Source organism: Hypanus sabinus, chromosome 18 (genome assembly GCF_030144855.1).
Source record: "Hypanus sabinus isolate sHypSab1 chromosome 18, sHypSab1.hap1, whole genome shotgun sequence".
Classification (NCBI taxonomy): domain Eukaryota; kingdom Metazoa; phylum Chordata; class Chondrichthyes; order Myliobatiformes; family Dasyatidae; genus Hypanus; species Hypanus sabinus.
The window spans coordinates 12,138,106-12,260,001 of record NC_082723.1 but is presented as its reverse complement, the minus strand read 5'-3'; the positions used below and the strand labels follow the sequence as shown (position 1 = coordinate 12,260,001).

Sequence of the window (121,896 nt, the reverse complement as noted above, 5' to 3'; positions counted from 1 at the left end):
CTTGTATCTTGAGGTCTTATGGTCTAAAAAGAGGAAATGCAGTCCTCTAATTTTGTACAGGTAATATTTACACCTCATTGCAAGGAAATATAATTGAATTGGAGAGGGTGCAATGTGACTTACAAGGATTGATCCTGAAATGGGAACATTCTAGCAGTGAACAAAGGTCAGCTCAGCTGAAGTTATTTTCTCTGGAAATCGGGGATACTGAGCAGAGACAATTGCAGTGTTAGAGAGGTTTGCATACAGTAGAATAAAATTATTTCTACTCAAGTAAACAAGTGAAGAGCAAAAAGGTTAGTGAAAATATGGAGTAACACATACAAAATGCTGGAGGAACTCAGCAGGTCAGGCAGCATCAATGGAGAGAAATAAAAAGAGTTCACATTTCTGGTTGAGACCCTTCATCAGGAATAAATGTCTCAGCTTGAAACATTGACTCTTTATTCCTCTCCATAGATGCTGCCTGACCTGCTGAGTTCCTCTAGCATTTTGTGTGTGTTATGTTGGATTTCCAGGCGTCTGCAGAATGTCTTGTGTTGGTGAAAGTACAGGTTGGTCCTGACAATCAGAAATGGTGAAATTACAACTGGGAACAAAATGGTAGAACGTGCAAATATATTTTAGCTATGTACACAGCCTCCAGAATTGTTACAAAACTAATTGTCTAGAGATAGACAGGAACATAAGGATATCGGTATTAATGTGGAAAATAATACAAGGAGCAGTGCCTCACAAAGGCAGAGTCCATTATTAAGGATCATAACCTCCCAGGACATGGCCTCTTCCCTTTACCGTCAGGAAAGAGGTACAGTAACCTGAAGGCACACACTCAGAAACAGCTTCTTCTCCTCTGCTGTCTGGTTTCTAAATGGGCATTGAACCCATGAAGTGAGGCACTGCCTCACTTTTTTTGCTGTTTTTGCACTATTTTTAATTTAACTATTTAACATACATATAAACTTAATGTAATTGATTGCTTTATTATTTTTCCCTATATTATCATGTATTACATTGCACCGATGCTGCTAAGTTAACTTATTTTACGAAATATGTTGGTGATATTAATTAAGGTAATTAATGGAGTTAATGGTTGACGGGTCCACTTAGCCTGATAATATTGCAAAACACTAAGACAAGTGGTCATCTTTCAAACCTCTCTAGTCACCAGAGCAGAGCTAGACCAAGACGTCGCAAATGTAATCTATTATTTAAAACAGAAGGTGGGGGGAAGAAAGGAATGTATAGACAAGAGATTCTTCGAATGCAGGAAATACAGAGCAATGCACAAAGTACTGGAGGAGCTCAGCAGATCATACAGCAGTTATGAAGGGGAATTAACAGCCAACGTTTTGGGCTGTGACCCTTCATCAGAACTGGTCTGGTCCGAAAAATCGACTGTTGATTCCTCTGGATAGATGCTGCCTGACTGTTGGGTTCCTGCAGCAGTCTGGGTGTCACAAAGGAATGTGTAGGCCAGTTCCCCTCATATCAGTAATGGTACAATTCACAGAATGTATAGCATACAGAACCTGAACTCCTTACTCTTCGCAGACATCCACGAAACAGGGAAAAACCCCAAAGAATGGCAGAAAATGTTAGAACACCAAAGCCCCCCCACCTGCACAAGCAGCAGGTAAAACAACCACCTTCCCCCTCCTCTTCCCTGCACTTGCTCCAGCAGAAGCATTGAACCCCTCCGCACCACCATGCAAGCCAGAATGTTGGAGGATATTGTGCAACATCTAACAACAGAAAAATCTAATAACAATAGAATAAACATCTGTTGCTGGACATTTCAGCTAAGTCCCAAAGGATAATGTTCCACACTTTAATATCAAAATTAACATTACCTCACTAATGTGGTATGGAAATGGAGAAATAAGTAAAGAACAGAATTTCAATAGAAAACCTACAGACAAAGAATTGTTATTAGCCGTAATTTTTCTCGACTGGAAGTTAGATTGGTGACCGCAGCACTTTGGGAGCTCACAGTTCTTATTTTCTTCCATTCAAGCCCAGGTCTACACCATCAGGATAAGGACTCTGTGCATTTCTCTCTTCCTCCCCCTATCAAAGCAATTGCTACCCCTGCAATGCTGCTGCCTGACTTGCAGACACTTGCAGCCTGTGTTTCCTGCCTTTGTTTCATACTTCCCACCCCTGCTGCACTGAGACACAAGATAAACACTATTCAACCTTGAGGAAAAATACCCCTCTCAGTCCAGAGAGCAATATGTCAGGAGGGTATGCTGGCATCATTCCACCTGCAACTTGGACGTGATGCACAGGTTCGAATGGATGGCCACAAATCAATTACTTATTGGAAGAAAACAAACTTTAAATAGTTTGCGAATGATTTTTTACTTTTGTAGCAGTTGTTGGCAATCTCGCAGATAAACATGGTCAAGTAAAGCAGTATTTCACTTTAACATCTTTGCATATATACTGAAGCAAAACTTTGCAGCATAACTGCACCCAAGTCTATAAAGTGCAAGCAGCATCATAATTATATGCTTTTCCAGTCTTGGTTCCAATCGATCTCTAGCAATAATATGCCCAATGGTACTGTCTTCAGGTTGGGTCAACCAATGGGCTGCAATGTCTTTAGGCTGGGTCTACAAATGTGCCACGATGTTGACAAGTATCTGCAGAGCAATGGATACGCAGGGAATCTGTCCAATGGTATAAGCTAGTGAACGGGTTGGAGCTTTCAAAGCACACAGGTAGGCAATGCTATGGACCACACGAGCCGTGAAGAAGACCAGAAAATGGATGTGGGCAACATAGAGGTTGGGCTCCATCAGCGAGTAGACAGCACCAAGGAACAAGAAAGGGAAGATGTTTTCCATATCATTGCGATGCGTTCTGTTGGAGAAGGAAAATAAAATTAATTGCCATTCATTCAATGCACCAGAAAATGGCTGGCTTCATTAAAAAAAAATTACCTTTAGAATTTTTCTGTTTTTGGGATATTTCATACTCTGAGGCCTTTCATTAATAGACAATGAACAGAGTCAGGTAAAATCAATCCAGAAACGAGGTTTATTCAACACTTTCAGATTTGAAACCAATTCCCTCATTTTCTAGGAGAGCATGTACTAGAAGTTTTGCCCTTTACATCTCTTATTGACCAGAAATTCCCAGCAATGGAGTACATGAAACCCATTGCTATGGGAGCTCAGTGGTGAGGGTTCCTACAAATCTTACAGGGTCTGTAAGGCTTTAATAATCAAACATGGCTCAGGAACAGACCCCTCAGCCCACAATGTGCAGAGCTAATTATCTTAGCAATCAAATGCCCAAGTAAATAAAATCCCTGCTGCTGACACAATGTATATATCCTTCCATTTCCTGCACACTCATGTGCATAAAAGTCTCTTGAACACCTGTATCGTAATGCCTCCACCATCCCATAAAGTGCAATCAAAGCTCCCACCCATCCGTTCATTATGTGCTGGGTTGTATGATGTAAGCAACCGTGGTCTTTCCAGGACCATGACTGTTCTTGGCAACTTTTTCTACAGAAGTGACTTGCCACTGCCTCTCTGGGCAGTGTCTTTACAAGATAGGTGACCCCAGGTATTATCGATACTCTTCAGAGATTGTCTGCCTGGCGTCAGTGGTCGCATAACCAGGACTTGTGATATGCACCATACAACCATCCACCTTCTGCTCCCTTGGCTTCACAAGACCCTGATCGGGGGTGGGAGGGGGGGGCAAAGCAGGTGCTACACCTTGCCCAAGGGTAACCTGCAGGCTAACGGAGGGGAAGAGCACCTTACGCCTCCTTTGATAGGGATCTATCTCTACCCCACTACCCCAAAGCACCCACAATTTTTATTAAAAAAAACTAGCTCCACACATTTAAATGTACCCCTCCATCTTAAATACATGCCCTGTGGTATTAAACATTTCAAACATGGAAAAAAAGATATTCTGTCTATTTATGCTTCGGCTAATCTTATAAATCTCCATCAGATATCCCCTCAGCTCCTGTCACTCCAGAGAAAACATCCAAGTTTGTCCAACCTCTCCTTAGAGCACATGCTGCCTAGTTCAGACAACATCCTGACTCTTGAACTTGGTTCCTTAACTAAAAAAGACATGCATGCCTTCTTCACAACCCTATCTCGGTAGCTACAAGAGGTTATTTAGCTTGAAAGTTCACGAAAAAAATAACAAATACAAGTATTTTTAACACACTGGTTGCCCCAGGCATGGGATTTCCACCAGACCTCTGGAATCCCCAACTCCTTTCAGCAGTTCTGAAGGCATCAAAGTTCAAAATAAGTCTATTATCACCATGTACAACTGAGATTCACTTTCTCGCAGGCGTACTTAGTAAATCCGATAACCATAATAGAATCAATGGAAAACTGCATCAGTGTGTAAAATTCAACAAACTGTGCAAACGCAAAAGAAAAAAAGAGAGAGAAATAATAAACGGGCAGACAGACAGACAGATAAATAAATAAATATCAAGAATACGAGGTGAAGAGTCCTTGAAAGTAAGTACACGGATTATGGAAAAAAAATTCAGTGTTGGGATGAGCAAAGTTATACGAAGTTATCCCCTCTGATTCAAGAGTCTGTTGGTTGAGGAGAAATAACTGTTCCTGAACCTGGTGGTGTAGGACCTAAGGCTCCTGTACTTTCTTCCTGATTGCAGTAGTGAGATGAGAGCATGGGCGTCCCCGATGATGGACACTGCTTTCCTGTGACAATATTCTGTGTAGATGCGCTCGATGGTGGGGAGAGCTTGACCAGTGATGGACTGGGCTATATCCACTACTTTCTGTAGGATTTTCCATTCAAAGGCATCACAACCAGTCAATAGACTCTCCACCATAAATTTATACAAGTTTGTCAAAGTTTTAGATGTCATGCCGAATCTTCTATGGAAGTAGAGATGCTGCTGTGCTTTCTTTGTAGTTTAACTTATGGACTGGACCCAGGACAGGTCCTCTGGAATGATAATACTGAAGAATTTAAGTTGCTGACCCTCTCCACCTCTGATACCCTGATGAGGCCTGGTTATCAGACAGTCGCAGAATGCACTACCATGTGATAACAAGAATGGCTTCCAGTCAAAATGTTGGGAAACCTCTGGTCCACATATTACTATTTCCCATTACTTCCCTAATTCCCATTTTCTGTCATCTGTCCTTGTTACAATATCCACACATTCATGCCTGGAGGAAAGTGGCCTGGATTGTTATCCAAGATCTCTAAGCAAGCCACACTGGCTGAAAGAACAAATTAACCCTACAGCGTAAAGCTATTTAGATGCATAATGAGGCCTGACAAAAGCTGAACATGACTGAATGCCCAGTACAGACATTCCATTTGATTAATCATTACTTCTACGATCTGAGTTTCCTTCATGTTTAACAGGCAGGACGATACAGTATTCATTTGGCAGCATCTAAATTGTATCGGTCACACCCATAGTTAAGAAAAGCATTTGATTTCTGGGTGTGTGACAACCAACTCCAACCACTCCCAAAAGAATGTCTTCCCTACACTTATTACCTTTACCTTTTATTCTGACCTCCACCTGACCCTCACCCACCTGGACAAAAAAGACACATACGTTCGGATGCTGTTCATAGCCTTCAGTTCAGCATTCAACACAATCATCCCTCAGAAACTGATTGGAAAGCTGAGCCTACTGGGTCTGAACACCTCCCTCTGCAACTGGATCCTAGACTTCCTGACTGGGAGACCTCAGTCAGTCCGGATCTGGAGCAGCATCTCCAACACCATCACACTGAGCATGGCCCCCCCCCCCAGGGCTGTGTGCTGTTCACTCTGCTGACCCACGACCGTGCAGCAACACACAGCTCAAACCACATCAAGTTCGCTGATGACACGACCGTGGTGGGTCTCATCAGCAAGAATGATGAGTCAGCTTACAGAGAGGAGGTGCAGCGGCTAATGGACTGGTGCAGAGCCAACAACCTGTCTCTGAATGTGAACAAAACAAAAGAGATGGTTGTTGACTTCAAGAGGGCACAGAGCGACCACTCACCACTGAACATCGACGGTTCGTCCATTGAGATTGTTACGAGCACCAAATTTCTTGGTGTTCACCTGGCGGAGAATCTCACCTGGTCCCTCAACACCAGCTTCATAGCCAAGAAAGCCCAGCAGCGTCTCTACTTTCAGCAAAGGCTGAGAAAAGACAATCTCCCACCCCCCATCCTCACAACATTCTTCAAAGGATGTATTGAGAGCATCCTGAGCAGCTGCATCACTGCCTGGTTTGGAAATTGCACCATCTTGGATCGCAAGACCCTGCAGTGGATAGTGAAGTTAGCTGAGAAGATCATCGGGGTCTCTCTTCTTGCTATTACAGACATTTACACTACACACTGCCCCTGCAAAGCTAACAGTATTATCAAAGACCCCACACACCCCTCATACAACTCTTCTCCCTCCTGCCATCTGGCAAAAGGTACCGAAGCATTCGGGCTGTCACGACCTGACTGTGCAACAGTTACTTCCCCCAAGTCATCAGACTCCTCAATACACAGAGTCTAGACTGTCATCTACATCATTTATTATATTGAAATTTGTCCTCTACTGTGCCTATTGTCTTGTTTATTATTAATTAATTAATTATTGTTCTGCCCTGCACTATTTTGAGCACTTTATGTAGGTCTGTGGTCTAGTGCAGTTTTTATGTTGTTTTTCATAGTCTAGTGTAGCCTTGAGTTGTCTCACATAGTCGAGAGTAGTTTTGTGTTATTTCATGTAGCACCAGGGTCCTGGAGGAACATTGTTTCATTTTTACTGTGTACTGTACCAGCAGTTTATGGTCAAAATGACAATAAAAAGCGACTTGACTTGACAGATGCATACAAGCTTTTGTTCAAAATTTTGTTTTTTAAAGGCCTCCCATTTTCCAAGTACACCTTTGCTAGAAAACAGCCTGTCCCAATCCACACTTGCCAGATCATTTCTGATACCATCAAAATTGGCCTCCAATTTAGAACCTCAACCCACGAGCAAACCTGTCTTTTTGAATATTTACTCGAAACTAATGGCATTGTGGTCACTGGACGCAAAGTGTTCCATTACAAGCTTCAGTCACCTGCCCGGTCTCATTTCCTAAACGCAAATCCAGTATCGCACGCACTTCCATTATGACTTCGATAAACTAATGAAGGAAACTTTCTAGAACATATTTGACAAACTCTATCCCACCTTGTCCTTTAACGGCATGGGATTCCCAGTCAATATGTGGAAAGTTAAAATCGCCTACTATAACAACTTCATATTTCTTGCAACTGTCTGTGATCTCTTTACAAATTTGTCCCTCTAAATCCCTAGGACTGTTGGATGGTCTGTAATATAGCCCGACTAACATGTTCATCCCTTTCTTATTTCTCAGTTCCAACCATTTCGCCTCACAACTCAAGTTCTTCAGACTGTCGTAACAGAGCACTACTGTGACATTTTTCCTAATAATGCCACCTCTCTTCCTTTAACCCCTCCTGCTCTGTCATGTCTAAAACAACAGAACCCTGGGGTACTGAGCTGCCAGTCCTTTCCCTCCTGCAACTCACTAATGGCTACAAAATCACTTGCATTGAAATTCTTCTTTACCATGATACTTCCTGCGCACACAGCACAGGACACTAGCTACACCATGCTCAACCTTTTGATTCCTGACATTGTCTGAGGTCTCACCAACAACTGCCTTCTCAACTTCTCCACTAACTGTTCTAGCGCTTTGGTCCCCACCCCCACCCCCACAACTCTCGTTTAAACCTCATCCTGCAGCAATAACAGACTTCCCCACCTGCTGAGTCAAATTGCTTCTGAACTCTTTAATCCTATCATTGAGCAAATCTATGCCCCTACTTACCAAGGGTAAAAGATTCTCATTGATGCAGCAGTTTTGTATACCACATTGAAACTGAAACCACCACAGCCTAAGGGGTGGTGTACTTTCTGTTTAAAATAAGTGTGTCTTAATTGGCAATCATCTTCTAAAAAATTCTCGTGTGCAATGGTAATTTTCAGCAGATATTATCACTGCTCAGTAAATTAGTAGCAATAATTATGGACGTTAATGAAAGTCCTGTTGCTAATTGACATAATCACTGATTTAATATGAATTTAAAAAATAACTGAGGCAGTTTGAAATAAATGAAGCAGTTTAGAAAGCCTCCTCAAAAATTAACAATCTTTTTAAATGGCAATTTCAAAATTGTTATTCTTAGTATTGTCACTATACCTCAAATACAACACAAAAAATGCAAATGTGAAGTTATAAGATTTGGAGCATATTCACAATAGATCGAGGAAAGGAAAATAAACATACTTTACTCCCAATGACACTTTTGCTGCTACATCAACGATGTCAAGTATTTTCCATCTAGCTTGTATTGGCTGTTTTGAGAGTTATGTATGAAGTATTGCTGTCCTCAATAAATCTACTCCTATAATTCAGCTTGACCAGGTTCATCATTGAGAACAATGGATGTTCATGAAAGCAGTAATCTACATACCATATTTACTGTTATTATTGGTATTATTACTGGATATTACTGAATATCCAATGCTCACAAACAAATGACAGAAAAAAAGTATTAGCAGAATGAAGCCAATGTCTCTGTCCCAACTGCTTACTATCCAAACACCCTGTACCAGATCAACAAGGAATTCAAAACCCATCATTCAACATCACTTGTTCTCACAGCATCTATCTGGTGCCAAGATGCTTCCTATGAAAACATTTCACTTCTCTAGGGTTGTAAAAAAAATCATTTGCTGCTTCACTTGACAGTAATGATATCATAATGTATCTTTTTATTACAGATAGGGTTTACAGAATTAAGTGGTAATCCTATATGGTATGTGACAACAATTTTTTTTACCAGCCCTGAAGCAGTATTTCATAGTTCCTGCCCGGGTAACATCCTCCTAAATTCATTCCACAACCTCTGTAATGCTTTCACCATTCTTCCAGCAGTAAGATGAGCTAAATTGTACATGAAACCTCAAGCTATGGTCCTGTTAACTTTTACTTATACCCATTATGACAATGGTGCTGCTGTATTCAATGCAGAGTCCACTAAAAAAGTATAAGTCCATTTATGATGAAGATTCCTTTTTTTTTAAGATTAGCTTTATTTGTCCATGTACACGGAAACATACAATAAAATACATCATTTATATCAACGACCATCACAGGCCAAGGATGTGCTGGGTGTCAGCCCACAAGAGTCACGAAGCTTCCAGTGCCAACAAAGCATGCCTACAACTCACTAACCTAGACATCTTTAGAATTTGGAAAGAAACTGGAGCCCGTGGGGGAAAACTTGGGCAGTCACGGGGGTGAACATACAAACAGCAGTGGGAATTGAACGCCCATCTTTGGTGCTGTAAAGCATTACACTAATCTCTCCACTACCAGGCAGCCCTTCAGTGTACATACATGCCTTATCGATCAGCCAGCCACTCGGGGACTGGCGTTCATCCACTTCCTACAATCCTGCTTTTCATTGTCTATTTCTTGACCACATTTGCTCTCATCTACGTTCCCTCACACCTCTCCATATTGGACTGCCTCATCCATGCTCAGTGAGATCTTCCTGTTGCCAAAACTTTTCCTTTCCCCTTGTAATCAACACTCCTAAAGTTCTTAGTTGCGGCCTGTACACTTCAGTTTATACAAAATTCCATGGGGAATTCTGTTGGGGTTGATGCCTGCAGGTGAGAACCTTGAACTGGGGAGCAAACTCAAAGAGTTAACGGTTGCCCAATGGCAGAGATGAAAAGAATTTTTTCTGGAGTGGAGAGTTTATGGAATTCTTTACCTCAGAGAGCTGTGAGGAGACAAGTATACTTGGGATAGATATTCAGATTCAGTTTATTGTCATTTAGAAACCACAACTGCAATGCAGTTAAAAAATGAGACAATGTTCCTCCAGAATGATATCACAAAAGCATATGACAAGAGTTTTGTCATATTTTGTCAAGAGTTAGAACAGGAAAGCGGAGGTCAACAAAACAGGCTTGTGGAAGCCAAGGGTCCTTCTCCAACTCTTCCTCCTCTTCTTCCAAAAGCTCCCTATCCACTGTTGCCAAAGTTACCATTTGTCAAAACAGTTTTATTATCAGAAGCTTTGGGAGTTTAAAGGTTCAGAAAGCTAATGGAAATTTGCAAATAGTTTCCTGTTTCCACCCTCTCAGCTTTCAGCAGAGCATCTACAAGAGGAAAATGTTAGATGTGGCCCTTGTGGCTAAAGGGATCGGGGGTATGGAGAGAAAGCAGGTACAGGGTTCTGAGTTGGATGATCAGCCATGATCATACTGAATGGCGGTGCAGGCTCGAAGGGCCGAATGGCCTACTCCTGCACCTATTTTCTATGTTTCTAAAAAGAGGTAAGCAGCATGACCCTCTGACAAAGGATTGTAGACAGATGCTGCTTAACACACCAAGTTCATCCAGCAGATTGTTGCACCAGATTCCAGCTTCTGCTGTCTTGTGTCCCCAACTAGAACATAGGTCACAGAACAGATTGCTTAGCCTGTGATGTTGTGCCAAACCAAGTTAATGACACTCACCCCTGTAGTCTGCTTATGGTCTATATCCCTCAGTTCTCTGCATATGCAAGGAAAACAAAAGTCTGTAATGTTGTGGTGTTATAAGGCACTGGTGAGGTCTTACTTGGAGTGTTATGAGCACCTTTCTTGTGCTGACATTGGAAGGGGTTCAAAGGACGTTCACAAAAGTCATTCCAGATTGAAAGGCTTGTCGTTTGATGGCTCTGGGCCTGTATTCACTGGAATTCAGAAGAATGAGGGGTGACCTTATTGAATCCTATCGAATGTTCAAAGGCCTTGATAGAGTAGGCATGGAGAAGATGTTTCCTATCGTGGGCGAGTCTAAGACCAGAGAGCTCAGCCTCAAAATAGAGGGGCGACCTTTTAGACAAGAAATTTCTTTAGCCAGAGAGTGGTGAGTCTGTGGAATTCATTGCTGTGGCAGCTCTGGAGGCCAAATCGTAGGGTATATAAAAGGCAGAGGTTGATAGATTCTTGATTAGTCAGGGCGTGAAGGGATATGGGGAGAAGGCAGGAGTCTGGGGCCGAGAGGGAAAATGGATCAGCCGTGATGAAACAGTGAGCAGACTTCATGGACCAAATGGCCTAATTCAGCTCCTATATTTTATGGTCTTAGGCATGTGCCCAAGATCCTCTTGAACACCTCTATCATATGTGCCTTCATCAGCACCCTAGCAGTGCATCCCACATAGCCATCTCTAAAAAAAAGCACTTGCCTCATGCATTCACTTTGAACTTCCCGTCCCCCACCTTCAATAAATGTCCTCTAGTTTGAGATAGTTCAACTTCGGGAAAAAGATATTGGCTATATACTCTAACCATGCCATTCATAATTTTAGGAACTTCTGTCAGGTCATCACTCAGTCTCTGCCACTCCAAACCACAGCCCTGGTTTGTCCAACCTCTACTTATACCACATGCCCTCTAATCCATTCAGCATCTTGGTGAATCTCTACTACACCCTTCCAAAAGTTCTCCTATAATTGGGAGACTAGAATTGAAGGCAATAGTACAGGTGCATCCTAACCAGTGTTATATGAAGCTACAACGTAACTTCCTCACTCTTGACTCAGTGTCTCAACTAATAAACACAAGCACTCCATATACCTTCGTCACCATCTTATTGACTTGTGTGGCCATTTTCAGGGACCCAATGACTTCTGCCCCAAGGTCCCTCTGTATGTTAACACTGATACATTTGATTTCTCAAGGGGTCCAGATGAAGTTCATGAGAATGATCCCGGGAATGAAAGAGTTAACTTGTAAGGAGTGTTTGAGGGCTCTGTGCTCACTGAAGTTTAGAAGAAAGGGCGTGAGGGGTAGGAATCTCATTGAAACTCATCAAAAATTGAAAGGCCTAGATAAGTGGATGTGGAGAGGATGTTTCCTATCACGAGGGAGTCTAGCACCAGAGGGCACAACCGCTGGATGGAAGTTTATCCCTGTGGTAACTTCTACTTTACAAAAAGACCACTCAACAACCTGATGGCCAAAAGAGCATCTTTATCTGGGACGGCAAATGATATTTACAATACAGAAGCTTCCCAGTACCTCATGCGGCCTGGGTGGAGGAACGATATACAATGCATACTGGGAGTAAAAAGAGTGGAAGTAAAGACCCCGCCAACCCCGGATCCCGCCTCTTGCTACCAACAGCTTCCCGATTAGTATTAACTTACTTTTAATAATACTCACATTACAACAATCCCTTTAGAACAGAGGAGGAATTTCTTTAGGCAGAGGGTGGTGAAACTGTAGAATTCATCACCACAGATGGCAGTGGAGGCCAAAACATTGGGTATGCTTAAAGTGGAGATTGATGGCCTTACTAATCAAAAACCTAACAAAGGTTACAGGGAGAAGGCTGGAGAATGAAGTTTGAGAGGGATAGTGATAGGAGCAGACTCGACAGACCGAATGGCCTAATTACACCCGTGTCTTATGGATACAGTGGAATACCTCACACTTGACCAGATTAAACTTGATCTGTCATTTCTCCACTCACATCTGCAATTGATCCATATCCCACTGTCCCCTTTGGCGATCTTCTACACGTCAAACTTTGTATCGCCAGCAATATTTACACATTTCACAAACAGCAGACATCCTGCAGAATACCACTAATCACAGAGCAGTTCACTCTTGTTTACATTTCAAACCTTCATAGTTTATTAACTTCAGTCAATGCATTGTGCCAGAAAATACAACGCAAATTACTCGCAGGAATGGGAGTGATAAAGGGCAGGAAAAAAGAATGTTCCCTCAACTGTTCGAGAAATGTGCTGCAAGTCAGTTAATTCTTTAGTAAAGCAATACCTTATTTGCTGAAGAACCAGGGTATATTTCTGCAAAGGGAGAATGGAAAAGCAAAGAAGTTATTTTCAAGCCATGGATTGACTGTGTACCAAGTGCTGTGAATTGTTCCAGTCTCCATGCAAACAAGGTATCACAGTTCACAGCCATGTAACCAGAACCAAAAAAAAAATCACGTCTGTTAAATAAATTTGGACAGACCAGACTTTCTACTCTAGAATAGCATTTCCAATAGATGGTTCCACATTCCAAAGGCCAAAAATACACTCTCAGCAATTATGCACTGCAAACTCAAAGACAAAAATCAGATTTTGGTATAGCCGACCCTCCAGTCAGCAACTTCCCACCAACTACCCTTTTCATCCCAAGTAACAGGGACCACTCTTCACCATCCCAGAAAATGAGAAAACGATTTCAACTGGGATTCTTACAATCCAGTGTGGGGACAACGAATTGTGGGCTCTGACCCCTACAGATGGAATAGACAGACAGACAGGCATACTTTATTGATCCCGAGGGAGATTGGGTTTCGTTACAGCCGCACCAACCCAAGAATAGTAAAGAAATATAGCAATATAAAACCATAAATAATTAAATAATAAGTTAATCATGCCAATACACTTGCTAAAAGTTTTTAAGAGTTCAAAATACTCATTGGCTCATATTCCTGTTCTCAATACAATCTTCCTTCTAATTCTTCCTCTATCTATATAACACCCCATTTGCTTTGCAATCAGTCTTTCATTATCCTTGAACCTTATTAACAGAGGAACGTGTCACGTGTCATAAATACAACTACAGGTTGAGCACCCCTTATCCAAAATTCCAAAATCCAAAATCAGCTGAAATCCAATTTTTTTTTGAGTGCTGACACAATTCTCAAATGGAAAATTAAACAATATGCAGGGAAGATACCCAGGCGATGCGTAGATCTTTACATCGCAGACAGTAATGAGAAGTGACCTCACAAATGTAATGAACAAAAGATAATGAAAAATAGGAACACACTGTGGAAAGTGAAAAAATGAAGATCTCAACCATGTATCATCAGCAATGGAGTGAACATATGTCGCTTAACAGTGTGCTAATTGTGTTACAAACAAAGACCTATCAAGATGAGTTGAAAGTTGAAGGTAGTTGTTAATATTCAGCAGGGTGTTTGCAGAAATTTAAGAAAAGGCACAGCATTATCTTTTTAAAGCGTCTGCTGATCACGAAAATGTAGCACCAGAACAAGTGTGCGAAGCTGATCGCTTTTGCACCTTACAAGATGACACCGCTGATGAAAATCTAACAACAGAACAAGTCTGCAATGCTGATTTTTTAATATACCTTACTTAAACCTAAAACAAAAGTAAAATAGAAGCACAGTCCACTGTAACCTTTTAATCATAACACAGCATAGTAGGGAGAGACTGAAAGCCTGCTATTGCTCATTGCTGTTGCTGATTCAGTTATTCTCTCGATGCTGCTTTGCTTCTTTTGTTACTTTCTACATATTATATTTTCATTATACTAATGAAAAATTGGCTTTGCTTCCAGATGATCTCTTTGCTCGCTTTGACCATCAAAGCCTGGAGAAACCATCACGGACCCCCACAGCCCCCGAAGACCCCATCATTTCAGTCTCTGAAGCTGACACGAGAGCATCCTTCAGGAGGCTGAACCCACAAAAAGCATCCGGCCCAGATGGGGTACCTGGCCAAGTATTAAAAACCTGTGCTGATTAACTGGCTGAAGTGTTCACCAATATTATTAACCTCCCGCTTTGGCAGTCTGAGATACCCACCCGCTTCAAGTAGGCTTCACTTATACTAATGCCTAGAAAGAACTTGGCCACCTGCCCCAGTGACTATCATCCAGTAGCAACAACAGTACATCCATGGTGATGAAGTGTTTTGAGAGGTTGGTGATGAAACTTAAATTCCTGCCCAAGATGTGACTTAGATCCCCTCCAATGTGCCTACCGGAGCAACAGGTCCTCAGCAGATGTCATTTCATTGGCTGTTCACTCAACCCTGGAACATCTGGAGAGCAAAGATGCATACATCAGGATGCTCTTCATTGACTATAGCTTGGCATTCAATACTCTCATCCCCTCAAAATTAATCGATAAGCTTCAAGACCTTGGCCTCAATACCTCCTTGTGCAATTAGATACTCAATTTCCTCAAATGCAGATCCCGTCAGTTCAGATTGACAACAATGTCTCCTACACAATCTCTATCTGCACAGGTGGATCTCAAGGATGTGTGCTTACTACCCCTACCCTACTCACTTTATACTTATGACCGTGAGGCTAAGTATAGCTCCATATTTAATGTTTGTTGATGACATCACAGATGTTGGCTGAAACAAAAGTGCTCTCAATTGTGCCCCTGTAGAAAGTTCTTGGGGGCCCATACCAAACTTCTTCAAATGTCTGCGGTGAAAGAGGCGCTGTTGTGCCTTTTTCACCACAGATCCGTGCCTACTTCATTAGAAGTTTGTGAAAATTCGGCAAGATATGTAAAACTTTGACGTACTTCTACAGATGTGCAACGGGGAGTATATTGACTAGCTGTGTCACAGCCTGGTTTGGAAACACCAATGGCCTTGAACGGAAAATCCTACAAAAAGTAATGGATATGGCTCAGTCCAAAATGGGAAAAGCTCTCCCAAAACATTGAGTACATCTACACAGAGTGTTGTCGCAGGAAACCATCATTGTCATCCATCATCAGGAAACCCCCACGACCCAGGTCATGTTCTCTTATCACTGCTGCCATCGGGAAGGTGGTACAAGAGCCTCAGGACCCACACCATCAGGTTCAAGAACAGTTAATACCCCTCAACCATCAGGCTCTGAAACAGAGGGGTATCTACACTCATCTTCTCTTGCCTATCACTGAACTGCTCCAGTAACCTATGGACTCATTTTCAAGGCCTCTTCACCTCATATTCTTTATATTTATTGCTTATTTATTCACTGTTACTATTTCTTTTTTTAATCTCTTTTGCATTTGCGCAGTTTGTTGTCTATTGCACGCTGGTTATCTGCTCTATTGGGTATGGCCTTTTATTGATTCTATTACGATTATTGGATTTACTGAGTATGCCTGCAAGAAAACAAATCTCAGGGTTGTATATGGTGACATAAGAACTTGCATGATAAATTTACTTTGAAATTTTCAACAGATCCCTGCACTTACCCAACAGAAAAGTTGGCTTTGAATTTCTGTTGGACCTCAGCGCAATAACCAAATGTTTGTTGCCATCTCAGTTTTGTGTTAAAGTAGCTAAAGAACTGCAGCCATAAGCAGTTCTTTCCCAACATCGTTGAATCCTATTGCTCTGCTGTAATTCAGCATTGAGACATAGAGAGAGAGTTAGTAATATTTATCCTGTAATGTGAGTCACAGCTTTAATGGCTTGAACCTGAGTCAAATGGGGTCAAGAATGGACTCAGTAAAAGGAAATATCATAAATCATTTTGCCACGAGGAAAAGTCTCAATCTTAAAGGCACTTCACCTCTAGAGGAATAAAACTGAGAAACGTCATTCACCTTCACTAAGCTCATAACTCAGTAATGCAACTGGAATTCCACATCCGGGATGGAATTAAAACATTTTGTAAATTATTATCTTGCACATTTAACTCATACAACGTTGAATGAATTTCTACCTCAGAGACTGGTTAACTTGCTGATAACCTTGGTTAGAGCATATTTGTAGCATTGTGTAATCTTGCTTCCATGTTGCAAAAAATGAAGGTAGAGATGCTGAAAAAGGTGCAAAGATCTTCAAAATACCAGACGCAAGTGGCTATAATTATCAAGGAAGACCAAAAAGGCCAAGACCCATCTCTTGAAAGAAATGGGTGGAGGGATTACATGACAGTCTCCATAAGTCTTAAATGATTTCATTGGACGGGACTGGGGAAGTGCTGGTGTTGAACATAAGGGACTAACTATTAAGCTAAAAAAATCCAATAAAAAAACATGAGAGACTGGTTAGAGTGAGAAACTTGGACTAATTCTCTTTATATCTTGCACATAAAGTAATTGTTTCAAGAAAAAGTGATATATTGCAGAACAGCACAGAAAGAGCTGAATGTTGAAGAGTGCAGAAAGAGGAATGCTGGGAACAGAAGCAATTGCATTCAACAAGTGAGTGAAAAGGGTCTGGTGTTGTTGTCGCTTCTGCTGGCACGGGGGGTGGGGGAGGGCACTTCTGCTGCTTGTGCAATGAGAGAAAGGGGGAAGGGAGCCTCAGGGCTTTGATATATCTATCGTTCATTCTATGGATTTTTTTTTTGTTTCATGGATATCTGTGAAGAGTAAGAATTTCAGGCTGTATACATTCCCTGATACTGAATTGAACCATTTGACTATCATGTAATTCAAAAAAGGATGTTTAGATAATACAGAAGGCATCTTGGAAATACTGGGGAGAGTTTTTCTTCAGTGCTAGCACTTAATTTTCTAGCAGCTTAAAGCTATTCTCCCTGTCCATAAGGTCCAAATCAGGAGTGTGATGAAACATTTTTCATTTGTCTGGTTAACATTAAACTCACCACCACCTAAGTCAAAGCAACTGCTTAAATGGTTTCATTTTCACCCTAAACATATATTCCAACGATACTAATATGCCAGTGGTCCAGTGGTGTCATCTACAAACTGCAAATATTTGCTTGGGCTGCTCCATAACTCTCAAATTAATGACCTCATGGTGAGTGCACCATACCTCTCAAAACGGTGGCCCCAACAGCTGGGAAAGAGTAGGGCATCAGACACATGACATGCTCAGTATTGGATGATTGCTGTTTAAGTCATACAGCACCACAAATCACAAAATAATACAGCACAAGAAAAGCCTTCAGTCGTAACACATCTGTGCTGACCAAGTTGCCCACCCAAGCTAGTTTCATTTCCCCACATTTTGCCCTATCTATTAATCTATGCACTTATCAAAAATGCTGTCACCTTATCCACACCTTCTGGCAACTTGCTCCATATATGCTGGTCCCTGTGCACAAAGTTTCCCCTCTGATCCATTTTAACTATTTCCCCTCTCACCTTAAACCCAAATGCTCTTTGCCAGTTCTATTCTGGGAAAAATACTATGTGCATTCACCCTTTCTCTGTCCCTCATCCCAAATCCTATCTGCAATGCACCATCTGATGAAGACTAGAGTGCCAAAAACCTTCTACACCATCCTGTCTACTCGGTACACCACTGTCAGGGAGCCATGCACTCGTTTCCCTTGGTTTCTCTGTTCTACAACACTCCCCAGACTTTACTGTTCGTTGTCAAAGTCCTACCCTCATTTGTCTTCCCAAAATGCAACAACTTGCCATTCCATAAAACACAGGAACACAATTAGGTCAATTGGCCCATGGATTCTGCACCACCATTCCAACATGGATGATTTATTATCCCTCTCAACCTCATTCCCCTACCTCCTTCACGCAACTTGTGCTAATTCTACAGATTCACCACACTCCGGCTAGAGAAATTCCTCCCTGCCTCTATTCTAAAGGGAAGTCCTCCTAGTCCTCAACTAACCCTCCTCCCCAACACCCTCTCCATGTTTACTCTATCTAGGCCTTTAAATATTGGATAGGTTTCAATGACATCCTCCACCCTCATTCTTAGCCCACTTACCGAGCTGATCAAGATCCCTCTGTGATTCCTGCTAGCCATCTTTAGTCAGTGACACCATCCATGACTGATTAGATCAATCAGAGTCTCAGTGTCACTGAAGATGTCAAAAAATGCACACTTTGAAATCTTTGAAAGTTGAAGAAATTATAGGGGTTAAAGAGTAATTTCAATGATGCTGACACACCAGAAGATGTGGTGTTAATTATACACTGTTTTCTGAACATCAGACATTGTTCTCAAAATTGCTAGACCAAGGTTTAAATAAAGAACAGCCTGATGAGACAATGTCTTAACACAGAAGTAAACAGAAATTGTCCATGCTAAGCAGGTTCTTAGAATGATGATTTGCTAAATCAGGGGTGTCAAACTCATTTTAGGTCACGGGCTGGATTGGGCAAAATGCAGCTTCATGTGGGCCGGATCAGTCGGGCACGTGCAAACGCAGCTTTCATTGCCTCCGTTTTTTCAGCCTGTTCTCATGTGTCTCAGTCTCTGCTATAACTACAAAGTGTTTCACTTCACAAATTCCGTTTCTTATGAAGAAGACGGCTGAGCAAGCATTATTTTTATGATTGGCATTAACTTACAATCATAGGCTTCATATCGCCGGGTCATTAATAATTAAAATAATAGATCTATCTAAAATGATCTCGCGGGCCGGTTATAATTGTACACCGGGCCGGATATGGCCCGCGGGCCTTGAGTTTGACACCTATGCGCTAAATGATCAATTACCTTATAAGTACCTTATGTTGCTGTTGCTGGGCAAGTAAAGAGGAAATTGCACAATTGCTTAACAAGTGTACGCAACTACATGTGTATAAAAGAGCCATGCTTGTACAAGTAATTGGAGACCCCAATGCAGACTCCAAGAGAGTGCTGAAGGAAGGTTCTCCCTAGTACTGAGCTACTCATAAAAAAAGCTGTTGCTTTATCTTCCATAGTACTGTGTGTTCTTGCATCGGGTAATGGGTAATAATTAGAAGTAAGGTTTAACAACGTCACCTCGTGTGATCCACCAAGGTCTAAACATACTCCTAAGACAATCCAGCCTCTGCCTCTGATGTGTAATTATAATCAAATAAGATGGGGGAGGGGAATGAATCAGAAATGTATGTTAATTATGGCAGCTTTATCAAAGGGGCAAATTAAGGTATACAAAAGGATATTGCTTAAATGAGAATCAAATAATTACTTTGTGAAAATATAAATAAAAGGAAGCAAAAGAGCAGACACACACAAAATGCTGGTGGAACGCAGCAGGCCAGGCAGCATCTATAGGGAAAAGTGCTGTCGACGTTTTGGGCCGAGACCCTTTGTCAGGACTAACTGAAAGGAAAGATAGTAAGAGATTTTAAAGTAGGAGGGGGAGGGGGAAATGCAAAATGATAAGAGAAGACAGGAGGGGGTGGGGTGAAGCTGAGAGCCAGAAAGGTGATTGGCAAAAGGGATACAGAGCTAGAGAAGGGAAAGGATCATGGGATGGGAGGCCTAGGGAAAGGGGGAGGGGAGCACCAGAGGGAGATGGAGAACAGGCAGAGTGATGGGCAGAGAGAGGAAAATAAAGGGAGGGGGAAAAAAACTAAATATATCAGGGATGGGGTAAGAAGGGGAGGAGGGGCATTAGCGGAAGTTAGAGAAGTCAACGTTCATGTTATTGGGTACTCCTGCAGGAAGACCTTCTCATTAATGCAAATATCTAATCAACCAATCATGTGGCAGCAAGTCAATACATGCAGACACGGTCAAGAGGTTCAATTGTTGTTCAGATCAAAGATCAGAATGGGGAAGAAATGTGATCCAAGTGACTTAGGCCGGGGAATGTTTGTTGGTGCCAGACGGGTGGTTTGAATGTCTCACTAACCTCCTGGGATTTTCACATTCTCGAGTTTTGCAGCGAATGATGCAAGAACAAAACATAAAACATCCAGTGAGAAGCAGTTCTGTGGATGAAAAGCCTTGATAAAGAGAGAGGTTAGAGGAGAATGGCCAGGCTGGTTTAAGTTGACAGGAAAGCAACAGTACGCAGAAGAGCATCTCTGAACACAACTTGAAGTGGATAGGCTACAGGAACAAAAAACTGTGAACATATACCCAGTGGCCACTTTATTAGGTAGAGGAGGTACTTAGTAAAGTGGCCACTGAGTGTATGTGTAGAAAAGTATTTTGAAAGTACATTCCAGACTTATCACTAGAGCCATTCGAATAAAATAAAGATTTACTACCAAGTATGACAATACTTTAGCCAAGTTTTACATTTAGGTGGAATGTACAAGAAAAATAATTGCACCATTCTTCCTTCACAATAATTTTCCATTAATTAGTACACAGATGAAGAACTATGTGATGGACAAATAAAAGACTTGTTATTTCCCCTCCTAATCTGTACTGAATCTAAAAGCTTCCTGTGTAATGTGAATAAGAGCCAAGAGCAATACAAGCGGTTTCTTTCCTGCTCCTTGAGTCGTGAACTGGAATGAAATTCCTGGGATGGCAGTGGAGACAGATTTAAACTTCACTTTCAAAAGATAGAGGGAGAAAACTGTAGGACTATGGGGAAAAAAGCAGGTCCAGATGAACGTTGCCAGCTTATATTTTAAAAAAAAGAGAATTAATCTTTCCAGCCCCAGCAGCTTTTCTGATGCATTCTATAATTCAGCTTTGGGAAACCATACCTTCGGGCCCGTTCAACATCAGGATCAGTTCGATGAAAATCCAAACCGCCATGTTTCAGTGCATCTTCTGGGTTGGCAAAGGCCTGGGGAGAGGCGTGGAGGTTAACATTGGTGAGTGACTTTGAGGTTAAAACTGAGAACAAAATAAGAAATCATTGTTTCAACATGATTTCTGGCACGTTGTTTCACAGTAGGGAGATTGTAATTGTAGACAATCCACACTGCCCAGATTTAAGCGTTTGTAATGTATCCACATCAACAGCCCACTTCATTATCACTTTCACTAGAAAGTCTGCAGACGCTGGAAATCCACAGCAACACATAGAAAATGCTGGAGGACCTCAGCAGACAAGGCAGCATCTATGGAAATGAATAAACTGTTGATGTTTCAGCCACTGCCACATATCCTTCCTGGGACCTTGTCTGCAACTATCACCTTCGAGCTATCTTCCTTCCTCTATCCCCCACTTTTTAACTCTGGCACTCTCCCTTCCTTTCCAGTCCTGAAGAAGGGTCTTGGACTGTTTGACTAGTTATTTATTGATGTACAGTATGGAGTAGGTCCATCTGGCCCTTTGAGCTGAGCTGCCCCGCAATCCTCCAATTTAATCCTAGCCTAATCACGGGACTGTTTACAATCACCAATTAACTTACCAGTTGACACATCTTTGGACTGTGGGAGGAAGCCCACGCGGTCACGGGCAGAACGTACCAACTCCTTGCAGGCAGCAGTGGGAATTGAACCTGGGTCGCTGCTAAAGCATTCTGCTAACCGTGCCACCTGAGCCATAGATGCTGCCTGACCTGCTGAGTTCCTCCAGCATCGTGTGTGTGTCATCATCACTTTTCTGCTCTGTAGTTCCAGATTCAACTGTAGCCAGTGACTTGAGAGGCAGCATTTTTGCCTATTGAAATTACGGGGGCAAAAATCCATCAGACTGGATCACTCAATCAGTCTGTAAGATCAAGGAATAATACTCTAATCAGGCAGGTACTCAGCCAGCAGACTATTGAAAAACTCAGCCTATATGCTATTTCAGTGTTGCCCAGAGCATGTCTAATGAGGAGCAAGCGCTTCTATCTTTGGAGTGAAGGAGGATCAGAGATGACGATAGAGCTGTACAAGATGATAAAAGGCTTAGATTGAGTAGTCAGCCAGAGATGTATTCTGAGCTGGAAGTGGCTAATACTTTTTAAACTCAAGAAAATCTGCAGTTGCTGGAAATCCAAAGCACCACACTCAAAATACTGGAGGAACTCAGCAGGTCAGGCAGCATCTATGGAAAAGAGTAAACAGTCAAGGTTTCGGGCCGAGACCCTTCTTCAGGACTGAGAGGGAAGGGGGAGGGAGATGCCTGAATTAAGCAGTTGGGTGGGGGGGGGGAAGAGAGGGGAAGGAGCCTGACTGGAAGGTGGTGGATGAAGCCAGGCCAAGGGAAGGAAGGAATTTGATAGGAGAGGAGAGTGGACAATAGGAGAAAGGAAAGAAGGAGGGGACCCAGGGGAAGTAACAGGTAGGTGAGGAGGAGGAAAAGTCAAAGTGAGGAATGGGGGGGGGGGGGTGAAATTATTTGTTCACCGGAAGATGAGATCGATACTCATGCCATCAGGCTGGAGGGTACATAAATGGAATACAAGGTGTTTCCCCTCCACCCTGAGCATAGGCTCCTCTTGGCAGAGGAGGCATGGATCGACACGTCGGAACAGGAATGGGGATTGAAGTGATTGGCCACCATGAAATCCCACTTGTGGCAGATATTGCAGGGGTACTCCACGAAGAGGTGTCTCATTTTACAATGGGTCTCAGCAAGGTAGCACCAGGTACAGTAGGTAATAATCATTTTAAGATGATTCGAAGAAGGCATGGGGGAGGGGTGTGGTTGTCAGAGGTAATCTTAATTCCCCAAGCAGAGAGTGGTGGGTGCGTGAAATGCCCTGCCAGGAGTGGTGGTGGAGGCAGATACATTAGGGGCATTTAATAAACTCTTAGATAGGCACATGGATGACAGAAGCATAGTTATATTGGAGGGAAGTGTTAACTTGATCTTTGAGTAGGTTAAAAGGTCAGCACAATATCATGGGCTGAAGGGCCTGTACTGTAATGTTCTATGATCTAAGAGAAAACTATCTGGACCAATCAAATTAGGCCATTCAGCCTCTCAAGCCTACTCCATTATCTACAGTTAATCTGATGGCAACCCCAATTCTGCATTTGTCTTTCCCTTATAACTTTGTACCTTTGCTTACAGAGTATCTATCTACCTCTGCCTTAAAAACATTCACAAACTTTGCTTACAGTGCCCTTGAAGGAAGAGGAGTTCTAAAAATCCCCAGTCTCAGAAAGCTGTCTTGGCTGGTTTAAATGGCCTTATGTATAAAACAGTGATCAAGTTTGGAACTTTCTCACAAAGGAAACATCCTCATTTATCCACCTTATCAAAGTTCAAAGTATATACACTGTATACAATCTTCAGATTTGTCTCCTTACAGGCGACCACAAAACAAAGAAACCCAATAGAACCCATTGAAGTAAAAAAAAAGACCATGAAGAACCTTTGGGATCTTGCCAGTTTCAACCACGTCCTTTCTTACTCTTTAAAATTCCAGCAAATAAAGGTTTAGATCAGGGATGGCAACTTTTTTAAGACATGGACCCCTACCATTAACCGAGGGGTCAGTGGACCCCAGGTTGGTAACCACTGGGACAGTTCATCGCTCTTCACAAAACAGCCCACCCTTTCCAGGTAATCATCCAGTAATTTAGGGAGCGACCTTCCCTGCACTGACATCTTTCCCTAACCTGGACTGATAATGCAGACCTGATCACACCTGATGTTATCCTAAACTAAAATATAATCTCCATCCTATTGTATTCAATTAACTTATTCTATCCAGGCCTACAATACCACCGCACCATGATCTTTTATTTTCTGCAATCACATGAATGCAGCATCTTCTCAAAAACCCTTTGAGAAAATCCAAGTTTAAACTCCAGCTCACCCACACAATATTACTCTAAGAATCTAAATAACATTTCTGTTAACCATAATCAATTCCATGTGTCTCCCATATTACTCTTCTTCAGAAATTTATCTAACTTAATCTCAAGAATTGACGTCTTATTTTTCAGTTTTTCCATATTTCCACAATCCTATCCTGTACAGTCATAAAAGGCCTGCAGCCCACAACTGGGTCTATGCCAAGTATCAAGTAGTCATTTAAATTCAACGTTCTTTTCTCTCCCTGCCTTCCAATGCCTCAACTAACACCCAGATCCTAACACTTTTCTACAGGAGGGGAAATTTACTGTGAGGGATAATTGTCCAGCTCACTGTTCATTGAGATGTGAGAGGGCACAGAACAACTGGATTTGTTAAGTCAGCAGCATTATTTAATATACCACTGCACAGTCCTACTAGACTCCAACGTGTAATAAAAATTTTTCTTGCTCCAACAGCAAACCTTAAATGCTTCTTATTTAACCTCTCAATTTTCTGACCTCTTCCCATTGAACCCAGCTCTACACCCTCCCAAGAACCACATTCCTTCATATCTGACCACTCTGGTGTCACCAGTTCTAGTGCTGACAACCGCTCCTTCATTTGCCCTGACCTCAGTTTGGAACTTACCCTTTAAACCTCTTCTGTTAGCTCCCTACCCTTCATCAAACCTCCTCAGTGGCAAATCTATCCAGGAGTCTCATTCTTCAGCTGAATATGAAATCATTTTTTAACTTTGAAGAATTGTGCTTTACCATTTTATATTTAAAAACACTACATTTTGTAACTTGACAAGGTGCAGCTTTTCCATCTGGTCTTTGAGCCAGTCCCATTATTCTAGATTCTTACAACCACTAAACATATTAAAAAAAACTTGGCAGTTTCAAAGAAATGTGCGCTGGCTGAATTCTGTGTTTTGTACCATTGTATGAGGCAAAGCAGAGAAGAAAACCATCTAGTCATGATTTGTGCCTCTTGTAATCTATCTGCATGTATAAAAATACACACCACTCCTGAACAGCAGGTGAATCTGTGGAATTCATTGGAACAGATTGCTGTAGAAATCAAGAAATTTGATATACTGAAAGCGAAGGTTGATAGGTTGTTGATTAGTATAGGTGTTAAAAGTTACAGAGGTAAGGCAGGAGATGGGTTAAATTAGCTACGATGGAATGGCAGAACAGACACAATGGGCTGAGTGGTCTAATTCTGTTCCTATGTCTTAATGGTCTACACTGTAATATCAAAGTATATAGTGTGACAGTTGAGAGTTTTTGTCTTTCCCAGAGAGGATGGTACGAATAAATAGGCGAATGATAAATTGAACTGCTCTCTGCTTCTGTGGCCCCTTTTGGTTTATAAAAGAATCAAAATCAGCCATAATGAATGACTGGTGTTGTGATACACATCGACATAAGTTGCATTTACTGGCAAAGTAGATTCAGGAAAAGAATGCTTCTTCCCGTCCAAATTCCTTCTGCATTTTTCACTGTTGCTTTTTAAGTCGTGTATGGAACCACTAAAAAAGTGTCCCGAGATAAATAAGGATTACACTTAGTGATCCGCGGTGAAAGCCCATTTATGGTCAGGGACAGAGTGAAGCGGGTAACTTAAAGGATCTGTGGCCAAAAGTTTACACGGGTAAAACTAAAAATTACATGGCTAACTTTCAACCCTCCGCACCCCCCCCCCCCCCCGCCCCAAGTCCAGTAAAACGTGGTTCTATATAGTCAGTGCCCTCATTAACCAGTAAATAGGCATTTACTTCTAAGTTTACTTTGGCAGAGATCCCCTTTCAAATCTGTAACTTTCCCCCCACATATAGGGCCGTGATTACGAGCGTGAACATAACTGACTCAACAAACCTAAAGTCTCCAGCAGTAAAGTCTATTTTCATCTTTGCTACCAGATTTCTGGGCGCCAATACTTTCCTGAGTGCTCTATTGGAGCGCATAGGAAAGTGTGGCCAGAAACGGGGATCTCCCTGGGTTCTTTACTACGAGGCACATCGACTCGTTCCTGCTAAGTACGGACAGTCTACTCACATTTACCCATATTGGTGCACGAAACTTATAAAATGGAAATAATGAATTAAATCAAAATAATCAGGTGGAGGCACAGCAACAAACTTATCGAAGTTTAAAATGTTTATTCTATTTCGGCAGTACATAGCATTATGCTACAAACACATCGACACCTATTACGTTTTTTTTAAAAAGAGACTAATACTCCTGGTCGAAAGGCGGGCAAAGTTAGGTGTTCTCTCTAATGTCACAATTCTCACCTTCCGGCGGAGACGCAATTGCCCGGTGATGATAGCCACAGAGTACATCTTCAAGATGAGAAGGGTGCCGTAGAAGGTAAACCACGAGAACACAGTACGGTCCATAACTTCGCCAGAGACTGAGCGACACCCTGTGTGCACGGAGGTGCTCACGCCGACTCTGTAACCAGGGCCTGCGCACTTGCCGTTAGCATCGCTTCGTTAACAGCGACGACAATTCCGTTGAACTGGGAGGCTGACGGGTTTAAGCTCCACCTCCCCGACTCTGCTGCCGATCGTTGGGCTTTGTCCGAGGAAGTTCATCCTGGCGCAACCAACTTGTTGCTCCAGATCCCAACTTCTGTGCCGCTGGTTCCTCCAAGAAGGTGGAGGAACACAGTGGTCAGGGAGCTTCGGTGCAGGGAAATGGACAGGTCGAGACCCTTCATCTAGACTCAAGCTGCTGTTCTGATCAATAAAAATCTGCATGAATAATAATAAACTGGATTCAAACTATTCCTGGTTGTAAGGAAAGACAGAGATCTAAGGGTTTTCTCTCTGGAGCTAAGGAACACGAGAGGTGATTTGACAGAGGTGTAAACAACGTACACTGCAGATGCTGTGGTGAAATCAAGACGAACTAACAAGCTGGATGAACTCCGCAGGTCGGGCAGCATCCGTTGAAAGGAGCAGTCAGCGTTTCGGGTCGAGACCCTTCGTCAGGACTAAAGAAGGAGGCGGCAGGGGCCCAATCAGAGGAAAGATCAGGGAGGGGAAGCAGGGAGGGGATAGGCAGGAGAGGGGAAGAAGGAATATAAGGGGAAAGTACCAAGGGGCTGGAGACTACCATGAGGCCAAACTTCTGTTGGAGGAACAATATCTCATGTACCGTCTGGGTAGTCTCCAGCCCAAACAACGAATTCTCCAACTTCTGGTAATTCCCTCCCTCTCCCTTCCCCCATCCCACCTTCACTCTGTCTCCTCTTCAAGCTGCCTATCACCTCTCATGACTCTGCCTTCTACTACCCATAGTACTTCCCCTTCATGAAGTGAAGAAGATTCCTTCTTCACCTCTCCTGCCTATCCGCTCCCTGTTTCCCCTCCCCACCCCTTGATCTTTCCTCTGATTGGTTTTCCACCCTCCTCCCACCCCCCCCCCGCCCACTTTAGTCCTGACGAAGGGTCTCAACCCGGAACGTTGATTGCTCCTTTTGACAGAGGTGTATCAGGTCATAAGAAGTATAGATAGTGTAGATAGTGACTTTTTCCAGGGTGGTAGTGCTAATACCAGAGGAGATCCTTTAAAGATGAGTGTAGGAAAGTTTAGGGGAGATGTTACTTACCTGGCAGGATGATGCATCTATCAATAACTCCAAAAGACTGGAAGTAGAATAAATACTGAAAGGCTTTAATTAGCAGTAAAACAGAGCACATCCATGCCCTGGACTGTGGGGGGAGCAGTGACACGGTCACCTTTATCCAGGGGTCTGTGGGAGGAGCCACAGGAGCAGTCAGCAGAGGGGCATGTCCAGACAGATGTACATAGTTTACCACACAGGGGAGAGATCGTAATCATTAAGGTGGTTCTCCCAGGACAAGGCTATCCCATTGCACTCTGGGTGTGCTAACGCCTGTGATGTCCCCAAATGCGGGATATTTGACTGCAAAATTTGTGGTAATGGGGGACTGTGTTAGCACTAAATTTTGGAGCAGATAGGGAAACAGAACCTGGAAAGGTGTAATAATAACAGAGTTGTCGTGATGGGAGATTTTAATTTCCCAAATATTGATCAGCATCTCCCTAGAGCAAGGGGTTTAGATGGGGTAGAGTTTGTTACGTGGGTTCAGGAAGGTTTCTTGACACAATATGTAGATAAGCCTACAAGAGGAGAGGCTGTACTTGATTTGATATTGGGAGATGAACCTGGTCAGGAGTCAGGTCTCTCAGTGGGAGAGCATTTTGGAGATAGTGATCATAATTCTATCTCCTTTACAATAGCGTTGGAGAGAGATTGGAACAGACAAGTGTTTAATTGGAGTAAGGGGAATCATGAGGTTATCAGGCAGGAAATTAGAGGTTTAAATTGAAAACAGATGTTCTCAAGGAAAAGTACAGAAGAAATGTGGCAAATATTCGGGGGATATTTTAGTAGAGTTCTGTATAGGTACTTTCCAATGAGACAGGGAAGTTATGGTAGGGGACAGGAACAGTGGTGTACAAAGGCTGTAATAAATCTAGTCAAGAAGAAAAGATTACAGAAGTTTCAGAGAGCTGGGTAATGTTTGAGATCTAAAAGATTATAAGGCTACTAGGAAGGAACTTAAGAAGGAAATTAGGAGAGCCAGAAGTGGCCATGAGAAGGTATTGGCGGGCAAAATTAAGGAAAACCCCAAGGCATTTTACAAGTATGTGAAGAGCAAGAGGATAAGACATGAAAGAATAGGACCTATCAAGTGTGACAGTGGGAAAGTGTGTATGGAACTGGAGGAAATAGCAGAGGTACTTAATGAATAATTTACTTCAGTATTCACTATGGAAAAGGATCTTAGTGATTATAGTGATGACTTGCAGCAGACTGAAAAGCTTGAGCATGTAGATATTAAGAAAGAGGATGTGCTAGAGCTTTTGGAAAGCATCAAGTTGGATAAGTTGCTGGGACTGGACAAAATGCACACTAGGCTACTGTGGGAGGCAAGGGAGGAGATTGCTGAGCCTCTGGCGATGTGATCTTTGCATCATCAATGGGGACGGGAGAGGTTCCGAAGGATTGGAGATTTGCGGATGTTGTTCCTTTATTCAAGAAAGGGAGTAAAGATATCCCAGGAAATTATAGACCAGTGAGTCTTACCTAAGTGGTTGGTAAGTTGATGTAGAAGATCCCGAGTGGCAGGATTTATGAACATTTAGTGAAGTATAATATGATTAGGAGTAGTCAGCATGGCTTTGTAAAGGGCAGGTTGTGCCTTACGAGCCTGATTGAATTTTTTGAGGATGTAGGTAAACACATTGATGAAGGAAGAGCAGTAGATGTAGTGTATATGGATTTCTGCAAGGCATTTGATAAGGTACCCCATACAAGGCTTACTGAGAAAGTAAGGAGGCATGGGATCCAAGGGGACACTGCTTTGTGGATCCAGATCTGGCTTGCCCACAGAAGGCAAAGAGTGGTTGTAGAGGGGTCATATTCTGCATGGAAGCCAGTCACCAGTGGAGTGCCTTGGGGATCTGTTCTAGGACCCTTACTCTTACTCTTCGTGATTTTTATAAATGAACTGGATGAGGAAGTGGAGGAAAGGGTTAGTAAGTTTGCTGATGACACAAATGTTAGAGGTGTTGTGGATAGTGTGGAGGGCTGTCAGAGGTTACAGTGGGATATTGATAGGATGCAAAATGGGCTGAGAAGTGGCAGATGGAGTTCAACCCAGATAAGTGTGAAGTGATTCAATTTAGTAGGTCAAATATGACGGCAGAATATAGTATTAATGGTAAGACTCTTGGCAGTGTGGAGGATCAGAGGGATCTTGGGGTCCGAGTCCATAGGACACTCAAAGCAGCTGCACAGGTTAACTCTGTGGTTAAGAAGGTGTATGGTGTATTGGCCTTCATCAATCATTGAACTGAATTTAGGAGCCAAGAGGTAATGTTGCAGCTCTATAGGACCCTGGTCAGACCCCACTTAGAGCACTGTACTCAGTTCTGGTCGCCTCACTATAGGAAGGATGTGGAAGCCATAGAAAGGGTGCAGAGGAGATTTACAAGGATGTTGCCTGGATTGGGGAGCATGCCTTACAAAAATAGATAGAGTGAATTCAATCTTTTCTCCTTGGAGTGACGGAGGATGAGAGGTGACCTGATAGAGGTGTACAAGATGATGAGAAGCATTGATTGTGTGGATAGTCAGAGGTTTTTTCCCAGGGCTGAAATGGTTGCCACAAGAGGACACAGGTTTAAGGGGATGGGGAGTAGATACAGAGGAGATGTCAGGGGTTAAGTTTTTTGTACTCAGAGAGTGGGGAGTGTGTGGAATGGGCTGCCAGCAACAGGGGTGGAGGTGGATAAGATAGGGTCTTTTAAGAAGCTTTTAGATAGGTACGTGGAGCTTAGTAAAATAGTGGGCTATAGGTAAGCCTAGTAATTTCTATTGGTAGGAACATGTTCAGCACAACTTTGTGGGCTGAACTTTGTATTGTGCTATAGGTTTTCTATGTTAGAGGTAGTTTTTACTCTCTGTATTCAGAGTTTTTACTGTAAAGCACTGCCAGGATGGTGGTTGAGGTTGATACATTCGGGACACTTTAGCAACATAGGCAACATAGATGGAGGGTTATGGGATGTGTAGGAGGGAATGGTTAGGCTGTTTGCGAAGTAGAACCGTGGTGTGACATTGTGGGCTAGAAGGTCTTTACTGTGCTGTACTGTTCTATGTTTCTGCCAGAAACTTGTAAACTCAGTCAGCTTCATCACGGGCACTAGTCTCCATCCAGGACATCTTCAAGGAGTGATGCCTCAAAAAAGAAGCATTCATCAAAAGGATCCTAGGATGTACTTTGTTCCCATTGCTATTATCTATCATCAGGGAGGAAGCACAAGAGTCTGAAGGCACACACTCAATAATTCAGCAACAGCTTCTTCCCCTCTACCATCAGGTTTCTGAATGGACATTGAACCTATGAACACTACCTCACTATTCTTCTCTTTTTCTACTACATATTTAATTTTTTATAATATGTAAATTGGGGAACTGCCTCACCCCATCGAAACCTGCAAAGCTGCAGGTGGTGGCAAGGAAACGTCCCTTTCACTGCCCCATCACCAGGAGATGTATCAGGGCTAAGGGAGCAAAACATTAATGAGTGGTGGTCCCTGGCTGATGACCCCACAACTGTCCTAAGGGTGCTGTTGGAGATGTGGCAGGCAGTGATGTCAAGCAGGAAACCACTTCCTGTACATCTCATATATATATCTCTGAGATGTACAGGAAGTTGTATATATATAGATACACAGTGGCATGCAAAAGTTTGGGCACCCCGGTCAAAATTTCTGTTACTGTGAATAGTTAAGTGAGTAGAAGATGAACTGATCCCCAAAAGTCATAAAGTTAAAGATGAAACATTCTTTTCAACATTTTAAGCAAGATTAGTATATTATTTTTGTCTTGTACAACTTTAGAGTGTTAAAAAGGATAGGAGCACCATGGAAAAGTTTGGGCACCCCAAGATATTTGAGCTCTCAGATAACTTTTACCAAGGTCTCAGACCTTAATTAGCTTGTTATGGCTATGGCTTGTTCACAGTCATTGTTAGGAAAGGCCAGGTGATGCAAATTTCAAAGCTTTATAAATACCCTGACTCCTCAAACCTTATCCCAACAATCAGCAGCCATAGGCTCCTCTAAGCAGCTGCCTAGCACTCTGAAAATTAAAATAAATAATGCCCAGAAAGCAGGAGAAGGCTATAAGAAGATAGCAAAGCATTTCCAGGTAGCTGTTCCCTCAGTTCGTAATGCAATTAAGAAATGGCAGTTAACAGGAACGGTGGAGGTCAAGTTGAGGTCTGGAAGACCAAGAAAACTTTCCGAGAGAACTGCTTGTAGGATTGCTAGAAAGGCAAATTAAAACCGTCATTTGACTGGAAAAGAACTTCAGGAAGATTTAGCAGACTCTGGAGTGGTGGTGCACTGTTCTACTGTGCAGCGACACCTGCACAAATATGACCTTCATGGAAGAGTCATCAGAAGAAAACCTTTCCTGTGTCCTCACCACAAGATTCAGCATCAGAAGTTTGCAAAGGAACACCTAAGCAAGCCTGATGCATTTTGGAAACAAGGCCTGTGGACTGAAGAAGTTAAAATAGAACTCCTTGGCAGCAATGAGAAAAGGTATGTTTGGAGAAAAAAGGGTGCAGAATTTCATGAAAAGAACACCTCTCCAACTGTTAAGCACGGGGGTGGATCGATCATGCTTTGGGCTTGTGTTGCAGTCAGTGGCACGGGGAACATTTCACTAGTAGAGGGAAGAATGAATTAAATTAAATACCAGCAAATTCTGGAAGCAAACATCACACCACCTCTAAAAAAGCTGAAGTTAAAAAGAGGATGCCTTCTACCACAGGATAATGATCCTAAACACACCTCAAAATTCACAAATGAAGGCATAAAGTTGACTTTCTTAAAGCTGTATAGTCAATGATAGCTAATGTAGTTGCAAGATCAAAAAAGGAGACTTAGGACTGAAGGCTGGAAAATCTTCTTCATGCAGAGGTTATGGGGCTGAGGAACTTAATTCATTTCCAGCATTTGTGCTTGAAACCGAAACTACACCGGCATTCAAGATTTGATCAGCTGGATGTTTAATAGAACCAAAATTGAAACAACAAGGGAGCAGGGTGCCTTATTGGTATATGACATTTGGTGGGGGGGGGGTAATAATTTCAGAGGGAAAGCTATCATGGTTACCAGTGAAGGGAAACCATGTTCAGTACCACTCTTCCAATCAGATGATGAAAAGTCATCTACTTGGAAGATTAACTCTGTTCCTTCCTCCACCGATGCAGCCTAAACAACCGAGTATTTCCATAGCTTCCTGTTTCAGTTGAAAACGAGGGTTACTTAGAAATGACACAGCAATTTAGTAAACTGAACATTGAAAAACAGATCCTCAATATTGTCATTGACAAATTGTTACAGATGTTAGAAAGGTGTTGCTTTATTCACACAGACTTGGGCATTTCTTACAAAACCACCTGACTTGTGATATGCCAGCTGTAAAGTGCCAAGTGTTGGCCACTACAGTATGCTAAATATTTATATTGATGTTTAAAAGGAACCATACCAATGGTCAATAAGGATTACATTGAGGAAATGTAAGAGCAATGAAGTGTGTAGTGTTTATATCCTTCAAATTAGCAACTTTAGAGGGCAAGTTAAACAGAGAATGAGATGGATTCATCTGGTGATAGAAGAGGGTTCCACTCTTCTCAAAGTTCTTGATCTTACCTTGTTACGAGGAAGCAAGTTCATGGGTTTGATAAGTGAGACGGAAGACACTGATTACGAATAAGCACATTAATAATTTATGTACAAGCAGTAAAACATTCGACCAAACATCTATCCTAATCCCCAAGTTACACAAACTACGATATGAAAATTCAACAAAACTATAGTTAACTAAGAGTGAGTGGGCCCTCCTCATTTTGGAGCGTATTTTCCTGAAGGTTCTTCAACACTCAGTGTGAAAATGAGTGCCCAGGGCCAAAAGGAAAAGAAGATGAGCCTCCTGCATGAGCAACTCTGAAACCTGACACCGGTGCAGTGGCAGACAATGGCAAAGAGCTGCTGCTTCTTTAGCATCAGGACACAGCTCCCAGCCCTGGACGACACCTACAGTTCATGCTACCTAAGGAAAGCTACAGGCATCTGTAAGGACAATACACACCCATGCAATCATCTGCTTGAACTTCTTCCATCTGACAGACGTTATAAGATTCTCTATGCCTGCACTTGCAAACTGAAAAATAGCTTTTTCCCCCGAGCTATAATTGCTCTGAACCAATCAATCAAGCATAATCCATAAATTTGTTATATTGCTACTTTCAATACTGGTTTTATGGCTGTCATGCATCTGAGTTGCACTTTTGTACTGCTGGACATTGCTTGTACTGGCTGGTTACTTGATTTTATTTATTGTTTGTTTATTTTATTTGTTTTATCGCATTGAGTATGAGAATTGCAAACTCATTTTCACTGTATTGGTGCATGACAAATTGTACTATGCAATGATAATAAAGATATTTCAATTTCAATTTCTTTCAAATGTGCCAATCAATGACTGGCACAGTAGAAGCGGCTTTCGACTGACATTACCTCTCTACGTGCGTTCATTGTGACTTAAGATATGTGGGGGCAAGGAGGCCAAAAGAATGGTGTGTGGCCAGAGATGGGTAAAGAGGATCTAAAGTAGAAGACATAGAAAACACTTTAGAGAAGCACAACATCAGGATGGGTGAAATATTGAGCAAAAGAAGATCCCCACCCTCAGAGGTGTGAGCTGCTTGCTCTTATGTGTCAAGGGTGCTAAGATTCCAACAGTTTTTCACTTGCGTTCAATATCTGGAGTGTCTGCATTTTACTTTTACATCTTGGTGCATGGTTCAATTCTGCCTATGTCTGTAAGGAGTCTGACCCTTCTCCGTGTGTGTATGTGAACTTCCTCTGGGTGCTCTGATGTCCTCCCACGTTCCATAGACGTACAGGTTAGGCTAAGTGAGTTATGGGCATGCTAAAATCGGTGCCTGAAGCATGGTGCCTAGTACTATTGGAGTACAAAAGTTGCAACTTGCTATTTGCTGGAGAATGAAATCCTAAGAATGTAGAAGACATAAAACATGCTATGTCCAAGGATCGGTGGGCAATCAGCGACTAGCTCAATGACTGTCTCAGCTTTGATTTGCAAATTAAAGTTTAACCCTTCTTGAAGAATCTTCTGCGTCTCCTAATTTTTTGTGGGGCACGAGAAACCACGACAAATCAAATCATTGATTTGATTTGACACAAAATGACACATTTCACCATGTGCTTGGATATCCCAGTGCACATATGACAAATAAAGCTAATCTTTATCTTTAATTCCAGCTGTGATAGGCTAGTCCACAGGCAATTTCAACTAGATTTAGACAAAAGAAATAAGTGGCATTCCGCAAGTCATGGTAAACCTTTATTAACCATTACAAGCACTTTGCAGCATTTTTGCATTCTTCCACCTTCAGAGACACTTTTGACATTTAACTTCAGGACATTTAGGCAATTATTTTGGCTCTTCAACTGTAACTGAGTTGACAAGGAATCCTTAATTAACCCTTTAATTGTATTAATACTTGTTACTCATCTGCTGACTGACAGGTTATTCTGCTTACTCTATCGATTATGACTGTAAATGTTTTCATTACTCCTTTATACACTGATATCACATAAACAGACATTACTAGAAGAGATAATATAATCAGGCTTATCATTTCATGTTGATAAAAGTAACATCACAACAGGATCTATTCTAAACCTTCACTAAGAGAGCACCCTCGCTCCAACAAAAGCACAAGGAACATTTAACCTGCATGACAAAGCTGGTTAAAGACAGGCAAATCACCCAGACTCAAAGATTTCCACTCAGGGTACTAGTAGGTAATGAATTTTTTGTTGATGTATTTGTCGAGATCCTCCAAAGTGATTTAGGAATTATCCCCTTGGGTGGGAAAACTCCCAAGCCATTACTTAGAAGGGCTTAAAAATAGATAGATTATCTTGTATCACTTATGGAAAATCAGGACACATTTGTATTCCAGATTGAGTGACTGAGCATTTAGATAAATATGAGAGCCAAAATGAATGGATGGAGTTAAGGAACAGATCAGCTATTACTTATGCAATGGTTGTCAATCTACTTGCCAACATAGTCACACCCCTGTGGGCATCAGCATGTTATAGGGGTTGCATCCATTTAGGTTCCACGCTGTGCATTCAAGGTGCCTTGAATCTGTTACCACTTGTTTGTGTTGATCGGATTGCGGGCTGTGAGTCGTGCACCTCTGATCTAATTCAGTGGCAAGCGCAAGGAGCCTCATGCGCTAAGCCTGTACTTGTCTCATCTGGAGTCCACTCAGTGTGTTCTTTTTCTCATTTACTCCGCTCCAAAGATGACTGGAAGGCCTCATTTAAATGTTAATGCAAAGTTTGAAACACTCTTCCACTGAAGTGGAACCCCTGTAGTTACCCCAGCTGATTGATGGATATCATAGCTAAACTACGGACAGGACATCAATAGCCCGGACAATTTATACCTTCTTCATTTGCATTAATTTAACATTTTGAAAACTGGGCAAGAAAAATAATGGGAAGGACTCCTGTTTACGCAGTAAAATCACACAAGGAGATTGATTTAACACCAGTAATCCAGTTGGGTTCTCTGCATTTTTTCATCCTTCTCTCCTCAAGTCATCTCAGAATCTGAGTCTCCAGACACAGAACTCTCCTCACAGCAGTCCTCCGCCTCAGAGAAAGAGGACAGGTAATGTAGGCCGGAGACCCTCTGGTACTGCGAGAGACAGGAGTTGGGGAAAAGTGAGAGCTCCATGCAATTATTCCCCCGGCGCTCCTTTGAGGAGAAGTTCCACATTTCAACCAGGGGAGAACACATCACACATCCCATGATGGTAAAAGGTAACCCCGTGTGACACCAAGAATGTGCACCTCCTCAGTTGTGTGTGAACAGAATTGGTGCTCCGGGTGGGGGGGGGGGCAAAGGAGATGGCAAACCCAGCCACTATAAAAACTCAGGATGAAGGCTTTGAATCATTCTTCCAAAGCTGAATCAGCAACCGATAACACCCCTCAGATAGGCACAAGAAGGGACCTAGAAAATACAAAGCACAACTGGCATTAAGAAGATAAGGATCATGTTTATGGTCTCATAAGTGATTCCACTTAAAGAGCAAAATAAGTTAAGAATAGAAGTGGCAATGATTGCAATTAGAATAATTAAGCACCCTTTAAAATGAAAACAAAAGCACTAAAACTTATTAATAAAAAATCAATCTCAATATAAACATTAACATTATGTTAAATCAATGTTTCAAGGTGCCTCAGAGGCATGCTGTCAAATGTAATTTGATACAGAAGAGATGTTGGACCAGATCAAGAACAGTCTGGCCCACAGCAAGTGCAGGTTACCTGCGCTATTCCTGCAGCCACACTTACTTTTACAGCCCTACAATTCTGACCTGAGTGCAGTTCTTGTTGTAGGACCATGTCTCGGGGTCAGGTAGATCCTGAAGATCCACCCCAGGACACACAGGTGACCCTTTGAACACTCCCTACTGCCAAGGGCCTTCGGGCTGCTTTTAAATAATGATCAGGAACATTGCTGACAGTGCAAATAAGATACAAATGAAGCCATTTTTTCTTTAGATCTAAAACATAATTACTATCAGAGCCAGATTTTTAAAAAATATAAACAAAATTTTAAAAAAATTACACTTTCCTTTTCAATCAAGGTTTTAAACCCGTTCCAATAGATGGAGTCACCCTCAAAACACAATTAGCATGGAGCACAGTGTTAGAGTAACACTATTACTGCGCCAGTGATCTGGGTTCAATTCCATCACTTTGAGGTGGTTGTACATTCGCCATATGACCATGTGGGTTTCCTCCGGGTACTCCGGTTTCTCCGCACTTTCCAAAGTCGTACAGGTAATTGGATGACACGGGCTCATTGGGGGCAGAAGGGCCTGTTAGCGTACTGCATCTTTAAACAAATAAATATCAGTTATCCCCAGTGTAAAGCTGAGGAGTCCAATGAGAAATGCATTTTCCCCTCAGCACAGGGGTGCTGAGTTTAGTGAGAGCTTGGGAGATTGAGGTGTTACATCACCTTGCTTTTGATTTCCACACTACAATGGGTAGGCACTGCAGTTTGCCAGTACATCTTTGTTGGATCAACTAAGAATCAGCATCCTCTGCCTAATAAGATCAGGTACCTAAAGCTTGGTCAAAGAGGTTGTTTTTAAGAAAGTCTTAACAGGAGGGAGGTTTAGGGGGATAATTCCAGGGCTCAGGGAACCGTGAGGGCTGATGGTTCAGCCAAGACTTATAGAGCTCTGAAAAGCAAGAGTGTATAATGGATATAAACTGAAGGAGTTCAGAGATCTCAGAGGATTTGAAATGAGGGGAAAGGTTGGTAGTTCAGGTAGGCTGCTTGTTCAAAGTAAATTTTATTATCAAGCTATATATATACAGCCCTGTGATTAATTTTCTTGTCAGCATACCCAATAAATCTATAAGGTTTGTAGGGTTGTTTGCTGAGCATGGAGGTTTGGTCACACTCCAGACAAAGTGCGCAGTTGATGAAGATCACCCATCTGTCCAGTTGGCCAAGACCCAGCAGAGGCTTGTGGCCAGCTTGACAGCCAACCAATCAGAATGACAAGTCGGAACAATATAAACATGAGCACTCAGCAGAAGCAGCTCTCAATTACGCACTGATGATGTCACCTCGAGTAGTGGTGAAATGTTTGGGATCTAACCTCCAGGCTCGGCAAACAGCCCGACAAACAATCTTAGAGGATTCCTGATGTGAAGAAGTTGCAATGGTAGGGAGCAGCAAGGCCATGAAGGGATTTGAAAAGAATGTTAAAACCAAAACTTACTTCTAGCGTTGTTCCAGTCATCAAACTGTGAGAGAGTGGGGACCTGGTATCTTTGTGCCCACACAAACCCAGCTGGAAACACCATCCTTGCCTTATACAATAAGAACAGAGGTAGGAACTGGTCAGCAGCTCAGACAGGACTTGCGCAGAGGGAAACATTTCAGATCAATGGGCTTTCATCAATACTTCTGAAGAAACATCATGTTTCTTTCTCCTGAGCTGTTGAGTATTTCTGTCATTCCTTGGTTTATTTCAAATTCCCAGCATTGTTCTTCAACCTTTAGTGGGAAATTTCCAAGTTGAGTTAAAGAACGGAATATATAAATATTACCTAAGTTTTGGATGTATGGACGGGGCTTGTCAGTCGTGGTTGGCAGCTCATCTAGGAAGAGGAAAACCAAGACCTCAATTTCCGCTGCCTTGCAGCTATAACCATTCACGGGGAATGAACCCCGAGGGGAAAATCTGGGGCTGGAAAGCCCTACATCAAGTGCATCGTTGACAGTCAACTCCAGCAACACCACAGGTGCCAAACTTTATCAGGCTACTGGACCAGAGTGGCAATCTTCAACCACCTCAACACTCAACTGATTCCATAACAGATGGACTCTACAACTCATCATCTCAATATTATTTATTTACTTATTTATTATTATTGTTTTATTTTCAGTTTGTCTTCTTTTGCACATCGGTTGTTTGTGAGTTTTCGTGTGTAGTTTTTCATTCACTCTATTGTATTCCGTAGTTCTACTGTGAATGGCCACAAGAAAATTACTCTCAGGGTTGTATACAGTGACATACATTCTTTGGCAGTAAGTTTACTTTGAACTTACAGCAGAAGAAAATGGTGGAGGGAAAATAAAAAAGTAATAAACAGAGACACAAAAAATAACTGTTTGCCAATAACCTTCCTTCTGAGAAAGAAACTGACTCAGGGGAGTGGAGTGTAGAGAAATGAGATATTTTATTGCTGGAGATTGTGAGTCCTACCTTAGACTCCACTTTATAACGAGAATTAATGGGTTTCTGTGACACATATTACGCTGCTGTAATTTGCCTTAAAAGCCTTCATTGCTATAATATTTGGCAGTTGCTCTGGACGTAATTATTGCAACTGCTCAGAGTATTAAACTCCTTAATATTAATGTCACTCTTGCAAATCCTAGAAGGTGGAAAACTAGTGAGGTCTCTTTATCACATCCATGACTATTCCTGATTGTGGAATGATAAGGATTGAGACTGGTTATCAGGAAATTGGCCAAGCGAGGGGGGTGGGGGCGGGGGTTTATGTGTCCTCTATTGAAACAGCAGAAATTCAGTGTGAACTTGAGGGCTCAGCCTGAGATATCAGTGGTTTGGGTTGCTAAATGTCCAGGATTGTCCTGAAATAACCAGGAGTTAAAGACCTTCCACCTCTGGAAAATTATGAAAAAGGGTGTTGAAGGACAATGTTAGGGCAGCCATGTTCCTCATGTACCTTTAAATTTCCTCTGGTGCAGCCTGCAGGTAATGAAGTAGATTGAACTAGAACTGAGGTGAATTGAATATACATAGACTCTGTCAGGTATATTCTGTGTTTTGTACTTGTTTCTTTTGTCGCTCGTGCAATTTATTTTTGCTGTGCATGAGGGGATGGGGTTTGATGTCTTTCTTTGAACGAGTTCCATGGTTTACTTTGTTTCGTGGCTGTCTGTGGGAAGACAAATCTCCGGGTTGTATACTGCAAGCATACTTTGATAATAAAGGTACTTTGAATCCTTTAAAATTTTGAATACAGTTGTTAAAATCCCTCTGCTCAAAGAATAAGCAAAATCAGTGAGTTTATTGGTCTCTGTCACAACTGAATTCCCTTATTCCAGGATACCATCCACAATTCCTCCCAAAGCATCTCTTCAAAAGGAACACAAGAGACTGCAACGTCTGGAGTCTGGAACAAAAAGATGAGCTGCTGGAGGAACTCAGCGGATTAGTCAGCGTCTATGAAGGGAAATGGACAGTCAGTGTTTCGGATCCAGATCAAGGATCATCATCCTGACAGACTTTGAGATATACAGTGAGAAGAATTAGTATCTGTGGTGAGCTACATATACCTGTCTGGACACGCCCCCTGCTGACTGCTCCTGTGGCTCCTCCCACAGACCCCGGTATAAAGACGATTGGGGCCTGAGCCCGGCCCTCAGTCTCCAGGATGTAGTATGGTGGTCAACCACTGCTTGTTCCTTCTTCCAGTCAATAAAAACCGATATCTCACCTCACATCTCAGAGAGTTATTGATGGTGCATCAGTATCTTTGTTTGATGTCTTGTCCAAGTTGTTTTTCAAAGCTAATAATTATAAACTTCCTTTCGTGATTTTTCCTTTTGACACCTTATTGCTTTTGGCATCTAAATCTAAAAAGATATATTTTTTTAAAATACTGACAACTGACTATAAATCTCCCTTGAGCCTTCCTGTTGAACCTTGGTGTTTTTCAGAAAGCTCACAGCTCTAGCTAAGGGAGTTTTAACAAAGAAATAAATGATTTTGGGTAGCAACTAATTCACACATGTATTTACTCACTGTCTAAAGATCCAATCTATATTGCCTTCATTCTTCAGTTGGGAGTAATGGGGTAACCATCGTCTGCTGAAACAGACTGTGTGACTATGGAGAAATTCAATGTTGCTATTGGCTGAGCCTGTTCCATAACAGAAAACAAACCGCTGGATTGACCCAGCAGGCCAGGCAGTCTCTGTGGAGGCAAAGGGGTGTCATGTTTGAGGTGAAAACCTGCATCAGGGACCAAAATGTCAACTAGCCCTTTGCCTTTGTAGATGCTAGTCTCTTGTGTCTCCTCTTTACTATTTGATACCCACAGAACAGAATGATGATGTAAGTGGTCCGGTTAAGCAACAGTGGAAGTATCAGCAAGTTAATGTAGCTCAAACTGCAGATAACACAGGAGACAATTTCTTATGTTATACAAACAATCTAGTAAACTGATCCTCTGTCTTATGACTGTTTACACTTACAGTTGACAGATCTCTTTAGTGCCAAAAGGAGAAATCATTCCGCTCATCTTCAATTAGTTGGCACTTCAAATTTATTTTCAGCTTCATGCTTCTACTTGTCAGTTGTTTTGCACGTGTAAGAAATGTAATTGACAATTTGTTAGCTCTGATACGTGTAGCAACACTTAAGAGTCTAGGGGTTCCTAGCCTGGGGTCCATGGACCCTCCAGATAATGTTAGGGGTCCAAGGCATAAAAAAGGTTTGGAACCCCTGGCCTAGAGAGACACCAGTAAAAGAAATGTTCATTTCCTTTATGTTCTGCTGAAAGCTTTCCATTCCAGGCATGGGAAGTCCAATTACAGTCTCTTTCGTATTGATGTCCTATTTGCTTGTCTCAGTCCTGATTGGCTAAAGAAATATATCAAAAATAGGACCCCAAAGAATCAAAGAAATGCAAGCCAATAGAATTCAAAGGTCAGCTGAAGGGGTAGCCAATCAGGACTGAGGCAAGTGAATGGGGCGCCTATATAACCATGAGCACTCCCAGAGAGAAGCACTAACAACTCCTCACTGAGGATGTCACCTCGTCCGGTGACAGAACATCTGCAAGCAAATTGCTAAACTCGGTGAGCACCACAACATCAAACGCCTCATCCGAGCTTCCAACATTCACCACCATCCTACACTCTTTCCTCTGTTTGCAAGCAGTAGGATTCCCTCCAGCAGCTTGATACTTTAGTAAAACATCTGGTATATTTGTTATAAAATTAAACAGAAAATAATCTCTGGTGAGCAGCTGGAGGTCATGGTGCACATTGGCGCCAATGACAGAAGTAGAAATGGGGAAGGGTTCCTACGCAGTGAGTATAGAGAGTTCGAGTGAAGGCTGAAGAACAGGACATCCAAGGTACAGCACTTAATCTCTGGATTACTCCCAGTGCCACGTGCTAGTCGGGATGAATGAGTGGCTGAGGAGGTAGGGTAGTGGGGTAGGATTTCATAATTCTGGATCATTGGGATCTCTTCTTTGGACTGTAAGACTGGTACAAAATGGACGCAGTACACGTGAACCCAATAGGGGACTAATGTCTGTGTGAGCAGGTTTGCTCGAGCCGTTGGGGAGGGCTTAAACTAAGCTGGCACAGTGAAGGGAACTGAAGTGATAGGGCCAAGGATGGTATACATGTTAATGAAAAGTATAGGGACACTGAAGATGGACAAGCAGATGATAGGACAAAATTGCAGTCTGTGGAATGAGATAAACTGTAACAGAGGGACAAAATCAAGAAGTGTGATGCATGCAGGAATGAAGGTGTTACAATTGAATGCACACAGTAATACAGAATAAGGTAGATGATCTTTGAGTGCAGTTAGAGATTGGCACATCAACTGTGATGTGGCTGAGAGAAAGTCATAGTTGGAAGCTTAACATCCAAGGACACACGTTGCATGAAAGGACAGGCAGGTAGGCAGAGGGGGTTGCGGTAAAAAATGAAATCAAATCTTTAGAAAGAGGTGGCATATCCTTGGGGGATGTAGAATCCTTTGAGTTGAGTTAAGAAAAAGACCATGATGGGAGTTATATACAGGTCCCTGAACAGTAGCCCGGATGTGGAATATGAATTTCAATGGAAGATAGAAAAGGCATGTAATAAAGGCAATGTTAGAATAGTTATAGGTGATTTCAGTATGCAGGTAGATGGGAAGATATTGGTGCTGCATCCCGATAGAGGGAATTTGTAGAATGCCTACAAAATGGCTTTTTAGAACAGCTTGATGTTGGGCCCACGAAAGGAAAGGCAATTCCGGATTGGGTGTTGTGCAATAAACCAGATTTGATTAGGGGACTTAAGGGAAAGGAACTCTTAGGAGACAGTGATCTTAAATATGATAGCATTCACCCTGCAGTTTGAGAGGGAGAAGATAAAGTTTGATATATCGGTGAAGTCAAGGGAATCACAGAGGCATGAGAGAGGAGTTGGCCAAGGTTGTTTGGAATGGTCACTAGCAGGGGTGACAGCAGAATAGCAGTGACTAGAGGTTCTGGGTACAATTTAGAAGGCACAGCATAAATATATACCCAAGATGAATAAGCATTCTAAAGGGAGGATGAGGCAACCGTGGGTGACAAGGGAAGTCAAAGGTAGCATAAAAGCAAAAGAGAGGGCATATAATATAGCAAAAAATAGTGGGAAATTAGAGGATTGGGAAGAATTTAAAAACCAACAGAAGGCAGATTTAAAAAAACCGTAAGGAGAGAAAAGATGAAATATGAAGGTAAGCTAGTCAAAAATATCAAAGAGGATACCAACAGTTTTTTCAGATATTTATTTATTGAGAGACAGTGCAGAATAGGCCTTTCTGGCCCTTCAAACCACATTGTCCAGCAATCTCCCAATTTAATCTGAGCCTAATCACAGGACAATTTACAATGGCCAATTAACCTTCCAACCGGTACGTCTTTGGACTGTGGGAGGAAACTGGAGCATCCAGAGGAAAGCCACATGGTCACAGAGAGCATGTACAAACTCCTCACAGGCGGCAGCAGGAAATGAACCCAGGTCGCCTGAATTGTAAAGTGTTAAAGTGTTGTGCCAACCACTACACTACCGCGCTGACCCCTTGCTTAATTGTTTTGGTCTGTGTCATTACAAAAGTTGGGAACCCCTGGCCAAGACAGAGTGGATGCGGAGAGGATCTTTCCTATAGTGGGGGAGTCTAGAACCAGAGTGCACAGCCTCAAGATGAAGGGACATTCATTTAGAACAGAGATAAGAAGGAATTTCTTTAGCCAGAGGGTGGTGAATCTGTGGAATTCACTGCCACGCATAGCAGTGCAGGCCAAGTCACTGAGTATATTTAAAGTAGAGGTTGACAGGTTCTTGGTTAGTCAGGAAGTCAAAATTACAGGGAGAAAGCAGAATAATGGGGCCGAGAAGGATAATAAATCAGCTATGATGGAATGGCAGAGCAGACTCAATGGGCTGAATGGCCTAATCTGCCCCTACTATATGTCTTATGGTCTTATAATGGAAACAGTGAGCCAGTCAGACAGAATCTGTGGAAAAAGAAGCAGTTAAGGTTTTATGCCAATGATTTTTGAAATGTTAACTCGAATTCTCTCTCCACAGAAGCTGCTTGACCTGCATAGCATTTCTGTCACTTACACAGAAATCCAGAGCAGCACTCACAAAATCCTGGAGGAACTTGGGAGGTCAGGTAGTAGCTATCGAGAAGAATAATTAGACAACATCTTGGGTTGAGACCTTTCATTCCATTCTGGTGGAGGATCTCAGGTCTGAAACGTTGGCTGTTCATTTTTCGACATAGATGTTACCAGTTCCTCCAGCATCTCTAGCATTTCTTGCTTTAGTTCACATTTCCAACATCTGTGGTATTTTGTTTTGGGCCTGGTGTGCCGATTTTCTATTTCTTTCTTTCTCCTTCTCTCTCTCTCTCGTTTCCCCTCTTCCTCTCCTCTCCCGTCCCTGCACTGTCTGTGTGGGTTCCTGTCCTCCAGCGATGTTACACAGGAATTCAGGTGCCTGGTTCCCATTATGATCCCAAGTTAATCCGCTCTTAAAGTCAAATGAAACAGGATGAAACCATTTCCTCTCCCTCAGAATGAATATGATAGGGGATACAAAATGGGGGCTCTAGTGTAGAAACATACTGTATGTACATCCACTGACAGAAATGCTGTTCTTGCTTATCATTACAACGTGGACTATTTTCTCAGAATGACAGAAAAGGCCCCAGAGCATCTGTGGAGGAACAGTAGGAGAAATCAACCCAGCCAAAATTTAACACTTGGGCAACATCACTAGAAAATTCATCATCATGTTTCAGGTGGTGAGAGACTGATTACAGTTTCTGCTACACTACCAGGGTGCCAAAAATGTACTAGCAATGAATAAGACTTTACAGAGAGTAGCATACTAGTGCAAGTCTTCCACTTACTCATGTATGTTATACAACAGTGTTGTGACATGTGTCTTGGTCATTGTGTGAATGCTCAGCCAAAGCTAAATTGCTGGGTAGTTATGTTTCAGAAAGTAACCTGAATTTAGCACCATTGGCAAGATCTGTAGGTAGCTTTGCATAATATCATTGTCAATCTATTCACGTGGAATGTTTTAATCTTAACACAGACATGAAAGACTTTTTTCGCTACACAGAATGTGTTTTGTTAAGTCTGGTCTCAGCAAATTATGCAGCCCTCAAATCCCAGATGTAATCTAGTCGGTAAGTTGACTTCTCATTCTCCAACTGTTTTAGATCATTTTGTTTATGAACACAACAGCTCTTTAAATTGGCCATTGCACAAGAAGCCTCTGTTCCCTGCTATTTTCTTAATCTGGCTCTGCATTTTTATTTTATGGCTTCACAAAATAAATGCCCAAGGATAATAGCTCTCTTAACTGAATACCAGAACTCCGAGGCCAGCAGCTGTTGCTACAAGTGTGAACCCTGGCTCTGCTGCACATTCGTGGCTGCTGTTCACCCTGAATAATACAGTATGAAATGAACCAGCACACCAACTCACAGCATTAATTCAACATCAAAGGGTGTTAATGAAGCTCGGGCACTCAGCATTTCCAGGGAGCAGATTCTAGATCTTAAAAAACTGAATGCCATTCTCAGATTATTTGTCGGCTGCAGCTCACCAAACAGAACTCTTCTCTGCTGGTTAGAAGCCCAGGGGTTTAAGTTCCATTTCAGAGACTTAAGCATAAAATGTATACTATTATCCAGCTCAGCCATTCATTAGGCTTAAGCAATAATTCCCAAAATAGCTTGCCCTCTCTCATCAGTACAATAGTTACTGTGAATTTATATCAATCAGGCCCAGAAACAATTGCTGGCTCATTCATCATTCAAATTTTTGCTGCTCGTGTCCTCTTGTATTATCCATACACTCATGGGCCCCTTTGCTTATTGACTGACAGAAACTGTTCAACTACAATAGGTTCACCTTTGTATAAATGCCTCAGTGGTCTTTTTACTTCCCATTTCCATAACCTACAGCTCCATGAGATCTCATCCAACTTTGGCCATTTAGGATTATCCTACCATCTGTGGAGACTATATTTTCATGACTTCAAATCCCAAGCCCGAGAAATACCCCATCCAAAGCTCCCCATTTCTCTGCCAACAAACAGCACAGTTTTCACCCAGTTTTATAATCACACATGGTTCTGCTTAGTTGACACAGTGTCAGTTTTTGTTTAACTATATGGCTGTGGAACATTTTGGGAAGTTTGCTCAACAAAAGGCAATGGTTGCTTGGGGTTGGAGGACCATATCTTGTTTAATGTGCCACCAAAGAGTTCAGCATTTTGGGGGGCAAGGAAGGAGAGAGATATTTTCCTCAAGCCTGAAAGTATGCACATTTAATCACTTGAACCACAAGAATCAAGAACTAGAGGGCCTAGGTTTAAGACACTATTTTAAAGGCAACATCTTCATGTATATGTTGGTGCATATACATGGATCAAGCTGCTGGAGTTCAGGCAGATACAATAGTAGCATCTAAAAGACATTTGTACAGATACATGGATAGGAAATGTGGTGGGGCATGGTCAGATGTGGGCATGGGACTAGCTTAGATGGGCACCTTGGTTGCCATGGGCAAGTGGGACTGCTGCCATGCTGTGTTATTCCATGACCCTATGATTGGAGGCCGTCTGATCGCTGTTGGTGATGAGCCCCACCAGTGGCGTCATCAGGGCCATCTAACAACGTGACTGCTCAGGTGATTGGCTTTTGTAGTGATGGGTGTAGCAGTGTGTTCTGCAATGGGCTCAGCACACGGGGGTGGGGGGGTGAACCCCGTGTTGAGGATGATGGGAAGGGAAGAGGAGTTGTGTCAGGATAGTCAGGATGGACTATCTGAGCTCTGTTGGTTACAAAGTCCAGCACTCAGCTGCACAGTGGTACATTTGGACCGAGAAGTAGGAGTTTGTTCAACACCTGTGGGTCTGTAGTGTTGTATGCCGAACTGAAATCCAGAAACAGCATTCTGACATGAGTGTCCTTGTTTTCTAGGTGTGTCAGTGACAGATGTTATGGGATCTGTCGGAGAGCGGTTCTGTCCGTAAGCACACGAGCATCCGATGTGGTAGGAATGGAGTTTGTGATCTGAGCCGTTATCAGCCGTTCAAATCATCAGTCAAATGATGTGGGGAAAGTTTATCAACAACGAATGTGGGAGCCCTGTAACATAATACATCCTGTTTTCATTGCTGGCTTTCATTTTTGAATACATATTTGTAGGAAATGCAAGCTACAGTTTGGAATGCAACGAGTTACATCTCTCAGGTTTTCTTTAATGTGCATTTTTCATGTACGGTGCTGAAATCAATTTTGTCACAAATAATGTTCCCCTTCAAAGCGCAATATCTGATCCAACCGTGGCTTCAGTGAGGAGTTTAGTCCCCTGACTTGAAACTGTACATTGAAGAATTTCCGGGATACAGACAGAGCTGGAAGGAATATAATTCACGTACACCTACCTGTGCTGTAGGAATACGAGTGCGGGTAACATCCAATACCCTTCCATCTACGTTAGTCACTGGCTCGCTTACGCTTAAAGTGAATCCCTTCCGATTCCACCACACCTTCTCCTTATCCGTAACTAAATGGATGTGAGCTGTTGCTGGAGTGAGCTTGGTGTACCAGAGCGAGGCATGGCTCCCCCGCTCACCCCGGCAGCCTGCTCTCCTGGGACTGACGACGGGACCGAGGAGCCCAGTGTTAACCCTTGCATGGGCAGTATTGTAAATTGTGGCAAAGCCAGATCTCGGGCAAGCTGGGTGGGAGGGAGACCCCCCCCCCCTCCTTAACCGAAAAGTCCGTGTTCAGGGCACATCCCTCTGGAGGAGACGGAACCCACAGCTCGTCGCGATGAATCTGATCGCCGTTGTGTGACAACTGTTCAGAAAGATCACACAGGCAGCGGCGAAGTGCAACACCAGATGTTGGGAACGTTGAGCAACGCACTAAAAGCTGGAAAAACCCAGCGAGTCAGGCAGCATCTATGGAGAAACTCCTGCGTTCTGGACCGAGGTGAGGTTTAAGTGCTGGGCAATGGTTGATGGCTAGGCGGTTTGTTTTCACAAAGATACACGACAGATAAAACTAGAGGAGTCTATGCCGTACTGGTAAATGACCAGACAACAAAACATGCAAAAACTGCGATAAATGTTTCAACAAAGCATGCACAAATTGCAATAAAAATCCCAACAAAGCATGGAAAGATTGATTTCAAAATTCACCACTTTACGCAATTGTGCACACTGCCGCAAGCAGCTACATATGTTTTGGTTTAAAAAAGAATAAATTAGCAAGTTTTTTTCCAGCTTTTTTTTTCCAATTCTGCATCCTGTCTCTGCCAGATGGACATTCAGTCAAATTGTTGCCACAGAAAAGATCAGAAGGACTACCTTTAACAGGCGCCTCAAGTTACTGGGAAGATATTGCCAGCAGAAATGTTACCGGGATGGAAGCTTTTGAGAGACGGTTTATCTAACAAACACGGGAAAGGTCAGGTTGCCTTAAGAAGAAAGTCCAACACACTTGCCTTGCACCTGCTGGAGATTCAAAGGGGAAACATGCCCATTATAAAATTCTGTGGGTTCCTGACAAGGTGGATCTGGAGAGGAATTTCTCTTGTGGGAAAAATCTAGATATAGCGAGCACCAAAAAATAAAGGGTCATCCACACCCAACAGGAATAAGGTGATTTTTTGTTCAGTGTCTTTGAATATTTCAGAGCAGGTGGATTAAAGGGCACCATGGGTACATGGCAATACAAAAATAAGGTTACAAACAAAGCCGCTGTGTTTTCTGTTGAATGCCTGAACAGACTCAAGGGGCTGAATGGACTACTACTACTCCTATTCTCAATGCACATTGTGTATGTTTGAACAATGCTGCCTTGGCAACATTATTGAATTCCACTGAAAGAAAGAGCAGTGCTTCAGTGTCTCCAGCACTGGGGCCCCAATTATTTGTCAGTTTGTTTGTGTGTAGTTTTTATTTGATTCTATTGCACTTCTTTGAGCATCTGTGTATGCCTGCAAGAAAATAAATCTCAGGGTCTCGGACAGGCTACACCATGTGCCCAGCAGACATCAGACGGCAGAACCAGACCACCAATTCTGAGGAACAGATAGATGATGCTCCCATAGACCTCACATAAAAGTGCTTCCTACCCACTGATTCCCAATTTTCCAATGACATTGGGGATAAGCAGCACTGACATTGAGAAGTTCCTGAGTAAATGGCAGAGAGAGTGCACTGGACCCTGACATCCTGTCAGGCACTTGCTCCCCCATCAGCGGAAGAGTCTGCAGACACCACACACCACACACACACACGCACGTGCACGCACACGCACACACACACACACACACACACACCCCCAGGCCAGGGAGCACCTACAGAAAAAAGTACAGTCTATGTTTCAGGCTGAGACCCTTCGGCAGGACTGGAGAAAAAAAGCTGAGGAGTAGATTTAAAGGCAAGGGAGAGAGAAAAACACAAGGTGATAGGTGAAACTTGGTGGGGGCGGGTTGATGTAAAGAGCTAGGAAGCTGAGAGTCTGCAGATTTCATTTCAATATCATCAGAAAATATAGGGTCAAAGTGGGTGCAGACCATCCTCAGATCCAAGGAAGATTTTATTGTTGAAAAATAATTTGAGCAGGGAATTGTGGTATAAATATAAATTGTACATTTAATAAAATATTGCCACAGACATGGTGGGCTAAGCAGAGGTCCTTCAGTGCAGAATCCCACCAACACAGATGCATTCATACACCCACATGCTCGCCTTCTATCACTGAGTCATATTTTCCCCACAACCACCACTAAAGCTTTGATGAGTCAGTAAAAGATGCATTTGCAATTTATATTTTTCTTTCTGAGAAATATGAGGTTTAACTGATTATGCACATATCTAATCAGATAAATGTCTGGCTAAAATTGGGCTTCGCAAGTGCCTCAGGAGATCAAACCAGTATCTGGTGAAGAAATAAGATCTGGAGCAGAAACACTTCCTCCTACTCTGGGCTGCATTACTTAATATTAGCTAAAGGACTCCATACTGCCAAAGTGGCCAAGGAGATAGAAGAATAAATATCACTTGAGCCTTGTAATTCTGATCACTGGCTGATATTGGAAAGATTGTTTGACTAAGATATTGAAATTAGTCCCAACTCTGATAAACAACCTATTGATAGCCCCTCCTGTTCACAGTTCAAATTGGCAGCAACATCTCCTCCACGATATCCATCAGCATAGTGCACAACAAAGCTGTGCATTTAGTCTTCTGCCCTATTGCACACTTAAGCACAGATCCAACACCATATTTAAGTTTTCTGATGGCACCACTGTCGTAGGCCGAAGCAAAGGTGGTCTTGAATCAGCATATTGGATGGAGCCTGAAAATCCGGCTGAGTGGTGTCATAACAGCAACTTCTTACTCTATATCAGCAAGGCCAAGGAGGTGATTATAGACTTCAGGAGAAAGCAACCAGAGGTCCACGAGCTAGTCATCATTGGAAGATGAGAGGTGGAGAGGGCTAGAACTTCAAATTCTTAGAAGTTATTATTTCGGAGAACCTGTCTTGAGCCCAGCATGTAAGTGTAATTACAAAGGAAGCACTTCCTTAGGATTTTGCAGAGATCTGACATGACATCTAGACTTGACAAACTTCTATAGATGCTTAGTGGAGAGTATATTGACTGGTTGCATCACAACCTGGTATGGAAACACCAATGCCCTTGAACAGAAAAACCTACTAAACGTATTGGATATGGCCCAGTCCATCAAGGGTAAAGGTCACCAACCATTGAGCACGTCCACCTGGAATGCTGTTGCAGGAAAATAACATCCATCATCAGGGACCCCCACCACCCAGGACATACTTTCTTCTCACTGCTGTCATCAGGAAGATACCAGGGCCACAGGAATCACCAGGTTCAGGAATAGTTACTCTTCCTCAACCATCAGGCTCTTGAACCAAAGGGGATACCTTCCTTCAACTTCACTTGTCCCATCATCGAATTGTTCCCACAACCAATGTTTTTTCATCAAATATGTTGGCAAAGCACTAAATCCTTGTTTACTTATTTATTATTGTTATTATTTATTCTTTTTGTACTTGCACAATTTGTTGTCTTCTGTGCTCTAGTTGAATGTACTAGATGGGTGGTCTTTCATTGATTCTGTTATAGTCATTTTTCTATAGGTTTGTTGTGTATACACAAGAAAATGAATCTCAGTGTTGTATAGTATAAAGTATCTGTACTTTGACAACAAATTTTACTTCGAACTTTGTTTACACACAAGACAGGGTAGAACATGGTGCCAATCAGGGTGATTTAGGACTTGGATTAAATAAGAACAGAAATTTGTGGAAATGCTCACGGTCAGTACCTCTAGTTGAACTCTTGTCTTTTTGTGTGTTTCCCGAGCTGTCAGTCTGTGGTTTTGTGTTGCCATGTGCTCCTGTCCCCGCTCCTGCTCTACTCCGTCCCCTGTATTACTGAGTACTCTGTTTCTCACCTGTTTCTCATTATTACCTGTGTTGCTGCTACCTGTGTCTCATTGCGCTCCACCTATCATCTGCCTCTCTGTTTATTGCTCAGTGTATTTCAGTCCTGTGTTTTCACCTGTTTGTTGCCAGATTGTGCTATTGAGTTTTCCAGCATTCGTATCTGTACGCTGTCTGAATATTGACTCTGCCTGTTTCCTGATTCTGGTTTTTTGATTTCCCTGGATGTTTTGATCTCTGCCTGAACTTTGACGCTGACTTTGTTTGCACCTCGGGATTTGTTACTCAATTAATATCACTGTGTGCACAGTACTGGGTCTGTGATTGGATCCCTGCTCCAGCGTCATGATAACTCACCATGTCAGGTAGCAGCTGTGGAGAGAAAAGCAGAATTAACATTTCAGGTTGATATCCTCTCATTGGACCTGAAGAGCCATCGTCAAACTGAAATATTAAGTTTTTCTCCTCACTGATAATACCTGACCTACTGCGTGTTTTCAGATTTCTTGTATGCTTAGTACAGACTTCCCTATTATACTTTCCATCCAATTCTATTACACATCAGAGTGAACTGTCAGGAGCTGCACATATTGGTGCCCAATGCAGTTCTGCTCTCTTTGTGTGCTGTGACCAAAGGTGAAGATTCTGAGAATTAGAGCTGGATATGGAAGAGTGATGCAGTTATAAAATTCAAACACGATGAAATCTGCAGATGCTGGAAATTCAAACAACACACACAAAATGCTGGTGGAACACAGCAGGCCAGGCAGCATCTATAGGGAGAAGTGCTGCCTGGCCTGCTGTGTTCCACCAGCATTTTGTGTGTGCAGTTATAAAATTTTGAGAAGGGACACCTTCTATCCAGATAGAAGATCAAATATATTGCAGATAACAATAATTCTTCTGGTGTTGAATGCAATATTAAATCATCAATCATTGTTTTGAACAGTATTAAAGTGTGGCACCATCTTCCTCAGTAAATTACATGGAAATCCCAAGTTGATGATAGACTGGTTTCTTCTAAAATTAGACTAGTGGTGCAATGGACGGAATGTCTTCACTGATTTACTGTCCTTTAAATCATACATTTAATTACAGAATCATTTATTTCAAATGTTCAGGTTTAGCCTTACATGACTCATGGTCTGTCAAACCACTTTTTACTTTTTAAGAATTGCTCCTCTATTAGCCCACTAAGATTCACACTTAATTTTAAGGGCTTTTGAGACACATCTGTCCAAGACCAGAACACAGCACTCCCACTGCATGCATAATAGGCAAGGCTCTGCTAATATTTATACAGGATAAAGGGATTATTCTTCAGTGTGAAATGGAGGTCTATGCGTGAGGGAAGTTCTAGATCTGGGCATAGGTTAAAATGTTAGCACAACATTGTGGGCTGAAGGGTCTGTACTATGAAATCTATCTTCACCTGTGGATCCAGGCACTTTCCCTTGCTTCCCCTCTGCATTTCACTGATCCTAATCCTACATGTTTTCCTCTGAACCCTCCTCTCCTGCTGTCTAAGTTGCACGCTTTCTCCTTCGTCCTCTCAACAGTTGTTAACGTACTTCACAGCATCTCCTCTTCTTTGGCATTCAAACACTGAAATTTGTTGCTTGCACTTACCTCCTCTGCTGTCTTGGGCTTCAGGATTTGTATGCGAGTGGTTTGTGCCAGCCCATTGCTGTTTTGCGACACACTCACAGCTTAGACACAGCCCAGTTGATCCATATCAGCGTTTGGTAACCAGAGACATTCTTATACAACTCTATTTCTGCCGTACCTTTTCATCCAGCTTTCCTTCACTTACTTACCCATGACATTTGTCCAACTACTGCTAGTAATAGTGAGCTTCACGTCTTAACCACTTTCTGGGAAAAATATTTGATCTTTTTTGGGTTTGTTTTATATTTATGGATGATCAAGTGGGTACATATTTGAGATATTAAAACTTAGAATCATACACTTAATGACAGCTTCTATTCCACTGTTGTAAGACTCTTGAGTTGGCCTCTTGCTGTTAAAGGTGAACACTTGACCGCACAATCTACCTTATCATGGCTGTTCTACCTCATTGCCTATCTGCGCTGTAAATGTAACACTGTGTTCTGCATTCTGGAATCACTTTTCCTTTGCCCTACCTCAAAATACCTTTGGAATGACCTTTATGGATGGTTTGCATGACAAGATTTTCACTGCATCTAGGTACAAACGACTATAATAAACCAATACCGATAATCTGCCCTATTGAGTTGCAGGGCAGTTTAATAACCTCACAGCTTGAATTTTCCTTGGTCTTGCTGGTGTTCTGTTTTGTGGGTACTCTCCCTCCACTTGCTTTCAAAGCGAACAGAAAAGAGTTGGCTTATCATTGCTCTGCTGAGCAGCATGGTCAATAAAATGCAAACATGAGGAAATCTGTAGATGCTGGAAATTCAAGCAACACACACTCGATTTGATAGGAAGAAGTACATTCGCTGTTTCAGGCCAAGACCCTTCGTCAGGACTAATTGAAAGAAGAGATAGTAAGAGATTTGGGAGGGGGAGATCCGAAGTGGTAGGAAAAGACAGGAGGGGGAGGGATGAAGCTAAGAGCTGGAAAGTTGATTGGCAAAAGAGACACACAGCTGGAGAAGGGAGAGGATCATGGGATGGGAGGGAAGGGATGGGGGGGACGAATGGACAGGGGAATCATGTAGGGAGCAATCCCTTCAAAAAGCAGAAAGGGGGGGAAGGGAGAGATGTGCTTGGTGGTGGGATCCCGTTGGAGGTGGTGGAAGTTTCGGAGAATTATATGTTGGACCCGGAGGCTGGTGGGGTGGTAGGTGAGGACAAGGGGAATCGGATCTCCCAGTGGCCACGCATTTTAATTCCACGTTCCATTCCCATTCCCATTCTGATATGTCAATCCATGGCCTCCCTCTACTGTCAAGAAGAAGCCACACTCAGGTTGGAGGAACAACATCTTATATTCCGTCTGGGTAGGCTCCAACCTGATGGCATGAACATTGACTTCTCTAACTTCTGTTAATGCCCCTCCTCCCCTTCTTACCCCATCCCTTATTTATTTATTAATCCCCCCCCCCCTTTTCTCTTTCTGTCCCTCTCACAATCACTCCTTGCCTGCTCTCCAACTTCTGGTGCTCCCCTCCACTTTTCTTTCTCCCTAGGCCTCCCATCCCATGATCCTCTCCCTTCTCCAGCTCTGTATCCCTTTTGCCCATCAACTTTCCAACTCTTAGCATCATCCCTCCTCCTCCTGTCTTCTCCTATCATTTCGATCACCCCTTCCCCTTCCCACTTTCAAATCTCTTACTATCTCTTTGTCCTGATGAAGGGTCTTGGCCCGAAACGTCGACTGTACTTCTTCCTGCAGATGCTGCCTGGCCTGCTGCATTCCACCAGCATTTTGGGTGGTCAGAGAAATATTTAGCTGCAAGACCTCGTGAACCTTAACCATGATCTTTTCTCAGAAGTGTTAGGAAATTCCATAGGAATATAGTCCGCAGCTGGAACAAATTGATATGGACTTCTGATCAGTGCAAACATATCCCACTTTTGTACAGAATGTTTTGTACAGAATGCACAGACTCAGTGATTCAGGAACAGCTTCTCCTCCTCTGCCATTGATTTCTGAATGGACATTGAACCCATAAACACCACCTCACTATCTTGTTATTTCTATTTTTGCATTACTTATTTAATTTAACTATTTGATATATAGATGCTTACTGCAATTCATAGATTTTTCCTATTAGTATTGTTGTATTGTACTGCTGCCAGAAAGGTAACAAATTTCATGAAGTAAGCTGGTGATATAAAGCCTGCTGCTGGTTCTGATTCTGATCTTCTCAACTCCCCAGTTAGGAATGGCCAAGTACAGCTCAGAATTGCTGCTGCCTGTTGCAGACTGGATGCTCCCATTAACTGCAAACGCTGGGGCATCTCTGTTCAGTGACATTACTGGGAGAACAAAATGATCAGCAGGACGCTGAGAATCTCAATCCCTGGGTTTGTCCTCAACACCGCAGGGAGGAACCGGAGCCACTACCGCTGACTCACAAGTGAGAATGCCATCATCATGGCAACCATATCTTCCCCAAGAACCACAGATGAAGCTTGTTGTTGATGCAGAAAAGAGTACTGTTATCCCAGGGGGTTGGCAACTACAGCGGTTCAAGGAAAATATCCTCCACTTTTAACCATACACTGCATGTGATACTTGCTGTTGTTATTTTTGCAGTGACTTCCATTTTTGGGGGTGCAAGATACTGCAGATGTTGGAATCTGGGGCGATAAAAAAACAAACTGCTGGGAAACTTGGCTGGTTGGACAGAATCTGTGGAAGGAAATGAACAGTCAACAGTTCAGGCTGAGACCTTCATCTGCACTGAAAGAGATTTGCACCGTTGCTAGGCCACTTCCCCCTCTGTATGAAGGGGGGTGGGGACTTCAGGGCATCAATGTTCTATCATTCATTCTAAGGGGTTTGTGTTGTGTTTCGTGGATGTCTGTGAAAAGTGTAAGTTTCAGGTTGTATACTGTATGCACAATCTGATATTAAATAAACCTTTGAACTTTTCGAAGCTCTACCATACTGATATTAGCCTGGTTAATATGTCTCTCACCATCTACTCCCCTAACAGACTGGATACCCATTCTGCTACTCTAATCTTGTTAACCCTCAGTGGTGTCTCTTTCCCTTCTAATCTTTGAATATTAGAGCGGACTCACAATAAAAGAACAACGGCAAAGAGCAAGCAAGCAGCACACAGAATATCAAACCAGGTGTGTTCAGCTCAGTTCAGGTCAGTGCAGTTCTGCTACCCCACTGCAAGCTACAGGGCCATTCTTTGCCAAAGTGCCCCCATCTGCATCAATTGCCATGGTCAATCTGCAAACGGCAAAAAGAAAAGGGCAACCAGAACCCAATCACCCAGGTCCTGGTACTGCCTGTCTGCAGTGCGGATGCTCTCCCTATGACTGTGTGGGCTTCTTCCAGATGCTCAGATTCTTCACTTGTCTTGATAGCATGCTGAGTGGCAGGTAAACTGCTCCTGGTGTGTAGAATCTGGGGAGGATTGATGGGAATGCGAAGAGGCTGAAAAATGGGATGAATGTAGGGATTTTGTAAATGGGTGCTTCATGGTTGATGCAGACTTGTTGGGACAAAGACTCTGCTTTCGAGCTGTGTGACTATCTTCTTGAAGCTTTACTGACTATGAGAAATGATGCTTCACCCTTGTCTTTTCTCCCGTCAAAAGACTGACTGAGTATTCTATGGATGGGGCGTCAGCAACTGAGACCTACTCACTGCTGAGGTCTCTCCCCTACATCTCAAGGATTTGCTAACCCAGGACGAATGGAAGGGCACATGGAGAGTGTGATGGGCAAGACATGGTGGTGTGGCAAAGTAAGGACAAGTCAGGCCAGTATATTAAAAAAAAACAGAAGTAGAATTTATTTAAATGCTAAGTAGGAATAGATTCAATAAATCAGAGGGCAATTGCAACAATGAATCATCACAACTGAATTACTCTATGCTCTCATATCACACCAAATTTGTTATGTGATAACTTATTTCATTAATTCTCAAATGTCTTTAGACCGAAGCTCTGAAGGCTTGCATGGGATAATACCATGTTGCACATAGGATTTAATGTGACTACTTTTTGATGGAGGCGTTACCCACAGGCATACTCATTGTGCACCAACACAGGCATTCTTTACCTTACAACTGTCCCAGGATCATGGAACAGTATTGCCCATAACGTCGCCACTCAGCCCATCATGCCAGTATTGTATTTTCAAATTGTAGTACAGTCTGACTCCTCCTCCCTTTCCATTTGAGTGTCTCTGACTTTATTATTTCAAGTATTTATCCCATTTTCTTCTGACAGCTGCCACTGAATCCACATCCTTTTCCAGGAAAAGCATTCCAAGTGGTAACAAAAACACAAAGAAGATGCTGCTACTCATCCCTAAATTCATGCCTCTAGCCATCAACCCCAGGAAACATCCTCTATCAAGTCATAATTTCATTATTATATTCAATAACTAGGAAAGAAGAGCTTATTTGAGACAATAACCAGAGTAGTTCCCTATGTTTGATATGAAAAGTATTTGAACAAAGCAACAGGGACTTTCATACTTGTAGGGTAGCCTTCAACCTGATGGCACAAATTGATTTCTCAAACTTCCACTAATACCGCTGCCCCCCCCACCCCCAGCCCTTCTCCATTTTCCCTTTCTCACCTTATCTCCTTGCCTACGTATCACCTCCCTCTGGTGCTCCATCCCCTCCCTTTTTCTCTCTTCCAAGGGCTTCTGTCTCTTTCACCAATCAACTTCCCAGCTCTTTCCTTCATCCCTCCCTCTCCAGGTTTCACCTATCACCTGGTGGTTCCCTCTCAACTCCCTTCACCTTTTAAATCTACTCCTCAGCCTATTTTCTCCAGTTTTGCTGAAGGGTCTCGGCCTGAATCACCGGCTGTACTTTTTTCCATAGATGCTGCCTGGCCTGCTGAGTTTCTCCAGCATTTTGTGTGTGTTGCTTGGACTTCCAGCAACTGCAGATTTTCTCTTGTTTGTGACCATACTTGTTTTTCTGTTCTCCTGGGTTAAGGTCTCTGTTGGAGAGTCCCAGCCTGTGAAGTAATCGACAGATGTGACAGGAACAGTGAAAATATTCTGTGTGAAGAAGAACTCAGGTTAACACAATATGACAATCTATTAAAGGCAAATCAGAGCTCCCGATTTCACCGGCTTCCCCTTAGGTTTTAGTCATCATTTCAAATGCTATATTTTCATATTACTCTTTTTCCCACTTCTGTGAAAATTAGATTAAACATTTAGTTCAGGCTTTTCTTAACTAATGCTCCATGGTAAATTAATTATTACGTTTTTTGGCAAGAATGCCCAATATTTTGTATCATGGGCAGGATAAGCATGTCATTATTCTTCTGACACATTTCCAGTTGGCACCTTGAGGGGAAGTGGAGGAAGGGATGGATACAGATGGCCAACTTATCCTGTGCTCATTTCGCAAATTCATTTTTATAGCTGTTCATTTTTTGGGATGGAAGCACCTCCTGCAAGCCCGCCATTTACTGCCCATCAACAACCGTCTGTATTGAGCTGCCTGTTTGGACCTCAGCAGACCTGGTGAAGGTGCTCCCACATGGTGGGGATCCATGGTGGGGATCCTACAACTTTGAATACTTAAGGGGAACATTACCTGATCAATTCGCCAGAGAAACACATGCGGAGGAATATTTGATAAGGAAGAAGGAGGGAAACAGTTCCCTTTAGCAGATGGTTCAAAGAGCGGGGCTGAGATTTAAAATTCTTTGCAGATGTGAGAAAAGGAGAGACGATGTGGAATTAACTGCTTACTGGTGGTAATAAAATGAAGCAGGGCATCAGAAGGGAACAGAATACTTGCTTGGCTATGAGTCATACGGTCATACATATGGTACAGAGAACAGGCCCTTCTGCCCATTGAGTATGCACTGACTCTTAACCATCCATTCACACTAACCCTACAATAATCCCATTTTTTTATTCTCCCAACATTCTCATCATCTTTCCCCAGATTCTACTGCTCACCTACAGACTAGGAGCAATTTATAGTGGGCAATTAACCTACTGTCCAGTACACCGTAAGACGTGGGGGAGAGCGAGAGAGCTAGAGACCCAGAGGAAACTCACAGGAAGAATGGACACACCCTGCACTGCTGCTGTAAAATGTCAAATTTCACATCATCTGCATACATATAGCTGGGCTGCCTACAGTTTGCAGAGTACTGTAGTAACTTTATATATTGCACTGTACAGCTGCTTCATAGAAGAAATAAATTTCATAACATACGTGAGTGATGATAAACTTGATTCTGATATGGGTCACTATTGTGGACTGAGAGTGGGAAGGGAGCAGGGAGAGGGGAATCATGGTTGGGAAAAGGGGAAAAGAGATTTGAAGGAGAGGGAAGTACCAGGGAGATCCAGGCCTGGGTGGATCTGCATGCACACCACTCCCCCTGACCCTGGCCCTCCTTCTCTGCCACCTGCCCCACAACCCTTCTGCAGTGCTTCACCCTCACCATTCCCAACATCCTTTGCTCCTGCCAGGTTTACAAACTCGCTCTGTGCTCCATGTTGACAAATATGGTACCGTGCAAAAGTCTTAACCACCCTAGCTATATATATATGTGCCTAAGACTTTTGCACAATACTGTATGAGTAGGTAGGTCAATTGGCCACTGTATGTTGCCCCCAGTGTGTAGGTGTGTGGTAGAATCTGGGGGGAGTGCCCTGGATAATATATATGCCTATGACTTTTGCACAGTACTGTAAGTCAGAGTTAATATATCTGACTCTGATCCCAATGCCGCATAGAGGTCAGGACCGAGCTCAGGACACTGGCACTATGAGGGAATGGCTCTACTAGCTGTGCCACCATTGCCATCCTCGGACAGAACAACTCTGGGGGGAAGAGCAGAGGAATGGGATGAATGGCATTCTTCTATCAGGAACCAACTTCAACTCGATGGGCTGAATGTTTTCCGTTTCTTTCTGATTAAGGTGCAAGTCCAAAATTTTAGACAATAGACAATAGACAGTAGGAGCAGGAGTAGGCCCTTCGGCCCTTCTAGCCAGCACTGCTATTCACTGTGATCATGGCTGATCACACACAATCAATACCCCGTTCCTGCCCTCTCCCCTTATCCCTTGACCCTGCTATCTATAAGAGCTCTATCTAACTCTCTCTTGAATGCATCCAGAGACTTGGCCTCCACTGCCTTCTGGGGCAGAGCATTCCACGTATCCACCACTCTCTGTGTGAAAAAGTTTTTCCGCATCTCTGTTCTAAATGGCTACCCCTTACTCTTAAACTGTGGCCTCTAGTTCTGGACTCACCCATCAGTGGGAACATGTTTCCTGCCTCCAGTGTGTCCAATCCCTTAATAATCTTATATGTTTCAATCAGATCCCCTCTCATCCTTCTAAATTCCAATTTATATTTTGGTCGGAGCGATGGGGTTGAGGGGGCATCTTAGAGGGTAAGAGAGATTTGAAGAAGCAGAGCTGTTTAGGAAGAATGGGGTCTAGGGAATTGTAAATATAAATAGCCACACAAATTTACCCAAATATACAGGGCCATTTCACTTTGTCAGATTAACAGTTTGTCATCCATAATGTCTCAATCATTGAATATTCTTCTAAACTTTCACCACAAGGGTAGTCATTATCTAAAATCACTTACCTCTACCTACTCATCTCATCTTCAAAGTTCAAAGTCAGTTCATTTCCAAAGTATATATGTCACCACACACTACCCAGAGATTTATTTTAGAACATAAAACATAGAACATAGCACACAGAATAGTACAGCACAGTACAGGCCCTTCGGCCCACAATGTTGTGCTGATCCATAAACCCTGCCTCCCATATAACCCTCCACCTTAAATTCCTCCGTTTACCTGTCTAATAGTCTCTTAAACTTCACTAGTGTAACGGCCTCCATCAGTGACTCAGGCAGTGCATTCCACACACCAGCCACTGTGATTGAAAAACCTTCATCTAATATCCCCCTTGAACTTCCCACCCCTTACCTTAAAGCCATGTCCTCTTGTACTGAGCAGTGGTGCCCTGGGGAAGAGGTGCTGGCTGTCTACTCTATCTATTCCTCTTAATATCTTGTACACCTCTATCATGTCTCCTCTCATCCTCCTTCTCTCCAAAGAGTAAAGCCCTGGCTCCCTTAATCTCTGATTATAATGCATACTCTCAGAACCAGGCAGCATCCTGGTAAATATCGTCTGTACCCTTTCCAATGCTTCCACATCCTTCCTATACTGAGGCGACCAGAACTGGACACAGTACTCCACATGTGGCCTAACCAGAATTTTATAGAGCAGCATCATTACATCATGACTCTTAAATGCTATCCCTCGACTTATGAAAGCTAACACCCCATAAGCTTTCTTAACTACCCTAACTACCTGTGAGGCAACTTTCAGGGATCTGTGGATATGTACCTCCAGATCCCTCTGCTCCTCCACACTACCAAGTATCCTGCCATTTACTTTGTACTCTGCCTTGGAGTTTGTCCTTCCAAAATGTACCAACTCACACTTCTCCGGGTTGAACTCCATCTGCCACTGCTCAGCCCACTTCTGCATCCTATCAATGTCTCTCTGCAATCTTCAGCAATCCTCAATACTATCCAAAACACTACCAACCTCTGTGTCGTCTGCAAACTTGCCAACCCACCCTTCTACCCCCACATCCAGGTCGTTAATAAAAATCACGAAAAGTAGAGGTCCCAGAACCGATCCTTGTGGGACACCACTAGTGACAACCCTCCAATCTTAATGTACTCCCTCCACCATGACCCTCTGTTTTCTGCGGGCAAGCAAATTCTGAATCCACCTGGCCAAACTTCCCTGGATCCCATGCCTTCTGACTTTCTGAATAAGCCTACTGTGTGGAACCTTGTCAAATGCCTTACTAAAATCCATGTAGCTCACATCCACTGCACTACCCTCATCTATATGCCTGGTCACCTCCTCAAAGAACTCTATCAGGCTTGGTAGACACTATCTGCCCTTAACAAAGCCATGCTGACTGTCCCTGATCAGACCATGATTCTCTAAATGCCCATAGATACTATCTCTAAGAATCTTTCCCAACAGCTTTCCCACCACAGATGTAAGGCTTACTGGTCTATAATTACCTGGACTATCCCTACTACCTTTTTTGAAGAAGGGAACTACATCCAGATCCCTCCAACCCTCCAGTACCATTCCTGTGGACAACGAAGACAAAGATCTTAGCCAGAGGCTCAGCAAACTCTATGGAGCAGCCTGGGGAATATTCCGTCAGAACCCAGAGACTCATAAGTCCTAATGTATTTTGAAAATTTCAACACCTCCTCTCCCTTAATATCAACATGCTCCAGAATTTCAACCTCACTCATATTGTTCTCACCATCATAGAGTTCCCTCTCTTTGGTGAATACCCAAGAGAAGTATTCATTGAGGACCTCGCTCACTTCCACAGCCTCCAGTCACATCTTCCCAGTTTATCTCTAATCGGTCCTATCTTCACTCCTGTCATCCTTTTGTTCTTCACATAATTGAAGAATGCCTTGGGGTTTTCCTTTACCCTACTCACCAAGGCCTTCTCATGCCCCCTTCTTGCTCTTCTCAGCCCCTTCTTAAGCTCCTTTCTTGCTACCCTATATTCCTCAATAGACCCATCTGATCCTTGCTTCCTAAACCTCATGTATGCTGTCTTCTTCCACCTGACTAATTTTTCCACTTCACTTGTCACCCATGGTTCCTTCACCCTACCATTCTTCATCTTCCTTGCTGGGACAAATTTATCCCTAACACCCTGCAAGACATCCCTACACATCGACCACATGTCCATAGTGTACTTCCCTGCAAAAACATTATCCCAATTGACAACCGCAAGTTCTAGCCTTATAGCTTCATAATTTGCCTTCCCCAATTAAAAATTTTCCTGTCCTCTCTGATTCTATCCTTTTCCATGATAATGCTAAAGGCCAGGGAGTGGTGATCACTGTCCCCCAGATGCTCACCCACTGACAGATCTGTGACCTGACCTGGTTCGTTACCTAATACTAGATCTAGTACGGCATTCCCCCTAGTCGGCCTGTCAACATACTGTGACAGGAATCCATCCTGGACACACTTAACAAACTCTGCCCCATCTAAACCCTTGGAACTAATCAAGTGCCAATCAATATTAGGGAAGTTAAAGTCGCCCATGATAACAACCCTGTTATTTTTGCACCTTTCCAAAATCTGCCTCTCAATCTGCTCCTCGGTATCTCTGCTGCTACCAGGGGGCCTATAGAATACTCCCTATGGAATACCTGCTCCCTGTTCCTGACTTCTACCCATACTGACTCAAAAGAGGGTCCTGCTACATTACCCACCCTTTCTGTAACTATAATAGTATCCCTGACCAGTAATGCCCTTCCCCCCATCCCTTTTAAAACACTGAATCCAGGAATATTGAGAATCCATTTTTGCCCTGGTGCCAGCCAAGTCTCTGTAATGGCAACTACATCATAATTCCATGTATATATCCAAGCTCTCAGTTCATCACCTTTGTTCCTGATGCTTCTTGCATTGAAGTACACACACTTTAGACCATAAGACCATAAGATAAAGGAGTAGAATTAGGCCATTTGGCCCATCGAGTCTGCTCCACCATTTCATCATGGCTGATCCATTTCCCCTCTCAGCCCCAATCCCCTGTGTTCTCTCCTCTCCCCCACCCCCCGTATCTCTTCATGTCCTGACCACTCACGAATCTATCAACCTCTGCTTTAAACATACATAAAGACAGCTGTCTGTGGCAACAAATTCCACACATTCACCACCCTCTGGCTAAAGAAATTCCTCCTCATCTCCATTCTAAAATGAAGGAGATTTAGCCCTTTAGCCCAGATTAGCCCTTAGCTCACTTTAGCACTTCTACCTTACTACTTTTACACCTTTTATTGTTTCTCTTTCCTCAAATTCTCTTCAGATTCTCTGGCTATATAGAGACAAAGAAACACAGTAAATCAACGAAAAACTATACACAACAAAGACGGGCAAACAACCAGTGTGCAAAGGAGAACATTGTGCAAAATTTGAAAAGAAAAAGAAATAATTACAAAATAAATAACATTGAGAACATGAGCTGGAGAGTCTTTGAAAGTGAGTCCATAGGTTGACACTGAATTAGTACAGTGTTGAAGTTATCCTGTTGAAGGTATTCCCCTCTGATGCAGGAGCCTGATGTTTGAAGGGTAATAACCATTGCTGAACCTGGTGCTGTCGGAGCTAGGGATCCTTGCATCTTTCTCATGATGGCAGCATAGCCTGTATCGTGGGCGTCTTTGATTATGGATGCTGCTTTCCTATGATGGTGCTCCTTGTAGATGTGCTCAGTGGTGGGGTGGGTTTTCTTTGTGATGGACTGAGCAGTAGCCACTACTTTTGTAGGCCTTTCCATACAAGGGCATTGGTGTTTCCATACCTGACTAAGATGCAACCAGTCAAGATACTCTCCACTGTGCATCTATAGAAGTTTGTCAAAGTTTCAGCTGACATGCCAAATCTGTGTGCAAACTTGTAAAGAAGTAGAGGCACTGCCCTACATCTTCAATACAATCTACCATGTTCAAAATGCATTCTGAACTGGACTGTGTTAATTTTACTCAGCAATCAGATCTATTTATACTGCTGCATGCCTGTCAAAACATTGGAAGTGTTATGTGGAAGATTGACGAACTTCTTCAGTGTTAGACATCTGTGCTGTCTTTACGACAGTTATTTAGTTTATAATATTTTCGCTTAGTAATTCATTCAATAGTGTTTTCTAGTTAGAATTAGAAGTGTTTAAAGTATATTCATTGCATGTAAAATATATCGGCATGCGATGACGTCACATCCGGTTTCGCCGCGTCTTGTGGGAAAACACCGGTTTGAAATTAGCGCGAGGATGGGGGCTTTCCACGAGGCTCACCTGAGCAGAAGCTGTTTGCAGGCATGAGAAATCACAGTGAGAGCAACGCTGTAAGTTAATAGATAATCGATATATTGAACTAAGATGTTAATGCCGATCCTGTTAGAAGTAACGACGGTAGATAATGTTTATGCTTTCGTTAGTTAAAGAGTCGCGGATAGTTTGCATGGAAGTGTATTTAAAGTAGTCAATGGAGCAGGTAAACTCTCCCTGTATACTGCACCTTAGTGTAATGTAGTTATAGTCACCTTTGCAAGTATTTACACTTGAAATGTGATATTAAGGAAGGAACAAATACTGTATCAATCTTGTATTGTTTTATCAACAGTTTTCACCATATGTTAATGTGAAGAGTGAATAGTAAATGGTTAATCTTACTGCGATCTGGTTTGCATTGGCTGTGGTTTATCCGGACGTTAAATTCGGCGTTCGTTACACCCGAAGGAGAACGTTACAGTGAAAAAGCGGCATTATCAGGTGTTTCAAGTGCTGCAATGTCAGCTCAATCCAGCATCAAGTCAACGCCGCCCAGCGACAAGGGCAGTAAACCGACATCAAGTAAGCCCACCCAGGCGTTATCAGGTGTTCCAAGTGCTGCAATGTCAGCTCGATCCGGGATCAAGTCGATGGCGCCCAGCGACAAGGGCAGTAGAACGACATCAAGTAAGTCCACACAGGCAAGAGCCAAGGCAGAAGCCGCCAAGGTGCGACTGCATTATGCCAAACAAGAAGCAGTTTTGAAAATGAAACTGGCCACCAAAGAAGCCGAAAGGGCCGCCAGACAAAGAGAAGAGGCCGCCAGAGAAGCCGAAACCCAGTTGGAAATGACAAAAATATCGACAGAGTTGCAAGTGCTGCAGCTAGAAAGAGAAGAAGAAGCTGCCATGGCGGAAGCAAAGTACATAGAAGAAGCTGAAGGGTCGCGTGATCTGACCGCAGTAAGATCTACTTTAGAAAGGACCAGACTGGAACGCACAAGCGACTATGTACAATCTCAAATAGACAGGCAGGCTCGTCTCCCCTCTCCATACGTATTCGATAACTTCCCCAGCTACGAGGAACCTCAGAGAGTCACGATTGCATCACATCCATACGAGGAAGGAAATTTACCCTCACGGCTCCGTGATGAAGTCAAGAATGAAAGAACCGACAACGCTCCTTCACCCCCACAACAGGACGGCGGGGAGGGAGAGGTTCACTCCAGGACAACAATTGTCAGCCCGAACTGTACAGAAGTTTGCAGTCAAACTCAGTCAAGCCGTTCTTGTTCCAAGATCTGCCTCACTGAGGTGTACCCTGAAGAAGCACAACAAGACATTACCAAGCGTAAAGTAACCGACGAGACGCTAGGTCAGTCAGTTTTCGTTCAAACCGAGCACGGAAACAAACTTGCACAATCAGCTCAAGATACCATTTCTTTAAAAACCAAAGACACCAAGGTCTTCAGAGATGAAGCAAATAATGGGGTTGCCCCATTGCCTATCAGAGAACCATGCCAGCGCTCACCAGATAACAAAGAGCAGGCAGTCAAACAGTTCACGTCCTTACGGAAAACCCAGAAAAGGAAACCTGAGATGCAGCAACGTACCCGATTGGCCCACGAGGTACTGTGCACCCTAATGGCAGAGGTCACAGCCATTATAAACGCACAATCATTCCTACCTGTGTCTTCTGACCCAGAAAACCCCTTTATACTTTCGCCATCAATGCTCCTTACGCAGAAGGCAGGAGCACCTCCTCCACCAGGAGACTTCTCAGACAAGGATTTGTACACAAAGCAATGGAGACAAGTCCAGGCTCTGGCAAATCAGTTCTGGCCTCGCTGGAGACAAAAATATCTACCTCGTTGCAACAGAGACGAAAGTGGACAGAACCCCGCAGGAATCTTCAAGTTGGAGACTTAGTCCTGCTCAGGGACAAGCAAGCCACCCGCAACAGCTGGCCAACGGCCAGAATCACTGCTACATTCCCTAGCGAGGATGGACATGTCAGGAAGATCGAATTGAAGACTACCGACCAAGGCGATGTGAAACTTTACCAAAGGCCAGTTACAGAAGTTATTCTACTTCTACCCAATGACTGATTAAGAGACTAAGTTTTGTACTCTGCTCATTGTGACCTTACGAAGGTCAAGCGGGGAGTGTGCTGGTGTGCTGTCTTTACGACAGTTATTTAGTTTATAATATTTTCGCTTAGTAATTCATTCAATAGTGTTTTCTAGTTAGAATTAGAAGTGTTTAAAGTATATTCATTGCATGTAAAATATATCGGCATGCGATGACGTCACATCCGGTTTCGCCGCATCTTGTGGGAAAACACCGGTTTGAAATTAGCGCGAGGGTGGGGGCTTTCCACGAGGCTCACCTGAGCAGAAGTAGTTTGCAGGCATGAGAAATCACAGTGAGAGCAACGCTGTGTTAATAGATAATCGATATATTGAACTAAGATGTTAATGCCGATCCTGTTAGAAGTAACGACGGTAGATAATGTTTATGCTTTCGTTAGTTAAAGAATCGCGGATAGTTTGCATGGAAGTGTATTTAAAGTAGTCAATGGAGCAGGTAAACTCTCCCTGTATACTGCACCTTAGTGTAATGTAGTTATAGTCACCTTTGCAAGTATTTACACTTGAAATGTGATATTAAGGAAGGAACAAATACTGTATCAATCTTGTATTGTTTTATCAACAGTTTTCACCATATGTTAATGTGAAGAGTGAACAGTAAATGGTTAATCTTACTGCGATCTGGTTTGCATTGGCTGTGGTTTATCCGGACGTTAAATTCAGCGTTCGTTACACCCGAAGGAGAACGTTACAACATCACTTTTATCAGTTGCCTTGGAATAATCCATGAATGGTAAGTATCTGTCTTCATCATATTAATTTTCACAATCACCTTATAAACTCTGAAAAATCTCATCCATTTTCAGCAAGTTTAATTCACAAGTTCAGCATTATGTTGCCAGAATAAAGATAGAACTTTTTTTTATCCTGCCTTCTTTCAAAAGAAATCATATACTGTAGATTCAGATTCAGTTTATTGTCATTTAAAAACCACAAATGCAATGCAGTTAAAAAACGAGACAACGTTCCTCCATAATGTTATCGCAAAAAACGCATGACAAAACAGACTACACCAGAAAATTCACATAACGTTTGGCAATCCCCAATCCAGAGTCCGAAGAGGCTGCCGCGTATTAATATTGCGCTACCATCTTAGCGCATTTCCCGGAAAGGATCTCCAATCCCACCAGACAAACAAGACCAAAAACTAAACCAAAAACTAAAGACATGGCTGCAGGGAGATCAGACCTGGGAAATGAACGTACAAGGGTATACGTGCTATCGTAGGGACAGAAATGTGGGCAGAGGAGGTGGGGTGGCCCTGTTGGTGAGGAATGAGATTCAGTCCTTTGCAAGGGGGGACATGGGATCAGGAGAAGTAGAGTCTGTGTGGATAGAACTGGGGAACAGTAAGGGCAAAAAGACCCTAATGGGTGTTGTCTACAGGCCACCAATCAGTAGCATGGATATTGGGTGCAAGTTGTATAGGGAGTTAACATTGGCATGTGGCAAAGGTAATGTCGCAGTAGTTACGGGGGATTTCAACATGCAGGTGAACTGGGAGAATCAGGTTGGTGCTGGACCCCAGGATAGGGAGTTTGTAGAATGCCTATGGGATGCGTTCTTGGAACAGCTTGTACGAGAGCCGACCAGGGACAAGGCTATTCTGGATTTAGTCTTGTGTAATGAACAGGATTTGATAAGCGATCTTGAAGTAAAGGAGCCATTAGGAGGTAGTGATCACAATATGATAAGTTTTTATCTGCAATTTGAGAAGGATAAGGGCAGATCGGAGGTATTAGTGTTGCAGTTGAACAAAGGAGACTATGGAGCCATGAGGGAGGAGCTGGCCAAAGTTAACTGGACGGATATCCTAGCAGAAAAGACAGTGGAACAGCAATGGCAGGTATTCTTGGAAATAATGCACAAGGTGCAAAATCAGTTCATCCCCCCGGAGAAGGAAGGATTCAAAGGGGGGAAGGGGCCACAGTGGTTGACAAAGGAAGTCAGAGATTGCATAGCATTAAAAAAAAGGAAATATGACAGAGCTAAGGTGAGTGGGAGGACAAATGATTGGGAAATTTTTAAGGAACAAAAGAACTAAAAAAGCAATATGGGGAGAAAAAATGAGGTACGAACGCAAGCTAGCCTGGAATATAAAGGAAGATAGCAAAAGCTTTTTTAGGTATGTAAAGAGAAAGAAGATATTTAAGAACAATGTTGAGCCCTTGAAGAATGAATTGGGTGAAATTGTTATGGGAAACTGAGAAATGGCAGAAGAATTTAATAAGTACTTTAGATCTGTCTTCACTAGGGAAGACACAAGCAATCTCCCAGATGTATGGATGGGCCAAGGACATAGGGTAACAGAGGAAATGAAACAGATTGACATTAGGAAGGAAATGGTGTTGAGTAGACTGATGGAACTGAAGGCTGACAAATCCCCAGGTCCAGATGGTCTGCATCCTAGGGTACTAAAGGAGGTGGCCCTGGAAATTGCGGATGCATTGGTAATCATTTTCCAATGTTCCTTAGATTCAGGATCAGTTCCTGAGGATTGGAGAATGGCTAATGTTATCCCACTTTTTAAGAATGGAGGGAGGGAGAAAACAGAGAACTATTGTCCTGTCAGCCTAACATCAGTAGTGGGGAAGATGCTAGAGTCCATTATTAAAGATGAAATAGTGGCATATCTAGATAGCAGTGATAGGATTGGGCTGAGCCAGCAAGGATTTACCAAGGGTAAATCATGCTTGACTAATCTACTGGAGTTTTTCGAGGATGTAACCAGGAAGTTAGACAAGGGAGATCCAGTGGATGTGGTGTACTTCGATTTTCAGAAGGCATTTGATAAGGTCCCACATAGGAGATTGCTGGGTAAAATCAGAGCTCATGGCATTGCGGGGGAAAGATATTGACATGGATAGAAAACTGGTTGGCAGATAGAAAGCAAAGGGTAACAGTGAATGGGTGTTTCTTGGAATGGCAGGTGGTGACTAGTGGGGTGCCACAGGGCTCGGTATTGGGACTACAGCTGTTTACGATTTACATCAATGATTTAGATGAAGGCATTTAGAATAACATCAGCAAGTTTGCTGATGATACTAAGCTGGGTGGCAGTGTGACAGGTGATGAGGATGTTAGGAGAATTCAGGGTGACTTGGATAGGCTGGGTGAGTGGGCAGATACTTGGCAGATGACGTTTAATGTGAATAAGTGTGAGGTTATCCACTTTGGGAGTAAGAACAGGAAGGTATTATCTGAATGGTGTAGAGTTAGGTAAAGGAGAAATACAAAGAGATCTAGGAGTCCTTGTTCATCAGTCACTGAAGGTGAATGAGCAAGTGCAGCAGGCAGTGAAGAAGGATAATGGAATGTTGGCCTTTATTACAAATGGAATTGAGTACAAGAGCAAAGAAATCCTTTTGCATTTGTACAGGGCCCTGGTGAGACCACACCTGGAGTATTGTGTATAGTTTTGGTCTCCAGGGTTAAGGAAGGACATCCTGGCTATAGAGGAAGTGCAACGTAGATTCACGAGGTTAATTCCTGGGATGTCTGGGCTGTCTTACACAGAGAGGTTAGAGAGACTGGGCTTGTACACGCTGGAATTAAGGAGATTGAGAGGGGATCTGATTGCAACTTATAAGATTATTAAGAGATTGGACAAGATAGAGGCAGGAAATATGTTCCAGATGCTGGGAGAGTCCAGTACCAGAGGGCATGGTTTGAGAATAAGGGGTAGGTCATTTAGGACAGAGTTAAGGAAAAACTTCTCCCAGAGAGTTGTGGGGGTGTGGAATGCACTGGCTCGGAAGGCAGTGGAGGGCAATTCTCTGGATGCTTTCAAGAAGGAGCTAGATAGGTATCTTATGGATAGGGGAATCAAGGGATACAGGGACAAGGCAGGAACCGGGTATTGATAGTAGATGATCAGCCATGCTCTCAGAATGGCGGTGCAGGCTCGAAGGGCTGAATGGTCTACTTGTGCACCTATTGTCTATTGTCTACAAGACCTGCACAAAACCACATAGTTACAACAATGCAAACAATAGTATAATTGATAAAAAAACAGACCATGGGCACAGTAAAAATAGTTCAAAGATGTTAGAAGACTATAAGTTCGAAAGAAACCACCATACAGTTTCCAGAAAAACTATATAGAATAAATCAGGCTATCCTTTGGGATGAATAAATATTCTCATCATTCAAATGAATGTTACAGGCAGTAATTCAATAAGTAGAAATTTGATCAAAGATAGCAATGACTTCCAAGGAGATTCCGGAGGCTTAATGTGAATTTCCATAAAAAATGAGATTCCGTTGGCGATCATTCTGGGGTTGTGAGATTATGGATACCATAATGGTGCATTGGCCTTCATCAACCATGGGACTGAGTTTAAGAGCCGAGAGGTAATGTTGCAGCTATACAGGACCCTGGTCAGACCCCACTTGGAGTACTGTGCTCAGTTCTGGTCGCCTCACTACAGGAAGGATGTGGAAGCCATAGAAAGGGAGCAGAGGAGATTTACAAGGATGTTGCCTGGATTGGGGAGCATGCCTTATGAGAATAGGTTGAGTGAACTTGGCCTTTTCTCTTTGGAGTGACAGAGGATGAGAGATGACCTGATAGAGGTGTATAAGATGATGAGAGGCATTGATCGTGTGGATAGTCAGAGGCTTTTTCCAAGAACTGAAATGGCTAGCATGAGAGGGCACAGGTTTAAGGTGCTGGGCAGCAGAGGAGACATCAGCGGTAAATTTTTATTACTAGAGTGGTGAGTTTTTTACTCAGAGAGTGGTGAGTGCGTGGAATGGGCTGCCAGCAATGGTGGTGGAGGTGGATACGATAGGGTCTTTTAAGAGACTTTTGGATAGGTATATGGAGCTTAGAAAAATAGAGGGCTATAGGTAAGCCTAGTAATTTCTAAGGTAGGGACATGTTCGGCACAACTTTGTGGGCCGAAGGGCTTATATTGTGCTGTAGGTTTTCTATGTTCCTAGGCAGGTCCCTGTGGATTGGAAGACAGCGAATGTCACGCCACTGTTCAATAAAGGATGTAGGCAAAAGGCAGGTAACTATAGGCCATTTAGTTTAACATCTGTAGTGGGAAATGCTTGAAGCTATCATTAATGAAGAAATAGCAAGGTGTCTGGAAAGAAATAGATCCATCAGGCAGATGCAGTATGGATTCAGCAAAATCAGGTCCTGTTTGACAACTTAATGGAGTTCTTTGAAGATACAGTGAGTGCAGTGGATAGAGAGGAACAGTTGAACATTATTTACTTGGATTTCCAGAAGGCTTTTGACAAGGTGTCACATAAAAGACTAATCCATAAGATAAGGACGCATAGAGTTGGGGATGATGTATTAGCATGGATGAAGTTAACTAATAGAAAGCAGAGAGTTGGGATACATGGGTGTTACTCTGGTTGGCAATCAGTGGTGAGTGGTGTGCCACTGGGGCCAGTGCTGGGCCTGCAACTGTTCAAGATATACATTAACGATCTGGAATAGGGGACCAAGTGTAGTGTATCTAAGTTTGCAGGTGGCAGTAATCTGAGTGGAAAAACAAATAGTGCAGAGGACAAGGAGAGTCTACAGAGAGATATAGATAAGCGAATGGGCAAGGATATGGCAGTTGGAGAAGAACATTGGTAAATGTGAGGTTGTCCACTTTGTAAGGAAAAATGGAAGATCAGATTATTATTCAAGAGGTAAAAGATTGCAGCATGCTGCTGTGCAGAAGGACTTGGGAGTGTCTGTGCATGAATTGCAAAAGGTTGGTTTGTAGGTGCAGAGGGTATAAAGAAGGCAAATGAAATATTGGCCTTCATTGCTAGAGGGATTGAATTTAAGAGCAGGGAGGTTGTGCTGTAATTGTACAGGGTACTGGTGAGGCCACATCTGGAGTACTGTGTGCAGTTCTGTTCTCCTTACTTGAGGAAGGATATACTGGCTTTGGAGGTGGTGCAGAGGAGGTTCACCAGGTTGATTCCAGAGATGAGAGGGTTAGACTATGCGGAGAGATTGTGTTGCCTGGGACTGTACTCACTGGAATTCAGAAGGATGAGAGGAGATCTTATAGGAACATAAAATTATGAAAGGGATAGGTTTCCACTGGTAGGTGAGACTAGAATTAGGGGACATAGCCTCAAGATTCAGGGGAGTAGATTTAGGACTGAGATGAGGAGGCAATGCTTTTCCCAAACAGTGGTGAATCTGTGGAATTCTCTACCCAATGAAGCAGTGGAGGCTACCTCAGTAAATATATTTAAGACAAGGGTGGATAGATTTTTGCATAGTAGGGGAATTAGGGGTGATGGGGAAAAGGCAGGTAGGTGGAGATGAGTCCATGGTTAGATCAGCCATGATCTTATTGAATGGTAGGCTCAATGAGCCAGATGGCTTACTCCTGCTCCCATTTCTTCAGTTCTTATACTCCAAGTGTTTAAGGAGGTGATTATAACAATTGAAACTGTAATTTGTTTATTGTTATCTTTGTGTTGAAGAAGTATAAGCCCTTGTGCCGGGAGAATGAGATTCTCTTGGATACTCCTGGACTCTCTGGAGGTTTGCTGTGTATTTAAAGACTTTTATATTTCCCAATTACAGCTTCCTCTTGGCTCAGTTTTGGTCACAACACTGCCTTGCAGAGATTTTACACTATGGGTAATCCATCTAATCCAGTCTAACCTAATTTTATCACAGTTCAATACAATCCCCCATTATCTGATTAAATATCGTAACAAACCTGTTCTTTGTTCTTGGCAACTTTGTGCTGGAGGTGATGATCTATGCTTCTTCCATTTTAGGCACCAAGAAAACGTTTCATGGAGAGGTGCCAGATTACTAAGTGTTTGCATTTGTCCAGTTTCTGACAATGCAATCAATCACGTTCATTTTGTCAGTGCACTTGCCAATTAAAAGTACAGCTGACCTAAAAAAATAATCAGACACAGGATATCTAACAAAAGACATTGCCTGATCTGCTTAATGTCTCTAGCATGGTTTCATTTTGTTACATGACTAACCAGAATGTGTCTTACACAAGAGACTGTAGACATGTTCTTGAGCAACAACTTCTGCTGATCAATGGTTCTTGATGGGAAAAGAGAAATGAGACAACAGCAATGCAATTAATCTGCACTTGTACCAGCACGTTCAGGGTATGCTGTCATGCCTTCACATATTCACCACTGCTGAAAGTCTCACAGCTTATAGACACTGACAGCACATGGCCTCTACATACGTGTGTGTGTGTGTGTGTGTGTGTGTGTGTGTGTGTGTGTGTGTGTGTGTGTGTGTGTGTGTGTGTATGTGTGTGTGTCTGTGTACTCCACTGTACAGCTGCCCCCTCCCCCAAAGAAAACAAATTTAATGACATATCTGAGTGATGATAAACCTGATTCTGATATGGGTCTCTATTGTGGACTGAGAGTGGGAAGGAGCAGGGAGAGTGGTATCATGGTTGTGAAAAGGGGAAGGTGGAGGGGAGTGTGTCGAAAGCTCTGTAATGATCAATAAACCAGTTGTTCAGAATCAGATGGCCTTGACTGGTGTCTCTGGGTTAGGTGTGTCTGCATACACACCACACTCCAGCCCACCACCTGTTCCACACCCCTCCCACAGTGCTCCATGATCACCATTTCCAACACACACAAAATATTTATTCACTGACCACAATATCACAACAAAACCTCTATACAGTACTCAAAACTACATAAAACACACTATTTATAATTTCAAATGAAACTACCATTGTTACTATTTCCAATACACTCAAGACCCTGAGGGGTCTACTGTTCCCAGAAATCACCCATTGTAACCATGGATGTCACATGCTGCTTCTCAGGGACACCTGGGCACAGACATAATCCTGAAAGAGTTGCCTTGGGCAGAATGATTGGCTGCCTGCCGTTTGGACCCATGAACAGGCAGCTTGGCCAGGCTCAGAAGCAAAATGAACAGGACATGCACCTGTTGACATATTATGGCGCTTGCTGACATTTGTCCCTCTCATACAGAGGACAGGGAGCACAACTGGGAAAAGTATGGGGTGAGCTTCCCTTGTCCAGCCTCTGCCATCTCTTGCCCTAGCCACACACATTGTCCCTTCAAGAGATGCTGTGGTGAGCATGCAGAGATTTCTGTAGTGTCACAAGGTCAGTGATGCTAGGGATAGGGGATTTGAAGGAGCGTTTGCTGATCTTGCCTACTTGTATTGGTATTGGTTTATCATTGTCACAAGTTAGAATGAAAAATTTGTCTTGCATAGTTTATTCAGATCAAATCATTCAGCTTGAACAAGGTAAAATGCAGAATAAATTGTAGAAGCTACTGAAGGGTGCAGTGAAGGTAAATGATGAAGTGCAAGATTAGAACAATGTAGATTGTGAGGGGACAAGAGTCCATCTTTCATACAAGAGGTCAGTTCAAGTGTCTGATAATCTGATAACAGTGGGATAGAAGCTGTCCGTGTGTGTGGTGCCAGGCCTCTGCCTGATAGGAGAGGGGAAAAGGGAGAATTTCTGGGGTGGGTAGGGTCTTTATTTATGTTGTGTTCTTTAATGAGGCTGCCAGAACTGTAGACAGAGTCCACAGAGGGGAGGCTGTTTCCTGTGAAGTGAGCTCTGTCCAAAACTCTGCAGCTTCTTGTGGTCATGTACAGAGCAGTTGCCATAACAAGCTATTCTTCATCCAGACAGAAGGTGTTCTACAGTGCATCAATAAAAGTTGAAGAGATTCAAAGGGGACAAGATGAATTTCTTCAGCTTCCTGAGGAAGTAAAGGCATTAGTGAGCTTTCTGTGTGTGGTCATTGAATTTCTGGGAGCTCTGCATTATGCTCTTGGTGCTCAGTCCCAGCAAGGCTAACTCTCTCATTCTCCCATCACTTCTCAAACAAGAGAAAATCCGCAGACGCTGGAATCAAAGCAACAGGCACAAAATGCTGAAAGAACTCAGCAGGCCAGGCAGCATCAATGGAAAAGAGTGTAGCCGACGTTTCAGGCCAAGAACCGTTGGAAAAGCAGAAAATGTCAGCTGGTCAGGCAGCAACTGTGGAGAGAGAAAAAGAAAGTCATGTCTTTTGGTTCATTCCCTTTTCTCTCATCAGAAAGATTGAAAACCTGGAATATTAACTCTGTTTCTCTCTCCACATATGATGCTTGACATGCTAAATATTTTAGAATCAAAATCAGATTTAATATCAATGACCTAAGTCATGAAATTTGTTGTTTTGTGGCATCAGTACATTGCAATACATAAATTACATTAAGTATATATAGAAAAAATAGAAATCTGCAGCACATTACAGGCCCTTCGGCCCACAATGTTGTGCTGACCATGTAACCTACTCTAGAAACTGCCTAGAATTTCCTTACTGCATAGCATTCTATTTTTCTAAGCTACACGTACCTATCTAAGAGTCTCTTAAAGATCCTATTTGATGTGCCTCTACCATCTTCGCTGGCAGTGCATTCTACACACCCACCACTCTCTGTGTGAAAAAACTTATGTCTGGTAACCCCCCTTGTACCTACTTCCAAGCACCTTAAAACTATGTCCCCTCGTGTTAGCCATTTCAGCCCTGGGAAAAAGCCTCTGGCTATCCACATGATCAATGCCTCTCATCATCTTGTACACCTCTATCAGGTCACTTCTCATCCTCTGTCGCTCCAAAGAGAAAAGGCCAAGTTCACTCAACCTATTCTAATAAGGCATGCTCCCCAATCCAGGCAACATCCTTGTAAATCTCCTCTGCACTAAATTTATAAAAAATAAACAAATAGTGCAAGAAGAGAGGAGAAGTACTGAGGTAGTGTTCATGGGTCCATTGTCCATTCAGAAATCTGATGGTGGAGGGGAAGAAGCTGTTCCTGAAACATTGAGTGTGTGTCTCCAGGCTCCTGTACCTCCTCCTTTATGGTAGCAATGAGAAGAAGGTATGTTGTGGGTCACAGGGTTCTTAATGATAGATGCCACCTTTTTGAGGCATCGTCTTTCGAAAGTGGCCTGGATTCTGGGGAGGCCAGTACCCACGATGGAGCTTAGCAGAGTTTACAACTTCCTGCAGCTTTTACCGATCCTGTGCAGTGCATTGCCCTCTCCACTCTAGACAGTGATGCAACCGACCGGTTAGAATGTTCTCCATGGTACACCTGTAGAAATTTGCGAGTGTCTTTGGTGACATACCAATTCACCTCAATCTCTGAATGAAATATAGCCACTGTTGTGCCTTCTTTGTAATTGTATCAGTATGTTGGGCCCAGAATAGATCCTCAGAGATGTTGACATCCAGGAATTTGAAATTGCTCACCCTTTTCACTGCTTATCTCTTGAAGAGGGCTACGTGTGTTCCAGCGACTTCCCCTTACTGAAGTCCTCAATCGTTTCTTTGGTCTTCCTGACATGGAGTGCAAGGTTATTGTTGTGACACCAATTAACCACCTGATCTATCTCGCTCCTGCAGGGAGGGGAGCAAGACAGACGTATTCTCAGCATAATTTAAGATGGTGACAATAGTTGTGTCATTGGCAAATTTATAGATGGCATTTGAACTGTGCCTAGCCACACAGTTGTGGGTGTAGAGAGACCATAAGATACAGAAGCAGAAGTAGGCCATTCAGCCCATCGAGTCTGCTCCACCATTCAATCATGTGCTGATCAAATTCTTCCAGTCATTCCCACTCCCCTGCTTTCTCCCCAAACCCTTTGATGCCCTGGCTAATCAAGAACCTATCTATCTCTGCCTTAAATATACCCAATGACTTGGCCTCCACAGCCTCTGACTAAAGTAATTTCTCCGCATCTCTGTTCTAAATTGATGTCCTTCAATCCTGAAGTCTTGCCCTCTTTTCCTAGACTATCCTACCATGGGAAATAACTTTGCCATATCTAATCTGTTCAGGCCTTTTAACAGTTGGAACGTTTCTATGAGATCCCCCCTCATTCTCATAAACTCCAGCGAATACAGCCCAAGAGCTGCCAGACATTCTTCATACAGTAACCCTTTCATTCCTGGAATCATTCTCATAAATCTTCTCTGAACTCTCTCCAATGTCAGTATATCCTTTGTAAAACAAGGAGACCAAAACTGCACACAATACTCCAAGTATGGTCTTACGAGTGCCTTATAGAGCCTCAACATCACATCCCTGCTCTTATATTCTATACCTCTAGAGATGAATGCCAACATTACATTCACCTTTTTCACCACCGACTCAACCTGGAGGTTAACCTTCAGGATATCTTCTACAAGGATTCCCAAGTCCCTTTGCATCTCTGAATTTTGAGTTCACTCCCCATCTAAAGAATAGTCTGCCCTTTTATTTCTTCCACCAAAGTGCATGAACATACACTTTCCAACATTGTATTCCATTTGCCACTTCTTTGCCCATTCCCCTAAACTATCTAAATCTCTTCACAGGTTCTCTGTTTCCTCAACACTACCTGCTCCTCCACTTATCTTTGTATTATCGGCAAATTTAGCCACAAATCCATTAATCCCATAGTCCAAAATCATTGACATCCAAATCATTGAGAGAGTAGAGCAGTGAACTAAGCACACATCCTTGAGGTATGCCATTGTTGATTGCGAGGAAATGTCATTTTTGATCCACACAGACTCCTCACAGGTAGTGAGTAACACTGAAAGGTATAATCATTATAATTAATAGATGGTATACTGATTGAATTACGTTACCACACCTTCCATCACTTCTGCATTCAGCTGCTAAAGGATCAACATTATTAACATCACATCTTTACAATAATAACAAGGTGTCTTGTCTTGTCCATACTGCACCAACTGCTGCCACTGGGCTACAAATGTGTAGTAACAAGTGGTTTTATGAAATGGGCTGATAAAAAGAGAAAAAAGCTAAGCAGGCCTGGAAGTTAACATCGAGTTCAAGCCGGATGTCATGATACAAAATCACATCAGCTGTACTGTGTGTCTGAGGAATTGTTGCAGAGCCATTAATGATTGAGAGGGTCAGCAACTTTAAATCCCTTGGTTTTATTATTTCATAGGACCTGTTCTGGGCCCAGCATGTAAGTGCAATTATGAAGAAAGCACAGCAGCACCTCTACTTCCTTTGGAGTTTTAGAAATTAATGGAGACATCTAAAACTTTGACAAACTTCTACAATGTGCAGTGGAAAGTACATTGACTGGCTGAATCAGATCCTGATGTGGTAACACCAACGTCCTTGAATGGAAAATCCCAGCAAACAGTGGTGGACTCGGCCCAGTCCATCATGGGTAAAGTACTCCACACCATTGACCACATCTGCATGAAACATTGGCACAGCATCCATCATCAGGGACCCCCACCACCCAGGGCAAGCTCTTTTATTGCTGCTACCATCAGGAAGAAGGTACAGGAGCCTCAGGACTCACACCACCAGGGTCAGGAACAGTTACTACTCCTTCAATCATTAGGCTCCTGAACCAAAGGGAATAACTTCACTTGCCCATCACTGAAATATTCCCAGAACCAATGGACTCACTCTCAAGGACTCTTCATCACATGTTCTTGATATCTATTGCTTATTTTTATTATTATTATTATTATTTTTTCTTTCTTTCATTCTTTTTGTAATTGCACACTTTATTGTCTTTTGCACATGAGTTGAAAGGCCAAGTTCAATGGGTTTCAATAGGTACATTTAATGTCAGAGAAATGTATAGAATATACATCCTGTAATTCTTTTTCTTCGCAACCATCCACAAAAGCAGAGGAGTATCCCAAAGAATGAATGACAGTTAAATGTTAGAACCCTAAAGCCCCCCCCAACTCCCCCCTCCCACGCACAAGCAGCAGCAAGGCAACGACCCCCCCACCCCATCAGCAAAAAATTATCGGCACCCTCCACCGAACACTCAAGTGAGCATCAATAAATGCAGTACCCCAAAGACTACTTATTCACCCAGTAACTCGACATATGGTCTTTCTTTGATTTTGTTATGGTTATTATTCTATAGATTTATTGAGTATTCCCACAAGAAAATGAATCTCAGGGTTGTAAATGGTGACATATATGTACTTTGATAATAAATTTAATTTGAACTTTGTGCAATGCAAAGGGAGAAGCTTGAGAGAGAAAGGAGATACCGAGCTGTTTTGCAAGTACTTGATCCTCCCAAGCTCTGTGGCAATTAACACAGATCAGCCACTGGAGCCTTTATTGAAGCTGTGCCTAGAAGGTTCCACTCACATACCAATCTGATTACGTTACAAAGTACTTCTGGCACCACCACCCATTTCTATTTCTACACATTTTTTAAACCTGGAAATTGAGATGTTCCAAGAGATCAACATCAATATGTGTGGGTGCTGGTGGGTCCTTAAATAAAAATGTAAGTACATCGCATTCACATAAACTCGCGGCTGGTAACAATGTGACTGGGTGAGTGTGGAAATGGGGTTGGGGGAGGATGGATAATGGCTGAGAATCAATCAGGAGCCTGCACTTTCTTGAGATTGCATATTGATTTTTGCATTGGTAGTTTTGAAGCTGCTGCCTATTAATGCCTGTAGTTAATGTAATTACTGTTTGTCAGTCGAAGGGCAGAGCTGACAAGCCAAACTATGATTTATGAGGGGAGCTCAAAGCAGTCGCAATTCCAGAGCTTCATCCTTGATAATTCTCTCAAAGGTTTTTGAAAGAACACTGTTCAGAGCATCTGTCTCATCGTATCTAGGTCTAATCTCTGGGGTTCCACTTTTCATTGCTCAAGAGGAATGCATCCATGTAAAACAAGATTTATCATGTTAGGCATCCAGTGTCCCATGGCCACTATTTTAAAGAAGAAGGGAGGATTTTGCCTAATATTCATTCTACAGATGCTGGAAATCCAGAGTACCACACAAAATGCTGGATGAACTCAGCATGCCAGAAAACATCTATGGAAAAGGATCATTGATGCTGCCTGAGCTTCTAAGTTTCTTCAGCATTGTGTATGCATTACTCTGCATTCATGTAAGCTCAGTACTGTTCTCTGCTCTCATTTTTACCTTTATATATTTCGTATCCATCTTGGATAGCCGATGAAGCCTTGCCTCAGCATTCCATCCCAGAGTAGGTGAAGTACTGTACAATGGAGACAAGGGATGTGATGGGCTGAAGGGCTTATATCTTGGCTGTATGAATCTACTGCTGAAATAGGTAGCACCTCTGACAGAGCGGAGTTTCTCAACACTCCACAGGAATGTCAGACTGAACTTCTGCGCTGGTGTTTAGACAGGACTCAGAATTAGATTGCCTTCTGACTAACAGACAAGAGTGTCACCCACTCTACCACAGTTAACACTAACAACTACCATGGTATTAACAATTGGCAAACTGCCCATTGTTAACACACAATCCAGGATTTTTTATATACATACACATATATACAATCACAGTGGATTTCATCTGGCTCTTTTTGACACTGATCAACAGAAAACGACTCTTGCGTGTCAAAGAGAAAACAAATCTCTATAAAGTGAACTAAATTACATATATAAAACGCAAAATTATTGATTGCGTTAGTATTCACCCCTTTTAATATGACACACCAAATCATCACTGGTGCAGCCAACTGGTTTTGGAAGTCACATAATTAGATAAATGGTGATCACCTGTGTGCAGTCAAGGTGTTTCAATTGATTATGGTAAAAATACACCTGTACCTGGAAGGTCCAACTGCTGATGATAGTTACAAACCAACATCATTAACGACCCATTTGAGTGGCGGCGGCTGACTGCTGGTGTGTTGTGGGGGACATTCTGTGGGAATATTGACCGACGGCCTGTATAGGTCCGGAACGATATTCGTACACAGTTCCTTGCAAACTCTGATAGGATGGCAGGGAGGGAGACTGAGGGTGACAGCAGCAGCACAGAGTTTGAGTGGGAAGAGGTGGGGAGAGGGACTAAGAATAGGAAGGTGATGGGTCGGAAAAGAAAGAAAGGAGTTGGGTCTAGTGTAGGTGGATCGGAAAAATGAGGGAAACGAAGGTGAGGAGAAGGGCCCGAGGGCAAAATTGCTAAAAGTAGTGGTAAGATTTGAGGGCTAAGGGGGAGTAAAGAAAATCAATCCACTTAATTTGACAAAAATCATCAGAGGGCAAGTAGGGGAAGTGAGTCATGAGAGAATTTTAGGAGATGGAAACCTGCTGATAGGATGTAAAACTAAAGAGCAGATGGAGAAGGCAATAAAGGTGACCAATGTTGGGAAAGTCAAAGTGTCCAGGGTTGTAAGAGTTGGAGAACAAAGGGTCAATGGTTGCAAGGGGGTGATCTCTGGGGTTCCCCTCAGTGTTAATATGAAGGAGCTAGTGGAGAACTTAAGGGTGAGGAATAGTTCAGTGAAGAGTGTGAACAGAATGACAAGGGGAGCAGAGAAAAGGGTGACGGAAACTGTTCTGGTAGAATTTGAGGATAAGATGCCTCCAAAGGAGTTATATTTTGGATTTCTGAGATACAATGTAAGAGAATATATACCAAAACCTATGAGGTGTTTCAAATGCTAGGGGTTTGGGCATGTGGCCAAAGTGTGCAAAGGAAAGAGAAGATGTGCAAGGTGTGGTGGGGAACATGAATACGGAAAATGTAGAGAGGGAGTGGGACCAAAGTGCTGTAATTGTGGAGGTAACCATAGTGTAGTGTACTGAGGATGTGAAGTGGTGAAAAAAGAGGTGGAGGTGCAGCAGATAAGGGTGAAGGAAAAAGTCTCATATGCTGAGGCAGTCAAGTTCGCAGGACAGAAGAAAATGAATGAGGGAGGATGTAGCAAAGAGCAAGTGGCAGCTAAGGAAAGGCAAGATAAGAAGAATGCGTGGATAGAGAAGAAGAAATTGGTGACCTTTATAGCAGGAGTGGTAAATGCAACTTGTGAGATCAAATCTAAAACTGAAAGGATTCAGATTATTGTGAAAGCTGCAAAGCACCATTTGGGTATGATAGGATTAAAATAGGAAGAGCTGCCGGTAAATGATGAACTCAGGGTACAGTCAAGTCAAGAGACAGTATGTGTGGGGTGGGTTGATATTACTAATAATGCTATTTCTTCAATGGAATGCAAGAAGCCTGATTAGTAATGGACAAGATTTCAGGCAGTTTATAGCTAGTAGGAGAGAAAAGCCAGATGTTGTGTGTATCCAGGAGTCCTGGTTAAGACCTAATTTAGATTTTGTTTTATGTGGTTATGAGGCAGTAAGGCAAGACAGGAGAAAGGTGGGAGGAGGAGGAGGATGTGCAACTTATGTAAAGCAAGGTATTCCTTATGGAATACTAGGTATAGGAAGTGAACAAGAGTATGTGGTAGTAAAAGTATGGGCTGAAAGGAAAGAGTTGGTGATTGTGAATTATTATAATCCATGCAAAAGGCTAGAGATAAACAAGCTTGAGGAGATAGAAGGGCAGAATAGTAGTAACGTTGTTTGGTGTGGTGATTTTAATGGACATAATGTATTATGGGGGAGCGACAGAACAGACATCAATGGTCAAGTAATAGAGGAGTTGCTAGATGAGTAGTATTTAGTGTGCCTAAATGATGGCAGTAGTATTAGAACTGATGTTAATACAGGTAAAGAATCTGTGCTTGATCTTACATTAGTATCAAACTCTATTGCATCAGTATGTGAGTGGTTAGTGTACCAAGAAGGAACAGCAGGAAGTGATCATTACCCAATCTGGTGCAAGATAAATATTTCTGCCTCCTTGGTCACAGTGATCATAGGTGGGAAATGGATCCTTGAGAAAGCCAATTGGGAGAAGTTTCTGGAAAAAAGTGATAGCTATCTAAGTCAGGTCAGTGATGAGATGGACACAGAAACACTTGACAGCATATTAAAACAAGGTATAATATCAGCTGCATTAGAATCAATTCCTAAAAGTAAAGGAGGAATAAAGAAGACAGTAATGCTATGGTGGGATGATAATTGTAAGGAAGCAATGAGAAATAGAAATAAGGCTTTTAAATTGGTTAAAAGAACTCATAACTTCCAACATATGATTCAGCACAAACAAACTCAGGCAATAGTAAGGAGGACAATTAGACATGTTAAAAGGACGCACTGGAAAAAGTATTGTGATTCAATCGGAAACACAACCCAAGTAGGGGAGGGGTGGGGTATAATAAAAAGGATGGGCGAGGGCAGGAGAGAGTGGAGGTACCCAGTTCTGGTGGATGGAAATGTGACTGCAGTAACAAATAAGGAAAAGGCAGAGTTATTGGTAAGTACTTTTGTTATGGTACATAGTTCTGATAGTTCGTCTGAGAAGGGAAGAAGAGGTAGAGAGAGAACAAAAGCTGAAAATATGGAGGCTTTATGTAGGAAAACTAACCTTGACAGTGTGCAAGATGTCCCTTTCAGCATGGGAGAATTAAGAAAGGCACTAGATAGAACAGGAAAGACTGCACCAGGTAAAGATGAAATATGCTATAGTATGATAAAACACCTGAGTGAAGGAAGTCTGGAGAAACTACTGCTTCTGTATAACAAAGTCTGGGATGAAGGGAGAATACCAGGGAGCTGGAAAGAGGCAATAATTATTCCAATAAGGAAACCTGGAAAAGATGCCAGCAGGCCAGGAAATTACAGGCCAATTGCCTTGACGTCTCATATATGTAAACTTATGGAACGTATGATAAATGAGAGGTTAGTGTACTTTCTGGAGAGTAGAGGTATGGTGGCTACGTATCAAAGCGGGTTCAGGAAAGGAAGGAATACTATGGATCCAGTGGTGTGTCTAGAGGATGAAATAAGAAGAGACAGTGGTTGCAGTTTTTTTTTGATGTTGAGAAAACTTATGATATGTTATGGAAGGAGGAGCTCCTAATCAAGCGGTATTTAATGGGAATCGGAGGGGGGGGGGCAATGTTCAATTGGGTTAAGGACTTTTTAAATGGGAGAGTTATTCAGATGAAGATAGGATCAGAGCCATCAAGCTGGTATGTTGTAGAAAACAGGATGCCTCAGGGGAGTGTAGTGAGTCCAACTTTATTCTCCATTTTGATAAATGATATTGTGGTGAACTACATATATCTGTCTGGACATGCCCCCCTGCTGACTGCTCCTGTGGCTCCTCCCACAGACCCCTGTATAAAGGCGATTGGAGGCACAGCCCCGGTCTCAGTCTCCAGGATGTTGTGTGGTGGTCACTTGCTCCTTGTTCTTTCTTTCAGCCAATAAAAGCCTATATCTCGCCTCACGTTTCCGAGAGTTATTGATGGTGCATCAGATATATTCGTAAATATACCAATGGAAGTGGGGAGATCATTGTTTGCAGATGATGGGGCTTTGTGGAAAAGAGGGAGAAATATTGAACATATACTTATGAAAATGCAAGATGGAATTAATCAAGTTGAAGAGTGGGGGACAAAGTGGGGTGTTAAATTTTCAGTGGAGAAGACAAAAACCATGTTCTTTACAAGGAAAAATCTCAGGGGACATAATCTGACTCAGTATGGAAGTAACCTGGAGAAAGTTGAAAGTTTTCGGTTTTTGGGAGTGCGCTTTGACTTGAGATTAACATGGAGAGAACATGTTAGATATGTAGTTGCTAAATGTAAAAATGTGATAAATGTCATGAGGTGTCTTGCTGGTTTGGAATGGGGTGCTGATTTTGCATCACTTAAGTATATTTATGTAGCATTAATAAATCAAGATTAGATTATGGAAGTATTGTATATAAGTCAGCAGCAAAGTCTGTTAGCAGAACTGGATCTCGTACAAACTCGGGCTCTAAGGGTGTGCTTGGGAGCGGTTAGAACTTCCCCAGTGTGTGTATTCCAAGTTGAAGTAAATGAAATGTCATTGGGGCTGCGACATGAACAGCTGGAAGCCAATTACTGGATTAATTTAAGGGGGCATGGTGATAGCCATTCTACAAACGGGTGTTGGAGACACTCTTGGAGAAGGAAAGGACACAATAAGAAAGTTTTGGCTAGACAGGAGAGCAAACAGCAAAAGATATGGGTGTATATGATAAAGAGTTTTGTCCAAGTGTGGTGCAGCCTGTCAGACCTTTCTGGGTATTAGAAAATCCCTCTGTAGATTCGGATTTGCTTAAGATTAAATGCAGTAATAAAACAGCTGATATACTCAGTGAATATCATAGGTATAGGGAATGTAAATATAAAGACGTACAGATTTTTATGGATGGATCATAGGATCCAGAAACAGGCGCAACAGGGTCTGCAATTGTTGTGCCAAGTTATCAAGTGGAAATTAGCAAGAGAACGCCGGATCGCTTGAGTGTTTATGCAGTTGAAATGTTTGCTTGTTAGCACTAGAATGGAGTGAGCAAGTTGATTGTAATAATATTGTGATATGTAGCGATTCTGTATCGGCTCTTGCAAGCATTAAGGCGGGTACAGCTAGAGGACACCAGGATCTGCTTTATGAAATCCTGTTTGTAAATTCAGGACTGGCTGGACAAGGCAAAAATATCGCATTCATGTGGGTTCCAGCACATTCGGGTATTATGGGAAATGAGACAGCAGATAAGCTGCAAAAGCAGCAGTCAAAAAAGGATCTGTAGAGGTCATTACTAAACTATCAAAATCAGAGGGGAAGAGCATAGTGTGGAGAAGGATAAATCAACAGTGGCAGCAGTATTGGGATAGAGCAATAAAAGGAAGACATTTACATTCAATTCATAAGAGTAGATATGGGAAGGAGTAGGGGAGTAAAGCGAAAGGAGCAAGTAATTATAAGTAGACTGAGAATTGGGCACAGCAACCTTAATGGTACTCTGGCCATCATAAATAAACATCCAACAGGTTTTTGCGATCTATGTCAGGAGAGTGGAAGAGTAGAGCATGTCCTTATTTCATGCAGGAAATTTGCACAGGAAAGACAACAAGTGCTACAACAATTACGCAAAATAGGACTGGTAGAGAACAGTGTTAAAGGTTTATTGGAATGTGGGGAGAGTAATCGGGGAGGAAATGGTTGTTTAGTTTTTTAAGGGTAACGGGACTGGACAGACGACTTTAGGCAGTCAAATGAATGGACAATGAGGGACAGTAAATCCTGAAGAGGGCAGTAATGCAATAGTGTGGATCCCAACTGTTGTAAAAACTCAAAAAGAAGAAGAAGAAGAAGATCCAACTGCTGGTGAGTCAGTGTCCTGGCAAAAACTTCACCATGAAGACAAAAGAACACTCCAAGCAACTCTGCAAAAGGTTTATTGAAAAACACAAGTTACGAGATGGATACAAGAAAATCTCCAAGTCACTGAATATCCCTTGGAGTACAGTTAAGTCAATCGTCAAGAAATGGAAAGAATATGGCACAGCTGTAACTCTGCCTAGAGCAGGCTGTCCTCAAAAACTGAGTGACCATGCGAGAAGGTGTGACACCCTAGTTAAGAATTTTACTGATATGCTGTAGGTACTTCATTGTAGCAGTTCTGTAAGGGCAGTCTGTTCTGCTTTCAGCCTGTTTGGGTTTGAACTGCGATAACTTTGTTCAACTTAGGGATGTGGTGTCAGCCATTCAGGATGTTGGGAATGGGAGAAGGTTCAAGAGAATGGTTGGCAGAGAGGTCTTGATGGAGACTGGTGTTGGTCGAGATCTTTCTTTTTTGGCAGGAACTAGGAGAAGACAGGGAGGAAGATGGCTGAGGATGCTGTCTCTGTTGCACAAGGTGCTTTGTGCAGATTAATGTCTTCAAGAAGGAAGGACCAATACTCCCGTGGGAGACTTTTCTGTTGATCAGTGTCAAAACAGCCAAATTAAATCCACTGTAATTCAATGTTGTAAAAGAAGAAAATATCAAAATTTCCAAGGGGGGGGGTGTATGTGAGAGTAACTGAGCATTGTTTAAGCAACATAGGAATATCCTCAGGCATCGCACAGCTTCAGCTTTTCAGCCTCATGAATATTATCATAGAAGCAATGAGGCCATTTGGCTCCATAAAATGAAATGGCCACTCCAGATTTATGTTGCTGTTTGAAAAGTTGATTATACACTCTGTCCTTAGAAAAATGAAGAGCATTATCTTGTGTGTTCAGTTGACTCTGGGCTGCTTAATAGTTGAAAATAAAGCAATCAATCACCTCCTGACCTTTCCTGAAGGTAACCAATCAACTGCTCACAGCTTGCTATACTTCCATGGCTCAAGATCAAGACAAAGACAGCAAGTACATGGATCAGGAAAGAATGTTGTTATTCCAGTGTGAACTATTGTGTTACTCCGGTAGTTAGGACTGCCACACTCGCACCAAATGTGAGCCTCAGATGTCCTTTGGAGGAATTCCATAGGCTCGTACTCCTTTGCAACGTGGAAGATATAAGAGGTTGATGAAATCAAATCAAAATGTCACATGTCAAATATTTGTTAAGATTACTTTGACAGCAGCTCCCTTCTCTACACAAACGCCAACAGAGCCTCCGCTATCTTCACCTTACTGACCTTGTGGGTTCATTAATCAGTAACGATTTTTGAGTAGAGGGGTGGGGACTTGAAATAAGCGAGGGTGCAGACTGCAACATCAAAACAGTGAGTTGTTGGCCTCCCCTCTCACCATTGCAGGATTGATATTTTGCTCTCTCCCTTGTAGTGAAAGGGAGGGCTTGTTGAGATGTCGAGGTGTTTGGATGAACAGTAGTTTTTGATGGATCATGGTCTTTGGCATCTCACTACTGCTTGCACAGTGGAAACTGAAGCTTTTTGCTGGACAAAGGGGAAGGGGAAAGTTGATGCTTTGCTCCTGCTTGTGCATGGGAGGGGGTGGAGCTAATGCTTTCTATCATTCCTTCTTTGGGGGTTTTTTCTCTCTCTCTCGGTTGCATGAATGTCTACGAAGAGTAAGGATTTTAGGTTGTATACAAGGCAAGTTCTTTTTCTCTGCCCTTACTCTTACTTGGTGAGGATCCTAGAATTTCCTACTTTGAAGGACTATTGTTACCAAAAGGAGTTCAGGATGAAAATTCTCTATCATTTTTGTGAACCAACTTAGTGTGAGCAATAATTGGACCTCACTGCAAGTAAGGTAAGTGAGAGTGAAAAGGCAATTCCATGTGAAATTACAGACACTACTGGATGCACACCAGATGTGACATGGTTTGCATGTCATTACTTCCTCTAGCTGTAAATGGCAATGATGCTTCAAATCTTTGAGCTCACACTTCGTTGAGTTGAAGTGAAAGCCTTTTATGTGCACATTAAAAGGGAAGAATAAAAGACACCAATGCAAATCCCTACAACATTCAGCAGCCCTGCAACCTCTGCCTTGGAGTCAGATGTCAGAACATCTTTTAAGAGGGCGTTGGATCCCAACAGTGTCCATGGCCAGATGCTGAGAACTGACCAACAGGCTGGAGTGTTCAAGGATATCTTCAACTTTTCACTGCTGCATTCTGGTTTCCTCCTGCTTCAAAAGGTTAGCAATCATATTGGTGCCCAAGAAAGGCACTGAGCTGCCTCTATGATTATGGCCCAAAGATATGGTAGCAGAATTAGGCCATTTGGCCATTGAGTCTGCTCCACCTTTTCATCATGTCTGATCCATTTTTCCTCTCAGCCCCAATCTCCTGCCTTCTCCCCATATCCCTTCACGCCCTGAAACAATCAAGAATCTATCAACCTCGGCCTTAAATATTTGTAAAGCCTAGGCCTCCAAGGCCACTTATACCAATGAATTCCATAGATTTACCACCCTCTGACTAAAGAAATTCCTCCTCAATTCCGTTCTAAAAGGACACCCCTCTATTCCGAGGCTGTGTTCTCTGGTCCTCTCACCACAGGAAACATCCTTTCTGTATCCAGTCTATCAAGGCCTTTCACCATTTGTTAGGTTTTGCTAAATTATGAACCAATAGCCACTCACTTCTACTGTAATGAAGTGCTTCAATAGAGTGGTCATGGCCAAAATTAAGTCCTGCTTCAGCAAGGATTTGGACCTGCTGCACTTTGCTTATCAGTGCAACAAGTCTACAGAAGATGCAACCTTCTTGGCTTTCTACTCTCCTTTGGAACACCTAAACACCAATAAAGTCCATACCAGGCATTTAACACCATCATCCCTTTAGTACAGAGCTTCCCAATCTTTTTTTTGAAACCACGGACTCCTGTCATTAACCAAGGGGTCTGTGGACCCCAGGTTGGGAACCCCTGCTTTTGTATTAAACACTAAACGTTTAAACCTGAACCTCTGTATCTCCCTCTACAACTGTATCCTCAGCTTCCTCATCTGGAGACCACAGTCAGTATGGATCAGTAATAACATCTCTTCCTAACTAACAGGCAACACTTGCCCATCTCAAGGATGCTGCTCTACTACTCTCTACAGTGATGAATATGTGGCAAAACACAGCTCAAATCACACATAGATTTTCAGCTGGAGAAATCTCAGATGGTGATGAGGGTACAGGAGTGGGATAGATCAGCTGGTTGAGTGGTATCACAACAACAACTTCACACTCAACATCAGCAAGACCAAGGAATTGACTGTGGGCTTCAGAACAGGCAAGTCAGGAGAACACCCACCAGTCCTTTCTGAGAGGTCAGCTGGGGAGAAGGTTAGAGGTGAAGCCCCCTCACTGGGCTTGTATAGAAACTTGGCATGTTGCCAGCCCTGCTAACAACTACAGGACTCAGCGGAGAGAAGGCCATCCTTCATAAACAATAGGTGTCTGGGGCTGGTATGATTTGGGGTTCGAACAAACAGGAACACCATGATGTTCCAATTAAAGAAACCTCGATTTGAGGAATACTGTCCATACATAATTGTCGGTCGGCAAGAAATAACATTGTACACCCAATAAAGTTATAAAGAAAGTATATTTACAAATTTCAACTTTATTGAACAGTTAGTAGGAAAAAGAAAAGGAAAAATGAAATAAAAGGGCCCATTACAGTTAACCAGGTCCAAATGTGCACAAGAGGTTGAAGCTCATACTGGAGTCATCTTTAACTCACACACTGGACCCATGGCCTGCATAAAAGCACACACTGCATTCTGAACCTCACTCAAAATCCATCTCCAACAAACGGGCACTCTTTCAGGACTGTTGGCCCTTCTTCCTTGAAGCCATTCATCTCCACAAAGCACCTTATGCAACAGGCATGGCATCCTCAGCCGTCTTCCCTCTTGTCCTCTCCGCAGCTCCCACCAAAAAGACCCCTCGAACCAGACTGCTCTCCTCAGAAAACTCTTCCCCACAATCCTGATTGGCTGACTCATATCCCTAAGTTGGACTATATATGTCCTTAGATGAAGTCAAAACACACTTTCCAGCATGGCACACTGCTTTTTCAGAAAAAAAGCTAATAATGAAATACCTACAGCACAGCAATGAAAATCTTAACCAGGGCATTACAGTAGCTTTACGTTCTTCAATGTCAACATCATTGAGGATCTGTCCTGGGCCCAACACACTGATGCAATCACATAGAATGTCTGCGGCCAGCTCTACCTCATTAGGAGCTTGGAATGATTTGTCACCAAAGACTCTTGAAAATTCTGACAGATGTCAGAGACCATTCTGACTGGTTGTATCATAGCCTGGTATAGAGGTTCCAATGTGCAGGAATGCAAGAGATGCAAAGGGATGTAAGCTCAGCCAACTCCATCACAGGCACAACTGTGCCCACCAATAAAGTTATCTTCACGAGGTTCCAATAAATTGGTATCCATCATTAAGAACCCTTACCATTTTTTCAGTACTACTGTCAGGAGGTGGCACAGGAAACTGAAGAGTCATTTTCAATATTTCAAGAGCAGCTTCTTCCCCTCAGTCAGATTTCTGAATAGTCCACGAGTCCAAAGTTTAAAGTTAAATTTATTATCAAAGTATGTATGTGTCACCACATACTACTTTGAGAATCATTTTCCTGCAGACAGTTCCAAGAAAAAATACAACATAATTTTATGAAAAACTAGACACAAGCAAAGACTTGTGCAAATCAATGTGCAAATAAATAAACTGGGAACATGAATTGTAAAAGATCATTGACAGTGAGTCTATAGGTTGTAGCATTAGTTCAGAGTAGTGGTGAATGAAGTTATCTATGTCAGTTCAGGAGACTGATGGTTGTAGCATAATAACTGTTCCTGATCCCATGACAACAATACAATTTATATAATAATACTATCTTATTACTTTTATTGTACTTTTTTTTTATAATTTGTAATAATTTTGTCTTTGCACTGTACTGCTAACACAAAATAGCAAATTTTGTGTCACGTAAGACAGTGATAATCATTCTTATTAAACCCTCAGTCTACACGAGAATAGCACACACAGCAGTTTTCATATCTGAAAGCCAGAATGTTGTTCAGCAATAGTCAAAGATTATAAATCCTGATTATCAGTTGGCGTCCTGTATCATGGCCCAACTAACACACTTACACTAATTCAGCAAATATGTACCCTAGCTCTTTGCACAGTAATCTATAATCAGTACAAAGTAGAGTAATAGAGAATTACAGCACACAAACATGCCTAGTCCCATCAAACTGCACAGTGAGCATAGTCCTCCATACCCCTACCATCCATGTACCATCCGAGAGTTATTGATGGTGCATCAGTACCTATCCAAACTTCTCATAAGCATTGAAATCGAGCTTGCATGCACTAATTCTGCTGGCAGCTCATTCCACCCTGTCATGACACTCTGAGGGAAGAAATTTCCCCTAATGTTCCCCTCTAACTTTTCACCTTTCACCCTCAAACCATGACCTTGGTTGTTGTCCCAGTGGAAAAAGTTTGCTTGCATTAACCCAATCTATAACCTATAATCTATAAGTTGAATCACAACTTCAACATAACATACATTGATTTATGAAGGCCAATGTGCCAAAAGCTTTATCTATGACCCTATCTATCTGTGATAGCCAGTGGATGTAGTGTACCTGGACTTCCAGAAAGCTTTTGATAAAGTCCCACATAGGAGATTAGTGGGCATAATTAGGGCACATGGTATTGGGGGCAGAGTACTGACATGGATTAAAAATTGGCTGGTTGACAGGAAACAAAGAGTAGTGATTAACAGGTCCCTTTCGGAATGGCAGGCTGTGACCAGTGGGGTACCGCAAGGTTCGATGCTGGGACCGCAGTTGTTTGCAGTATACATTAATGATTTAGATGAAGGGATTAGAAGTAACATTAGCAAATTTGCCGATGACACAAAGCTGGGTGGCAGTGTGAAATGTCAGGAGGATGTTATGAGAATGCAGGGTGACTTAGACAGGTTGGGTGAGTGGGCAAATGTATGGCAGATGCAGTTTAATGTGGATAAATGTGAGGTTATCCACTTTGGTGGCAAGAACAGGAAGGCAGATTACTATCTAAATGGAGTCAAGTTAGGAAAAGGGGATGTACAACGAGATCTAGGTGTTCTTGTACATCAGTCAATGAAAGCAAGCTTGCAGGTACAGCAGACAGTGAAGAAAGCCAATGGCATGCTGGCCTTTATAACAAGTGGAATTGAGTATAGGAGTAAAGTGGTCCTTCTGCAGCTGTACAGGGCCCTGGTGAGACCCCACCTGGAGTATTGTGTGCAGTTTTGGTCTCCAAATTTGAGGAAGGACATTCTTGCTATTGAGGAAGTGCAGCGTAGGTTCACAAGTTTAATTCCCGGAATGGCGGGACTGTCATATGTTGAAAGATTGGAGCGACTGGGCTTGTATACACTGGAATTTAGAAGGATGAGAAGGGATTTGACTGAAACATATAAGATTATTAAGGGATTGGACATGCTGGAGGCAGGAAGCATGTTTTCGCTGATGGGTGAGTCCAGAACTACAGGCCACAGTTTAAGAATAAGGGGTAGGCCATTTAGAACAGAGATGCGGAAAAACTTTTTCACCCAGAGAGTGGTGGATATGTGGAATGCTCTTCCCCAGAAGGCAGTGGAGGCCAAGTCTCTGGATGCATTCAAGAGAGAGTTAGATAGAGCTCTTATAGATAGCGGGGTCAAGGGATATGGGGAGAGGGCAGGAACGGGGTACTGATTGTGTATGATCAGCCATGATCACAGTGAATGGCGGTGCTGGCTAGAAAGGCTGAATGGCCTACTCCTGCACCTACTGTCTATTGTCTATTGTGACACCACTTTCAACTAATTATGGACCTGTAATCCCAGATCCCTTTGTTCTACCACACTCCTCAGTGCTCTACTGTTCACTGTGTAAGACCTACCTTACTGAAATGCAAAACCTTGCACTTGTGTGCATTAAATTCCATCTGCCATTTTTCAGCTCATTTTTCCAGCTGATGCAGATCCCTCTGCAAGACACAACAGTCTTCCTCACTGTCCACTACACCCCCAATCTCGGTGTCATCCACAAATTTGCTGATCCAGCTGACCACATTATCATCCACATCATTGATCTAGATGACAAACAACAAAGTTCCTGTGGCACTTCACTAGTCAGAGGCCTCCAGTCAGAGAGGCAACCCCCTACCACCACTCTCTGGCATCTCCCACATGATAATGCCTAATCCAATTTACTACCTCATCTTAAATGCCAAGGGACTTAACCTTTTTGATCAACCTCCCATGTGGGACCTTGTCAAATACTTCGCTAAAGTCCATGTAGACAACATCTACTGCCTTGCCTTCATCCACTTTCCTGGTAACTTCCTCAAAAAACTCTATGATTAGTTAGACATGACCTACTACACACAAAGCCATGCTGACTATCCTTAATCAGTCCACGTCTATCCAAAGTGGCAGGAGCAGTGCAGAGAGCAGGCTTCTCGCAGGTTGGCAGCACTTATTTAAAAGGAGAGCTTCATGGACATTCAGTGTCATTTCAGCAACCCAATCAGCGACAGGAACAGCACAGAGTGGAGTAAATAAAAGTTTACACATTGGACAAGTAAGGGAGTCACCTTGTACTGTACAATATCCTCCATTAAGGGTCTGAGTCCTTTCAACAACTCACAGAAGCGTATCACTTAGAGAAACAAGACTTCTTTAGATACCTTCAACTAAGACAATATTTTAATAATAATATTAAAACTATTGGAGAGAAATGGTTAATTCTGATTAATATATTCATTGATGTGTATAAAGGTAATATTAAAAGGAAACTGTTAACCAGGATTTACTCGATTTTACAATTTAACAGGGGTCTCTCCACAATGTATGTTCAATCAAATGGGAGAGGAGAAGCCAACATAAAATTGACAGAAGATGTTTGGTTAAACATATGCAGAACACATTTGACTACTTCAAGCTCAGGTCTGTGGAGGGAATTCACCTGGAAGAATAACTTGAGATTTTTCATAACACCAAAAATAAAGAAGTTGCAATGTAACAGACCTGAACAAGATCAATGTTGGAGAATGAAATCCACAGTACTCTGCCACAATACTCTGCCACAGTAACAACCTGGCATTCAACGTCAGTAAGACGAAAGAGCTGATTGTGGACTTCTGGAAGGGTAAGTCAAAGGAACACATACCAATCCTCATGGAGGGATCAGAAGTGGAGAGAGTGAGCAGCTTCAAGTTCCTGGGTGTCAAGATCTCTGAGGATCTAACCTGGTCCCAACATATTGATGTAGTCATAAAGAAGGCAAGACAATGGCTATACTTTATTAGGAGTTTGAAGCAATTTGGCATGTCAACAAATATGCTCAAAAACTTCTATAGTTGTAATGTGGAGAGAATTCTGATAGGCTACATCATTGTCTGGTATGGAGGGGCTACTGCATCGGACTGAAAGAAGCTGCAGAGGCTAAATCTAGTCAGCTCTAGTCAGCTCAAATCTAGACTTGGGTACTAGCCTACAAAGTTACTTAAGAGTGTGGATGAACAAAGGGACCTTGGGGTTCAAATCCATACATCCCTCAAGGTCACTGCACAGGTTGATAGGGTAGTTAAGAAGGCCTATGGCCTTCATTAACAGTACAAAGTACCCAGGACATCTTTAGGAAGTGGTGTCTCAGAAAGGAAGCATCCAGTATTAAAGACCTCCAGAACCCAGGGTATGTACTTTTCTCACTGTTACCATCAGGTAGGAGATACAGAAGCCTGAAGGCACACACTCAGCAATTTGGGAACAGCTTCCTTCCCTCTGCCATCCGATTCCTAAATGGACTTTGAAGCTTTGGACACTACCTCACTTTTTTAACGTACAGTATTTCTGTTTTCGCACATTTTAAAATGTATTCAATATATTCAATTATTCAATTTCTATTCTATATATTCTATTCAATATATGTAATTGATTTTACTTGTTTATTTATTATTATATATTTTTTTTCTCTCTGCTAGATTTTGTATTGCATTGAACTGCTGCTGGTAACAAATTTCACATCACATGCTGGTGATAATAAACCTGATTCTGATAGATGTTTTCCAAAAACAAAGAAATACTCAAATAGCGAAATAGTACAACCATGGATGACAAGGGAATTCAAAGCTAATATTAAAGCAAAAGAGAGGGCAGACAACAAAGCAAAAATTAACAGGAAGATAGAGGATTGGAAAGCTTTTAGAAACCTCGAGAAAGCAACTAAAAGAGGGAAAAGATGAAATATGAAAGCAAGATAGCAAACTATATCAAGGTGGATAGAAAAAGCCTTTCGACATACAAAAAATAAAGAGTGATGAGAGTGGATATAGGACCACTAGAAAATGAGGCCGGAGATACAATAATAGGGGTCAAAGAGATGGCAGATGAACTAAATGCTTATTTTGCATCTATGGAAGACATGAGCAGTGTGCCAGGTGTAGAAGGATGTGAGGGAAGAGAAGTGAGTGCAGTTACTATTACAAGACAGAAGGTGCTTAAAAAGCTGTAAGACCTAAAGGTGCATAAATCGCCCAGACCCAAATGAACATCAAGGTTCTGAAAGAGGTAGAGGTAGAGATGGTGGAGGCATTAGTAATGATCTTTCAAGAATCATTGGACTCTGGCATGGTTCCGCAGGACTGGAAATTGCAAATGTCACTACACTCTTTAAGAAAGCAGGAAGGCAACAGAAAGGAAATTATAGGCTCATTAGCCTGACCTCAGTCATTGGGAAGATGTTGGAGTCAATTGTTAAGAATGATGTTATGGAGTACTTGGTGACACAGGACAAGAAAGGACAAATTCAGCATGGTTTCCTTAAGGGAATGTTAGCATTCATTTCAAGAGGTCTAGAATATAAGAGCAAGGATATGATGCTGAGTCTTTACAAGGCACTGGTGAGGTTTCACCTTGAGTATTATGAACAGTTTGGGGCTCTTTATCTAAGAAAAGATGTGCTAGTATTGGAGAGGGTTCCGAGGAGGTTCATAAGGATGATTCTGGGAATGAAGGAGTTATCAAATGAGGAACGTTCAATGGCCTTGGGCCTATACTTGCTGGAATTTCGTAAGATTTGAGGGGTGGGAGGTAATCTCATTGAAATCTTTCGTATGTTGAAAAGCCTAGACAGAGTCGATGTGGAAAGGATGTTGCCCATGGTAAGGGAATCTAGGACAAGAGGGCACAGCCTCAGTATAAAGGGGAGTCATTTTAACAGATATGCGGAGAAATATAACCAGAAGACTGAGTACAGGATTAATGGTCAGTTACTTAAGAGTGTGGATGAACAAAGGAACCTTGGGGTTCAAATCCATACATCCCTCAAGGTCGCTGCACAGGTTGATAGGGTAGTTAAGAAAGCCTGTGGGATGCTAGGCTTCATTAACAGGGGGATTGAGGTCAAGAGTAGAGAGGTCATGTTGCAACTCTACAAATCTCTGGTGAGACCGCACTTAGAGTATTGTGTTCAATTCTGGTCACCTCATTATAGGAAGGATGTGGAAGCTATGGAGAGGTTGCAGAGGAGATTTACCAGGATGTTGCCTGGTTTGGAGAACAAGTTACATGAAGCAAGATTAGCAGAGCAGGGACTTTTCTCTTTGGAGCGTAGAAGAATGAGAGGGGACTTGATAGAGGTCTACAAGATTATGAGAGGCATAGATAGGGTGGATAGTCAGTACCTGTTTCCCAGGGCACCAATAGCAAACATCAGAGGGCATATGTACAAAATTAAGGGAGGGAAGTTTAGGGGAGACATCAGGGGTAAGTTTTTTTTTTACACAGAGGGTTGTGAGTGCCTGGAATAACTTGCCAGGGATGGTGGAGGAGGCTAATACATTAGGGGTATTTAAGAGCCTCTTGGACAGGCACATGGATGAAAGAAAAATGGAGGGTTATGGGGTAAGTGTGGGTTTAGTACTTTTTTTAAAGGATTATATGGGTCGGCACAACATGGAGGGCTGAAGGGCCTGTACTGTGCTGTAGTGTTCTGTGGTTCTATTTCTTTAAGCCAGAGGGTGATGAGTTTGTGGAATTTGTTACCACAGGCAGCTGTGGAGGTCAGGTTGTTGAGCATATTTAAGGCAGAGATTGATAGATTCTTGATTGACCATGGCATCAAAGGTTAGGGGGAGAAGGCTCGAGGTGGAGCTGAGGGGGGAAGGTGGTGAAATAAAGGATCAGCCATGATTGAATGGCAGAGCAGATTTGATGGGCCAAATGGCCTAATTCTGCTCCTGTGTCTTATGGTCTCAAATATATATCCAGTCCCTTAGAATACCTTCCAATAATTTTGTCACAACTAATGTCAGTCTCACCAGCCTATAATTTACTAGTTTATGTTTACAGCTTTTTTTAAAACAGTGGAACAACATTGGCTAATATCCAATCCTCTGGTACTTCCCCTGTTGCTAAGGATGATTTAAATATCTCTGCTAGGGCCCTGACAATTCCTGCATTTGACTCCTGTAGGGTCCAAGGGAACACCTTGTCAGGCCCTAGGGATTTATCCACCCTGATTTGCATCAGGATAACAAGCACCTCCTCCATCATCTGTACAGCATCCATGAAGTTGACACCACTTTGCCTCACTTCTATAGACTCTATATTCATCTCCCGAGTAAATACGGATGCAAAAAAATTATTTAAATCTCTCCCATCTGTTTTCGCTTCACACATGGGCTTCCAGAGGACCAATTTTGTCCCTTGGAATCCTTTTGTAGGTTAAATGTCAAAGTTATTCACTGCAACAAGCACAATTCTCAGAAATGAACCTAGAAATACTTAATAGACAAATCAGATCAGAAAATGGAGCATTTTTTTGTCTGAAAGATTAATCTACTTGTTAGTGGTCAACAAAATGTCAGTGTTATTGCTGACATACATGCAAAGAAAAAAAAAAGCATTATGCAATGCTTTTTTTTAGCATTTCTATTCACACAGAACCAGAGAACAAATGTTCAGGACTTCAAGATTTTTAAATTGTGATTCAGATGAGAGACCAGTTTGATGCAAAGTGAATATCTGAATAGACAGAAAAGGAGAACTTTAACTCATGCATTCTCGGATCTCAGGATATGCCAACTTTGCATCTGATGAAATATTGTTGATAGGTAGTCACTGTTGTACTGAAGGAAATAAGGTAGATTTGGAGAAACAGATAACGGTGATAGCATGTGTTATTGGTTGAGGTAGACATAACAAATAAAACATGAGGAATGAATACACCATTCTCTTTCAAGCTAATGTCAGTGGTCCTTTATATCATCACAGAGGTCTGATGTGACACTAATCTCTCATCTTGGTGATGGCACCTCAGCTGTCTCTCAGCACTGCACTCGTGTGTCAGCCTAGAAATAGAAATGGCATTGGAAAGAAATGGAGCTCCAGATTGGAAAGACAATGAGTTCGAACTTCAGCCAAAATAAAGAATAAAATGTTGATCGTCATGTACTGACGTCATGTTCATGGCTTCATTTGGGCATCATTATGCCAAAAGATTTGGCGTAATTATCAGCCTTTATGTAAAAAAAACCTCTTTTCGGTCTCAGTTCAAGGATTGAGTCTATTAAAATGAATATACTGCCCAGATTGTTATATCTCTTTCAGACCCTACCAATAGAGATGAACCAAATAGAATTCAATGAACAGAAATCTGATAGCAGAAGGGAAGAAGCTGTTCCTGAGTCATCTAGTATGTATCTTCAGGCTTCTGTACCTCCTTCCTGATAGAAGCAATGAGAAGAGGGCATTTCTGGCGTGGTGGGGGTCCTCAGTGATGGATGCTGCCTTTCTGAGGCACTACTCCTTGAAGGTGTCCTGGATACTACACGATAGGGCTGGCTTTCTGCAGCTTACTTCCTTGTGCAGTCGGTCCTCTCCCCACCATACCAGATGGTGATGCAGCCAGTTACAATGATCTCCACAGTAAATCTGTAAAAAAAACTTGTGTTTTTGGTGACATCCATATCTCCTGAAACTCTTAATGGAAATATAGCTGCTGTCATGCCTTCTTTATGGCTGCATTGATATGTTGGTTCCAGGTTAAGTCCTCAGAGATAGTGACACCCATGAACTTGAAATTGCTCATTCTTTCCACTTCTAATCCCCCTTTGAGGACGGGTGTGTATTCCTTGTCTTACCCTTTCTGAAGTCCATACTGACAATGACAGCAAAGTTGTTGCTGCAACACCACTCAACAAGTTGATATATCTCACTTCTGTAAGCCCTCTCCATCACTATCTGAGATCAGAGTCATAGAGAAGTACAGCACAGACACAGGCCCTTTGGCCCATCTAGTACGTGCTGAAACTATTTAAAATGCCTACACCCATACCCCACCATCTATGCACCTATCCAAACTTCTGTTAAACATTAGTCCCACCCAGCCTCAGTGGAAAAAGCCTGCTTGCATTAACCCCATCTATAAACCTCATAATTTTGTATACCTCTATCAAATTTCCTCTCAATCTTCTGTGTTCTAAGAAATACAGTCCTGACTTATTCAATCTTCCCTTATAACTCAGGTCCTCCAGTCCTGGCAACATCCTTGTAAATTTTCTCTGTACTCTTTCGAACTTCTTTACATTTTCCCTGTCAGTAGGTGACCAAAACTGCAACAAATACTCCAAATTAGGCCTCACCAATGTCTTATACAACTTCAACAGAACATCCCATCTCTTGTACTCAAGTACATTGATTTATGAAGGCCAATGTGCCAAAAGCTTTCTTTATGACCCTATCGACCTGTGATGCCACCTTCAACGAATTATGTACTTGTGTTCCCAGATTCCTTTGTTCTACCACATTTCTCAGTGCCCTACGGTTCATAGTGCAAGACCTACCCTGGTTGGTCCTATTTGTGTCCAAAACCTTGCACTTGTCTGCATTAACTTCCATCTGCTATTCTTCTGCCTGTTCTTCCAGCTGATGCAGATCTCTCTGCAAGCCATGATAGCCTTCATCGCTGTCCACTACACCCCCAAACTCGGTGTCATCCACAAATTTGCCGATCCAGTTGACCACATTATCATCCAAATCATTGATATTGATGACAAACAACAAAGGACCCAGCACAGATCCTGGAGGCACACCACTAGTCACAGGTCAGCAGTCAGAGAGGATACCATCTACTGCCACTCTCTCCCACATGCCAATGTCTAATTGAATTTGCTACCTCATCTTGAACACCAACTGAACCTTTTTTAACCAACCTCCCATGCACAGCCTTGTCAAATGCCTTACTAAAGTCCATGCGGATAACATCCACTGCCTTACCTTCAACCACTTTCCTGGTAACTTCCTCGAAAAACTCTATACGATTGTTTACTACACATGAAGCCATGGTGACCATCCTTAATCAGTCCATGTCTATGCAAATCCTCATACATCTGGTCCATGAGAATACCTTCCAATAACTTTCCCACAACTGATGTCAGACTCACCAGCCTATAATTTACTGGTTTATGTTTAGAATCTTTTTTAAACAATGGCTATCCTCCAATCCTCTGAAACCTCTCCTGTCACTACGGATGATTTAAATATCTCTGCCAGGGACCTGGCAATTTCTGCATTTGTCTCCTGTAGGGTCCAAGGGAACACCTTGTCAGGCCCTAGGGATTTATCCACCCTGATTTGCCTCAGGGTAGGAAATACCTCCTCCTCTGTAAACTGTAAAGGGTCCATGGTTGATGCTGCTTTGCCTCACTTCTATAGACTCTGTGTCCATCTCTTGAGTAAATACAGATGCAAAAAGTTATTTAAGATTTCCTCCATCTGTTTGGTCTCCATACATAGGTACCATTCTGGTAATCCAGAGGACCAAATTCGTCACTTGTAATCCTTTTGTTCTTAACATATCTGTAGAATTTCTTCGGAGTGCTCTTCATGTTGTCTGCTAGAGCAACTTCTTGTCTTCTTTCTCGGCCCAAAACGTTGACAGTGCTTCTTCCTATAGATGTTGCCTGGCCTGCTGCGTTCCACCAGCATTTTGTGTGTGTAGCGTTCTTTCTTAAGTGTTCTCATGCATTTCTTATACTCCACAAGCACCTCATTTGTTCCTATCTGCCTGTACCTGCTATGCATCTCCTTTTTTCTCTTAACCAGGGCCTCAATATCTCTCGAAAACCAAGGTTCCCTACACTTGTTAACTCTGTGTTTCATTCTGCCAGGCACTTTGTATTTGTATTTTTAAATTTCACTTTTAAAAGCCTCGCACTTTCCAAGTATTTCTTTGCCTGAAAATAGCCTATGTCTCAATCCACACTCGCCAGATCATTTCTGATACCATCAAGTTTGGCCTTTCTCCAATTTAGAACCTCAACCGATAGACCGAACCTATCTTTTTGCATTGTTACTTTGAAACAAATGGTATTGTGGTCACGAATGCAAAGTGTTTCCCCACACAAACTTCTGTCACCTGCCTGGTCTCATTCGCTGATAGCAGATCCAGTACCGCACGCTCTCTCATTGGGACTTGTATGTACTGATGATGGAAACTTTCTTGAACACATTTGACAAACTCTATTCCATCTCGTCCTTTTACAATGTGGGATTCCCACTCTATATGTGGAAAATTAAAATTACCTACTATAACAACTTTATACTTCTTGCAACAGTCTGCAATCTCTTTACAAATTTGTTCCTCTAGACCAGGGGTCAGCAACCTTTACCACTGAAAGAGCCACTTGGACCCGTTTCCCACAGAAAAGAAAACACTGGGAGCCGCAAAACCCGTTTGACATTTAAAATGAAATAACACTGCATACAACGTTTTTTTTGCCTTTATGCTATGTATAAACAAACTATAATGTGTTGCATTTATGAAATTGATGAACTCCTGCAGAGAAAACGAAATTACATTTCTGCATGCAACAAAAACATTTTGAACTCCGAAAAAAAGACGTTGGGTTGAAAGTTACTTTTAAGTAAAATACTCAATGTCTATTTGAGTCCTTCTTGTATTTATGAAAAACGCCGAACTTAAATTTTCCGCCAGCAGCAAACCAAAAATATCATCAGCCAGCTGTCAGCCTGAAAAATAAAAGGACTATTTCACTGAACAATGAAAAAATATGAATATACATAAAATAATAGGCAATTAAAATATTTATCATACTTGGTTAATGGGATTTCTGCTCCTGGACCTCAGCGCACAGCGTCTGCACATCAGGGCTGTATGACGTCACCTTCATCTTTACACAGGATCGCAAGCTGTCATCTGTGAAGCATGCGCGATGTTTGTTTTTAATAAAGTTCATGTTGGAGAACACCTGCTCACATACATATGTGGATCCAAAGATCGACAGGACTCCAAGCGCATACTTTTTCATGTTTACATAAATGTCGGGCACAGCATTCCATGTTTCAAACACAAGTTGGTCCGGATTTGGAAGGTTTTCAATATCACTCCATTTGTGATTCTGAGCAAGAACGGCCTTCTGACGGGCAACATCTTCAAGGTCTGCTGTCAAGCGTCTAAACTTGGACACCCATATGTCTTTGTCGGCTATGTCGGCCAGTTCCATCTCAAGATCAGGTTGACTCACACCTGCCAATGCAGTCGTATTCAGTAGGGAAGGATCGATGCTTAAGGGAGTGACCGGGAAGGATAATGTGTTTTTTTCCTCTCTGAACTCACAGAAGCGTTTCCCAAACGATGTTTGCATTGCGATGATTGCAGAATGTAAATACTCCGAAATTATCATGTCGTGACCTTGTTTGAACTCTCTCAAATTGGGGAAGTGAGACAAAGTGCCTTTCTGTAAATCTCTGGCAAGCACTGTCAACTTGCGCTCGAATGCCAAGACATCCTCCAACATGTGCAGGGCTGTGCGTCCTTTCCCCTGAAGAGCTGTGTTCAGCGTGTTCAGGTGCGCTGTCATGTCTACCATGAAGTGTAGCTTTTCCAGCCACTCTGGCTGTTCCAGCTCAGGAAAGTTGAGCCCTTTGCTGCCCAGGAAAGTTTTCACTTCTTCCAGACACGCGACAAAGCGTTTCAGCACCTCCCCTTTGGACAGCCACCGGACTTTGTTGTGCAGCAGGAGATCAGAATATGCGCTTTCCATCTCGTCCAGTAACAAACGGAATTGACGGTGATTTAAACTTTTTGCCATTATTTTATTGACAATCTGAATGACAACATCCATTACTTCTGTGCATTCCGGAGGAAATGTTTGAGCGCACAGTGCCTCTTGGTGCAAGATGCAGTGAAAAGTCAGCAGCTTTCTGTCCAGCGACTTCTGCAGTAAAGCCACAAATCCCTTGTGCGTTCCCGTCATATTCGGAGCCCCATCAGTAGCTACTGACACCAGATGGGTGGTCTTTATTCCTTTGGCTCTTAAACAATTCAAGACAGCCTCACAGATGTCCTCCCCCCGTGTTTGGTCTTTTAGAGGTATCAACTCAATCAGTTCTTCCTGTGGCCCGGCAGAGTTTACATACCGGCAGAACAACGCTATTTGTTCAATATCGCCTTTGTCTTTAGACTCGTCACAGGCAATCGAGTAGGCCACAGCTGAATTGATGTCTTTAATTTGCTGTCTTGTGATGTCTTCTGCCATTTTTATGGTTCTGTCTTTGACAGTCTTTGCAGAGAGGGGCATATCCCTGATTTTCTGCACAATTTCACTCTTGTTTTTAAAGTCCGTGAATAGATGTTCTGAAATCTTAATGAAAGATTCTTTTATATATTCACCATCTGTAAACTGCTTCCCGTACCTGACTATTTCCTGAGCGGCAATATAACTGGCGTATGTCGTTGATTTTCCTGACTTCATCCATTTCTGGAAATGATTTTTGCTCAGATCAACCTTCCGCATCAGTTCCGAAACGGCTTTTTTTCTCTCATCTCCATCCGGATATTTTTGAGCAAAGGCTGCGTGTTTACTCTGGAAATGCCTTGCGACATTTGACTTTTTGTTGTTTGCTAGTTTCTCATTGCATATTAAGCATACCGGTAAACCAGTCTCGTCAACAGTGAAAGCAAATGAATCTGTCCACGTATCATTAAACGTTCTGTTTTCTTCAGTCACTTTTCTTTTTTTAGAATTCTCCATAGTTGGCTTACCTTGGATCGAAAAATTAAAGAAATCGCGCACTGGCGGGTGTCAGGTATTGGCAGTGGTGACGTATATTAATAGCGATAAAAACACGTTGCAGCGGTGTGTTCAGGCAGTCAGTAAACTGCAGTCGAATAACTTTATTTGAACTAAACAGCCTTGCTTCTAAGCCTCCCTCAACCCAGCCCCCATGGACGCAGATGCTGCAAAAGACACGTACTCACAAACCCCCGTAGGCAATCTCCCTTAGCCGGAATGCTGGCTAATTGAGAGCCGTTTCGGATGTGTCAGAAAATGTGTCGCCACACTTACATTGTACAAGATCACCATAATCTTCAAATTTAGAATTACATTTCAAAAGCTAACAAACTAACATAAAATACATTTTAATTAAATACTGACCAATTATTTCCCAAAGCCACAGGGAGCCGCAGCACAGAGGTGAAAGAGCCACAAATGGCTCGGGAGCCGCAGGTTGCCGACCCCCGCTCTAGACTGTTGAGTCGTCTGTGATATAGGCCCATTCACGTAGTCATACCTTTCTTATTTCTCAGTTCCACCATAATGCCTCTTTACACGAGTTCTCCAGCCTGTCCTGACAGAGCACTGCCGTGACATTTTCTCTGACTGGTAACAACATCCTTGCTCCTTTAATCCCTCCCACTTTGTCATGAATCCTGGAATATTGAGCTGCCAGTCCTGCACCCCCAGAAGCAAGTCTCACTAATGGCTAATAATCTTAAATTCAGGTGTTGATCCATGCCCTGAGCTCATCCTTCTTTCCTACAATTCTGCCAACAATTATGTATCGTCAGCAAATTTATAGATTTGAGCTGTGCCGACCCACACAGCCATGGGTGTAGAGAGAGTAGAGCAGTGGGCTAACCACACATAATCTTCCTCATTAGCACTTGTTCTTAAAGGAACACTTGTCACCACCTTTCCACCTTGATGTCTCTTCCTGCAGACACCCCTTTACATTCTTTATCCTTGCATAGACCACTATTTCCATTGGAGTCCATTTCAGCAATTCAGTTGCTGACAATCCAAGAACGTTCTAAAAGGATCTTTCACTTGGAATGTTTGTCTTTCCACATTTCCAGCCTGCCCTGCTGAGTGTTCCTGGTGTTTTCAGTATTGAACATATGGTAAACAGCTGGAGATTCCATTTTCAGATGTGAACGTTTTCTGCAGGAGGACAACAATGACATCTACAATAGATGATGTCTCAAAAAGGTGGAATCCATTATTAAGGATCCTCACATCCGGGACACCCTTTTCTCATTACTAACATCTAGGAGGAGGTCCAAGAGCCTGAAGACACAAACTAAACATTTTAGGAATCTGTCTCCATTGTAAAATTGCTGAACAGACAATGAACCCACGAACACCTCCTCGTTTTTGCACTATTTGTTTACTTTAAAAAATATCTCTTATTGTGACTTATAGTAATTTTTTAAAGTATTGCATTGTACTGCTGCCACAAAATAACAAATTCCATGACATGTCAATGATAATAAACCTGATACTGAATAAAACATTTCATGGACTATTTTGAACACAGCAACGTCCCATTTTCCTATATTTTCTCCTGTACCCAATCTAACTAAAATAAAACTGGACTGGGCTGGATTATTCAGGGAGATGCTATCCACTGACATGGAACAGTTACTAATTTGCTACAAGTCTCATCAATCTTGGGGTTTCCACATTTATGCATATACACAGTGCAGTGCTGTATTCCTCATAACACCCAATGACAAACCACAGTGTTGTGGCATCTCCAAGGGATGCTTTGTTATACTCTGATTCTGGTCAGGAACAGGGATCTCATTGTTAGTCAAGAGGAACAAAATATTTATACTTTGATGAAGCTTTATCACTTATGTATGATATCAGCTTTAAACTGAATGATAGATAACACATGTAACTGCTCAGAATGTGAGAATCATAATTCTGAATTATTTATACTGTAGATGAATTATATTGAATAATTCACTGTATGAATTACAATTTTAATGCAGAATAGCACTCTGTATCTGGTCGGCTTCCTTACCTTCGGTGAACAAAGACCTTCAAGTCTTGACAGATAATTCTGGGTGCAGACTGAAGTCCTACAGCTTTCATGCTCATCGTTTTGAAATGCAATATTCTGCTTACAGTGGCTCCCCATTTGCAGAAATATTATAAGCTCTGATCCAATAATTCAAAATTTTAAAACAAATCGCTTTTAAATATACTTTAAGCTTTAAACACTGGCATAATCCACCATTTGCCCTTCCATTCTTACAACAGCAGCCACTCCAGAGCATCCTTACTCACATCCCACGTGCCACGACACACTACTGAAAATAATGGCTTGTAATGCAGCCTTTAATGTGTGGCAAATAATTAACAGATCCCTGCTTTTGCTGTGCACCCTTACTCTCATGCTGTTTACTTTTTAAATAACCTGAGACTGTTAAAGACTCGGTTCAAGTGCAAATCCAGAGCAGCATGGGTGGTGTTTGTCAGGGGTGACTTCACAAGCAAACTCGGTCTTGACTCTTACACTTCTAGCTGTTCCCTTGACCTGAACAGAAGTTGATATGGTATATCCATGTTACCAGTGGTTTGCATTCCTAGGAAATTTTCTGTGACACAAGCCCTTAACAAAAATTTTCCATCTTGTGTTAGTTAATTTTTCCACACATAAATTCCGTAAGAGCAGATTTATATTCCACATTGCTAGTGATTTGTGAATGAATTCCCGTTACCCAAACTGTCAATAACACTGTTATTTTCTACTCCTACTTTCCCCACTATAGCAGCAGGCAAATACCAATGTGATCTCACTCAACACAAACTAGGAAGAAAACTCAGTCTGAGTGGAGAACAAGCGATGCAGTCACCCCACACCTCCACCCTGCGTGCTGCCTAGAAGCAAAGCAAGGTGACTCTACAAATGGACCTTGCTGTAAGAATTGCAGTCAAAGTTCTAGCATCCATTACTTATGGCTTGCTGCCAAATCGACAAGGACAAACCTTCATACAATTTACATATCCCAGAGCAATTCACTTTTGAAGTGCAGTCAGTGTTGTAAAGAGAAATACTGCAACACAAATAGAATGTGCATTTCAGATTCAGGACATCCACCAGCTCTGCCACACTTATTAGAATTACATCCACCAAGGTGGTGAATGAGGCTTCTAACAGGACTCATTGTAACATGAACTCAATGGCACATCCTTCAGAGTTCATTCTCCAATCCTTTGAAGAATCAGTCTGGATGAGTAAGCCGCTTCATGTTACAACATCTGGCGGTGTTGCACCAGATGTTGGACCCCGGACTTGATGAATGCTAACGTTAAGGATGCATACAGCTCTTCTCCCCTCCCCCCACTGGGAAGGTCAGATCACAACCTGGTGCATCTCAAACCCTGCAACGTGCCTCTGGTGAAGAGTAAATCTGCAACCTCGAGGACAGTGAGGAAATGGTCGGGGGAGGCTTATGAGGCACTCCAGGGTTGTTTTGAGGTGACAGACAGGCAGGCACTCTGTGAACCACATGGAGAGGACATTGATGGGCTCACAGAATGCATCACTGGTTACATCAACTTCTGTGTGGACTGCAATGTTCCAGCAAGAACTGTCCTTTGTTATTCAAATAACAAGCCATGGGTAACAAAGGACATTAAGACTATCCTGAACGCTAAAAAGAGGGCATTTAGAGATGGAAATAGGGATGAGCTGAGGACAATACAGAGGGACCTGAAAGCCAAAATCAGGGAGGCTAAAGACAGGTATAGGAGGAAGCTTGAGTGGAAATTCCAGCAGAACAACATGAGAGAAGTCTGGAGTGGGATGAGGACCATCATTGGGTTCCGGCAAACTGGCAACAGAGGAGCTGACGGCAGTGTGGACAGGGCCAATGAACTTAACCTGTTCTCCAACAGATTTGACACTGTGGCCCCTGCCCATCCCCCATATGATTCATCTGTTGTCCCCCCTCCTTACAGCCCCCCACCCTGCTCTCATGACTACACCCCTCCCCCACCTGGATCCTCCACGGTGGGCTTCACAGCTGAACAGGTAAGAAGACAGCTGAAACGTCTCCACCCAAGCAAGGCTGCAGGCCCAGATGGCGTCAACCCTAGGGTGCTCAAAGCCTGTGTCCCCTAGCTATATGGAGCACTTCACCATGTCTTCAACTTGAGCCTGAGTCTCCAGAGGGTTCCTGTGCTGTGGAAGACATCCTGCCTTGTCCCTGTACCGAAGACGCCGCGCCCCAGTGGCTCCAATGACTACAGACCAGTGGTATTGACCTCCCACATCATGAAGACGCTGGAGAGACTTGTTCTAGAGCAGCTCCGGCCTATGGTTAGGCCACACTTAGACCCTCTCCAGTTTGCCTACCAGCTCGACTAGGAATTGAGGATGCCGTCATCTACCTGCTGAACCGTGTCTACGCCCACCTGGACAAGCCGGCGAGCACTGTGAGTGTCATGTTTTTTTACTTCTCCAGTGTGTTCAACACCATCCGCCCTGCTCCGCTGGGTGAGAAGCTGACAGTGATGCAGGTGGATTGCTTCCCTGGTGTCATGGATTATTGATTACCTGACTGGCAGACTACAGTACTTGCGCTTGCAACACTGTGTGTCAGACAGAGTGGTCAGCAGCACTGGGGGTCCACAGGGGACTGTCCTGCCTCCCTTTCTCTTCACCATCTACACCTCGGACTTCAACTACTGCACAGAGTCTTACCATCTTCAGAAGTTTTCTGATGACTCTGCCATAGTTGGATGCATCAGCAAGGGAGATGAGGCTGAGTACAGGGCTATGGTGCGAAACTTTCAAGTCAAGTCAAGTCACTTTTATTGTCATTTCGACCATAACTGCTGGTACAGTACATAGTAAAAATGAGACAACGTTTTTCAGAACCATGGTTTACATGACACAGTACAAAACCTAGACTGAACTACGTAATTAAAAACAACACAAAGAAAGCTACACTAGACTACAGACCTACACAGCACTACATAAAGTGCACAAACACAGTGCAGGCATTACAATAAATAATAAACAGGACAATAGGGCAAAGTGTCAGTCCAGGTTTCGGGTATTGAGGAGTCTGATAGCTTGGGGGAAGAAACTGTTACATAGTCTGGCCGTGAGAGCCTGAATGCTTCGGAGCCTTTTCCCAGACGACAGGAGGGAGAAGAGATTGTATGAGGGGTGCATGGGGTCCTTCATAATGCTGTTTCCTTTGCAGATGCAGCGTGTAGTGTAAATGTCCGTGATGGCAGGAAGAGAGACCCCGATAATCTTCTCAGCTGACCTCATTATCCGCTGCAGGGTCTTGTGATCCGAGATGGTGCAATTTCCGAACCAGGCAGTGATGCTCTCAATACAACCCCTGTAGAATGTGATGAGGATGGGGGTGGGGGGGGGGGGGGTGAGAGATGGACTTTCCTCAGCCTTCGCAGAAAGTAGAGACACTGCTGGGCTTTCTTTGCTATGGAGCTGGTGTTGAGGGACCAGGTGAGATTCTCCGTTAGGTGAACACCAAGAAATTTTGTCACATGGTGTGAGCAAAATCACCTGCAGCTTAATGTGAAAAAGGCTCAGGAGCTGGTGGTGGACCTGAGGAGGACTAAGGCACCGGTGACCCGTTTCCATCCAAGGGGTCAGTATGGACACGGTGGAGGATTACAAATACCTGGGGATAAGAACTGACAATAAACTGGACTGGTCAAAGACTGAGGCTGTCTACAAGAAGGGTCAGAGCTGTCTCTACTTCCTGAGGAGACTGAGGTCCTTTAACAGCTGCCGGACAATGCTAACGAATTTCTACAGGTCTGTGGTGGCCAGTGCTATCATGTTTGCTGTTGTGTGCTGGGGCAGCACGCTGCGGGTAGCAGACACCAACAGAATCAACAAACTCATTCGTAAGGCCAGTAATGTTGTGGGGGTGGAACTGGATTCTCTGACAGTGGTGTCTAAAAAGAGGATGCTGTCCAAGTTGCAAGCCATCTTGGACAATGTCTCCTATCCACTCCATAATGTACTGGTTAGGCACAGGAGTGCATTCAGCCAGAGACTCATTCCACCGAGATGCAACACTGAGCGTCACAGGAAGTCACTCCTGCCTGTGGCCATCAAACTTTACAACTCCTCCCTCAGAGTGTCAGACACCCTGAGCCAATAGGCTGGTCCTGGACTTATTTCTACTTGGCATAATTTACCTATTATTATTTATTATTTAATTATTTATGGTTTTATATTGCTATACTCCTACACTATTCTTGGTTGGTGCGACTGTAACAAAACCCATTTTCCCTCGGGATCAATAAAGTATGTCTCTCTGATTAACTTTGCCTAGCTCAAAGTGACAGTTTCCGAACACATGAGGTCTCGGCTTGAAATGTCAACTGTACTTTATTCCATAAACGCTGCCTGGCCTGCTGAGTTCCTCCAGCATTTTGTGTGTGTTTCCAAACACAAGACTGCATTCCCTTTCCAAGTATTGCTGATTCTTGACTCTCTCCTCCTGCTGTGTTATTAGACAAGGGGCGATAAATAAGTTTGTGGCCCAAGGTAAAAGGAATCAATTTTAGAAAACCTAGCACATTTATTTTTCAACATAGTCCTCTCCTACATTTACACACTTAATCCAGCAGTCGTGGAGCATATAGATCTTGGACCTCCAGAAAGTGTCCACAGCAGGGGTAATTGATAAGTTCGTGGCCTAAGGTAGGAGGAGATGAGTTACTAACTTCAAACTTTCTTCTACCATAGGCCACAAACCTATCAATCCCCCCTTGTATAGTAAAGGGATGGTACTTCAAATTCCTGCCACATTGAGTCACAATGGGGCAATTCTTAACGTATTCATCCATGGTCTATCGAGACTAATGGAGGCCTACGCTACACCAGTCTCTGACCCTTGCTTCTCTTCTGTTCAGTGAGGTAGGAATTTCATGATGCTGCCACCAAGAGATCTTACTATTAAGTTACTTATCAGTTTCACAACATGACCTAACTTTGTTCACTTCCTTTCTTTTCAACATCAAGGCTCTTAACAGCAATTGATTGATAGCAATAGTGGAACCTATTGTCCAATTCTAGTTTGGAATAATTAGATCATTGCCAATCTGCATCTTATATTTCATCACCCAATTTAAATACCTACTGCTTTTGTTTACTTTTAAATGTTCTATTGTTCCATGTTTTAACAGCATTTTTGTAGGTTTAAATTAAAAGTGACCAATATTTTTCATAAAGTGAATGGTTCCAGGTTTCGTCAATCTGTAGGATAAGATATGCTTCCTGACATCACCCTCTAAAAAGCCTTGGTTTTACTTTATGATTCCACTCTCTTGATCGGCATTTTCCCGTAATTAGTTTTTACAATAAGATTCAGTCAGTGAGATCGGCTTTAGGTACAGCAGAACACAGACAAAATGCTGGAGGAACTCAGCAAGCTAGGCAGTGTCAATGGAAAACAGTAAACAGTTGAAGTTTTTGGACTCAGACCCTTTTGTTCACTCTTTTCCATAGATGCTGCATGGCCTGCTGAGTTCATCCAGCATTTTGTGTGTGTGTGTGTTGCTTTGGAATTCCAGCAGATTTTGTCGTGTTTGTTTAGGTACAGGACACTGCTGCAGGGAAAATACCTTTGCAGGCTGAGAGGGATCACATGGATGGCAGCTATATCCTCTTAGGTGTCAGTTCTGTGCTGATTTTCATTTCATATTTGTCAAAAACAATGGCAAATTTGGGCTAAAGTTTCTAGTTTTCATCTTAATCTTTTTGCACACTAGTCAATTCTTACCTGGTTTGAATTTTTGCTGATAAATCTTCAGCAGTGCTCCTCAGCTGTACCCCTCTCAATTCAACACTCCTCTGAGATCTGTGCTCCGTTAATTTCAATTGCTTTGCACTCCAGCTTTAATCATTCTCACTGGTATCTGTGGCTACATCTGATGGGGCCATATGCTTTCGTTTCCACTGTGCAACTGCTGAAAAGTGCCCTCTTTGACCCATCTTTCAGTTAAATCCCAACATCTATTTTTATGTAGATTGGCATCAAATTTTCATTGATATAATGTTCCTGTAAATGTACTTTTGAATCTATTCAAAATAAAACCAGGAGATGTTAACAATAAATTGGTCGACCTTCCAATCATCACTCTCGCTAGTCCTCCCTTTCATGCTTGAAATAATTTTGGCATCCAACTGTAATAATTATTCCGAACAATTCTGGATGAGTAAACAACTTTCAGTCATGTAGCACTACTAACAATATGCTTCCCAGAGGCATGATCTTAAACAGTTATTCATAGGCCAATGGAGGATATACTGGAATGGTTTTAAGGACTTGGGGAGGATTAAGTTTGTTCAGGGAAATGTACAGATGGTTTCGATACCTTGAATTCCAAATTTTTAAACCTTGTTGGCTAGAAACTGTTGGGATTATAATGAATGTAGAAGCTTGGGTCAACCAACTGTTCATTGAAAGACAGTGAGGCCAGGGGTGGTGGATGAGGAAGACTAGTGTATGTTTCATGACAACGAGTTTTGAAGGTTGAGTGAGAGAAAACTAAGGGAAGTTGAGAATGCTCGAGTCTGGAGTGATGAGAATGTGGTATTCTAACTACAGTGAAACCTGAATCACCAACCTGCCAAGCCTTGTCGAAACACAACAAAATTCATAACATTTGAAAATTTCACCTCTGTTAATTGGTTGTCTGAAACTCACTTTATCTTGAGTCTTTTACCTGCTCATTATTTTGCTGTTTTAAGTAATTGGCACAGGAAGTTATTCTTTATGGAGTAGCGGTCCTTAATTTTAGTGTAAAACTGCAATGTATACAACACCGGTTATGGAAATACTAATAAAGCCTAAACACAATGTTACTGCACCCTCTAGTGACTTAGTACAAACATTACAAGTTACTAAAATAAACAAATTAGAGAGGGCAATATCATTGGACTAAGCAGCACCTGTGGAAGGAAAACCAGGGTAACTGCAACAGATCGAAGTCTTTTATCAGTTGGTAAATCGCTGGGAGGTGAGGGGAGAGAGGAATGGATAGGACAAAGTGAATAGCGTTGTTGGGATGAAACCAGGATTACTGAGAATGCAAGAGAGCGAGAGAGTGTGCAAGAGAGCACAAGAATGTAAAAGAGAGAGAGCACATGAAAGTGAGAGAGAGAGAGAGAGAGCACATGAAAGCGAGAGAGAGAATGCATGAGCGAAAGAGAGTGTAAGAGCAAGAGCAAACGAAAGGAAGAATGAGAGAGTGCAAGAATGAGAATGGGAGTGAGAGAGAAAATGAGTGCGAGAGTGAATGAGTGACAGCAAGAGAACAACAGAGAGAATGAGAGAGCGAGAGAGGGCAAGCACAAGAGCAAGAGATTGAGTGAGAGCAAGAACGAGCGAAAGAGCGACAGAGAGAGACAGCAAGAGTAAGAGAGAGCATTTAAGAGTGAGAACGAGAGCAAGAGAGGTGAGAGAGAGGCAAGAGAGTGAGCATACGAGAGAGTGTGAGAGAGTGTGCAAGAGAAATACGTGGGAGAAGTGACAGCAAGAGAGAGTGCACGAGAGCAAGGGAGAGAGTGCATGAGAGCGAGAGAATAAGAGAGAGAGAGAGAGAATCTGAACAATACAATATGCTCTGACACCAATGGAAGCTATGACATGCTATCACTTTGACAATGCAAAAACTTACAAAATATTGAAAATCATAAACCATGTCCTTTCAAACAAATGGTTATCTTAATTATGGGAACATACAGTACTTCACATTTCCTCTGTGTAAAGAAACACTCAAGAAATTTGTGCGTGCCACAATTGAAGCATTTTTTTAAAGCTGTAAAGAGAGAAGCGAAAACCATTCATATCCATCTTATATGACAAACACATTAGGTTATGGGGGTTCTCACACTCTATAATGGAGACGAGGGAAATCGGGACAGTGTAACAATGCCAGGTGCAGCACACTAACTCCATGTGCATTTATGTCCTTAGTATTCCAAATAAATTACAACGAATGAAGGACTTTAAATTTAAAGCACTGTGTTATTTAAAAAAAACACAGCAACAAATTTGAACATACTAATTCTATATTCCATGAAAGGCTAATACTTTAATATTATTAACTGAGGGATAAATATTGGAAATTCATCTGGAAGGACTTACCTGCTCTTCTCTACAGAGCTGCAGGATCTTTCAATTCTACCCAAGACAAAAGACAGTAGCTGGGTTTAAAGTCAGATCTGGAGCATAATACTTTCTTAATGCTGTACTTGAGAACAGATTTTTCTAAAGTGACTAATGTAGTATGAAAAACACTTCTACAGCTAATTACATGTGCTGAATTTGCATGTTGCATTGTAAAATTTATAAAGATCTATTGGGAACAGCACAATACATGCAATTCCGATAAAAGTTCAAAGTATATTTATTATCAAAGTACGTATACTATATACAACCTTCAGATTTGTCTCCTTACAGGCAGCCACAAAACAAAGAAACCCAATAGAACCCATTAAAAAAGACTGTCAAACACACAATGTGCAATAGAAAAGAACAAATTGTGCAAACAATAGAAAGCAAGCAAATAACATTCAGAACTAAAGTTCACGAAAGTGTGTTCACAACCACGAAGCCAGTTCATGCTGTAGCCGGTCCTGGAGGCTGTCGTTGCAGGCCACACCTAAGTTCAGCACAGAGACAGGTAAACCTCTCAGGGCAGAGAACTAAACACCACAGCCTGTCTTTCACCTCCAGCCCGAACTTTTCAATTTGGCCTGGCACTTTAATTGGCCAAAGCTCAGCTTGCTCCTTGCTCTTGGACCCGGGTTCTGTTGCTTTGATATGCTCTTGGGCCTGGGCCTCGCCACCTTGATTTGGCCCACACCTGACCTTTACAATCTGGCCTGGCACTTAAATCGGTCAAGCGTCAGCTTGTTCCTCGTTCTCAGGCCTGGCTCTGCCATCTCGTTTCAGCCGGTACACACCAAGCCGTAATCTCCCTGAACCTACAAGACTTCCGTTCTCACTGCAAAAATGCAAGGTCATACAGGTGGTTCTAAAGCTCAACTTCGAAAGGGATGGTACAGGCGACTGATTGCAGTGATTGTCATCCAGAAAAAGTGTGATTACACAACTATCACAAAGTTAAAATTAATGAACTGAATTTTCTAACCTCCAATAGTATAAAAGATTATAATGCTTGACACAAACTACTAGAAACATACATGAAGTTAACAACTATGTTTCTTCCCCATAAATGAAAATTGTGTATAAGTGCAGTGTTAGTGTCATAGTAGATTTGAGTCATGATCCATTCAGTTGAAGTAGGATTACATCCAACACAGTGATGAGAAGCACAGAGAGTAAGCAACAGATGTAGATGAACAAAAGGTTACGGAAACAAAACTTTCCCTTCAAAAAATAATATACAATTTCCATGTTCAAAACTGACGGCGATTTAACAGTGGCCATTCAGAGATTAGGAATGAGAGATGACTCACAATGATCAGCAAGAAATGTGCATTAAAAAGCAATGTTTTGGCATTTGAACAATAGCCAATCAGAGATCGGGATTCATTAGCAAGGGCAAATAAAAATAAGGTAGGGGCAAGTGAAGCAGCCTTTCTTGGAGTAGCCATTGCTGGAGTGGACAGTGTTAGAGTGGGAAGTTAAGGCTTTAGGTCTTCAAGGCTTCAGCGAGAAGAGGCTTGAGTAAGAGAAGGCAAAAAGGTGTCAGTAGATATTTTTTCATTATATTTATTGTTGTGCTCTTTATAATTGCACAGTTAGAACAGTAGGGATGTCAGGCAGAAAAGTTGAATGTTCCTCTTGCAGGATGTTGAAAAGCAGGGGGAGCTCCAGCGCCCTTGACAACTTCACTTGCAAGAAGTGCATTCAGCTGCAGCTTCTAACACTCTGTGTTAAGGAGTTGGAGCTGGAACTGGATGAAATCCGGATCATTCAGCAGGCTGAGGGGTGGGATAGACAGGACATATAGAGAGGCAGTTACACCCAAGTTGCAGGACACAGGAAACTGGGTGACAATCAGGAGGGTGAAAGGTGTTAAACTGCCCTCAAGCCATCCCCCTCAGCAACAGCTATACCACTTGAGATAATGTTGCAAGGATTGAGACAGGGCAGGTGAAAGAAGTTTGTGCGGGGGAACACTTAGCATCTAGTGATCACAATGCCATTAGTTTCGAGGTAATTATGGAAAAGGGTAGGTTTGATTCTCAGATTGAGATTCTAAATTGGAGAAACACCAATCTTGTGGTATCAGAAAGGATATAGCAAGTGTGGAATTGGACAGGCTATTTTCTGACAAAGAAGGACTTCACAAGTACACTCTTGAGGGTATAAAGCTTGTATGCCAGAATTAAAGGCAAGGAAAACAGATTTAGGGGACCTTGGTTTTTGGGAGGATTTGAGGCCCTGGTTAGGAAATAAAAAGGTGCATAGGCAGGTAGGAACAAATGAGGTACTTGAGGAGTATAAGGCATGCAAGAGAACACTCAAAAAAAGAAATCAGGAGGGTTAAAAGAAGGCATAAGGTTGCTCTAGCAATCAAGGTGAAGGAGAATCCTAAGGGGTTCTACAGATATGTTAAAAACAAAGGGTTGCTAGAGACAAAATTAGTCCTCTGGAAGATCAGTATAGTAATCTATGCCTGGGGAGACAAAAGAGATGGAGAAGATCTTAAGTGTATTTTTTGCATTGTATTCACTCCGGAGAAGGACACTGAGTCCCTACAGAAGTGAGTCAAATTAGGGTGGCCATGTCCCCAGGGCATGTCAAGGTGTTCCCTTGGATCCTGTGGGAGGCAAATGCAGAAATTGACAGGACCTTAGCAGAGATATTTAAATCATCTGTAATGACAAGTGGAGGATTGGAAGAGCTAATGTTGTTCTGCTGTTTAAGAAAGGCATCAGTAGTGGGAAAGTTATTGGAAGGTATTCTAAGGGACCAGATACGAGTACTTGGATAGACGAGAACTGATTAGGGATAGTGAGCATGACTTTGTGTGTGCCAGGTTGTGTCTAACCCAGGCATGGGCAAACTACGGCCCGGGGGCCATATGTGGCCCGTTAAGCTTTTTAATCCGGCCCGCAGAACTTGATGAAATTATATTAATAAACCTTGTTAACGTTTTTTCCCCGCAATTCTGGCATTTTCCCAATAGATGACGCACTCTATATACATTGACCTTTGTTGAGGTGCAGCGTATTACTCCACATTTGCGCTTTACTCTTTGTTCAGCTCGACCTATTTGTGTGAACAGGCGTTCAGCGTCATGAACATCAACAAAGCCAGCCACAGATCCAAGTTAACTGACCAACACCTCAGATCCATCCTGAGAATCACCACAACAAAACTAAATCCAGACTTTGATGCACTGGCTAAAAAGGGAGACCAACAACAATATTCCCACTGAAATTAAAAATAAGTTTCTTCGTTGTGTTATGTAAAAAATGCATTTGAAAATATTTTTTTCAATAAGCCTTACATGTTACATGTCATTTCTGTTAAGTGATGGACATGAGTAGTGCGCAGGTGCACGTACGTTCTCAAAATAAAAAATGCGCTCCAGATCAAATAATGCGCTCCGCATACTGGCGCGCTGTCACTGTTCTGTCCCTGTGCTGGTCGTTGTTGAGTTTTGGCACAGGGGACAATTGAATAAGAAGGAGCAGGACAAGTAGACCTGCATCTCCTACCGTTTTTGAAATAAAGACATTCAGGAGGAGAGTGATGATGATAATATCTTGAAGGATAACAGAATTTTCAGTGTTTTAAAAGTCATTTCAATAAATAGCTAAATACCTTGGGACTTCAAAGACAGATATTTTGTTGTAATGCATTTGTTCATTTTCAATTGAAATTAAAGCATATGTTTCCTACATATCCCATGATATTTTATTTTCTCTTATGAGGTGTATTACCAAAACACTCCGTCCATCTGCTCCTGGTCCGGCCCCCCTGTCAAATTTTAGAACCCTTTGTGGCCCACAAGTCAAAAAGTTTGCCCACCCCTGGTCTAACCAATCTTATAGACCACTTCGAGGAAGCTACCAGGCAAGTTGATGAAGACAAGGCAGTGACTGTTGTCTACATGGACTTCAGCAAGGTATTTGACAAGGTTTCACATGGGAGGTTAGTCAAGCAGGTTCAGTCACTTGGCATTCAGTAAAATGAGGTAGTAGTGGATTAGACATTGACTTTCCAGTAGAAACCAGAAAGTAGTTGTAGGTGATTGCCTCTCTGGCTGGAAGCCTGTGTCTACTGAAGTGTCGCTGGCATCAGTCCTGGGTCCACTGTTGTTTGTTGTCTGTATCAATAATTTGGATGATAATGTGTTAAACTGAATCAGCAAATCTGCAGGTGATACCAAGTTTGGGGGTGCAGTAGACAATGAGGAAGACTATCAAAGCTTGCACGGATCTGGACCAGCTTGGAAAATGGTAGATGGTATTTAATGCTGACCAGTGTGAGATGTTGCACTTTGGGTGGAAGAACCAGGGTAGGTCTTACACAGTAAGCAGTAGGACTGAATAGATTCAGCCTTTATTGGGAGTATTGCGTGCAGTTTTGGTACAGGAAAGTTGTAAGTAAGATTGAAAGAGTACAGAGAAAATTTAAAACCATAAGATATAGGAGAAGAATTAGGCCTTTTGGTCCATCAAGTCTGCTCCATTTCATCATGGCTGATCCATTTTACTTCTCAACCCCAATCTCCTGCCTTCTCTGACGAATCAAAAATCTACCATCCTCTGCCTTAAATATACCCAATGACTTGGCCTCCAGTCGCCTGTGCAACAAATTCCACAGGTTCACCACTCTCTGGCTAAAGAAATTTCTCTGTTCTAAAAGGATGCCCCTCTATTCTGAGGCTGTGTTCTCTTGTCTTATACTCCATAGGAAACAACCACTCAATCAAAGCCTTTCAACATTCGATATGTTTCAATGAGGTCATCCCTCATTCTTCTGCATTCCAGTGAGTACAGGCCCAAAACATTCAAATACTCTTCATACTCTTCATATGACAAGCTTTTCAATCCTGGAATCCTGGTGTACCTCCTTTGAACACTCTCCTACATCCACATATCCTTTCTTAGATAAGGGGCCCAGAACTGCTCACAATACTTCAAATGAGGCCTCACCAGTGCTTTATAAAGCCTCAACATTAAATCCTTGCTTTTAATATTCCTGTCTTTTTGAAATGAGTGATAACATTGCATTTGCCTTCTGCACCGCTGACTCAAACTGCAAATTAACTTTTAGGGAATCCTACACTAAGACTTCCAAGACACTTGCACTTCAGATTTTTGAGCTCTCTCCATTTAGAAAATAGTCTACCCTTTCATTTCTTCTATAAAATGCAAGACCATACACTTCCCGACCCTGTATTCCATCTGCCACTTCCTTGCCCATTCTCTTAATCTGTCCATCCTACTGTAGCCTCTCTACTTCCTCAAAACTACTTGCCCCTCTACCTGTCTTTGTATCGTCTGCAAACTTGGCCACAAAGCCACCATCCAAGCCATTGACAGATACTATGAATAGAAGAGGTCCTGCTACAGACTTCTGAGAAACATCACTAGTCACTGGCAATCAACCTGAAAAGGCTCCCTTTATTCCCACTCCCTGCATCCTGCCATGCAGCCACTGCTTTATCCATGCCAGTATCTTTCTTGTAGTACCATGGGCTCTTAACATGTTAAG

The 121,896-nt window shown here is 42.5% G+C and overlaps 3 protein-coding genes and 1 non-coding gene across 7 annotated transcripts; 2 read left to right on the top strand and 2 right to left on the bottom strand.

Annotated features, from left to right (window-relative positions):
• Positions 1–2,328: 2,328 nt before the first annotated feature.
• ptges (prostaglandin E synthase) lies at positions 2,329–26,720 on the bottom strand. The gene is made up of 3 exons (XM_059993667.1): positions 26,501–26,720; positions 21,218–21,300; positions 2,329–2,868 (listed from the first exon to the last, which is right to left on the bottom strand). Exons 1-3 carry the CDS (start codon positions 26,603–26,605, stop codon positions 2,619–2,621), a joined length of 438 nt encoding a protein of 145 aa, XP_059849650.1. The 5' UTR covers positions 26,606–26,720; the 3' UTR covers positions 2,329–2,618.
• A 1,302-nt stretch (positions 26,721–28,022) lies between these two features.
• On the top strand, positions 28,023–28,186 carry LOC132377562 (U1 spliceosomal RNA). The gene has a single exon (XR_009506698.1). It is a non-coding gene; the product is annotated as a U1 spliceosomal RNA (small nuclear RNA).
• Positions 28,187–48,667: 20,481 nt separating this feature from the next.
• Positions 48,668–80,595, top strand: LOC132407322 (uncharacterized). Of its 4 annotated transcripts, none has more exons than XM_059993664.1 (3): positions 48,668–48,733; positions 66,108–68,637; positions 79,881–80,595. In XM_059993664.1, the coding sequence occupies exon 2, from the start codon at positions 66,274–66,276 to the stop codon at positions 67,681–67,683; it is 1,410 nt and encodes a 469-aa protein (XP_059849647.1). In that variant the 5' UTR covers positions 48,668–48,733; positions 66,108–66,273; the 3' UTR covers positions 67,684–68,637; positions 79,881–80,595. The 4 variants fall into 4 exon arrangements, with proteins under 4 accessions (XP_059849647.1, XP_059849645.1, XP_059849644.1 ...); XM_059993662.1 differs by lacking the exon at positions 48,668–48,733 and having other exon boundaries at positions 65,753–68,193; positions 68,470–68,637; XM_059993663.1 differs by lacking the exon at positions 48,668–48,733 and adding an exon at positions 65,767–65,829.
• On the bottom strand, positions 75,644–105,084 carry LOC132407323 (general transcription factor II-I repeat domain-containing protein 2-like). The gene is made up of 2 exons (XM_059993665.1): positions 104,215–105,084; positions 75,644–76,904 (listed from the first exon to the last, which is right to left on the bottom strand). The coding sequence occupies exon 1, from the start codon at positions 104,987–104,989 to the stop codon at positions 104,219–104,221; it is 771 nt and encodes a 256-aa protein (XP_059849648.1). The 5' UTR covers positions 104,990–105,084; the 3' UTR covers positions 75,644–76,904; positions 104,215–104,218.
• Between the last annotated feature and the right edge of the window lie 16,812 nt (positions 105,085–121,896).

What these genes read in the sequence shown, in the direction of transcription:
- LOC132407322 (XM_059993664.1), top strand. Translation starts at nt 66,274, where the DNA reads ATGTCAGCTCAATCCAGCATCAAGTCAACGCCGCCCAGCGACAAGGGC.
- ptges (XM_059993667.1), bottom strand. Translation starts at nt 26,605, where the DNA reads ATGGACCGTACTGTGTTCTCGTGGTTTACCTTCTACGGCACCCTTCTC. An exon ending in AATTGCGTCTCCGCCGGAAG is followed by an intron (nt 21,301 to 26,500) that starts GTGAGAATTGTG and finishes GCCTCTCCCCAG; the next exon opens with GCCTTTGCCAACCCAGAAGA. An exon ending in GATGTTGAACGGGCCCGAAG is followed by an intron (nt 2,869 to 21,217) that starts GTATGGTTTCCC and finishes CTTCTCCAACAG; the next exon opens with AACGCATCGCAATGATATGG.
- LOC132407323 (XM_059993665.1), bottom strand. Translation starts at nt 104,989, where the DNA reads ATGGTAGACATGACAGCGCACCTGAACACGCTGAACACAGCTCTTCAG.